General features: G+C 39.5%; 1 protein-coding gene across 4 annotated transcripts; it reads right to left on the bottom strand.

The window, feature by feature from the left end:
- Positions 1–36,216: 36,216 nt before the first annotated feature.
- Positions 36,217–107,017, bottom strand: KCNK10 (potassium two pore domain channel subfamily K member 10). 4 transcript variants are annotated; one of them, XM_017813924.1, is made up of 7 exons: positions 106,892–107,017; positions 77,121–77,443; positions 67,821–67,938; positions 65,042–65,202; positions 47,215–47,401; positions 43,911–44,053; positions 36,217–43,211 (listed from the first exon to the last, which is right to left on the bottom strand). In XM_017813924.1, the coding sequence occupies exons 1-7, from the start codon at positions 106,941–106,943 to the stop codon at positions 42,588–42,590; spliced, it is 1,608 nt and encodes a 535-aa protein (XP_017669413.1). In that variant the 5' UTR covers positions 106,944–107,017; the 3' UTR covers positions 36,217–42,587. The 4 variants fall into 4 exon arrangements, with proteins under 4 accessions (XP_017669413.1, XP_017669415.1, XP_017669416.1 ...); XM_017813926.1 differs by lacking the exon at positions 106,892–107,017 and adding an exon at positions 81,608–81,626; XM_017813927.1 differs by lacking the exon at positions 106,892–107,017 and adding an exon at positions 81,096–81,509.
- Positions 107,018–123,976: the final 16,959 nt, after the last annotated feature.

Below are 123,976 nucleotides of genomic sequence, written 5' to 3'. Positions count from 1 at the left end.
CGCACGCTGGGTCTCACCTAAAAAATCCACTGCGCAGGCTCGAAGGGTCAATGACCTTTCCCAAATCTTCGCTCGCGAAGACTGGCCATTATTATTATTATTATTATCACATAAACCTACAGAGCTCCTAGTGCCAGCTCACTTCATCTCCCTGTGCATTTATATATAGATTAATTATGGGAGCAAAATGGGAGTAAAATATCTCATAAGGCTGCATTGAAACTTAATTCATTGGTGTCTATAAAACCATTTGAGACATGCAGATGACAGCTTATACATTAAGTGTATAAATAGTTATTATTTTCATAACCATTTCAAGGACTGACTTCCCACTGCCTCTTCTACTACATTTGTATTTCAGCTGCTTTCCTAATGGTCCTCAGCAGATGCAGTCTCAACCCGGTTACCAGGTTCCCATGTCTGCCAGGACAGACACTCAAACAGAGTTTTTCCATGGCCACTATGTCCTTTTCTTGATGCATCATATTGCTGCCATAGAATTAGATGTTCTGTCAACCACAGATTGACAGCAACAAGGGTTGGGTTCAAATTTAAAGCAATCACTAGTAAATACTAGCTGGAACATCTCAGAAACCTCTAGAAAACAAAACTCAATTTTCTGCCTTGACTTTCTCTTAGGCAAGTAAATCAATTGATTTGACAATATTATCTTATTATCTTAAAGGGAGGAAAGAAAGGGGTAAAAATAAAGGAGATAAGGAGAGCAATGCACAACATCTAGTTCCTGAAGTACAACAGTATCAGGTAGTATCAGGCAGTGCTTCCTGACAAGGCACCTGTTTGGCCAGTCTACAGCTTTCTTCCTGCAGCAACACTGCCACTCCAGCCATCTACATTCACAGCTCTTTTCTTTCTGCAGGTCTAAAAGTTTTGGAGAGCTCAAGGTGAAAGCATTTTTGGGTGCACACAGTAGGACTGCATTCTGTTCTGCCCATCTCCCAAGACAAGCTCAGGCTAAGGGCAGCTTTAACTCACTCTAACGGGGAGTCCACACACCATGTCCTACTATTTTCACAACCTTCCTGCCATAGTAGCGAATAAAAACACCTAAATCTATTTTTACTCAGTAAAACATCATAATTTGCAAAGTGGGGGGAAATCCTGGTGTATATTTATCTGATGGTGAGTTGCATGTCACCGAGCACATTAATGAATTCAGTTAAAATATAGATGAGAGAAAATGATGGACAGAGATAGGTATACATACTCCTTCCTCATATTGTTTTATCTACTTAAGCTTGATTTTCAGCCTGTCCTGAGGTTGTTAGCTCTTTTCTCATTCTTCCACACATTCTCATGAAGTGCCACAACAGTCAAAATAATACAACTAAGCTTATTCCATAAGGTACCCCAAAAATTAGTTGAGCCTGATTTCTGGTCCATCATGGATCAATCTGCATTTGAACCAGAATTAATTTGAACCAGTGAACTGGCAGACAAAGACTTGTTTCCTAGGCATTACTAGTCTTTTGAGTCATCTGCCTCCTGGTTTATCATGGAAAATATTTATTCATTGTCACTATAATTTTTCTGATCCATAATCAAGGAAAAGCAATCCTGGCAGATGGTCTGAGACTATGTAGGTACAGATAAACACCACACACAAGACTGTGAAACTCCCTGTGCTGTAACCTTTTGTATTATAAGAGGATTATTCAAAATTGTATAACAGTTCAATAAATAAGAAAATGGGACTCCCCTACACATTACCTGCTACCAAAAGAACATGTTAAAGACATTGAAGAGCTCAAACAATCTGAAATTACTGAAAAATACTATGCCTTTCTGGACAAGTATTCTTCAGAGTAAAAAGGGTAAGGAATCATTTCTTAACACAGCAAAAGCTCATTGAGAAAAAAAATAATGTTTGAACAAAGGTTACCTGGTGCCAGTAGAAGAATTTAGAGTTTAAAATTGTGTTTTGTGCACATGCTAACACTTTTTCGGGGTCTTCTTTCTAGAAAGTAGCCAGAACACATCACACTCAACTACAGTCTTCCCTAAGATAGGTTTGAGACAGAAAATCACCAAGAAAAATTACTGAAGACCAGGATCCTATGAAAAGAAAAATTTAATTCATGAGCTATTGAAATTCTAGCCTGCTTTTTCAGTTCTTTACAAAGTGGCATTTTTGCTTAATATGCCTGGGTTTGGTTTGTGATTGATCTTTCAGCAGAAAAATTCTGATTTTCAGGAGTGTCCAGAACTCCAGCTGGGCTCCAACAGAGGTGAACTATTCATCCTTCTTAGAAAATAAGTGCTTATTTGAACCAATTATGTGTCATTGCTTCTTTCATTTCAGCATTCTGAATAACCTAACCTATGTGGTTAAACTCCAACGCCCTGAAGGTTGTACCAATATTTTATTGGAAAGGTAATTTACCTTGGATTAGGGAAAAAAAGGTCTCCTTTTTCTCCCATGACCTTTCCACCACAACATCTTAGCCCTGGCTGTGCAGGGTAAGTTACTGTGTGGGGCTGGGGGCTGAGCAGGTGAATCGCAGCTGCTCCAGACCCCAGACCGTGCCAATGGGCAGCAACATGCCTGACTTTACATAAGCAAAGAAGCCTTGGCATATTAAATGTTTTAGCTTTCTCCCTGCCATTGTGCTAAAAACTCATTTCCTAATTTTCTGTTTCTGTGGAAAAATTATAGAGTAGGCAGGGGAAACAGAAGGGAAATCAGATACCCTTTTAACACACTCCAGTGGAAACTCACAGGCTAGTGTTTCAGATTTGAATTGTATAATGAAATTAAATGGTAATGACAAAATAGCAGCCTGAAAAACAACAAAACACAAAGAAAATTATATTTATGTAGCTGTTTCTTTTCTCTACAATCACTGGCGCCTGACTTGGATTTAGATAATATGATCAAATATTGCAGTGAGGAACATGAGGGGAAATCCATAAAAGACGGGGGAAAAATGGATTGCAGTGCTCTCAAAAAATGTGCAGGCAGCTCCTGCTTAGAGCAATAGAAGGTTTTATGGATAATGAGAGATGGATAAGGAGATCTCAATCCATCTTCTAGAAGTCAAATATCCTCATGACAGAGCTCATGGCATCATTCAGAACTATTAGGACCAAACCGAAAGGACAAACTTTTTATTACTGCAAGTATTTCTTCTGCTTCAAGTGTAAGGCCAGTTGAAGAAAGCAGATGTCTGTGCTGTTCATCATCTTTACCTGTATGTGTCCTGCCTGTACTACAAGTAGCCAGGAGAACTAGTCTCAGGTCTCAGGTCTGTTGACTTCCGTGTCACCTCCCAAGAAAAATATCTCTGAAGTTTTTCAGATACAAGTGGTCACACAGGTCTCCTAGCTCACTTCCCAAGGACTGAATACTTGCAGCTCTTACTGAAACCGAGCCTTCAACAGTCAAGTATTTCCATTAGGATTAATTTTAGCCTTAATCTAATTGCATATCACTTCCTAGTTTTGCATCTCAAGGATATGGCACTTTGCAAAATGGAGACCTTGAGGAATTTTCAACTCTTTTAAAAGGCACATTGTCCTGCAAGAAATATAGAACTATTGAAATAATTTGAGCTACAGTGATTTAATATAGCTCCTTAGGCCAAATAATAAATTTTACCCTTCACTTTCACCCAAGCCTAAGGACTGTTTTTCAATAAACATGAAATTGATATTGTCTTGCTAAAACATTATGAAGTAAATTTCATCCAAAAGCTACTTTCATGATGGATGTTTCACCCAGCTCTCCTTTCATAAAACCTATGCATAGCTAAAAAAGTATCTAAGGTGACCGAGGAAAGGGGTGGATTTTATTCCTCTTAAAAATAGGGGGAGTGAGGTAAAAAACCTTTATAAAGTGTTGATACTTCTGCATTCAAGCATTTTTGACAGGATCATTCTTATTGTTTCTTATCCTCAGTGGATTAAGTGACTTCCTATATCCCTTATATTTATTTTCAACTTACGCAATTTCTAACTAATGATGCTGTGGTTACTAATAATGCCATGAAAACAATTACTACTTTGATAATCTATATAGGAATCTGAAAATCTAATTAGTTAATAAATGAAATTATTTAGCAAAGTCATCTGATAGGTTTTTCAATTTTAGCTTAAACCATGTCTTTTCCTCTCTGATAGGAGGAGAACTTTAAACATTTTTTCTCTTTTATTCTGAAGTGACATCTTCAAAAGGTACCCATATTGTATCATGTACCATTAAAGTCTTGATCTCATGCTTGTTAAAGTTCATACGTCTTACTACTGAATTCAATGAGATTTATCTCTGACTATTAATCTATAATGGTTGTTACTAGCTTATTTTTTACCAGTTCATTTAACGTAATAAAGCATAGTGGAACATTGCTAAAAATATCATAAAATGCAAAAGTATTTGATTTTCCTACTGCTGCCACGAAACCCTCCCCTGTAAGCTAGCAGTCATTGCAAACAAATCATTCATACATTCTTCTCTGTTTATCACATTCATTGCTTTTAAACAGGGAGACAGAGAGAAGAAATGACAGGGTGATGTCTATGATGATCTTTAGGCTTTCTGCAAAATCCCTGCTTCCAACACTTCAGTAACTGAGCTCTGTGTCCCAGACCTCATGAAAATCTACTATTACAGTCCATTGGACATTTTGCCGTGGATGTAAAATATCATCTGGAACTACAGAGCTGTAGGTGAGGATGCTGTTGTTCAGTTGTCTTCAACTGCACCCAGAGAAGCTGAAGTCACTAGGAAATTTGCTATCAAATTCAAGTGGGCAGCTTTGCCCCAATGGTTACATAGATTATCTTGCAGAAGTAGGACCTATTACAGCTTAACAAGAGTAATTTACATGCAACTAATTTGCAATCATGTGACAATCTATCTTCTAGTCTATCAGACACTTCCTCCCCTAACAGGATTTTCTCCTCAATTTAAATAGAGGCAAATTGAATATTTCATTACTTTTTTTTTTTAATGATTGCTATTTTTAGGCAAAGAAAACTGAATTTTAGTCTCTGATGCTCAGACAATTGAGTCATCTGACAATTTCAGGAGAAAAAACTGCCGAACTAATGCAATGCTGCAGATTATTCAGCTGACTGCTAATGCATTTGCAAGTGCCAGTACCACAGAACGTATTGTGCAGCGTTCAGATCTAAGACCTATTCTTCTCTTTAGAACTTTACTATAAGAGGGCTGGTTGTCTGTTTACTAGCAGGAATGTGTCTGTGAGTAGTGCCCATTTCCATCTTCCTTGAAACCTGTCTTGCTGGCTCATTGCACTGTCAGGAGACAAATATATTCAGAACTTGAATATAAGAAGGGGTAGAAAGAGAGCATTCACATCCATTCACTGTGGATGGAATTTTCATAGGAAAAATAAATACTTTCATGTATCTACCAAAATATATTTCTGCTCTCGCTCACATTACTTAGTTTCCTGTCATCTGAGCTTTAAATTAAAAACATTTCAGCTTTGCCTGATGTATTTCACCATAAACAAACACTTGGTCACCATGACAACCATGTTACTTATTGCAAGGCTTTAACTTTCAGAGTTGGCCAGGAAAAGCTTCATTTGCATTGCAGAATTTATTTAATCCTTTTGTTATTCAGTTTTGCAGTGAATCAAATTTTTGAGGCCATTTCCATTTTAGTCCAACTCCACTGCAACAACCCTGGTTCTACCAGAAATTATACTTTAACCTTTGTTTTCAATATGCAAAAACAAAGCAAAGATATTACAAAGCAGGAGACACACAGTAGATGCATTTAGCTACTATTAACGTCTTTTGTTACTCTATATTAGTAGTCTGGATGCTCCAGCTTTAAGCAGTACTGTGGTGCCATGGCTGTGATTCAGACACAGCTCACACGGTGAGCAGCCTTGGGATGGGTCACTCTTTGATGGAGCTCCAAGAAACACCTACATGGTGCAGGAAATGGTGAATCAGGTGTCAGTGGCTTCCTTCTAAACCACCACAAAACAAATGCCTTAGTATGGTGCAAGGGTGATGGATTGAAAATTAAATTAAAGCTTGAGCTAGATCATTTCAGACCCCATTGCAGCCCAAGGTGACAAGCTGCCTATGCTATAGGCTGTTATACAGCACCTGGATCAGTAAGAAGTCACTTCTAGCCAGTGATGTCTCTCAAGCCCTTTGGCTGATGAAGTATTGTGGGGGCACAGTGTGCTTGGGTGTCTTGGGGTGACTTACTAGGTAGTAGCCTGTGTGTCATCACCACAGAGCACATGAGAGAAGCAGGAATAACAAGTTCAATGCCTGGAGCAAGCTCCCACTCTAATGACTATGTTATTCCTCAGATTTCCCCTTACAGTTGCAAACACTTGTATCCTTGCTCACAGCCTGCCAGGTGTTAGGCTATGTGTCTCTTCATCCTAATTCCAAAACGTTTGAAAACGGGTCCAGAACGAGATTCAGTTGCAGAGGTTTGAGAGACCACATTTCACAGCATCACCTGCCATTACAGACATGGAAGAACCATCAAGCTTGATTTCTGTATGACCTTCACAGACTCCAAAAGTGAGGGTGGCAAGAAATGATACTCATTTAACTGAGAGATAAAGAGGCCCTGATTTCAAGGGTCTTTGCACTGAGGGTCTAGGAGTATCTGGGCTCCATCCTTCACATGTTTCTGCTCACATACCCTCCACACTGCAGCTATGTTTACTGTAGTGATTTTCTTTTGATCTCTGAGGCAGAACATTTCCCTGCTCTACTGTTGTTAGGATGAGAGAAAGCAAGAGAAAAGACCACATTTAAGTATTTGCATCAAATAATTCAACTCTGTTTTAATCTGCTGGTTTAAGTATACTTACTATTACCTAGAGACTTTTTGCTGACAAACCCTCCTTTTGGCAGGCTGTGGTCTTGACCTGTAGTAGCATTTATAATGTGTGAAAAGATCACTGTTAGCCCAAGTATTCTCCAAGGACATACTTCATATATTGCTCCTTTTGCTTGCACTCTATGGCAAGATATACTATAAATCTCATGTTATGTATGTAAGGACAGAACATGACTCCCATAAATAACCTCACTCACTCAGCTGCTTATTTATTGCATTACACATCAATTGCAGCCTTAGAATTATTCAGTAAGTAAATTCACAAATCTAATAATTAACAGATCCAAAACTTTGCAATCTGTCAGTTAACAATTCAGGAGAAGTGGAAATCCTCAAATTACTATTCAGTGAAAATCCTGTTTCCTCCATTGCATACAGGAATGTTTTAGTGTCACACAGCTTGTATGGAATAGTAGCCACTTTTATTCCTTACACATGTACCCATTCCTTCTCATGTACCCATTCACTAGGTACCTGTGCAAGCCAGTCTCCAAATGGCTGCAGGGAAAGTGTTTCCTCAATATCAATGTTTTGCTCTAAGACTGTGCAAAAATGATGTGGAGGTGACAGTGGGAGGGGTAGATTAGAGCTAAAACTGAGAAAAACAACATGTAAAAAACATGCAAGTGCCTAATCTTTGTAAACAGGAATTATCCTAAGTAATTCTTTTTCCATTGGTCTCTTCTATCAAGAATAGATGTTTAAAAAAAAACAAACTATAAACAAAAGTATCACATAACCACTGGCTATGCTTTTTTTTTTCCTCTAGTGAGAACATGCACAAACAGTTTAATGTGTCTGTCACAGAATATTTGTGTTTAATGTGCTGTTGAAACATATTGCAAGATTCATTCATAAAGTCAACATATTCATGTGGACTGTCTCTTGGGTCTTTCATTACCTGAATCTGGTACATCTTGTCTAAACACAAATGTTGTGTGACACTTCCATTTAGAACTGCAGGTGAAACTCCCAATTGCTGTGCCAAACTCAACTTGAAATAAACATAGCTTTAAAATAAATGTAAATAAAGATAGCCTTAAAATAAACATAGCTTTCAGTTCACTTCCTTCTGACTTCAGGCATGCTTGCTTCATGATTTCGGGATACTGGAGTCTCGGTTTTGGTCTTTACGGGATGCCTGTCTATAACTGCTTGTGCAGTAGAAACCAGTAAAGGGATTTCCTGCATGGTTATTGTTCTTTAATTAGCTTTAATTTTCTTTAAACTAATTTTCATCAGAATACCTCTCTGCCTCATGGACCATGCCATAAGGATTGCTCATCTTGACTATTCTATCCACAGTTCAGTCTCTGAACACCAAAAGAGCACCAAATCTGCTAAGTACTATACAAAAAGGGAGAAAGACAAAAGCATCTAAAACTCTCATTAAGGAAAAAAAATGAAATTATGGAAGCCAGAATTCAGGTTTGATGAATTGAGCAAGGGAAAAAGATCTTTCTCAAGATATCCATTTGTAGATCTCAAAGACTCTCCTTCTTGAATTGGAGAATCGATTCTCCAATTCTCCATTTGCCCATCAGCCAGGAGGTTTTCAAGAGATTACCTTCAGACTGGCAGAAGCAGGCATGTATGAGCTGTTTCCACAGCCATCTCCTATAAAATAAATTCTCACAATAATCTTCTTCTTACTCCAGATTTTGTTGTCTCAGAAGTCATGCAGAACTGTTCTTTCCAGACACCAGACGGGTTACTGTTGACAGGGGATGAGTGGGAGGGATCAGGACAAAACAGCTAAAATAAAACAGAATGAACTTTGTAAGCCAGCCATATTTGGTAACTGCACATTTGTGGTTTTAATATTTGTTAGGAACACAGTTCAGCCTTCTACTAAATGCTGGCAGTTTAGTGTGTGGAGTCTCATAACAGCTTTAATCATGACCCAACTGCTTTAGTCATACAGGAAGTTTCAATCCATGACTTCTACTGCTCATTTCGTTTTCTTTTGAAAGCAATGTCAAGAAGACATACAGCTGCAAAGACATCCTTCTCCTCCCACTGCCTTTATGATTTCCCTTGTCTGGAAAGCCCAAGAACTGCTGTGATTCATCAGGTTTTGAGTACTTATTGTGTGTGTGCATCCTTCAAATCATTATACTTGACAGGGTTGGCTATCAGTTAGAGGTCCTGTTAGGTTCCTGTCACAGAACCCTTGTCTGCTAAAATCCCTTTTGACCAACATCATTACCATAAGTAGTTCTCTTCCTCTGAACAATTTAAATAACTGTCCCTTGTCTGCCATATATTTTTGCACCTTAGGAAGCCATCAAAATTATTCCAATTTTCTCAGAGTACAAGCAGGAAAGCAGTCCAGACGGGCAATGGAAGCTGGACAAGCATTCCACTAAATCAAAAATGCTTCCACTACATGATGTTGAAAAGCAGAAACAGGTTAACTATGATTGCATTTTTCCTTAGTGAAGAAGAATTATGATAATTCACATAGACAATTTCAGGACAAAGCTTACTTTTATGTCCATAATTTAGAGAAGAGGAGGGAAGAAAAACAGAAAACTAAGATAAAAGCTTTGATCTTATATTATTAATTGAAAGCAGATGAATAAGTGTCTCAGTATAAGGCTGGATATTGAAAAAACAATTTATTCAAAACAAAAAACAAGTGTTTTGTGATAACAGTTCATGGAGTGATTATTTGATTTTATTAAAAAGGCATTAATCATAAGCACTTCAGGTATCACACAGCCTTCACAGCACATAAAGTAGTAAAATAGTCACATAGTAAATTAAGAGGTAGCCTGATTTAATAGCAAAGTAACAATGCAATACATAATTGATAGTAAGGTCTGTGGACAAGATATACAATTGATTGTTTTTGAAAGAAGATGACCTTCCAAACTCAAGCCAGTCAACAAATGTCAATAAACTCGGGACTTCATGCCCCCTGTCTGGCAGGCCTACCATCATTTTCAGACTGAACCCAGCTGTGGAAAGTGTGCTTAAAACAATCAAGTGGGTTTTTTTAATTTTGTTGTCCTTCCTATCAATTATTTTGGATTCCTTCTTTCTGTAGGAACCCACAATTGAGGCCAAACATGAAAAATGTATCTGCAGGGCAGATACCAGACATTGAGCATGACCTACCTCATCCAGACTTTTTCTGTCTGTGTCACTGCATGCTGAAGTGGAAAAGAGGGCCCTTTCAGTGGCTATTGACAGACTGTCTCCAAAATCAAAACTTTCTAGAGGAGAGACTGGATGCAGTCAAAGCTCAGGCAGCTATTGGCAGATGAAAGAAATTGCATCCAGTAGAAGAAAGAAATTGCACCCCAGGAAGATATTTGCCCTACCTCCTGGAAGGAAAGGTGGGGTAGAAGTTGAGGAGCTGCTCCCCATGGGGCCTCCTGGTTCACACAGGCCCCTGAGATGGGCTTTTCGATCCGTGTGAGAGGCTGTACCCACCTGTCAGTAGTGGCTGCAGTGCAGAGGGGACACGACCTAGAACTGACACGGTTGATAGCCTGTTTTATCAGGTCTATTGGAGAGAGACAGACAGCAACCAGCTTCATTCAAAGCAGGCAAATGAGGCATGACCAAGTCCCAAGAAGGGCACACTATTAGAAATGCAAGGTTCAGTGGAAAAGGCAGCACTAGAATGAATGGTGGATACAACACTTGTGCATGGCTTGCAAATCCAAGTACAGGCACAGGCAGCATTTCCTAAGGCAGTGTAGATACAGCTTCCAGCATCATCTACAGTTCAAAGAGTACCCAACCCAAATTATTATTATTCTACATAAATTTTATTCTATAGTGGCATTACAGTTTTTCAAAGCTGTAATTTTATGATTCATCTAAATAGGCTGTTACAATAGCAATTTTTTTAATTAGTACAGTATATTTGCACTAAAGAAGTGGGAACCATCGTGTGAAGTAACTTACTAGCACAGTATGGCATTTTTCCTACATTCATGCCAATTCAAACAGATGTATCAATCCCATTAACATTTTAAGTGACAGAAGATATCATTTGCTGACATACAGGGAATATATAATTAAACAGCTGGCTAGTAAAAGAAACAGCTCACTGAAGAACATATTGAAAATAAACTGCTAATAAATACATTTGGAAGCATACAGTAGTATATTAACTCATTTATATTATCCAGAGGGAACTCTGATTTGCCATAATGAGATACTTTTTGGGGGTTTTGGTTTAGTTTTAATTTACCTGCCACACTACTGCAATCAAATGGCATTAAGGAGGACTTCAGAATACAAATTCCTGACCAACTGAACAGTGTTTTAATCATGAACTTGACCACACATTTATTAAAGTTTCGTCCCACTGCAAGCTGGCAAGGCAAAAATGTATTCCCTCTCATATGGTTTCTGCTGGGAGACTTTGAATATGATTATTAGGGATTGTGGGGAGGCATGGAAATTCGTGCTATAATGAAATCCAGCAGTTTATTATGAGCAGAGAAATGAAGATCATTCATCAAATATCTTGGAATAACTTCATGAAATAGCTATTCCATTTGCAGTGTTTTCCATTAGAGAGTCAGTATTTCCCCTTAAATATTCCCCTGCACCTACAGGAGCTGCTGACAGATATTGTAAGGGCATATCATATAGGTAAGCATAATTTACATTCTGGATAGCAGGGAAAAATTACTGTATTATTTAATTCTGCAAAATATTAAGAATGTATACTACATTTAGAGTCCGTAAACGTGAAAAGCCCATTGTTCAGCAATGTACTGATTCTTAAGTACTGTTGAAAGTTGGTCTCCGCTACACGAGTTCTCCAGCAATAAGCCAGGTCCCACCTTATGGAAAGAGCAAATATCCCCTGCCAATATAAACCAGCTTTGATACTGAAAAGGAAAGCCCTTAAGAGACAACACAAATTAAACATTATTTCCAGCTACAAGTGCAGAATACTAGTTGAAATCATGGCTGAGTATTGCTGCAATGCACAGCCCAGAGCAGAACAGCACCACATACCTGCAGTAGCCACTGAAACCTGAAACACTGTTTATTTCTCAATGGTCTTTCAACCGAAACTATAAGAGTGAGTCTGTTGGAACTTCCCATTTTCCATCTTTATCTATCATGGAAGCACTTGTAATTTCAATTAAAGTTTACTAATATGCTTTTCCTGTGTTCAGTTTATGTTTAAGAATCTGTCTATATCAGCTGGTATTTCTAAATCTTAGTGATGCTTTCTAACAAGCAGTGTATTGGATTTCATAACCTGTTTCAACATGAAACATCACAAAAATATCCTTGTTCTTTTGTCTTTTTTCTGCTAGCTATAGATATTTAGGAATACTCTGCTGTCTTTTCTTCTGCTTGTCACAGAATTAAATCCTTCAAACAAAACCAGCATGACTTATACAACAATGATTATTATTCACATGAAAATTGGCCCACATGGTATGTATTCATTTTTGATGTGTAAATGAGGAGTTTTTGAGGTTTGAACATCACTGTAGAAAGACAGAATCCTAAGCATCTCTGAACTCAGTGTACCCAAAACTTCTGCAACTTGGCCCTTGCAGAAGTATTTGCATATATTCAAACCAACAGCAAACCTTTTAAATCTGGCTTGCCTGGTGGTCTCCAGGCAGAGCTTTGAAGGGTGATGTAGTGAATAACCATGCTGTACATGTCTGCCACATCAACATTGTAGCCTGCTGAAATAGCCATCTTTGGATAGGGTTGGAACAAAGCGAGAAAAGGTGAAGCACAGGAGAAAATGTCTGAAGCCTTCACTGAAAAACTAAATACACTGAAGATGGCAAATAAAAATGGCACTAATAAAAGTGAGATTCAAATATGTCCAGCATCAGAGGACATTTGCAATCATTGCTACACTATAAAATATATGGCTCAAGTTCACCTCACTTTGAAACATAGCTTCTCCTGAGCTTCCAACCACAGCTGTAAATTTTATTCCTTATACAGGAGATTGTGTTGATCTGAAGAAACCAGAAAGCATCTTGTAATAAGTGGTCATAGCAAAAGAAATTTGCCACATGTAAGCAGACATCTAAAAAAGATTTTAAGGCATGTTTTCTCTTCTCCTTTCCTATACAGTCTCAGCGAAAGTTACAACCATGACAAGAAAGTAAGGAGAAGAGTGAGCAGTATTTGTTTTCAGAAAAGGCTGTTGAATGCAAAGTTGTAATCCTTTGTTTGAAGAAAGAGAAAATTTAGGAGCAATCTAGGCATCACTGCAGTGTTTATTATTAAACCATCCATCTGAAACATGGAGATATTATAAAGTAATGCAGAAAAATGGGGTTACTGCAGGAACAACAGTGGCCCAACTGTCACTGTTCAGTGATGGATGAGGAGTGCCTCTCAAAAAGCTGATCAAGAGCTAGCTATTGCTATAGACAGATGAATTATTTTTCAAACAGAACTTAGGACAAAAAGGAACCTTGAAATACCTACTGTGCATTTGTTAAACTGTTGGCTTTACCTAATTCTAGAATTGTTCTTATCAACAGAACAAACTATTCATTAAGGATTGCAGCTGGGAGAACCTGGTAAAATATGTCTCCACAATCCACAGGCATCAGTGGTTAATAGGGCTGAGCAACTTCATTTTTCATCTGCTGCTTCTGGCTAGGAGAAAAGAAAAAAATCAGTCAAGAAACATCATAACCTTCATTTATATCAAACTTCCATTAAAGTCACTATTACCTGCCAGCAGATATTCAAGACTATTACACTGACATTTATCTTTAATGCTTTCTACATTTCTGACATTGTTCCAGTCCTGTATTTTTTTTAGTTGTAGGCAGGTGCTCCTCAGCTAGAGCTTGTAGTTGAAAACTCTGACTACATATGTGAGCAACATCAGCTGAGAACATAGTTCTAAATAAATTCATATATCACTGTGTGCATATGAATTGTAAGACGTCCATTTTAGGATTGACATATATCAGCACAAATAAGCAGACAACCAGGGAGAACTGCACTTTGGAGAGCAGAAGATCATTTATTTCCAGTCTTAGGGAGAGTGAGAATTCTTGGTTTCTGCTTCCAATCCAGATGAAAAAGGCAGTTCAAGAAGGCTGTTAAAAATTAGACCAATTGAATTGTTGGTCTGAACTTTGGGAAAATTTACCCTGAATTTACCTTTTAATTTCATTAGATTTTAAAATATTTGTTGTAAGACAGTAGCATTCCTTATTGATGCTTAAGGGGATTTTTTAACCTCTTTCAGTGTTGACTTAGATGCACTTGAAATAGTTTCTAAAGGTTAAAATTTAGCAAGGCTTGTTAAAGAGCCTCTGATTACTCAGATCTGTTTGAACAACCTTGACAACCTTGCCTGCTACACTTATGCTCCATTTGGGACCTTGATGATTGAAAGCCAGCAACTACTGGTGGGTGGAGAAAGAAGATAAGCAACCTGTTCCTTTACCTGGAGAAGTGGCTGTGCTGGATAGGTGATCCTTCCGTGTGGCTAAATGCAAAATTTCTTAGGGAAGGAAGCAACAGATCCTGTTCTCAAAAATAAAGCAATTTGTGACCCAAGCAAGTCAATACTAGCAGGGATTTCACTACTCTCTGTGGTACTTTTTCAGTTGGCTCCTTTTCTCTTCCTGTTCAGAGAGAAATATCTGCAGTTCTTGTAGTGCCCTTCTGAATCAATCTTTGTCAGCACACTGGTGGTCCAGAACTGAAACGGGATTAATCTCTTTTCTGCAACAATATCCCTCTGTTCCACTGGAGAAGAGGCACAAGCAATTTTTTGTCTGTGTTGTGAACAACTTAACATCATATAATGAGGAGAAAATAAGAGATTATATAAAGAGCAATGGGCTATGATCTATGCTTTTTTTTGGAGGGGGGTTGGGGGAAGAAACTGTACAAGCAAGGAAGAACACACTTTTTAAAGGAGGGAGAAAGAATAAATAAGCATCCTACTTCTAGAAACTTTCTTTCCAAAGATGAGCAAAATAGGCTTCATGGGGAAAAAAAAGACATGTATCTATAAAAACTACACCCACTTCAGAGGCAGTTTTCAAGTTCTATGTAACATCCACTAATTAAGACAGAAACTCCTTTACCATATCACCTCAAAATATAAATTTAATATGATGCTTTTGATACCTCTAAAAAGCCGCGCATGACACAGAGGAGCATTCAAGGTCAGAGAAGTGTCTGCACAACACAGTTCCTGTTGGTTGAGTTAAACAAGCGTAACCTGTATTTGAGCTCTTGCATCATTCTAAAACTGACTGTTTTCCCTAAGCTTGTAAATTTAGGAAAATGTCAGCCACAATAACAAATCCGTGCTTTGCAGGTATGCCAGGAGCACGTGCTCATAACAGAACTTTCCAAATGAATCTTTGGAATGCAGTTCAGCTGGACTTGAGCTAAGGGTAGCATATTCCCACAGTCACTCATATTGAACTAGGTTTCCCAAAGTAATTTAAATTTAAATTTTATATGACTACTGTTTAAGTACTATGGATTCACTTCCTGGGAATTAATTACCAGTTTAGATGAATGGACAAGTCATTATCTCCACAAAAATAATTAATTCCCCGCAAAAATCTTCTTTTCCTGGTCACGATTAAAAACAGGATACATGCTCATCAAAGTAAATATAGCAATTAATCACCATTCAGTAAAGCTTTGTGGACTGTGGTTTTTTGTTTGTTTTTTGACTGGTCTTTCAAACCCTTGTTTCATAAGAGTTTGGTCAAGACTGCTGTTAGTTTTGCAATGTAATGGACTTTTATGCAACCAGCTGATGAAATTCAGAGGGAAATGATACCAAGCCCTTATTTTGGACATTCCTACACACACATTAAGGAAAAAAAAAATCATAAATTGGTTTTAATGTATTTTATTAGGCACATAAGAAACATTAGTTCTGCATATATATCTAATCTTGTTGGCAGCCTAACCCTTCTTTGGGTCTGAGGAATAGCTTGGAAAAAGGATGGGCTGGAATAGACTGCTTCCATCATGGAAATCCATTAAGGAAATATATTTCTGTGCACTTCTCTCACGGTTCCTCAGTTCTGATTTGTATGTCAGTTTTTCCAAGAGCACAGGACTAGGAATCATATCCAGACTGAGGCCCTCTTAGGCTAATATGTGCTGTATAAATCTACTTGGGGAGTTTCAAGGGGAAGTCTACGACATATTCCACTGAACAGCACCAGCCATTTCCCAACACCTTCAACAAAATTAAAATCTGTGGTAAAGACCAAAAAATTCACAGCTATGATGTACCATAGGAAATGGTAAGGAGACATCAATACGACAGCTGATGCCCCAGGTCTCCAAATTAAATTTTTGCTATTATAAATCAAGCTGTATTTTGAAGACCCCAAGAATCAAGAGACAAAAACCACACATATAGTTCTCAGGTCAGAAACATTAGTGCTCTAAGAGAAGTTCACACAAAGAAACTGACTCTAAAAAATAACTCCTCTCACATATTTTTCCCCCATCAGATTTATCACCTGTGTCACAACTAAAATGTTTCTCTTGCTTCAAACATTATTCTCCTTCCACCAACTCATCTTGTCCCTGAAATACCATTACAACAGCTCATTCTAGCCCTCTCTCTGGCTAATTAGGCTACATAAAATGGGCTATCCTTCAAATATAAAGTTCCCCAAATCACCATAGTGGACTTATCTGCATCTATTCTAATTTCAATCCATTTTTCACACAGTATGCAGTATTCCAAGTCAAAGCTTACTGCACAGTAAAAGCAGGTACATATCAGCTAAAATTCCTTTTCAGAGATGAACCAGCTGAACATTTCTTAATCATACCATAGAATCACAGAATATGCTGAGTTGGAAGGAACCCACAAGGATCATCAAGTCCAACCCTTAGCCCTGCACAGGACCATCCCCAAGAGTCACACTGTGTTCTTGAGAGTATCATCCAAACGTTTCTTCAACTGTCAGCCTTGGTGCCATGACCTGGGGAGCCTGTTCCTGTGCCCAACCACCCTCTGGGGAAAAAAAAACATTTTTCTAGTATCTGACTTAAACCTCCCATAACACAAGTTCAGGCCATTCCCTCAGGTCCTGTCACTGGTCACCACAGAGAAGAAATCAATGCCAGCCCCTCCTCTTCCCCTCACAAGGGAGTTGTAACTGCAATGAGGTCTCCCCTCAGTCTCCTCTTCTCCAGGCTGAACAGAACAAGTGCCCTCAGCTGCTCCTCATCCGGCTTCCCCTCAAGGCCTTTCACCATCTTGGTTGCCCTCCTTTGGACACTCTCCAATAGCTTAATACCTTTCTTACATTGTGGTGCCCAAAACTGCACACAGTATTCAAGGTGAGGCTGCACCAATGCAGAGCAGAGCAGGACAATCCCCTCCCTCGACCGGCTGGTGATGCTTTGCCTGATGCCCCCCAGGACACAGTTGGCCCTCCTGGCTGCCAGGGCACTGCTGACTCATATTCAACTTGCCATCAACGAGGACTCCCAGGTTCCTTTCCATGGCACTGCTTTCCAGCATCTCATTCCCCAGTCTGTCCATACATCCAGGGTTGCCCCATCTCAGGCGCAGAATCTGGCCCTTCTCCTTGTTGAACTTCATATGGTTGGGGATTGCCCACCTCTCTAGTTTGCCAGGGTCTCTCTGCAGGGTCTCTCTGCCTTCGAGGGAGTCAACAGCTTCTCCAAGTTTTGTGTCATCTGCAAATTTGCTCAGTAACCCTTCCAGTCCTGTGTCCAAGTCCCTCATGAAAGTGTTGAAGAACACAGGGCCCAAAATGGAGCCCTGCAGAACCCCACTAGTGACAGGTCACCAGTCTGATGTCATCCCATTCACTATTACTTTCTGTGCTCGACCCGTGAGCCAGTTACTCACCCACTGCATGTTGTGTTTATCCAGCTGTTTGCTGGACATTTTGAGAGACATTATCATCCAGTCAAGCTACTCCCCCAAACTTTTCTCCTATTCTTCAAATTGGTAAGTCCACAATTTCAGGCGAAAATTGTTTTTCTCAGTGTACCTTTACATGATCTGTCATTTTATGCAGGTGAGTTCCAGTTAGAACTCCATCTAATTCTGCTTATACAGGTTCCTCTTTTGGAGGCAAAACCTCCCTAATTTGTTTCTTTCTGCCCTGAACAGCATTAGCAGACAAAAAGCTCCAGAGTTCACACTTATTGTTCATCTGCTCTACACTTTTGACAGAAATTAGGGGTCTGGGTCACAGGCTAGTGCTCTGTGCAGGACTTATCTAGAAGAGTGCTGCTACTAATACAAATAATAAATAGGAAATGCTACAGAGTAAGCAGCACTGATGGACTTCTTAAAGCCTCTTTTTTAGGCTGCTTTATAAAGTAAGGCTTAAGAAGACTCTTAACCTTGAGCTTTATCACCTCCTTTTGACCTGAGATGAAGGGAAATGTTCTCAAGCAAGAGGAAGAACTAGAAGTGAACTTTTCACCCACACATTAGATAGGATCCCAGAATGAGATCTGACTAGCTTAGGTAACCACAGATACAAAAATAAACCTGAAGGTTAGAAGTAGTTTGCTTATCAGCACTTTGAAAATTTAGCTACACACACTCATACCTGTAATGATGAAACTCTCCATTAGAAGTCAGGTAATAATGACGGGCCATGCAATATTGCAAAACTTACAAGGATTCTAGCATGAAGATGCTTATCTTCATGTGTTTAGTGTGTGTGTGATTCTACCTCAAGCATTTCTTTAATGTAGTATCAGCTTTACAGTATTTCAATTCACTGTTTTGTATTATTAACATTTTCCATAAACTTGTCATAAAATCAGATCTGTGGGGTTTTTCAGAGGAAAAAGGACATTGATTCCTTTCATTTTGTGTCCCCAGCTCATGTCTGGGATCAGCACAGTATTTCAGCTTTGACAAACAAACAGAAAATGCTTGGAAGTGGGTGAATATCTACCTGGGGACTAGGGGGAACAAAAAAAAAAAAAGAAAAAAGAGAAGTCAAGATCTTGAAATAAGCTGTTTAGCAGCCATGAGACAAAAAAAACCTTGAATGTCACAGCTATGAACATTAATCTGAAACTACGGGCCCACAAATTCCTTTGGGTAGGTTATCTGAAGAAAATCGGTGATATGTATGTAACTTCAAGCATGAAAGTTTTTTCTTAATTGGTTTAAACTAAAAACAAATACAAATAGCATTTCCTCCCTTGTAGTGATCATATTCAAGCAGAATTCATCTGCCCTAGATTGAATTTTTTAAAAAAGATTGTTTCAGTACATATATTTCCTTTTTAATGGTTCCCTCTTCCTATAAAGCAAGAGTTTATTACATTTCCACAATTCTCTTGGGAGGAATATGGAATTTTTTTTCTTTTATAATACAGCTGTACCTTCTAATAACTTGCAAAACAGCTAAACTCTATCTACATTGGAGTCACATGAGTTTTCTCAGATTGCGTCATTACTCTCCTGGGAGAGTCAGGTAGGTGTATCCAAAATAATTATTGTTTACAATCAGTTTCTACATTTCATGAAAAATAAAATCTTATTTTCTGTTTATGCAAAAAGTCTCACTTGCATGAAAAAGGGGAGATAAACAGTGTTTAGGAATCACAGGATTAACTGGTTTCCTCAAAAGCATCTGCATTCTTAAATGTTTTTTTTAAAAATAAAAAAGATGATGGGACTATCCTCTCCCAAATCCTTCATCTTCATATTCTCATCTTTTGAAAAGTCCCTTAATTATATATTGTGAGGTTTTGCATTTCAGCCATCAGCCCTGTCTAGACTTCAGTTGTAATATCTCCCTTTTCGAAATAGGTTCTCATATCTTTCTTCCATCACCTCCATGGAAGATGAACATGATAGTATTTACCATTCCAAAGTGACCAGCCTTTTATCTCTTCTCACAGCATTGGAAAGTGAATCGCTCATAGCTTCTAGCCTCTTGTGCACAGGCCATGGCAGAAAACAGTTATGAAATCACCATCCACTCTGGAAAAAACACTCCACCAAAAACACCCACACCCTACAGTCTGACTACTTTGTACAGTAGTACCTTCTCAGATGTCACCTTTTCCATCAGACAAGGTATAGCTGTCTTGCAGCCTTACCAGCATTGTCCCTCCTTGCTCATCTGAGATGCCACATAACTGACTCCTGGGTGCCACTGCTGCCAGCTCATGGCTCTGATTTCCCCACGACCATATGCTCTTTCTACTCTGCACCACCCACACACAAGAAACATTTCAGGACTGCGATAAAAGAGCTCCTGAATATTTTCAGGAGAAAAAAAAGAAATTGAGAGAGAGAGAGAGCAGGGAAAGACATGTCTTTAACTCACACCAGGGGAGCAAAGAACTGCCCTTGACTTCTTGCCTTCCCCCGGACCGCCAGGCAGCCCCGTGCACCGTCGCAGGGGAAGGAAGGACGTCAGCCAGCGCTGCCAGAGCTGTAAGTGCAGGAGGTCTCTCCCCGTCCGCCCCAGGGGCAGCGCCAGCACCGGGGTGCGAGTGGGCTGCAGCCACGCTGCCTCTGCAGCCCTGCCCTTCCAAGCCCGTAAGTGCAGACAGCCCGCTCGCCGAAGCAAAGCAGCCCTGCCCCCCTTCTCCCTTTGCACGTGTGAGCACCCCTGGTTTTGGATAGCACATGGGGGAGCTGCCTGGTGTGAAACTTCACCGCAGCTGGTGAGAGGCTGCCTGCCGAGCCGGCCTTGATGGTATGTGACGCCTCAGTCAGCAGGTCCCCATCGAGACACCTACCTTTAGGTGCCTACTGAAGCACTAAATATGTTATGGCCATTGGATACCCAGCAAGCACAAGCAACGGAGCAGTTTATATCGCCAAGACCTAAGCAAACACTCAGAGCCCCTGGAGCATGAAACATGATCTGTGTGTCTAAACTCTCTCACTTAATGAAGGGTTCTAACCACTGCTGTCCCAAACTTGAAATGAATCCCCCATCTCACTTCCCTACCTTTCAGCCATCTAATACTCTTACAGTGCCCCTTTCCTCTTAGTGTGTTGCTATTCATAATACCCCAAGGGATGTCAGAGGCATAAAAAAGTAAAGCAAAGTTGTGGCAAGTTAAGGAATTCCACACAGATTTACCCAGTGACATGGTCAATGCACGGCTCCAAGGACTATTGGGCCACTGCAGGCTTTCCAGGCTGGAGTCTTAGCAGAGCAGACAGCTCTTTCAGAATCTGGTCAAGACCTAACATAAAGAATAAAATCAGAATTTTTAGATATTTATGACAGTCCAGATTGATGGAGGCTGAGATTTCAGGTGCATTTTATGTTTTTCATATATCTGGCTTCAGATGGGATCATCACAAGCAGAGACAACTTCCCACATGGAAGACAATTTCCACAGAGCAGCATATTTATCTGTTCTCATAATTTGTTTCCCTTCCCAAGGAACCAGATGCTTCTATCTCTGATAAAATTTTGGCTGAGGAAAAAGAAAAATGTGTATTAAAATTGATTCCATATGTCATTATAATAAAGGATAAGGGAATGTATCTTTATAACAAGCTTGTGCAAGACACATGGAGACTTAGGCCTGCCTGAGAATGTCCACACACTCGACTATAGGTGCATGGCACCAGAGATATGTGTCCCAGTGCTCTCACCTTGCAGCACAGGTAAGAGCAGGCATCAAGGACAGTGCAGACACATGCACTCCCACACAGCTTTGCAAGCCAAGCAGAGTGCAGAATTCCAGAGTTGGAGTTGTTCTCCTTGGCAACAGTTAGCTGATGTATATATTGAAGTCTTCCGTAACAGAGCCCTCACCCTCATTTTCTAGGTCTGCTCCTATTTACTTGTGCTAGCTATTATGAAGCTGCTACAGGGATGCCTAGCTCTCATGGAATTGCTTCTGCTGTATGGTTTTAGCACTAAAAGTTCCACTATCACTGTGTTATCTTCCAAAGTTCCAGCTCCTGCTACTTGTGGTATTAGAATAAAAATGCTTCTTTGTTAAATCTAGCAAGGAACTAATTTATTTTAAATTCTTTTACATTCTATTTTACACTCCTGCCCTGAGCCATCTGGATGATAAGTAATAATATAAATGATTGCTTCAATTATTAACACTGGTGACCTTTGCTAAAACGCAGCACGGAGGAGAAAATTATAGTCAGACTGCTTTGCTAATAGTAATAATCAGCCAGGAGGTCTCAGTGGGAAAGGGAAAACGTGGAGCCATATTCTCTAGTTGTTTGAAGAGGGAGGCAGGAGAGAAGCAGAAAGCAGGAGGAGGAGGATTTGATGCATGTTCCATTTCTACCTCTGTATCCTGTGGTACTGTCATGTAAAATGTTACAGTGAGTTTAATGAGACATTATGCCACAAGAGAGACACTTGGTCTGGCCCAGCACAACAGTATTCTTACTTGGTATGGAGAACTAAAGCACATTTCTAAAATGCTCTAAATGCTATAAATCTCAAATTGACAACTAGCTTCTGCAGTATTTATTTTCCTTGGATTGAATCTCTGAGGACTAGTAGTATGGCCAGTCTTCACGAACGAAGATTTGGGAAAGGTCATTAACCCTTCGAGCCTGCGCAGTGGATTTTTTAGGTGAGACCCAGTGTGCGCTGAACTGAGCCCACCCTTTAATCCTGAGGTTCAACTGCCAGGGCCAAGCGAAGCTTGGACGGTGGCAGCGAGGTCCTCAGGACGTGGGTTTGTTTAGAGTGACCTTCTCTTAGATGGATTGCCTTACAGGGCTGACGAGCTCCATCTGCCCGGAGGGGTTCCCTGACCGGGAATCGAACCCAGGCTGCGGCGGTGAGAGCGCGACATCCTAACCACTAGACCACCAGGGGGCCCCCACCTCTGAGGACTACACACCTTTACAAACCCCTGGAGTCTTGCCAAGATTATTTCAAGGGTTTGGATTTATGACAATGCTCAGCCACGGGAATAAATAGTTAAACGATCTTCTACCTCTGGGAATGATGGCCTTGGTTTGTGCAATGTGCAGTGTTCCCTCTTTTCTTCTTCTGATTTTAAACTCCATGCTGAGTGGCAAGTGGGGGAGATAATGCAGAAGAGAGAACAGCAGGTTTCCCTCCCATATCCAGCTACATTCACTCCACTTTGGGGTGAATGCTGTAACTCTGTCTTAATGTCAGCCTGAAAAACACCAGAGAGTGAAGATTAATAAAATAGGAGCCCAATATGGCAGGCTGCTCAGGCAGAGTAGCTGCTCCGCTCCTCAGAGAACTTTGTAATTTACCATCTGGTTGTTCTCCAGTTCTCAGTCAGTTTCAACCACATGATTTCCCCAAGGAATATCACAGCAATTAATGGTGATTTTCTCAAGTGGGGATATTGCTATAGTGTTATCACTCATGGGGGAAGTCCTGAGTGCTAGGTGGAGCAGCAGTGACTTGGGTGAGCTCTATGCACTGGCCCTAAGCAGTAGGATGAAAGCACAGCTTTGCTTCCCTGTGCATGGAGCCGTGGTAGCTCAAACACAGAATAATGTGAGACTACTTGGATTTTCAAACTATCTCCAGTGAATATTCTGGTGAAATACAGTAAAGAGGTAAATTAGGGGGTTTTTTACTGAATTGTGAAAAAGTCTCTCCTCCTGTTGAGAAGTTTTGGTTTTGTTGCTACCAGAGACATCATTGCTATAAATAGCTGTGCTAGAAACAGTGCCCAGGGCACTTGAGCCTCTTACCACTCACAGCTAGAGCCATCTCACAGTCTCAGTTTCTTCCCCTGGCTCGTCCAATTCCCTGGCACACAGCTCTTCCTAACCCAGGGGATGGGGAGATTCTCCTCATGGCCATTCTCCCCTTCCTCTCTAAACTGAAGGAGAAGCACCCCAATGACTAGGCTGCAGTGTATCAGATGGATCATCCAAGCTGATCCAAGCACAGCAACTTTGGGGAGAGCAAATATTACAGCACACTCAGCTGGTGTGGATGCTCTGTGCTGCTGCAGTGGCTCTGAGGCACTTGGTAGCAATGGAATCTCCTCAGCTGAACACTGTGGGTTGGATTTCCCAGATGAGAGTTTTTATTAATTCAGTCTTCCTAGTTTTTAGCAGGCAAAACATGAGACTTGATTTGAAGTGCTAATCCTGCTCCTCCAGTATTAGTTTTCTTCTTTGATGGGATAGCTTAAACCACATTTAGGGCCTTTGAGTCTAGGGCAAATATTTGATGGATGCTCATCACTCACAAGTCAGTCTGCTGTCTGAAGGAGAGATTCCACTAAATGCCTGACAAAGACTTTCACTCTTTTCCTCTCCTGGAACAGAAAATCTTGACAATATTGACTTATGATACCAAGGCTCTCCCTCTCCCATAGGCTTCTGAATTAAAGGGGTGATGATTGCCAACAACACAACAGGTTTTGCCCATGATGCCCACAAGCGTGTCCTGGCAGTGCTCCCTCCCCTTCTAACTCCAGCAGGATCTCTGTCCAGACACCAGTCCACTGATCAGTGACCTTCCCTAGGAGCAGGTACAGCCTTCCCCAGCTGCACTTTATGCAGCACCAGGCATTGCAATTAGCTGTGATGTAATTAGGAGCAAGGAGCAGAACGTACAATGCAGAGATGGTTTGGGAGCTTGAGGCAAAAGGCTTTTGTCCGTGAGCTGGTGGCCTGAGTAATTTAGAAATTCTTAAATAAGTGGTGCTGGGCTCTAGCAAGAATTCAGATGAACAGAGAAGGAATTTCATCTCTGTCTCATCTGAGAAAACAAACAGTAAAGGGTGGTAATAAGAAGTTCCCAGTGGCTTCTTTTAAAATAATTTTATCATGAACAACATGAAATAACATCAAAAACTTGTTAGAAAAACCCACACAATCAACCTACATGTGCATTGACTAGAGACTTTCCTCTGATAACACAATAGTGGAAAAGCTATATTAGAAGGAAGTAAGTACTCTAAAAGGTAAGATCCAAGGAAAAATTACTTAATTGCTATGCTTCCAATGAGTTCAGACAATGGCTGTGGTTTTCCCCACATTGAAAAAAGAGGCATTTTTCAAATGACTGGAAGAGCATCTGCTATCCTCTCCCTCCTCATTGTTGGAGTCATGAGGACACAGCATGGGAAGTGCAGGTGAGGATGAGCTGCGGTGCAGAGGAGCAGCCACCCCAAGGAGGGTCAGGGGAGGGACACCAAGCAGCCACTCACGATCGCCCTCGCCAAGGTTGGCAACGAGGTCCAGAACCACCCCAGTACCTGCAAGGGCATATTCATGCAAAAATTGTCATCTCATCTTGGTGAGTAAATTCTGCTTTCCTTCCATCTGTTTGTTCTGTATTTACTGTACGGTGATGACTGAAATGTATTAGAATAAGTAAGGAAAAGACCAAGCCATATGGGTTCAAGCATCCTTTGAATTATCTGCAGGCTCATCAGGAATCACTCAACCATCTAGCTGAACACTGAGACCTCAAGGAGCCAGTGACACTTCTGCAGAGACAATTCCATCTCTCTCCCTCTCTCCTTTGGGTGCCCTGAGCCTAGAAGGAAGCCAGTTTATTTCTTCAGTGTTGGGGAATCTCATGCGTCAGAGCCACAACTAATCACCACTGCAGAGTGGAGAGGGTACCAGACAGGCATGTACAGCACTAAGCAATGGAGAGCAGAACAGCTTTCTCATCTCCTTATTTGCATAAAACCACTTTACCACAAAGCATCTGGCATGGCACAGAGGACAGCATGTCCCAGGTGGTATGCCAGGTTCATGTTCAAATGGAGAGCTCATCCCCTCTCCTGCTTTTTACTGCCTTCAGACCTCACTTTCTGGATACATTGGTCCTCATGACAGACAGTCAACACCTGCCAGGCACAGTGACAGTACAACCCTCTGGATGAAACAGCACAAGCCCTTTTTGAAGTTAATCTTCAGTAAAAATGTATGAAATCCCAAGAGGGGGAGGGAGACAGGCAGCCTCCTGGGTCTGGTTGAAAGAGGCAGATGTGAACACCTCTAAGTGACATATTTGAATTTGGTTCCTTTCATTAACCAAAGGTCTTTGTTGCCTTTATACCTGCTTAGGAGACAACAGAAAGGAGGCATTGTTGTCAAGCCATTCTGTGCAGCAGGAATCCACATTAATCACTCCATACTGGCTGTGGACAATCTCAGACAAAAAGGGCACACCCCACTTTGAACTAGCATAATGGTTAGAAGCCACTTGTTAATTAGCACAGATAACCTCAGAAGACTAACAGAAATGTGGTGAGTCCAAAAATGAAAAAATAAAAGAAAAATGTAATAAATAATTCAGAAGATTTCCTGAATGAGATATGATGCAGTGAATTCCAAACCCTCAACTCTCATCTATTCTCTTTCTGCTTACAGCTCACTGAAGCAAGTTAAACATTTTTTGCTCTCTTTGATGCATATATAAACAGCTACACTCATTGAAGTGGCATGACATGATGACATGTATTGATGATGCTGGACATGCACAGCCCTATTTTATTTATCTATTACCATTATCAAGTGTCCTCAGAGACATACTGCCATATTGTAATGAAGTCCCCATCCTATCCAAGACACAACACTGTATATTTATACTGGTATGTAAATTCAGCATCGTAATTTTAGATTTACACACTTTAGAGTACACTAACTACTCTTTACACAGTACTCCAGGACCTCACTTCTTGAAAAGAAGATTTGTTTCAAATATTTCATTTCATAAATAGTAGAGGCTCTCGACTGTTTTGTTTTTCCCCCAGTCCTTATCCATTAATCCCACAGAAATATTTTTGGAAATGTAATCAAAAATCCGTATTTAATTTTCTCATTTTGAAATGTTTCCCTATCACCATTCCTACTTCTAAACTCTTCAGTGGAATGGGTATATTACTGTTACCAGAAGGAATAAGACCTGAGAACACTGGGCCTTGGAGAGAGGCACCTAGTTAGTAGGATTTTTCTCCAGTGCCTGCAGGGCCTGTTCTAGCTCAAGCGATGGGAGAATATGCCCTCTTCCCAATTTAAATTAATCTGACTCCCAACATAACCCTGCAGGTAAGCTAAGCAAAGATGTTGTGGTTTTCCTTCAACCTCAATACCTGTCTTCATCTCTGCATGTTCCAGTTCATTGATAATAAAAGGTGTTGAGTTAAAAGACACTGCAGCTAGAGTCCTACTAAAAGCAGCAAAGAGAAAATGCACAGGTACTAGTGGCCCAAACTTCACTGCCAAATCCCTGAAGTTTTGGTGAATCATTAGTCACGCCAGGGACAAGGAAGCATCTGAAAAATCCTGTCTCTTCAGATGTTTAGATCTCCTGCTTTGGGTCCCAGAGAGAACTCACTGCATTAGGGGGGAAAAGTAGAGATGAAGATTCCTCTGGAAATAGATGTCTCTGCCATCTATTTTTTCTCCACAAAACACAAAGAGGATGGATGTATACTCAGAACTTTACTGCTTACCTTGAATTCATACATATATATAGCCCATAGTTAATCTCAGCTGTGTGATTTAACTGGAAGGAATTTTATCCCTCATCCCTGCCCCTCTGCCATTCCCAAAACCCAAATACCCTGGCCACTCAATTTTCTAGAATAGGGTTCTTTCAATTGCTTTTTTTGTATAGTACAAATTAAGTATTGTCTGGGTCAGAAAATGGATGCCTAACTCTTTTGGTCTAAATATAAGGCCCACATGAGGCAGCAAGGAGAGATAGGTCCCGACCGGACCCTATTCCTGACAAGTGTCACATTGGCTCTGCCATGCTCAGTCATCAGCTAAACATGAAAATGCAATGCACAAAGAGGTCTTTGAAAATGCTGCTTCAATGTCTTTGCAATTTATGGCTGTAAATCAGAATATTTCATGATGGGACTGAAGGGTGAATTTCCCTGTCTCCATTCCTTTTTGCTCACTGAGGTCCATGAATGTTTACATTAAACTTAAACAACTTAATAAGAAGTAAAATTCCAAAGAGATTTACTCCCTTGCTTCCTCCATGTTGTTCATAAAGGATGGAAATGTCCTTTGATAATACTATGTCCAAGTCATTTCCTCAATTTGAAATTGAACCAAACATTTACTGTATAGAAATGTATGGAACATAAATCAGAACTCTTTGAAAAGCTTACTCTTCCATGATTAATAGACTCCTGAATTCAGAAATAAAGGTTTTTAAAATACAGTCTGTTGGAGCTGGGCAAGAAGGCAATTATTTTTTTATTTCAAATCTTTTAAGTTACAATATTTGTAATAGACCTTTAAAAGTTACAGGATGAGCCTTGAATTTTTCTCCCTGCAATTTTTCAGGTGATACATGACATGTTCTGCCTTCTTCATTTTAGTGAATATTTTTGCCCTGGAAAGGACTAAATTGATGCATAAGTGACTCAATCTCTGCTATATAAAACTGGTAATTGAACTTGTTCACTTTGTGATGTATATTCCAAGCCATAGCAAAGCAGTGCCAAAACTAAATAACTTCTGCTTCTTATTCCTGTTCTCCCAGCACAATTACTGCAGCCCAGTGAGGGGAAACCGGACTCGGGCTTTTTTGTATTTTACTTGAACCTCACTGAAATCAGTAGAGTGGCTCAGCCATCACTGGAGTTTCAGCTGGAAGAGGTAACAGCCTCTTAAGGCTAATAGACATCTAATAAGCAGACCTTCACTAGACTATTGAAATAAAGAAATTACTCTGTGTGATGCTCCAGATCAATGACTTCAAGATCCCACTCTGACAGAGCCATATAAAAAGCAGAATTTTCTACGGAGCTGCCAAAGGATGAACTGGGGCATTCTTATGGCAATTTAAAACCAACAAACAAGCAACAAAAGAATAAGCAATCACAGACCACAGAAAAGGAGATACACTAAAGAAAAAAACATAGATTGCCACTATAGACTATATAATGCTTTAGAAAGAATTACGTATAAATAGAATGAAATACAATGAAATATAAACAAGTGAGGCCAAGCAATAGATTTCCAGTTTCAAAGCAAAATGCTGCTACACTACTTAAAGTCTTTATTGCAGATTACAGAAGTGCAAACTAAATCCAGTTCTCACCAAGATCTGTGATGGGAATTGATTTGGGAAAGAAAGTTACTTTCCCTGAGACTTTAATGCCATTTTTTTCTTCTTTTGTAGAATGAAACAGCAGAAATGTTATTGGGTTAAGTCCATCTGAGCTTATAAATAACAACAATAAAAGGAGGAAAAGAAAAAGAGACTGCTACTCAATGTAAAGCTGTTGCCATAAGGGTATATACTCATAAAGGACTTCTCTGGGGAGGACAAAGAAGGGTATGGATAGGTCTCGTTGATAGGAGGGGCTTTCAGGAGAGGTTTGAGTATCAAGCTTTGAGGAAAGTGTACTACACAGAAAGCTCTAAACTGTGTATAGAAGGACAGCATGAGAGACAAATATGAGGGTCTCCACTTCCTGCAGGATTGTTCCATAAGCAGCAGAAGAGGCACTGGTGTGCACTGAAGAGCCCAGTCCCTACCTCGAGTGATGGGCCTGACTGACGCGGGAGGGCACTTCTGGTTGTCATCCTTTCTTCCGCCGGAAGCTTGTGTTCTTTTCCAATTGACAGGACGACTGACCATGTAAAATCAAGGTCTTATATCAGTCAATACATCCCTCATCTTCTAAGGGCCAGTTTCATGAGATGGCACAGTTGAAAGGAATACTTTCACTCTGCATTGGTAACATCTGATACTTACAAAGATTTGGGGAAGGGGTGACGAAAGGGTACTTCAAAAAATATTGTTCTTGGCAGGACAAAAGAGGAAAAGTGTTCGAAAAGACTGGACACTTGTGTAGTAGAACTCTCTGGAGAAGTGTCCTATTTCAAGATCTCTCTTGCTAACTACTCACTTGCTTCTCAGTTACTACCTTTGCAGGTCACAGAGATGTACTCAGGAAAAGATGGAAGTGGCAACAGAATGTTAAGAAATGAGGGCTTAGTGTATTGACCATGTGAGAGTTCAACAGGCAGTTCCAAAATTGAGTCGTTTCTACCTTTGATAAAAGAGTAACTCAAAATCCATGAGCAACTTGTGAAACATTTCTGGGGGGAAAAAAACCCCAAAACATAGTGCCTTGTAGTTGCAAAGACAAAAAGAAAATTCTGCTTGAAGAGAGAGAAGTTCACTCTCATTCTAGGGAAATATTTCCATTATGCTACTGTTTTTCAAGCGAGAGAGTGAAGCAATTTTTTGTAAGCCCTCTACACTGTATTTCTTTCTTACAGATGGATTAGGATCTTTAGGCACTGATATTCTTCTTTCCCCATTGCTCAGTCATGGGTCAGGATAGACAGGGCTTTTTATCCGAATATCTTTTTGGAACTTGGAAAGACCTTCAGGACAACTCCAGTAACTCTCTTTGGCATCTAAAAGGTTGGTGCTATAATATCAAACAATTTTTATGCCTTACCTAAAACTAGGAAGGAAAGAGTAAGTCTTGAATGTCATTCCTCAAGCATTTTGCTCAGAATCTCATGAAAACACTGGTGCCCTTTTCAGGATGTGATATGGAGACCTTTCTCCTTCTTTGAATATGAGAAGTGCCTCAATTTAAGGAACAGAAGAAAGCTTGCTCTTTAAAGCAGGGAAAGATTGTATTTTAAGTATCGGCCCTCACTCTTAAGGAAGAAAAGGAGGCACTATAAGGAGACAGAGGACTTGAGAAAATTAGAAATGGAAGAGAAAGGAACATGGCACAGTCTTCTCCAAAGTTTCTACTGCAATGAATCTTATTTGGGCCACACAACAGTCCTAGGGATGAATAAACACCATAAAGAGGACTATTGTCTTCAAAATCTCTGATGCAGAAGCTACAAGAGGCCTCTTGGTTTAAGAAATTAAATGCCATGATAGAAAACTGTATCTTTCTTTTATCTCTTCTTGGAAATGCTGAACAAATCACATAACCAGTATTTCCTAAGGTGATCAGAATTTGTTTCATCGTCATTTCCTGGGCGCTTACCCCTGGGGCTGTTATATCCCAAGGTCTGAAGTGCTACGTAGTACCACAGTAAAATCTCAGGTTCCCAGCTCCTCAGACTGAACACATTGTGTTAATGGAAAGACGCTTTTTATGCTTCATCCTTCCCTCTGTTCAAGTGGAGGAATACCGTCTTACCTCCCTGTAGCACCACAAAAGAGCAGTCAATACTTATGAATCATTCCTGATACACTAGTGACTCATGCTACCAACAAACCCATGAGAAAATATCAATCTGCAGAGCATGGGTGGAAGAGCTTTCAGTAAATAAGGCCAGGGTTTATACAGTAAACAAGAAGGAAAAGATAAAATACTGGATAACTGAGCATAGTGCAGAACACACAGCATGAGACAGAAACCCCATTACAAGTATGTGATGATACAAACCAAAGATTGTCTCATAAATCAGACATGAGAGGAATTAAGGTGCATAAACAATCTTAATTCTGACATCTCCTAGTTTTGTGAGTGCCTACCATTTAGCAATGAATTAAAAAACAAAACAAACCACCTCACAAAAATAGTACTATTGAAGTTTAATCTAGCAGTTTATTTAAAGGGAAAGCTGTGCCAGAGGCATGGTATAGTCAAGAAAGGCTGGCCGGCCATCCTTTAACAAGTCACAGTTAAAACTCTGGCTCAGACATAGGTTTCTGTGTATCCTGAATTATCTAATTCATTTCCTAGTAGGAATAATGATATTTCTTCCGTATTTTTATTTTCATAATTTATAATTTATAATTAATTTTTACTTCCTGGTACATGAGATCTGATAAGGAAGTGTTCCATTGTGAAAAAAACCACCACAAAATATAAATAAATAGTACTCATCACATCACTAACAACACTACAATTTGTTTTGCACTTCCCATTTTCCTCTCTTACTGTTTCATGAAATTCTGTGACTACAAAAATATAACCCAGTACAGTAATGTAAAGCTGAAACAAGTACCTCAAGGAAGAAAACGTCCTCTGCCTAAAGTTAATAATCAGGTAGAATTTACTATGCTACCAAAATAATTTAGATTATCAGGATTTCATACATGCCCTAATCTTAGCATTGACTGTTCACATGAAGATTGGCTCATTAGATAAAACTCCTAATGAGAAAAGACTACCTTTCCAAAACACTATCTTGTTTTTCCTAGTGATTTTGTTCAATGAATACTGAGCTTCAGAGCTGCTCAGAGATTTAGTGTACAGCAGGAAAGAACCAGCCTGCTCCTACTTGAACCATATATGTCTCCTGCTGGCTCAGCTGTCCGGCTCTTCTCATTTGGGTTGACAAACCAAATTCAGTTGGATAATATCTTGATTTTTTGGAAGAAAAAAATTTGTGGGCCAATTTTTTTTTCATTTGAAGTAATAGATGGTTCCTTTAACTTTCAGGGGAAAAGTACATTTTAGATGGAAATATGACAATTTTTTTCAGATTGAAAAGATATTTAATGCCAACTGAATTTGACTGGAGTTTTTTTACTGCTTTTGTGTTTCGCTGAGAAGACAATACTTCATTTTGGTTTGACCCACAAATTGCTTTTATTTTTGTCTTCCAGAGTTTGTCTTTGAACTGAAAGATCAGTAATTCTGACCTACAGTTTTACCAAGATTTCATCTCTTTTCCAGTCTGTCCTTAGCCCAGGTTTTCCCATAGCATTTTGCTAACCCTGTGCAATTTCACACCTAATGTTTGACCCCTGTTTAAAGTCTGACCCAAATACAGCATCCCCTAATCCAATCCATTCCCATTTTACTTTCCTAAAATTAAAAAATAAATAAATAAATAAATAAAAATCTTATTTAGCAGTGTTTGCTTCTCTGGAAAAATATTCCCAGTACTTGTCAAGATATAACACAATTTTTGTTACAATTTAAAAAAAAGGTGAGAGTTTTGTTTTTATGGTCATTAAAATACTCAGAAACATAGTGTGTATTTCTACCAAGTGGACCAGAGATGCCAAAGAAGGGCTCCCAACACAGTAGAAGAAACCCTGCTTCTGCCTACTCTGCACTACTTCTCATTTAATATTGGCACTGTAGTGTCCTCACCTCCGCCCGTATCATGGCTGATACCACGTTCAGACCTTTGCCTGGTCGAGGGACACTCACGTATCCGAATTTACTGCTTGACAGGTTGACATTTCAACCAATGTTTTCTGACCTTCTGCACTCCAGATACATATTGATTGTGACACAAGTGATTAATGACTACATTAATGGACATGAAAACCTCCTCCGAAGAGTCTGCTATTCTCTCTACAAGCCTTTTTTCCTGTCCAAAGCACATCATATTCTTAAACAAAGTCCCTTTTCTGGGTCCATAAGCACCTGTAGGTATCCTTTTAATTCTTTGTACAAACTGACCAGCAAGCTGATTGAATAACTAAGCAAACATAGAGAGGAACAGATTTAACTATTTCCTCTTATTGAGCTACAATTTTTGACATATAACACTTTATTTCTTTGAAACTTTTTTCAACACCTGAGAGCATCCCCAGTGTACTCATTTTCCCATCATCCAAATGCTCAATGGGAATTTACTACCCATGTTAATAACAGGTAAGATCCACATAGTGTAGAGATCCACACAGCAGACAAGATGGTCATTGCTTAAAATAAACAGCCTTGGGACCACAAATATGATGCTCACTATCATATTGATAGAAAGTACCTCAGCTTTCTTGGCCTTCACATCTTGACCTTACACATGAAAAAACATACATCAGGAACTGCCTTGCAGACAGCTTAGATTAAACTTAGGTGGGCCCCTTGCTAAGGGTGTTAATGAGGAGCAGACAAGCAGGAATCAGAAACCCAGGAAGAAATGCGTGAGTGATGATGGGCAAGAGAAATTGCCAAGCACAGCCTGAACCTCTTTTGCTGTTGCATTAAATTGCCTTGTTTGGAAACTGTCAAGTAAGATCTAATGAGATCAAATTGCTTCATGTAGTATTGGAAATGTGCATGGCTAGTTTATTAATGCTCAGCCTGAGGAAGGGAGGCCCAGTCTACAGAGAGGAAGCCACCTGTTTTCATAGATTAGAGCAGGTTTAGCAAGGCAGGAAACTTAAGCAATCAAAAGCAGAAAATAAATTATTTAAAACTCTTGTTAAGCTGTGAAAGATAAAATAAGATCCTGCTAAAAAGGAATTCATAGTTGCAGGGTGAGGTAGTAAAAGTTTTATTTTCTAATTTGTTTTAAGAAAAGCCCAGATTTCGGGGGGATTGGGATTCCTTCTCTTTTCCTTCCCATGAGAAATCCAGTCATACACATTTCTTCAAACAGCAATCTTGCTGTTTGTTATAAATCATTCTCAGCAGGCAACTGTGCAGAAGGAATCCAAGGGGAAAAAAAGTGACAACTGCAGCCTGTAAAAGGGTATTTATTGCTATTTTGTGGCTTTTTTTGTTTTGACAAAGTACATTTAGTTTGTCAAATTGAGCTCCATCAGAGCTCCATCATCGTTCCATCAGAATGAGAAATGGAAATAATATAATTGGCTTCACAGCACAACATGCATTCCCCACAAGATGGACTCTAGGAAAGAGTCTGGGCTAAACCCTTGAGTAGGCTGTTGTCTTTGAGACCCCCCCTGGTTGGAGGGTTAAACATTTATGTGCAAATCTGACAGCACAACTTGTATCTTTCTGCACCTAAGGCACACCAGAAATCTTGTTGTTACCCAGATAATGCACATTTCCCTTATTACAAAACATGCAGTCATCATAAGATATTAAACTCTTAGAGAGTATCCAAAGGAGGGCAACAAAGATGGTGAAGGGCCTTGAGGGGAATCCGTATGGGGAGCGGCTGAGGGCACTTGGTTTGTTCAGCCTGGAGGAGACATTTACATTGCACTGCCTCAGAAATGGCACTGCCAAAAGATGTTCAAGAAAAACACCAGCACCTCGTGCCAGAATAAAAAGAAGGGATGATCCAGAGACAGCTCCTACACTGGGGGAAGGTCCCCTGTGAAAATGATCTAAAGCTTTGCTGGAAAGCAGTGAGACCTACCAGGCTAAACAATGTGTTGTGAAATCTCTGTGAGATACTCCTTCCTGCACTATTCACTTTTAGCATGTTAGTTTATTATTACATAATAATTTATTATTTTTAAAGCAACTTTAATAATTTTTTTACCATATAACAGTTTGTTTCAAAAATAGTTGATGTTATTCAAAACAGCAGTCTGTACTGAGAAAATGATGCTTCAGCAAGAATTTTGGTGCAACCCTCAGCATCCTGCATAGAGATTTTGGAGCACAAAAAGTATTTCACAACTTTTCACCCATCCACCCTTTTGCTTTTTGTTGTTTTGTCAGGGGTTTTTTCTTATTTTCATTGTCTTTCTCAATCACCTCTAGGAACAATGACTTGGGTCAGCTAGCTAAATAGGTCAACTTGCTGGAGGACTCTAGAAACTACAAAGCTGTCTGTATATCCTAGGCAATAGGTCACAAAGTCAGAGCAAACAGCTGTAGCTTGATAAAAATCTGGCACTGGAAATGAAAATCAAGTGAACAAGCAGAATGAGGATGTGCATAAACCCAAAAATGCAAATAACCAATTTTGCACAAAAAACCAAGAGGGATACAGAATAGCTAAAGAAAGTCCAATTAAAAGACTCATGCTCCTGAGGGAAAAGAAATAATTTTGGAAATGGAGGTGGACTTTGGAGAAATATGTCTTGACTTACACAGTTAATACAGAGTAAGTAACAAGAACTAGTATGGACCATGTAGTATAAACAGCATATAAAAATACCACATAAATGGGAGTTTTTTTACTCAGTCCAAAGAAGGCTTTTTTCTTATTTTTTTTTTCCCGAAAGTCAAGTGAAGGCTCAGTTATGAGGGGTCTCTATACAAACTATACAGACATATGAACCATGCTTGCTGGAATTTTTATCACCCCCATCTGCTGACAAAGGAACCATACTTCAAGAGTTTGCACCCTCTGAGTACACTGGCCTGTGTTGCAGTTTCCCAAGGTGATGGAAAAATAATGAAGCAAGGAAAACTGAGGCCTGACATAGAAGGTAGTCAACATGAAGACATCAAAAAAGCTGCAAAAAGACAAAAGATTTCACATTAAAAGAGAACCCCAAACTTGCTTGTGCTTCCCAAGGTCAAAAAGCTTCACCTCCTCACTCCTCTCTGCATGAATAACTTCTTCCAGCCATCCAGGCAAATAATTTCCATGGGAAGAAACTAGGAACAAGAGACAGAACCTCCTCAAAATTCTGTTTCTTGCTTCCCTACTGACTGGTCACTAAATGCAGAAATGGCTCAGTATGAGTAGCGGTGTGGCTGGAAGTTTGTGCCTCTCTTGAAACCAGCCCAGCACCATGGCTTCCCAAATCAGACACCCAGAAAATAAGGCAAACTAGATTGTCAACTAAGGAGAAAAACAGAAGTTTAATTACAGTTCCTTTACCCTTTTGGATGGTAGGGTAACAGAGAGAGAAAAAAAACCAAAAAAACAAGAAAAGCGAGTTTATCCAGACAGTCTTTGTTGCAATTTTTTTTTCAATCTTTGTAAAACATTACATCATAAAATAAAGACAATAGCAGCAAAACTTTTCAAGATGGTACAAGCACATTCTGCTCTGTACCCTGGTAATGACATTTAGGAAATTGTCCTTTTTCTGAGAATTCCTTTCTAAAGCACCATTAAATCTTACAGAGAGAGTGAAAGAAGGACAGAGACAAGAAAGTAGATAGAACATCCTTGCAATTGGATTTGCTGATTGCTTATAGTATCATTTGATCAGGAAAAATAGTTGAACAGCATCCCAAGAAAATGTTTCCCCAAATTTTGAGAAAGTTCTTATTCAAACGCAAAGTCGAAAATTACTAATAATGGCTTCTCAGTCCTGTCCAAGGTCCAAATCAAATTCTAGTAGAACTTGGAAAAAAATCAGTCTAAAACTACATTGAAACACTGTCTTGAATAAATTTAAACTGTTGGAAAGCTGAGATCTAGACATAAACCCTGCCTTTTTCTAATTATAGCTAATACATGACTCCAGGACCTGAGAAACTGCTAAATGGTAGGCTGAAAGCTGGTATGCTTGGCTTACATCTCACAGTAGACATCATAAGCTTTACTCTTTAAGCACCCAGCCCTCACAGAAAAAAAAGACTGTGAAGGTAGAATATATTTGGGAGACAAAAGTATTCTCTCTCACATGCCAAGTATTACCTGCCTGTGGTTTGCTCTCAAGATCAGCCACAGAAAGCAGATCCTATTTGCCTCAAAAAGCCACATGCTATAGAAATGTCCACTTTCCCCCAAAAGCAGCAGCACTGGTATTTCCTGGTGATAAGACAGCTCCTATGTGACCTGTAACCAGAGACAAGGGAGCACGACAAGTTCACATCTAGCTGAACGGAGCAGGGAGGCATCACCAGTAAATCTGTGTGCAGGAACCAGTTACTTGTGCCATGTGAACGCTGGGCATGTGCACGTTTGCGTGGGACCTTTCTTCAACTGGTTCCTGAACTCAGCAGCGTTGTGGATAAGTCTTGCCTTCTGAGTGACCTTCCCAACCCACCATGATCCAGCTCACAGATCACGTGGTGGTTACATCAGGACACCCCAAATTAGCTCTCACAACTGCAGCAATGGTATTAAGGAGAGTAACTGCTACTGGTAGTAAAGGAGATGGGGACCTTGGGAAAACTTTGGCAACCTAAAGGAATTTTCAGATCTACACTTTTTTGCTGATATATTTCAGGCAACCAGTTTCATACATTAATCTACAAGCCTTTACTTGAGTTCCACAGGTTTGTGTTGATTTACCTTGTGTTTTCATTGATATTTAAATGCCTAGGGAACTGTTTCTGAAGCTGAGCTAATTTGTATTTAGTATTGATATAATGCCATTCCAGTAAGTATAAACGGCACTGTAGAGATGAGTTAAAACAGCAGGACTTTGCTATAAAAAGCTTAAAAATAACAAGCCACCTCCACTTTACTGCACAGACTTGATGGGAGCAGATTTTGGCCTTAGATAGACAAAACGTAGTTCAGAAAAAGCAAATGTACAGGGAGGACTGAAGCAGTTCCCAGTTAGCTTTAATTTATATCTGTTTAGTAGAAGAGTTCTTATTCTACGTTAGTACACAACATACCAGTTGGTCTTTGCCTGTAATTTACTTCGAGTGGACGATGGAAAAAGTGAGAGTACCAAACATCATGCAATCTGACAACACAAATAAACCCCTGAGTAAATGAAAGCTGGCAAACAAACAGCCCATGTACAGCATAAACACAAATTCTTCAGAAAAATGCAGGTTTTTTTAAGGACAGGGTTTTTAACAGCCTGAACTCACAGACATACACTTTCATTTATTATGGGTTAGAGAATCTTATAGAAAGTCTCTGGCATAGTCCATTAATGGCTTTGGAAGAAGCAGACTTNTAGAGACATCATAAAGCCAAACAGCAGAATTTCAGATGATTTATGATTTCAAAGCAACAACCAAAATCAGATTTTATGAATATAAATCACTGGTATTTTTTAAATTTTATTTGCTATTACTTCTAATAAGATTTATTAGAAATAATGTTCCCTATTAAAGGGTAATGTAATTCACAGACTGCCACATGGATGAAGTTACACATCTTTTCGAAACCACTCATGCAATATCTGCACAAGTTCAGTGATGGTTAATGATTCAGGAGGATCACCAAAGTGGCTTAGCAGAACTCTCCTGCACAAGGCAGTGGACAGTGGGGCTGAAAGCTGCTGGAAAACAAAAGCTGAGTTGTCCTCTGTGTGTGAGGGCTGTGGCTACAGAAAAACACGTTTCCTTTGTTCTTTCAGGTGCCAGTTCCCATGTCAAGTCATGTTGTGCTCAGGGCACGATCTGAGTGCTAAAGTCGGTACCCACGTTTTTGTTTGACTTCTTATTTTCAGGCTGCTGTGAAAAGCCCTAATTTAGAGCAAGGAGTTTTGGATATGGTTCAGACTACTTTTTCTAAAACTTTCTATAATGGTGGAACAGCCTCACTAGAAATAACATAATAAGTTTTTTATAGGTATTACTAAATGCCAGAAGATGAGAATTTTAGCCATAAAATTCTTGATGTCTGAGCTGAGATTCTCTCCCAATCTGTTGCATATAATTAAAACAAAGGGATGTCCTTTACCAGGGGAAAAGCAATTTAGCTCATTAAAATGTTATTTTAGGTGTCAGACATTTCTGTCTGGCCCCCCATGCAATACACCATTTGCACTTCCCATAGTATAGTAAAAATTATGCATATTGAGGTATTTAATAGGTAATCATATTATAGAAGAAAGTATTTACTCCAGTAGCAGCCTGGCAGCTTTCTCAGCAAGTTTCACAGACAGAGAAATGGAGAGGAATGAAAGAGAGCATTTTGCTTTCATACAAAAGGTCATCAAATGCTCTGCTCAGTATCTCACTGAGAGTTTATTCAGTATCACCCTTTCTCCCTGAACTATTATATCCCAAACCAGGAGGTGCTGAAGAAACAGCTGATAAAATGTCAGCCAGGGGCTCCTGCATGGCATGACAAGCAGACAGTAGAATGAGACACACATACACCATCAGCTAGAATTTGGACAGGGAACAGGTTGAGAACTCAGAAAGTTTACATTAAAACTATGACAAGATTTCATTGACCTTCTATTCCACTAGAGCAAACAGTTCTGAATTTGCCCACCAAACTTTGCCTCCTCAATCACTTGTCCACACTGACTTGTTTTCCATGATTTGCCCACTGTCCAACTCCCTGCTCACAGAGACAAGTTCTACAAGACAGGGTTTACTTTCCCTGATCCTAACCAGCAGAAATGCCCTGGCTATGACTAAGTCCTATATTTCACATATACAAAATGCATCTCCATATCATTACATCTGTCTGTGTGACTATGCAGAACTTTTCCATTGCAGGCAAGCATTTCTCGTGAGAACTCAGTTGAAGGAACAGGTAACACTGTGTGCATGATATTGGTCTTGGCATTTGGTAACCAAGGAGAACTGTTAGCACTGTTGCATGCTTTCAGAGTCAGATGGGATATTTTTGGGTGCCTGATCCTTCATAGATGCAAAGCACAGAATGGTGTAACGAGGCAGTACTTTAATTCTCAGAACCCAAATCACATGTCTGAGCACTTCTGAATCTTTTCTGGAATTAAAAGCCAAATCTAAACTGTAGATTTCAATCCTAACCTCCCACCACCACAATAAACCCCCAGATCTGAACATAAAACCTTAGTGTATCCAGGTATGCTTTATTCATCCCGGCACTACAGAATTAGCAAATGATGCTCTGTACTTCTGCATGAGACTTCAGAACATTTGCCCATATGTGACACTCAAGGCCTGCCCAAAACCAGGAGCAATAGGAAGGCTGAAGAACTGTGATGCTTGAACAGACCTGCACCTTGATTTTGTCTGCCTGTGGTTTGAGGAGGATGAAATCTGAGGATGGCCACAAGTTGCCATTTGCACGTTTATGAAGTCGAGCACAGGGCTGCCTGGCATAAAAGTCTCCAGAAGCCATGGCAGCTCTCGAGTCCGATGAAACCTCCCCTGGGGACTGGGCTTACTGCCCTGCCCCTGGTAAGATAAAGCCAGGGCACAGCCCGGCACCTTAAGAGATTCATTGCGGAACTAACCAGAATTCAATTTCTGTTGGATCTGACTGAGTTAGAGCAATCCCAAATGACCTGAAATTTTTCAAACATTGCTTTTTCATCCTTAATTTTCAGACAGATAATGAAATTAGAAAGACAATTTGCCATTTCAAGAGAAGTGAACCAGCAGAAAGAACATACTACGAACTTTCCTCCTCTGCACTACTGGAATTCAGCTTACTCATGCAAATCCTGCAGAGTCATTAGATATGCAAATAGCCATAATTAAAATTGGCATTTGCATAGCCATGCTTCCATTCATAGCCATGGCAATCATGTATTGTGGTGACTAGTTTGATTTTGAGTTGGCTCATTGTGCATAAAATCTCAGAAACTATCACAGAATGACACATGCATTCTGGGGGGCATGCAATTCCAAAAATCCATGTCTGTATGATCTTCAAGTGTCCGTATGTTTGACTAGCTTGCAAGAGTCAGTATGTCTCTGAGATCAATATCCATGCTCACCTTACCTATAAGCCTACAGTTTGAATTGCAGGAATATTTAGGATTTTGTGAAAGCACAGAGAAAGCATTGCTGGCACAATCATGTGTATCTCATTTCCAGCATGCAAAATTTTCTATCTGAAATGGCACACGCAGTAGCCCACAGGCTGAGGCTATAAAAAATTTAGTATGTTTTGCAATTCCCATTAATTATTTTGCAGCCTTTTCTTTGAATATTTACTGTGAAGTCTAGAGACAATTCTGTTTCTTATATCCATATGTCCAGACAGCACAAAAGATTTTTAAAAAATGCCCACAGTTTGGATATATTTCACTTTACTCTAGAAATGCAGAGAGCTCATGTTTAGTTTTTATCAGGAAAAGAGATAGCAACTGTCAAACAAAGAGAATACCTGAAAGGAAATAAAACAAATAATTCAAAGTACTTGTTTAAAAAGTTACAAAATATGATAGCATTAATGGCACTTAAAGCTATAAGCACTTAAAAGTTTACCACCATATATTTCTTAACTTCTTTTCCTAAATTTCCTTTTTCTTTTCTTTTTTTTTCTGAGATTATGACAGCAGCTTATGTCTAAACCCAAACCCAGCAAAAGGGGCAGAGAACCCTGAGATTCTATGGTAGCCCTGGCCCTCATTTGGTTTGTGTATATGCTCTTATGCCTAAAATTCAGATTCAGCTACAGAGAACAGCAGTTTGCCAACACGCAAAAGCTGTAGCTTCCCTTCTGTCTTCATAGTCTTACAGAATTAAAATTGAAGGGTTTTTTTCAGTGGTAGAAAGTGTGACTGAGAAATTCTTTAAAAAAACCACTTGGCCCACTGTTTTATACACTTAGCCAAATATTAAATTGATGTTTCTCTTCTTTTAAACAACATAGCGTGAGATGTTGCATTTTCTTCATATGCACTTTCTTGTGAGAAAAAAAATCCATTTTTCTTTTTTTTTTTTGTCACTGCTTAAGATAAATACCCATGGAGTTTTTTATTTTCTTTTTTTTTTTTTTTAATGAAAAGAGTAATCCAACCCTTACATACACCTGTGTTGATTTTTCAAACCAGCACCCAGCTGGTGGTTGTGTCCATAGACATTCTTTTGGAGTTTAGAAAGGTAATGCATCTGACTCAAAAAAAAGGAACAAAAAACTAGCTTGGATCACGTGCCAAAACATAAACTAAGCCTTACTGAAAGTTTTTAGTTCACTCCAATCGTTTCTCCTCTTTTTAATCACCAGGGGAAGGCTTTATGGATGCATAATTCCCTACAAAGATACACTCTTTTTCATCCCTTTCATAGGCTCTTCTTACATAGCTGCCCTTCGTCTAATATGCCATGGCAGGAGCACTCTGGTGATATTGCCATGGTTCAATTCCTTCCCTTGTGTCTTGCCCTGGTAATCTTATACAGGCTGAAATTTCCATGTGCGTAGCTTTCTGTTGCCATTCTGCAGTGCTGTGTTCCTGGTTTGTTTTGGCAGAGCAAGCTTGAGTCTTTATGGCACAGTGAAATATTCCTCGATGCTATATAATTGAGATTGAATAAGGAGTCTGTATAAGGCACGTGTCTCAATATATATATACATATAAAACCACTAACATTGTTAATTCAAGTCAAGCATCTTTTATATTTAATTTTTGTCTTCAAGTAACGCTTTGTTTTCTTGTTCCCTTTCTTTGGTTTCATTGGGAATCACTCCATTTTCCAGGTCTGAGTGCTGCTGGATACAGTTGGTCAGGACTGCAGTGCTAGAAGAGATCTCGGAATTACACATCTTCTCTGTCTCCTCTTCCTTTTTTTCTTCATCCAAAGAACAGTTTCTGAAGGTCTCATAAATTTTACGCACATCCTCAGGGATGGTCTTTTTGAGGTCTTTGTTTTTCCTTTTGGTCATCTTAGCGGATGATCCAAACTTGTTAATGATGTTGTCCTCGGATGCCCCCTGCCCGTGCTTGTTAAGCTGATCTGGCCCTTTAAGGCGCAGGTTGTTAGGCCTGTTGTTGATGCTTTCCTGAGAGGAGGCCTTGAAGCGCCCTGTTTCCAAGGTAGCAAAGACAGAGCGCTTCTCTGGAGAGAGCATGTCTAAGGAGTGAGCTCGCTGGTCCAGGCCAAGGCGTCTGCGCTCCATGCTCCGGATGGTGGCTGCGCGTTGAAGTTTGTCGTGGATCTCCACACTGAGCCTCCTCCGTGTCTCTCTGAACTCAGCCGTCACATTTGCTTTCCACTCCGCTGCGTGGGCTTTTATTTCTCCAACCTTTACAAAAGAAGAAAGAGAAATTAATTTTTAAAAATTAAAAAAAAAAAGAAAAAGCAAAATGAAGCTACAGTCTTTCCTTTAGAACAGCAGCATAAACATTTTCTTCTCTGACACAAAATCAGAGAGTGGTCCCATCTCCACTGCATCCATCTCTAAACACACCATGTCCATCCATCATTAAACACACCAATTAGTGACTAGCTGATGGCTTATGGGGCATATAACTTGTCTGCCCGTGTCACACTTTGCCACCCCATGCGTTTTATAGCTGTGTTACATGATGAGAGTTGTTCGTGCTAATCCCTCCTTGGTAAAGAACAAAATTCCTGATTCGTAAGGTCAGCAGTAGATGGTCTGGAGTGGGCAAAATTAATCACATATAATTAAACCAATATGCTTCAGAACAGCACAACAACCAATGCAGCAGTACAGTAATGTATCTTCCCATATTGATTATGGATGGAGCTGTTCAGTCCCACCGAAGGTCCTGTTGAGGGCCACAGAGTCACAGAGCAGTTATCGTTGGAAATGCCCATTAGGTAATTTCAACTGGCCCTCTGACTGAGCCAGTCTAGAGTTCTCAGGGGCAAATGTAGCTGTCTTTAATGGAGGTTTCCATTGCACAACTGTCCAAATACCACTCAAGTCATCTTGAGGAGTTTTCAAAACATATTCTGAGAAATTACTAATCATTACCTCTTCTTGTGTCTTCTTGGACAGGACTCTTAACCAGTCTCCAATCATACTCAGGACAGCAGCAAAGTAAGCAAGGCCGACAAGAATCCAGAACCACACTAAGGGTTTATACCACTCTCGATAATGTATGTCAGCATTTCCTCCTGAAATAAGCATATACTTATGCTTAGGAATCATAAGATGCCAAAATTATGACAAAATATCTGCAATTCTGAGAAATGCCTGAAAGTATTTAACTCTTGACAACATCACTGTAGTTCTGATAATAGACAAGAAGCCTGTCAGATGGGAGGAACACAGTCTGTTCTTAATTTAAAACTCTTCAAAATTACCTATGTTTCTGCTTCTATGTGACCTGCCAGAGCATCTAGTAAACACTTTTCTTTATACTACTCGTACTCTGAAGCAAGTCTGAAATTCCCGCTTTGATAGTACTTGCAACAGCACAAACATACGTCCAAGAAAAAGGTTAGATACAGCTAATCTTCCTTATACTGAAGTGTCTGCAGCCTGGTAGTTGAGAAACTTTACAGATCAACCCCTTTAGGTTATAGAATTTCCAGGCTTTTTGTTTTAGCTACAGGATTGAGAGACCTATGTGCAGAAGAAAGATATGTAGCTTTGTCTTCCCTTTTGTCTACCCTTCCAAATCAGGATATCTGACTGAAAGCCAACCATGCATCAGCCCTGAAAATAAGGATATATAGTATACAGTCTGCTTGGGCATCATTTAGAGGGGTGGATTCTCTGGCCAGTGAATTGAGAGGAGATATGGATCAAAGCAAGCAACAAAGATCCTGTATGTTCTTCATGCAAGTCTCAGGATGAGCTGGCAAAACAAGAATGAGACATTTGGCAAATCTAATGGACTACAAAGAGCCTAAAATAAGTGCAGTAGCAGCCAAACTGCTGCCTACCACAGAATAAAATAAACTTTTCCAAAAGACAACAACCACAGCTTCACTCTTGAGACTCTCAGTCCTATCATAGTGCTATGTGCACTGCAAGAATGAGAGCCAGTGATAGCAGCACAGCCCTGAGCAGAAGAGAGTCAGCAGCAAAGAGTCTGCACAGCCCCATGGGCACCACTGTATTCCTCAGTGCAGGTGAACAAACACCACCTTGGTGGTACTTGTGTAAATCTCTGCCTGCACAGCCAGCCTACCAGGAGACTCAGGGAGAGGACTGCATATTTCCTGGACTCCAGGCCTGGTTAGACAAGAGCTAGATACCTACTGATACCTCTGCATGACTGCAGAGAGATTCTAGGATTTTCCCCTGTTAAAATCACCATACAACACAGTTTGGCATTTTACCCTTTCCTTTTTGCAATCTGAGACATTGCTATGACTCTTTAATTTTATCAAAACTCAATATAAATGTAGGTATGGTGTTTGAACATCCCCATGGAAGGTCAGACATTTGAGAATTGGCAGGGACCCAAATATTGGTTTTGATGTTAATCTCTCCCCATATACTGCCTGAATCACACTCTTCCCTTCCAGTCTTTAAGAGTGAGAAACAATGGGAGGCGGTAACTGCTGTTGCCATGGTACAAGCCTCTTCTGATCATATGTGTCCCTGAGGAAGCTTACTAGGAAACAGATTGTCTAGGTCTATCTTACAGAGTAATGAGGTGACCGAGAAAGCATGAGACCACTTTTTTCAGCCTATCAGATAGTCTGGTTTTTTCAGGCTTCATCTACAATTATATTTCTGATAGTAATACAAAAACTTACTATTTTACCAAGAGCTGGGAAATGTTCTAGGTGGAATAAACCAGCATAGCTCCATTGATGTTATTTTACCCATTACAATGTAGTATTTTTGATTTGATGTTGAAGGGACAGAGATACTGAGAGATTAAAGTGACAGAAAATAAAAGGGACAGAAAATCTCTCTCAAAGCCAACAATAAAACCCAAATCTCCTGGTGATCACCTGCCTTAAACTCTTATAATGAAATCACCTCTGAAGTTTTCTTATCCAGGGTCTTCCATTTGATTTTTGAAAAACTGTGCTTGTTAGTAGCCACCCAGCTGTGGATTATATTCTCCTAATCATGTTGCATATAGAACAATTTAACATTCAGAACTTTTTTACTATTATATTGTTAAAGAAAACAATACTGAAGTGTGATATGATTAAAAAAAATATAGTGAATTATTTTTTATTTCACAGCATGATACCACAAAGACAGAATTTCAGTGAGCTTCTCTTCTCTACACATTTAAGTGGTTCAAATGAACCAAGCTCATACAATCACTTCTGTAACTGAACGCTCATTAAACATTTTTTTCTTCACATCTGAGTCTTTCTTTGTTCTGTGCCTTTTCTTTTCCTCAGTAATTCATGTCTTCTATACCACTATGTCATAAAAAGAGGAGGATTAGTCTTCTCTACAAACAGACTTGTCTGCAGTTCTTCAGCAAAGAAAACTTTATATATCCCTGTAGTTTTATTTGATGTTTTTAACTCATTCATGCTTTGTTGATTCATAGAAAGTAAGAAAACAGTAGCATACTATGACTGTTTGTAACATAAATATCTTAATGCCTTTAATTAGGACTGCTAACAGGAATGAAGAGTAGAGGTCATGCACTGATGGGAAAAAAATCCACTTATTTTAATTACCTTTTTGTTAGCAAAGCAGTCGTGTGAAAAGAAAATATCTCTCGTCTCTCTAGCCGACTATCTTGACTCCCTCTTTGGAAACTGATAAAGGTGGATATTTACAGTTCCTGCTGGTACTGTATTAATCTTGGAGAGTATCCTCCAAGCACTAAAATGCATACCCCATTAGTCCTCTTCCACATAAGCTTTCCTTAACAATTTTTGCCAAAGTTAGAGAACAAAATGCAGTTTTTGAAATGCTGCAGCTCCGGTAGTAGCAACCCACCACTGAGACCTGGGGCTCAGCACTACTTTGTAAAACCTTCCTCCATTCATCATTTGAGCTACTTGCTTCTGTAGTCAGTCTCAGATTGAGCCCTAATGGACTAATACAAATCTTGAACTCAATGGGAAAGTAATTTGACTTGTGCATAATTCATTGCACAATAAAGGATAATCAGGATTTCCCAGGCTCCTGTTATCTACACTGCTGAAGGCTTGTAATCTGCAGATGGCAAGGCACCTGGATCTTAAATAAACCTGGTGTCCTACTGCACAGTAACCCCAACAAAAACAACTGGCATCATTTCACTGGAATATAACACATTGTGAAAAGCCTCCTCTCTACACCAGAAAACAAATTCTGAGAGCCAAGGCCCTCCTGCACAGCATCTGGGCTTGAAGCTGCTCACCTGCTACAAAGTCACCAAAGCCAATGGTAGTCAGAGTAACAACCACAAAGTAGATGGACTCCAGCGCTGTCCATCCCTCGATGTGTTTGAAGATGAATGCAGGAATTGTCACAAAGACAATGCAGCCTGCCAGGATGAAGAGGATAGTAGAGATCACCCGGATCTTTGTTTGACTCACTTGCTTTTTCTAGAAAAAGGAAATAACAGAACAAGAATTTTGAGTGGATTTTTGGTCTCTATACCTTGTGAATGGCAGACTGATCATGTTGGTGTCACCTGGTAGGTCTTTATCTGTCTTTTGTGAGCTTGTTAGGTGGAATACAACCCACCCTCCTGTTAGTCAGAATCCTGCCCAGGTAATACTGTACATCCATGTCTGGACCCAGAATATCATGATTCTCATTTTCCATGCACTAGGCAGTGACTAACCTACCAGAAACACCACCTGGAAAAAACATTTCTGAGCTTCAGAAAGGTTCCAGTACACTCCAGTTCAGGTTCAGTGTTTAAGAAAAGTGCGCATTCCCACCTCCATACATGTATGTGTACACCCCCATGGGCTCACCAGCACCAATCATTCAACAAGCAAGACCAAGATTGAAATGAAAATAAACCCTTTTCCCCCCCTCTAAAAGGCTGAGATTTTATGTAGAAATAATTCATGGTTTGAGTTTTCTAGACTCAGGATTTCCAGCTTTCATTCACAAATATGAAGGTTAAATCTCCTTTTCAAAAATAGAAAGCTGTATTATTGGTTTACTCCAGAAATGAAGGATTTATGTCAAATACCAAACAACCTGAGATAAAATTACCTATGTAAATCCACATTGGTAAGCTCTTGAACAAAGAGTATGGGTGTTACTGGCTTCTATAAACTGAATAAAAATTTAAGCGGTGTAATTGCAATATTTTACACTCCTAAATCATATAAACTCCCAATGTACTTAATATAAACTTAGATTTTGTTGCCATTAATATTGATGAAAGCCTGGATTAATAGAATTGACTCTGGCAGATTTATTTCAGATTTTCTCTGCTATAAATAAACTCAACATTCAATAAAGTTTCATGAAAAACCTGGAAATTACTAGAAATCTTAGTGTGGATTAATTACAGTGGCAGTGCAAATTGTCTATTTATCCTGGAAAAGCAATGTGGAGTTCACTCTAAGTCACATATATCGAAATTAGTTTTCCAAATCAAGAACCTGCCTTAACCCAGAAATGAGATCTCATTTCAGATTAAGGCATTGCCTAGACAGGAAATAAGATCTCAGAAGTTATCTTTTCAATATACAGAAGGGATATTGCCTGAACTGGTTAATATCTAACCAGCTTGGACCGTGCTTCCACTAAAACATGAGCATTTCTGCTAGAGGCGCAATGTCAGACCATCATTAGGCACTTCTCGGATCTAGGATGCATTTAAAACCAGGTAGCAGCATAAATATGCTGTGTTTCGTAGATACTTTTAGTTCTGAAACTGTTTAAGATGATCCTTACACTTAATTTTTTTATTTTTGTCTATGTATTGTTTTCCGTGTCTGGATGAACATAAATAGCTAAACAGGATTTGTAATATAATGCCATAAATAAGAATAATCAAATACAAGGCATGGAAAAAACAGCCACTGAAGTACCAAGGGAAAAAACAACACAAGAATATAAAACTTGCCTTAACTCCTAATTTCCTCTTTTTATGAAGAGTCATTCTGAGCAATTTCCTAAAATACTAACAGGTGATTTAGCTTCTTTACGAGGTATGGACACACATTCACAATGGCAGGATTTCAGACTTACTCTGTGTGTGCTGAAGGGAAAACAACTGATCACACAAATGTTACATGGTATGATAGACTGGTATCCTTGGTTTTTGTCACTGTGGATGACAATTTAACCAAATTGTTGTTTATTTATTACTTTGGCCGAGGTGACTTGTCTACTTCTCCTAAATGCTTCAGTCTCCTGATATATAAAAATGAATTGTCAGACACCTTGCTACAGTGGAAGTTAGGAGGCAAATGTCCCTTGGGAATCCTTGGACAAAAAGTATTTTTTGTCTACAAGTAGCTGCCTAGCACTACTAGTAGAAAAAAGTTATGCATAATAATCCTTCCTCCATCCTCCATATAGTAACATTAAAATGCATTTCAGTGTGTGTCAGGATTGTCTTGCCTCATGAGAGAAACAGAAACAGAAAGAATGGCCTGCAAATCCATACCAAATGTTCAGGACATCCCCTTGTTCATGAGTGATAAATTCAGCCAAAGGTTGTTGGTTTTTTAAGTAAAAATGGTAATGATGTTAATGAGAGGATCTGTAAAAAGGCCTGACTCACGGTTATTGTGCACCTCTGTCACTCACACAAAAGCAGAGCAGCTGTGGGTCTTTTTTTTTTTATTCTTTCACTGGTAAAATTGAAGTTAGAAAGTAATGGTGAATCAGGCACAGCATTTTTAGAGCTACTGAAAAGAGCAAAAAAGCAGGACTCAGAAGAAGAATTACTTAATGGACAATAACACATGAAATGCAGGACACGACTGAAAAGAGGGGTCTTTCTACAGTTAGACATGCATTCAGAGGACATTCACAGTAGTGTCTAACTGCTACAAAAAAAAATGCTAAGGCATAAATGTAATTACTCATAGAATATGTACATTGTAATAATGACACATTACAAAAATGTAAGCCACTACAGTGTTTATTATTTAAATTAATAAATCAGTATATATAATACTAAAGGCTGAGAAGTCTGAATAGGTTCATACAAATCTCTCTTTTAAATAGTATTTTCAGTCTGAACCCAAACACTGACAAATAGCTAAGCAACTTCTGCCGCGCTAATACATCCTCTGAACCCATTTTGTGGGGTAAATACAGAATTTTCTATAGATGTCAAAAAGAAATAGTTAATGTTACATCTGCTTAAGTAAAATGAAAACATTTTTAAAAGAGATGTCTTCTACCTTTTTTTTTTAAGTTTGTTTACCAATAAGTTGTCTCCACATTGATGAAGGAGATTATTCATAAGACATTCATCAAATATAAATAAATTAGTGCCTGCTAATTACAGCAATTTAAATTCATCTACAGTTAATCTGGAAAACATTAAAGAAGGAATCAAGAACTAAAACTAAGAGTTTTCTGTGACATAACCACCTATCAGAGGTCACTTCCATTTTTCAGTGAAGGTGCTGATTTTACTCTTAAGGTGACTAAGTGCTAAAGTGGCAACATCACTGATATCATGTTGCTCATGTTAATTCAAACAACCTACTGTCAACCTGCTCTAGTGCCAACAAAGGTGAGGACAGGTATTCTCATGAAAACACCTTTATCAGTGGAATTTAGTTCTTACGCATCTTTCCCATTAATAAGTGTGATGCCACTTTCTCCTTATTTTCTATTGCATAGTGGGTTTGGTCTTATCCAATAATTTCAGAAGTTAAAATAAATCTCTTTTTTCTTTCTTTCTTTCTTTCTTTTCTCTCTCTCTCTGGTCCAATAGATAAAGCTAATGTACTAGATTATTTTATGTCTCCTGCCCTTTTCAGGTGAATAAACTCAGGTACAGTTTTTCAGACCTGATGGTTGACCATAGAGAAGGACCAAATGACACTTTTAAGTTCATAGAATGAGACCACAAGGATGACACATATTCCTCTGAAAACGGAAAAGGAGACATTAAGTATGGAATCAAAAGATGCTACAGTCATTTATTAGACTAGACTAAATGCTAAATACGTGGAATATATATATTTCCATGAACACCATATTTCAAACACGCTTATTCCAAGATTCTGTAGTGTCACCTCTCATTTCACGGAAACTCCCCCAGTATACAGTACTACTTAACCAAAAATAGCACTGGAACATTTGCTGCTTCACAGTGAGCTCAGATGGTTTCTCCATCTTCCAAACGTTTTCTTTTCTGAATTCCTGACAAATATCCCCAAGACTCTAGGCAAGTTGGTTACCTTTTTGGCTAGATGACCAATGGCATATTTTTAGAGATAGTATAATGTGGCTGCAATGGAGCATGCTGTCCTCATCTCTCCACAAGTCTCTGCATTTTGGAGCAGAGAAAACACATTTCAAAGAAAACACATTTCAAAGAAAACACATTTCTTTAATATTTCTTTTGTTCCTTTCACCTACTCTTAACTTTATACCCTTTCCCCTGCTGTCAATTATTCTTGGAACAGATTGTCTCTACTCGTGCACTAATTAAACAGCTTGTCTTCTAAATCACCTTTTCCAGATCAAAATGTTTTAACAACAGGAAACACAGCCATTGTACTCAACCATAAACCAGAATATCACATATATTGGTTCAAAAATGTTAGATATGTCCTTAGTCAAAATGTTTGCTGAGCTAGTGTAGATGGTGCAGATAGTCACAGGCTCACACTGCTTGTCTTTCGGCCCAGCCAAATGCAAGCCAGTCCTGGTCCAGAGCCTGGCACGTACCTCAGTAAGGTGTGCTGCCCTTCTCAACAGGCTCTATGGAAAGACTGGCACAGCATCAGGCTCACAGAGCTCTTGGTGATCAGCGGTATGGTCACATCAACCTCCTTGCTGCCTATACCAATCACTGTGGATTTCATCCTAGGTCCTTCACATTCACAGTCAGACTGAAACTAAATATATTTTAAATATCACTGACTTGGAGGTAACGTCTAAGAACAATATAACAATCTTTTGTTCTTCTCCATTCTCTGAACACTGCTGGTTCCACCCACCACAGAGCACTGCTGGGCCACTCAGGTGAGATGGTCACAACTCCAGGAAAGCATATCTAAGGGCAGAAATGCTGGACAGGCAGAGGATGAAGGAATAGAGGAGAAAATGAGGGAATAACAAGGTCAGGGGAGTGGGAGCTGCTCCATGGCAGTGCAGGAGGAAGAGTGAAGGACCAGAGGAAAAGGACACTACTATGTCCTGACCCCAGCCCCTGTGCCACTCGCTGCTGCACTGGAGGGATTGAGCATGACCCACAGCTACAACATGGGAGGAGGAGAGGAGTCTGGAGTGAAGTGAGCCTGGGAGTGAAGCGAGCCTGGGAGTGAAGCTAAGCCTGAAAAATGGGGAGGAAAGGCATTTTGAATTTTTGTGAGCTTTTTCATTTCCAAATACTCAACTCAGTAATTAAATATTTATGCTAATTGTCAATAAACTAAGTTAAATTCCACAAGTCAAGTCTGTTTTGCCTATGACAGTACTTGGTAAGTGATTTCTCTGTTATTATTTTGACCCATGAGTTTTCTCACTATTGTCCTTCCCATGTTCTCCCCATCCCACTGTGGTAGGAGAGTGAGCGAGTGGTTGTGTGGGTGCTTGCTGCCAGCCAGGGCCTACTCAACTTTCACTCACATCAGTGAAGAATACAACACCCTTTGAAAGCACAGCAGCAGAATTATAACATATTTTAAAATATAGATGACATTTCAGACACCTCCAGGAGTTATGAACAGTGGTTTGAACCATTCCACTAGAGATGGGCTTCCCCTATGCTCTAACCAGCTCCCTTGGTACCTCAGTGTTATTTTAGTTCTCACGTTTTATAAAGAATGCTGCTATTGCTGCACAAAAAGGTTCAGAATCCATCCTGTTTCTTAACTGTAGTCAGCAGTAGAGACAGATATAAAAAGCTGTAAGCACTCACATTTGTTACTAAGCTTGGCAGAGACAATCCTGAACTCATACAGGGCACAGGTCAAAGAAGGATTTTTATTTTTTTTTTACATTGCTATTTTTCCCCATAAACCACACTTCTGCAGGATGTTTGTCTAGACCCAGATGGAATATGTAATAAGCTTCTCACAGAGCAGCAGCTATCTCTAATGTCATTTTTGTAAATCTCTAGGCATGGATCTTGTTGCAGTCATAATGTGAGCAAGCACAGTATCATGAAAATACAGAAACACTGGCTCAGAAATTTTCTAGGACTGATATACCACTTTCCAATCTTCTTCTCTCTATAAAGCACACAGGGCTTTCTGATTTGCACCACCTAATTTCTGCATGTTGCTTATTATGCTACCAGAGAAATGAAAATAACAATAGTGATACCAAACCACTGTTGTGGCTGAGCTGTATTCAGCTCAAGGCAAAAAAAAAGAAAAGAGTTGAATAAGAGGAATCCATGTAAATATATGCTTTTCACAGACATTGGGGCAGACAAAAGACAATAGAGATTCATGGCAGAGACTTAAGCAATTTTCCAGAGCTGAATTTGTAATGTGCTGCTCCTTCCTTCCCTCCTTCAACTCCCTTATGAGTTATACCTATATTCCCTGCTCCCAGGGAGTGCAAGAATGGGTTAAAAATAATTGTTCCACATCACCTCCTTGTACCCGAATGGATTTTACTTTGCCATTCCTGGTAACCCTGATTTTGATCAGTGTTGAGTCAATGCTTTCATCTTGTTCATAAGTGAAATTCAGAGGAAAAAATAAAATGAAGTTATGACTGTGCAAAGAAAAGTGCTACATATCAGCAAACCTAGATTCATGAGTATATGCTGAGCATGTAATTAAGAAATGCACTGAGATAAAGAAAATTAGTGTAGCTCGATCAATGAGAGATCTAGTTATCTATAACATGATATGGCTATTTTCAAAGACTTAGCAAGTAGAAGAAAACTGAATCTCGTGTTAGAAAAAATTCCTCTTAGCAGAGTGGAGAAATTTGACATCCATTTTTTTTAGCTCTCTTTGGGCTTTCATTTTTTGTTTTGTTTGGCTTTTGGTTTCCTTTCTTCCTTTGTAGTGGAATAAATTCAGATTCCTTCATACTGTAGAGTTTTCAGAACATTTCCCTATTGATTAGCAATGTAACATCAGCATTCATAAGGCTGGACTGGATACATTTTTGGACTGGATACTGAAAGGTTAAACAGTGACCTTTTAAAACAGGAAGTAGATCTTCAAGCTAGAAGACTTGTTTCTAAACTGCAGCTTTCAGTTTCTGCTTAGCTTGGAATAACTGGCTAAGTAGCCTTCCCTTGCCCTTCTCAGGTACAACTGTACACATCACTCTCTGCAAGAAATCCTCACAGAAGCCTACACAGCATATTTTGCACTTACCATGATATTTCTTACAGCTATTAACAATAAAAACATTGCAATATTGCAGGCTTTCTAGATAAGAACACTATTTGTGCCTAGCCAAGTAACCAAAGAGCATTCTCTCAAGTAACTAGCCCACCAGGAGTGAGTTTTACTGTAGGTGGAATACAGATCCCAGAAGAGTGGAAGGAAAGTAAGAGGAGGAAGGCAGAACAGCTCCCACTGGGCAAAAATATGGAAAGAGTGGAAAATGTCTCACCCCTGAAGTGTCCATCCATGTCACAACTCTCCCCCTGCTCCTCCCTGCCACTGCTTATCTGCAAAGGTAAAAGGAGGGCAGGGAGCACCTTCAAAAGCAAAGGTAGGATGAAGGGTGCATCAAATACTCACATGGCTCAAAATTATTCTTATTGCCACAATGACACAAGTATGTGCCAAGGGAAAATACAAATATGTCAATTACATTAGAGTAGTTTGGTGGTTTGTAAGGTAGCCTGACAATCCTAAAAGGTGAAGGTTGAATATGTAAGGCAACATAACACTTAAATTTACCACCTCCATGCTACATGTTCATAACACCAAAGCAGCATCTCTTAAATGAAAAGGTAGCACAGTCCTCCTGCCTAGGATGAGGCACCACGTACAGGTACCCTTGTGCAGTGTTATCTATTGCCTTTCAAGATCTATCACTTGCCTCACGCACAGTCTCTGATGCTTCACCCAGGGCTGTCCACAGGAGTTCTGGAGGATATTCTGAACATTAACTAGAATGGCTCTAGGGGATGTCAACAATCACTGACTTTTGTGTTGCAGTTGCATTTCTGTCTTGCTTTTCCTTTATTCCCTACATTGCAAACTTAAACAATCTTGAATTTTTCAGAGATGGCAACACTTTCATCAAAAACCAGGCACACATGATTTGGTACTTCAGCACTGCACTGTCAGGAACACAGAGAAATTTCCACAGCAATATGACCAAAACTTTAGGCAATAAGAAAAGGAGGTTATTCACTACCAATGCTTAGAAGAGACTTTAAATTTCAGGCTGCTGCTTGGAAAGTTCACATATTCTTTGGCATTAATCAGCAACTTCCATTGGAGTATCTTATTTGCTAAGCTTCATATAGAGTATGTAAGAAACCCTAGCTGCTCAATAAACTCTTAATCATGCTTTCATCTCCTGTTTGTCTGGTGTTTCATGAGAAAGAATTGCTTCAGACTCACAGGGTTTATTTCCAGTGCACTTCACTGCAACTAAAAGTTATGTGACTAATACTAATTATAGCAGGAGGCAAGCAGGTATAGTTTCACTTTCTAGAATAGTGGTTCCTGAACATTTCAAAACACAAATACCATTGAACTCACTTCCCTAATTAGAAGGCTCTGCATGGAAATGCAGCTCCTTACCACTACTTATACTCAAATCATTCTGAATACTAACTTGGTTTCAAGCCAAGAAGTGACAAAGATTGGCCTTTGATATAGAGAAAGAAATAGTACTCATCTTTGTTCACCACAAAAAACCAGAAAATAAACAGACAAAGGGAGCAAAAAGACAGAGAACATATTCCAGAAATTATCCCTGATGTACATAAAAAAATAGCCTGAGTATATTAACAGTGGAAGAAAACTCCTTCCTGAACACTTAATTCCTCATTATTCTATTGTTTTTATGTTCTTAAGGATGATAAATTAAATCATCATCTCCAGATCAATCCATTACACATAGAAGGGTTTGAAAACCCTTTTTCTCAGTGTCAATTACCAAATACTCTCTTACTTTGCTCTTAACTTTTTAACCACAAATTGCCTGCTACACCTGTCTTTGGTTTATTCATTACTTCTGCGTAAACAGTCAAACAGGTGCTAAAATATTAAGCACCCTACAAAGAAAAAAAGGACTAAAGCAGATGAAGAAAAAACCCAAAGATAACAGAGGATCTTGTGTTTATATACTATACTAGCTGCTGTCTATCCACAATCAGAAAGCAATACAATGAAAATTGCATCCCAAAAGAAAAATGAACTATTACAATTTACTGCAATAGGCAGATACCTGAACAGTGATAAAGCCTTTGTATTAATCATGGATTCTTGACCATTTTTTGTGTAATATTCTGTTTCTAAGAGCTGCAAAATGTTATGAACACTGAAGCTCAGTAACAAAAGTAGGACTCTAGTGAGAAGAATTAGTGAAAGCTTGAGCCTCTAATAGTTTTAAATCATTAAGAAGAAAAAATGAAAAGAGAAAGAGATGATACAGTAATGCCAGTGATAATTACTTTGGGCGATGGACTTCAATGGATATTGTGTTTCAGTTTTGGTGCACTGGGGCTGGCTTGATGTTTCCGGACAACACTATACTCTGGATTTAAGCTAGTTTTAAAGCCTATGTTTAGAACAGTCTTTCTTTCCATGTTTACACTATCAAGTTTTTAGAGAGATTGATTTGATTCTAAAATTAGAGCAATTATTATCTCTTCCTGGGGTTGACATGTTTTCAAATCTTAGAGCTGCTGAATTCTCTTTCTATGCCCTTTCAACTACCACCAAGCTCAATACCTCCTCGGGCTCTCTTTAGAGGTAGACTCATTTCAAGACCTTTCATGATCCTCCCTTTGTAGATGCCTCAGGCTGATGCTCTACCTCTTGCAAACCCTCAGACATGGTAGATAAAATGAAAACATTTAAAAGATCTTTCAAAGATGTCAAGATCTGAATTTATCTGTTTGAGTTAATATTAACCCTTAAATTATATGCCAATTTTCAAGATGTTATTGACTTGAAGAATTAAAGAAGGATGTGTTACACTGCCAGCTCATGAAAACTTTAAACATAACATACTCACCATCAAAGACCAGAAGATAAGAACAAGTCAGCAAAAGGTCTGCTACACTTAAGTTTCTTTTCTTGAAGTGTAGAATAGCTATAAGCATCACTAACTGAATTAAATACCCAGTTAGAGGGCATAAAAATGTCAAAAGCTGGGATTTTTTATTAATTTTTTTGTATAGTATACTATCTTAGGTCCATGCAGAAAGAAATGCTTTCCTAGAACCCAAATATAATGGAGGGGGTAAGACATCCGAAGAGTAAAATCAACATATTCAAGACAGCGGCTGAACCAAATAAAGAATTCAGAGACAAATTTGGCTCTGGTTGATGAAGAGTCACCAAACATAATGAAGTCACAACCTGCACCATCAGTTGTCTCGTTCACCCAGAGGTTTATTTTTCGCTTGGATGTTTTATTGGCACTGGAGCATGAGAACTACTAAACCGGGTGATGATCAAAAGCTAAAACAAAACTTCCTGCTATCTTTCCATCACCATAATTAAAGCACAGATTAGAAACATAAAAAAAATATGTGGCCTGCAGTATCTCAAGAAGAAAAGTATTTCAGACACAGGCATTGTAAAAATACCAAGCCTGCCCTTCATACTCCAGTTCACCTTCATAAGAGCCTTCAGTCACACTCCTGCCATTGCTAGATATACTCCAGTGAAGTGTTCAGATGGCCCTGTGTCTGGTTTGCTTTGCATCCAAGAAAAGCAATTAGAACTACACTTGTAAAGGAGGGCCAAGGTGGGAAGGAGTAGAGAAAGGCATACATTTGTAGAGCACAGAGAGAAATTAGCAGTTCCCTTTGTAACAGGCATGTTACTGACGAACCAGAGGAAAATGCAACTAGAGTTTTCCAAGCTGGAGCCCACATCTTGACAATGAAGTCCTGGATTTCAGGAGTTTGACTTTAACAGTTGTCAGACAATGCTTTTTGAAAGGATTGAAACATTCTTCCTCACCGCACGCTATTGTTTCTGCATTGCTGAAACTTCTTTTCAAGAGGATGGAGAGAGGAGTGCACCCATCAGAACTGGTTCACAACCAGTATCTCCAGTGTGTTGGGATATACACTGTTTAAATCTCCATATGCTTCAAAAGTCATTGTCCCAAAGTCTGCTTTCCTGAGGAGAGCACATCAGCCTTAAACTGCAAGAGACAAATTATCCCAAAGAGTCTAACATCTCAGCACTGACTGTGTTTTTAAAGACAGTTCCTTTTGGTCTAAATAAAGTTTGACAAGGAAGACAAGCTGAAATAAACAGAGGCAGAGCATTTTCAGAGCATGGTGCATCTTGCTCACCATGCTAGCTGCTGTATTTTGCTCTTCCAAGCTGCTCTTTCTGCCATGCTCTTTGTATAGAACCTACAGAGTTGCTGCAATTTGTGGATTCTTACAGTACCTGCATTCCTTAATTTCACTTTTATCATAATTTACAAATGCATGTCTTCAGATTTAAAACAGAACTGAAAATGAAATTAAAATGCTCATCATATTAGTGAGGCACTATGGATGTATTGATAGCAAGCACTAGAGTGTAACAACATTTTTTATTATTCTTATGTTATAAAGTTAATTTTTAGCAAAATATGCTTTATAAGGATTATGAAGAAAAACACATTGGCTGCAAATCTCTTATGTGTGTACCCATAAACCTAGTGTTAACTAACCGCAAAATTCAGATCTGGGAGCAGATTTTATTTTAAATCACTCCTAAATTTCAGGATGCTAAGATTTGAAATGCACATTCAGATGCATGCCTACTTGAAACAAACACCACATAAGTATCTACACACATAAAGTAATCCCCTTTTGACCCACAAACACCCCTTTTTTAACCTTGCTCAGAGAAGTGTGACTCTCAGATGGACCTTTAAGGTGTTACAGGCAAAAGAACAGATCGTGAGCTGAGACTGTTTACATGCATTTGTTCTGGGTTTGTAAATCAGCGCTGTAAACCACTTCTTTTCTATATGTACAAGCTCTCACCAGGCAGATAACTTTTTTCCTTGAGCAAAACAGAAGTAGCTTCAAAGACCAAATTCCCAACTTGTGAGAGAGGCACAGAATCACAGGAATCAAATGCAAAATATTTTTAGTCAGCATACTCCATGCTCTGCATAATCATTCTCTCCAAGGCTACATCACCTTTGGTCTTTCTGTAACAAGGTCATCTTGTGTGCGAGGAAAGCCTTTGCATAACTTCTTCCTTTAAGTTTTCCTGCAGATATCTAACTAAGTTCATGAGAAACATTACTTCTGCTGGTGACAGGGAATTCTAGGAATTATGAGGGAAAATTCCCTCTGCCATATAATCACAGAATCATTTATGTTGGAAAAGATCTATAAAATCATCAAGTCCAACCATTAACTCGACACTGCCAATTCCACCACTAAACCATGTCCCTGAATAGCATATCTCTATGTCTTTTAAATACTTCTAGGGATGGTGATTCCACCACTTCCCTGAGCAGCTCATTCCATTGCTTGACAATCCTTCCAGTGAATAAATTTTTCCCAATATCCAATCTAAACCTCCCCTTGAGGCCATTTTCTCTTGTCCTATTACTTGTTACCTGGGTGAAGAGACTGATCCCCACTTAGCAGTTGTAAACAGTGATAAGGTCATCCACAGCCTCCTTTCCTCCAGGGTAACAACTCCACCTCCCTCAGCCACTTCTCACAAGACTGACTGATTATGCTAATATGGGGCTGGAAGGGAAAGTGCAAGATGGGATCTCTCTGGGAGGACCCTGGGCTATGGGAAGCCCTAGGGAAGAAGAGGTAAATGTGGTACTTCAAGGAAACCTCAAATAACTTCTTTGAGTAGCAAACTGCTGACATCTCATCAGTCCTGCACTGGTGTCAGATATAATGCTGACAGTTTTGATGTGAGCCAAGGGAAAGAAGAGGAGGAAAGAGAAAGAGGAGAGATAATAGAGCAAATGGATGGACAGAGGGGAGACTAGTTAAAAAGACTGTATTTTTAACCGTTCCTCCTCTGCCCAGTTACTCTCTCATACAAAGTTTCTTTCCCTGGTTCTGTTTTCCATTCATTTTTAGGGAGGATATTAGTAAAAACAATTCCTGTCACTTATACAGCAAGAAAAGAGAACAAAGAAGATAAAAATCTCTAGAAGGGAGTTGAATCTCTAAGAGAAAGGGTAGCTAGGGTAAATCGCATGTATTCAGAAAGACAAACAACAAAGTTTAGGAAATGTAGAGCTTTGGCAGTTGCTAAAAGGAAGCTTTTCACTACTCTCACTCCTCTCCCACAGCCTCATCTGATAACTGAGAACTACTTTTCCTAGGACTGTTCTAAGGTTAGGTGATGTGTACTGCTGCCTTTCAGAAAAAAATTTAAAAAAGTGTAGATCACTTTCACACCACGTGTCTCAAAACTGGAGCAAAACATGTTCCTAAGCTGAACCCTGAAAGACAGGTTAGCAGATGTGTCTGTTCTGACAAGTCCCTGCTTCAGTGAAGCCTGAGTTGCTTACAGAGGCATTGCCTTTCAGCACAAAGTATTTTCAGTGGTGCAGCCTTGCTACCACCCATGTCTCCGGTTGCTCTTTCACATCCCTGTATTGCAATTCACACTCTAGCAGCTGTGCTGCCAGACCCATCCCCAGCATCCTGCTGTAAACCAGGAGTGAAAGCAGTAACCAAATCCAGGAACTGTGTTCACAATGGCTTTACTTCAGAAGCCATAAAATCCTGGAGTGCTCTCAGAAGCACACAGTACCCAAGCTGAGTGCCTGCATCTGTACTGAACTGCAAGATAAGGGAAGATCGTTCAGGTTATGCTAATCTCATCTACTTGTGGTGAGAATCTAAATACTCATTCAAAGTTTGAATAAAGATTATCTGAATTTAGCCTATATTTAACACAGCTGCTGTGTTCTGTAACAGTGTGCTCTGCCTATGGAGTGCTTTCCTTTCTATCTTTAGATGGTTGCAGTCCCTGTGTGTACAGAGCAAGCCTAAAGAATGGAGCTTGTTTTACTGTTTATTATAGACACATTCACAGGTTGTTCATAAGATCCCTCATATCTGTAAGACAAAAATACTACTTTTATGGTTTTATGTCACCTTGAAATGCATATTTCATTTCTGTTGTGTCTGGAAAGCTTCACCAGGTGAAAAACTATTTATAGGAATTGCCACTTTTTAAATTAGATTTTAAGTGTGTAGTTGCTTTTCCCAGATGTGCTGGGAGAACTGATTCATCACTGGACCTAGACACTGAATGCTTGTGATCAGTGTATAGAGTGAATCTCGTGGCCCTGTACATACCCATTTTCTGGAGAATCAGACTTGTATGTATGTAAGACCAGACTAGGAGCCAGGTTCTCCCCCATATTACTGAAGATGGGTCATACAGGAATAATCAGTAGCTGAGAAGATAGGGCTTGTGTGGGGGAAGCTTTGGTTTACATCTCTGACCAGGTTGATATTTATTTACTTGTACCAAACATAGTTACTCCAGTAGGTCAGATGGCATAGACTAATCAATGCATGGTGTTCAGGATACCACCTCATATCCCACACAGCATCACTCTGCCAGTGCTTCCCTTTCCTAAATGGTACATGAAAAGTTCCAGTTTTCACAAAGCATTACTTTGCAATTAAATACTTCCAGCCCTACCTAGTCACAAATGAATAGTTGTTTCCCTGGTTAGTTACACACTGAAATTAGTGGCAACATTTTGGATTTCAAGATGAGTGGTGGCATGTGTCCAGCTCCTCTGGTGAAATATTCTGTCAATACTGTGAGGGTACTATGTATTTGATAAGAGCAGGTCTCTTTCATGGAGTTCAAATTGTTCTTAAAATGCTCACAGAATGCGTGGGCTGATCACTGCAACAGCTAAATGTGGATTCTAAGGCCCTCATTTGTGCTGCTAATTAAGGTAGGTTTGGTGGGGCTCTGCACAGGTCATTTCAGAGGCAGCAGAAGTGCACTAGCACAACTCTTCTGGGAGGAATCCTCCTTTCATCTTTCCAGCTATGGCAGGGAATGCCAGAGGCAAGCTGTCCCTTGTGTGGCATGGGCTCCATGCTCATGTTGGATAGCGCAAGAGACTTGTTAAGGAAATGCTTTGGGTGAAAAGACTGCTGTGCCAACAGAGAAATCTTCCTCTGCTCCCCATCTGCCAGTGTATGCACAGTGCCTCTTACCTAGCTTCAAAAATATCCTAACCTCAATGAAAGATCAAGTTGCCTTCAAATCCCATCTACCTCTACAGACAATGACAAAGTTGCAAGGATTTCAGGAACTCTTGGCTGCCCTGACACCAGCCACGCACTAGGAGTGAATGGGATAAACAGAGTCAGATACAGGCAGAAGCAAAGTGCTGAGGCATATGAACACGGAAACTTGATGTAGTATACACGTGCAGTTTCTTCTCATTCTTTCTACAAGAAACTGGACTGTCCCAAATTGACCTCGAGGACAAATAATACAGGTAGCTAGTGAATTCCATCTTAGACACTCCACTAAAAGGCCCGTGGGGGAGACCTAGCACTGATTTCCGTTTCTGTTAACTGCTTTTCAAAACAACATGCCTTTTATGAGAAACTTGTCACAAGCTTTTTGAAAATTCAGTTTGCGATATCACCAGATCATTGATACCCACTCAGTGACCACTGAGCTAGCTCCAGAAGATTTGTCAGGCACACCACATGACATTATATTATGCTTTTTAGTATCTTTTTAGCCTATGTCTGTTCCTTTTGTTTCTTGCTAACTATTCTCCTAATTTTTATGTTCCTTCTTTAAAGGTTGTACCAGGTTGTTTTACGCCCACAAACATGCTGAATTTGAATGCATTAAGGAGACAATTACGAAGTAAGATATAGGAGTTACATATTGAATTAAATTTTGTTAGTGCTCAGAATTAAATCAAGAACTGTTACTCCACTTGTGGGTTCACCTGATCAGATCCAAATATTTATGAAGCCTAAACATGTAAACACGATGTGATAATAAATTATATAATTACTAACATTATAATGATTATTATATCCTGCATATGTAAAATGTTATGTAAATTATAATTTAAAGTGAAGCTACTGGTATTTAGTTATTAAAATGCATGTAAATTGTAAACTCTATCAGGAATATTTCAAATAGCTGAAACCCATTACTAAGTATAATGAAGGAAATTATGTATAACCCTGTCCACCAAATCACAAAAGAATAGATGTAATGGATTTATGAGAATCAAAATCAAAGGAATAAACATACATCTTTGCTAAACAAGAAGACCACAGATCTCTAAATTCCTCTGGAAGCTGACAAAGTACCAAGGAGAAAAACAAATCGTTTAGATGGCTATAAACAGCAAGCAACTGCATTAACTCAAGAAAAGGAAGGAATACTTGGAATACCAAGAGAACTCACATTATTTGCCAAAGGGCTATATTCTGTATGAAATATTAGTATCAACGTTCATCTGTGAATCTCAAAATACTTTGAGTATGTATTATGCTTTAGCAGGGAGGTCCCTTCCAACCCCAACCATGCTGTGATTCTCTGATTAATCATTAACTATCATGCTGACACTTTACTGGTCTTTTCATGTCACTAGGAAAGTCACTCAGCAGACAATTAATCAAATTTTTCTGACTCTCCATTCATATCATGACCTCAAGATTGTTGGTTTTTTTGGGCAGAAGCAGGCTGGAAGGTTCAGAGACTCCACTGAAGAGAAGCAAGTATAATAAAATGGTAGACGAAACAGAAACAAGGGATCTTGCTACTTCTGTTTTTGCAGAACTAACCTGAGACGCTTTTCAATAACCTTATTTTCATTTAATGAAAATACAGGCCCTTTTCAAGTGCTCCCCAGACAGGCATGTAGATGCTTACTCACCCATAATCACTAGTCACCTTTTTCCACATTTAGTCTGAGAGATACTACTTATGGCTGGTCTGGGACACTCCACTGTCATTTAATCAAAATGGAAATTGCTCATACTCCAGTCTAATATTTAATTACTTCCTTTCAAAGATAGTTACAACTAATTTGCTCTCATCTGTGGGAATGTTTTAGAAATAGATGCCTATTAAACTAACCAGCTTGGACAGCTTCTCATCCACTCAGTCCCTGGAAATTCTTAACTTCTGTTATGTCACCTCCAAGGGAAGCATCATGCAGGTCACTTCTATACCTTCTGCCTCAAAAAGAGAATCCTTGAAGTGAACCATTGGCACTGCTTGTGAATAAACTGCTTACAATGATACAGACTCAAAAACAGAGGGTACTGGCAACAAAAAAGGGAAATTACGTATGAGAAAGTCTATACAAAAATTTAGGGAAGACACAGAGGTAAATACCGTAAAGATGATTTCAGTTATTAGCATTACAGCAGTTTTTTGTCATAGAGCTGCAGATGTACTCCAACACATCTGTCTGCTTGCAGTGAAGACACATCACTCAGCCATCTCTCTTCCCAAGTTCACATTCACAGCAGCAACCCTACTTTCCAAGTCTTTTAGCCTTTATTAGTAATACAGTCAGGACCTACTCCACATTCCTGTTCCTCCAGAAGTTACACTACCATTACCTTCTGTCTGTTTTCAGTGAACGGACATATATGTCCAAAGCAACCTGTCGTGTTTTGAAGGCTGTTTTACAACCATTCCTTGTAAAGAACATAGCTTAGGAGATACATTCCCCAGAGATACCCTCATTAAGGAAATTCAGAACAAGACCTATAACCCCTGCATCACCATCTAGAGAAGTCTGTTTTTCTCCACTGGCTAAGGAGGCCCTTAAGGACATTAACCATAATCTCAACTAGACATGTAAATATTTCATGGTGCCCAACATGTAAAAAGGGCTGCAGGGCTAATAGCAACAGAATTAGGAGCTACACAACACCAGCAAAAAACTGACAGTGAACTTACTCTGAAAACTTTTTCCACCCTTGCAATACCCTTCCCAAAGATGGTTCCAAGTTGGTCTCCAATCCCAGCCAGCAAGAAGCCAAACAGTGGAATCCCAAAAATGGCATACAGGATGCAGAAAACCTTGCCTCCAACAGTGCTTGGGGCCATCTTCCCATACCCTGAGGAGAAAAACAATTGTCAGACTCTCATAACTTATACACAGCTTTTTAGAAAAAAACTAACAGGATTTAAAACACTGCTCTTCCTGCAGGCATATCTGTAATTCCTATTTATAGACTTTTCATGGCATGATGTCATTTCCCAGGCAAGCTACTCCCTGCTATTCCATTCTTCTTTTAGCCTCAGTTACCTAGATTTTCTATAGATTCAGCCTATCTAAAACTGTTGTTTAATTAATTAATCTAGCTTGACATCATGGCAGAAAAATCCCTCCATGCTGGCCTAGTGCCTGCACACTGCTGCTCCTCTTGGCCTGTGCCAATGGTTTCCTGATGGGAGTGTGATTCACCTGGAAAGAATTATTTTCAGTAGTTAGCTCATAATTTCCTAAGCCCTTCATCATACCAACCAGTTACACTGCAGCCTCCAAACTGTACCCACACTATGCAAATCTGCCCTTGAACTCTCTATTCAATAGAGCATTATGACTCCAGTAGCCATAGTATTTCTGTTAAAATGTTACAGAGAAAAAAACAAGAATTGTGACAGTAATATTTGCAACTTTTTATTTAAGATCAGGTATCTTTATTGAAATGTTATAGATATTTGAATTCTAACTACACATAAGTACTAGAATATTAAAGATTATCACACAGTCACAAATCACTGATAAAACAAAGCATCCAGAGAAGTGGAGATCTAAGGGAGTGTCTGGTCCTCATCCTGTTAGGTTGGTGACACTGGCACTGGATATATCTCTCTGTCATGAGATGGTGAAAGAACTATGCTGACATACAACACTGTGTGTCCCATAACCTACTGTCCTTTCCATGATCCCAGATTTCTCCCAATAGTCAAAAAAAATCCAGGCTCCACAGGTCACTGGACTGCAGTTGACCAGCTAGTCTGCTGATTTTCTGCCTAAGAGGAGCCCTAACAGGCCTCTCTGGTGGATAAACTAAAGTCATTTTTATTTCCTGACAAAATACACAGACTTTATGAAGCCTATAAAAGTCTCATTCATGAAGAATTTAAAACAAATATGGGCAAAAATCCAAGGTCTTTTCAATACGTTATTTAAATAGCAAATGTCAATGAATATACCTAAATAAACTATGCCTACACAGTGGCATTTATTTTAATGAGTATTTTAAAAGCTTGTCGCTTGGGTCTATTGAGTAAACAAATATTAAGAAAGGGTTTTCTTACATTTGAATCAGAAATGTTTCCTTTCTTGCCACCCGCTGGTTTTATGCTACCATTAAAAATATACGGTAATGTAGCTTAATATATAGAGGAACACAGAGAGGCTCCATACAATCACTCTTTCCTCCTCACTCTGACAACAAAGAAAAGGCAGAGCCAAAGGCACAGACTCCAGTTTGAGATGATCACCGCAGTAAGTATTCTCCTTGCCACGGGATTTTTTTGTTATATTACCTGCATAAAAAACCTGCAGAGTTTAGTTAGATTCTCACACTTCAATGAAGGGTTATGTGATTGTCAGGTTATTTGTCTGTACAGTCACCAGTGCGTGCATCACAGCTTTAACATGGAGAATCACTTTATCCACTATTTAAAGCAGAATAATACTCAAAGGCAATGCAAACAAAGAGCAACAATTTGCCAGTTGTTTCCAAATAATCAGATCTCTTGCTCTCTAACTATGACAGCACTGAGATCAAGCTTAAAATTGTAAAACTACTCTATAATTATTAGGGGATTAACTTTATCATCAATGTTATTGGTTTATTTTCTTCTTCCTTCAGAATATCCTCTGAAATCCCAGCTGGCTGAACACTCTTCAGGAGATGAACTGGCTTACAGAGGAGCGAATAAAAACCTTAGGATATCTAAGGCTAACATTCAGAGATCAAGAGACTTATTACATGGGACACAATGCATGGAGAGACAGATGATAAGGGCATGAATTATGTTAGTAAAATTAGTGGTTCAAGAAAAGTGAATAGAGCAGTTCAATATACCCCTTCATTTAATACAGAAAAATGCGTCAATAATTCAAGGCCATGAATTCTAAAATGAAAAAAAGGTGGATTTTTTTACACAATGTATAATTTGTGGAATTCCTTCCAATTATTAATATGAAAGCGAGTAAGGATTTTAAAAAGGATGTAATACTGATGGGAATATATTTCCAGTTACAGGGAGTAGGATATGAGAAGAATTGCTGATATTAAACTTCAGAGCATAAGCCAAAATTAGCTGATGTACTTAGGAAGAAAGTTACCCTTATGGGCAAATTCATCTATAACATTAAAATCCAAATTCTCAACAACCATAGAATTTCACTGGGTACTGCTTCTTCATCTTTTTAGTGAAAATTGAGACTGTGTGCATCTACATCAAGAACAGGGTTATAAAGCCTGCATCAGTATTACTTGTTTTCAGCTCAGCATTGCTGTTCTATCCTAAATGTGTAAGCTGCTTCTGACACTTCCCTAGAGACCCAATGCCCTTGGCACATACCAGAGGCATGCCTTCTGCAAACTGAGAGGAATACGGTTCAGCTACTTTATTTCTTTGTTGTCTACCTTCCTCAAATTTATTTCATTATTCAGGTCTCAGTGTGACTATGTATTTTAAAAAATAAACATACCTATAGTTGTGATGACTGTTCCAGCAAAGAAAAAGGCACCTCCAAGGTCCCAATGACTGCTGGTGTTAGAAGAAGGTCCTACAGGACTGACTCCTGCATTATCAGCATCAACAGCATGCTGCAAAGAGACAACAAATCAGCCTTATGCATGTCTCACTGTATCCTATGCAAGCTGGTATAGGCTACAAAGGGAAATTTCTAGGACCATGGAAACAGCTTAGGTTTAAGCTTTTCAATATGTGCTCAAAGTATAGTAGCATCTGCTGTACGCAAAAGTTGAATATATGACTGAACTGAATAGCCATTAAGGTGGAAGAAAGATACAATGCATTAAAAAATGACAAAAGATACAAAGAAGTTGAGAAGTAGAGGACTGACACCACAAATTGATTCATAAATACCATTCTTGAAGCAAGTACTGCCAAAGGAAAAATTCCCCAAGGGGAACAGCTGATGTTAGAAGCAGCTAGAAGGGTGGTAAATACAAATAACATTTGTGAAGTCAACTGAAGCTAGTCAGCCAAGGATTTTAATTTCCAGACAATTAATAATTGATTAATTTATATTTTATGATAACTAGAGAAAAAATATGGTGTGTGTATATATATATTCATCTGAATTGCTCTAAGTTCACTTTTGAGATTCCCTTTGGCACATATTCTCTAGTTGCTTGTAGATCTCATGCAAGTTACTCTCTATCATAGAGAAACTCAGACCTTACCTTGGAACAACAGCTAAAATTACTGCCTTTATCCTTCACAAATGTTCCCAACTAAGTTTAATTTCCACAAAACCACTGCAAAGGAACTAAGCTTTTCTCTTTCTGCCTCTTAACATTTCCAGCTCTTTGCCCCTTTCTCCCATTCTGCTGCAACCTCACTTCATGTTGCTGTTATCACGCTACTCACACTACTGCCAGATCTTTTCCTCTTCTCTCACTCTAGTATTTGCTCCTCCTTCTAAATATTGCCACCAGTCTTTAGCCTTGGTAGTTTTGGTGAACTTCTTGCTGGACTCAACAGGAGAAGCAAAGTGCTACCTCTTACATCCTCTCTTTCTTTGTCTTTGTCCACACAGAATTCCCACCTATCAATACAGGTTTCTTTTCACTTTTTCCATTTTTTTAACCACTTCTTTTTTCACCTCTGACTTACGATCTATAAATTGTCACTGTGATTTTATATTTCACCTTTTCCTATACAGTCCATGTGCAAAGCAAGGGTAACCATTTTATTTTACCATTGTCCCAATTCTCACCTGTTCATGTCTATGATTTCTCTCCTGATCTTCTCTGTAACCTCACATTCGCTTATGGTTTTAGCACTGACTTTTAAATACATTGATCTAACACCACTTCTCTCCCTAGCCTTCATGATTCACTTTTCATTAATCTCTCCCCTCCAATGGCTTATTTACCATACTTTTTTCTTTTCTTCCTCTTCCATTTTGCACTTTTTCTCACTCATTTTTTGCCTATATTTCTAACTGACTTCATGCTCATAAATATTCCTCTACTGCTTTTTTAGCTTGGGCTAGTTTCAGCTAATCTACTTCCAGTTTTTAGTTATTCATCACATTGCCCCAAAAAAGGGAAAGGAGTGGGAGAAGAGGCACATGGGCAAGAACAGAGACAGCTATATCTAAAGAGATCAGTACAGGGCAGCCTTTTTTAAAAGCAGAGTGGTTACATGCCAGGCTAACCTGATTGTGAAACTACAGCACAAGCAAGCTTCAGGCTGGACTGGTTGCATTTCACATGGGCAGAAAGCCAGGGTTCCTCAGGCACCTGTCCATACCTCAAGAAACAAGGATATAGAGAAAGGAAGTGTTTAGGACCAAACCCTTTGAAAGGGCTTCTGTACCAGTTGCTGACATATTGCAGGTGGTGTTAAAGCAGAGATCATTTGTTGGTTTATGCAGAAGAGCATAAATCAGCATAACAGACAGGTTGCCTGTTTAAATAGGCCATGACACACTGTCAGCTACCCTGGCATGTTTCTTCTGCCAAGGAATGTTGCTTGCCTTCCCTTTCAGTGAGTGAATGTCAGCAAGCTAATTACACTTAAATTGCGTTTGAGTTTACACAGTTTAGCAAGTCTATTAGGGCCAAACACTAACCCCTGAAGTGAAGGAGTGTACCGTTGCCTTAGATAGCTTTGAGATTCTCAGGCTTCCTTCTCATCTCGAATATATTCATTTTTTCTTTAAAGCTTGACTGACATCATTCATTTATAAATATCCAACTATTCCAATGCTATATTTTAATACATAGCATTTTGCATACAGCAATGACAGGACAGAAAGCAAACAGCAAGACAAAATCAGTCTACAGTTAACAGCACTTAGTTTCAGGTCATGCAACAAGTAAAGGATGCCTTACTACTACCACCACAAGTCCACTTTCACAGAAGTATCCTACTAGATGAAAACTGACACAAAACTCAAACAAGAACACTGTCACTAGCAAGACTCTCACAGTTCACACAGACCACGAAATTTTACTACAGTTTCCAATCTGTGAAACTTCAGATAGGCTTTCCAGAGTTCTAACCACTCTGTTGACAAACCTTACATGTTTAAGGCATTTTAAACTAGTAGTTTCAGCTATTTTTATAGCTGAAGTATCATTGAAAGTAACAGGTCATCAAAGTACCCAAAGCTGTTTCACACTTACTCCTCTCCTGATCCCTTCTTCCTTCTCAAAAGGAGCTACAAGCACAGTACACAAGTACACAATATTTTTTCAGTATACTTTATTAATTGAAAGAGCAATCTTCTTTAATGAATAACTACCAACCTAGGGTAATTCTTCTTTTGAAATTCAGGGAAGGCAATAACTTGAAATACCTCAAAGGGATGAAATTGTCTTCCTTGCTGTTCAAGTAATGAATGTACCTACCTACAGGTAGGTAGGAGTGAAGGAAATTAAAAACTACCAAAGTAAATGTAAGCACTCAATGTTATTTGTTTTTAAAAACATGTATTTCCGATCACAATTTTAAGTTTGGTTCACTGTCATTGTACAGATGTGTATTTTACGCTCGGCCCCTTTGGTATCAGCATACTACAGTCCCTTTGTAACCAAAAAGATGTGGTCTGGTGCATGGTCTGCATGGGACTGAAGGCAAATCTGCCAGCAAAACCCCAGCATTTGTGGTGATACTAGGACAACTGAATCCTGTATTCCCAAAGAGAGTGCAATCCAACTCCATATCAGTGTGGAATAGGCTTTATCAATTCCACTTGTTGATATTCAGGCAGCAATATTTAAATACTTTTAAACGAGGGATGGCTCCATACTGGGCTGCTTAGTTGTTAATATATAGGACTCAAAGCCCAGAGAAAAGTACAGTGAACACTAATCTGTATCACCAGGTGCCAAGAGTTCTCCTCCACAACATAAGGACACAATAGTATCTCTTCTCAATGGATATTAGAACAATGACATTCTCCTTATACCAAACAGAAGCTACTGGGGTTTCACTGTCCCTGCCCCACAGCACCATACAAGTGTTGGACTCCAGCTTGCTGCAGATCTGCCCTGCCCAGCCACAGGCTCTGTCGAGCTGGGGCCTGATCTGTGGGCTGGTGTCCTGGCCCAGCCTCAGCTTGTCCCCATCCCAGGGGAGGCACCTCATAGTCTGGACTAGGGGATGTCCCTGACTGCTCACAGCCAGCCATCCTCCCTGGTGGAGGCTGGGATGGGGTCCACAACTGCCAGCTCCCTGTCACCTGGAGTTTAGGTTGTCCTCACTGTACCCGAATCCTCCTTGGTGTGTAAGTACATGCCAGTTTTCACTAATATATTAGGCACATTCTTACATACTTATTTAGAACACTAAATAAGGTGGATGTATCAAGAAAAAGTCTAGAGTTATGCCCATAGGCAACAAGATAGATGTGAGCTAGTGCAGCTGATGAGGAGACAGAAACCTTCTCTGGGAAGAAAGGCCTGGTTCATTTGTTCATGTTTCCATAATTCCTCCACTAAGATCCCAAGCACGAAGAAGACAAATCTTTTCCAAGGACAAGTATAGTAGCCTTCTTGAGTGCTGAGCCACTCAAAGGATGTACCTACCCTATGTGTAATCAAGGATAGGAATTTAATAAGAAAAGAAGATTCTTGCCATTTTTTTACTACTTCTCTTAATTCCTCCCTACAGATCATGCTAATCTAATAATGATTATCTCCTTCTACAATTCTTTTCCAAGTAGATTCCTATCAGGCATACGAAAAGTTGTTTTAATTGCCTTTCATGCTCAGATGTTTCTCTATTAGGATTATTAGGATGCTTCTCACTAGCAAGAAGCTTTTAATAACTAATTCCTTAATAACTTTTCTCTATATGCCCTACCTCTCTATTTATTCTCATCATCCCTCAAACAGTGATTAAGGGCTTCTCATTATAAATTCCCATTTATTCACTTTTGCCCAACAGCATTTTTGAAGGACCAAGGACAGTAATTTTTGTTCAGGCATAATCAAAAGTAATAAGCATTGAAAGCCCATTCCTTAAATACTTTTGCCTAATCCATAAAGGTCTTTAAGTGGCAATCAGTCAGTGACCTCCTTGCACCTACAGTGATTTGATTGTCATGCATGCACTGTGTTTGAGGGCAGACCTACAGCATTCAACAAGCAATATGCACATAGATCTAAGTCCAAAGGGTTTAGCTTCCTGCAAACTTCTCTAGCTAAGTTTTGGAAGCAGCATAGATACAGGACAGCTGCAGACTTGTGCAGCACCCTAGGTTCAGTCTGTCTCCTCTGCAACTGGAGTAGCTCTGGACTGAAGTTAAAAACTAGGGTGCCTGCACCAACTAGGACAGGATCCAAGAGATTTGAACTTTTTTTTCACATCCTCTAAGGTGGAATAAGCTAAAATAAAGACAGGGGAAGAAGGGAAGCTGAGATAAGACAACCTTCAGAGGCACAGCAAAACACTCAATAATCAGATATTTTTACCACTTTTTTTTTTCACGGTGCAAATAGTCTTTTCCTGTCTTCAGCAACAGGCAACTCTTTCCCATAGTTAATTCAAAGTATTTTTTTTCCCTGCTCTATTTAGAGCTTTCTTCTAGCACATGAAAGTTCTTTTCATTTTACATGGAAACACCCTTAAAAGAGAAGCTGGCTTACAACACTAGAAACCAAGCAAGCAGCTGCAAACTGAAACATCTTTACAGGATGTTCCCTTTCTTGCTTACCTTCAGAGCAAAACTAGTTCAGAACACTAATCAAAAGTGCCTATCCAAAATACAAACTCTTACTAATATAATTAGCCAGTAAAGCCTGACTAGCTTATTTTCAGCTCTGCTTCTTTTCAGCTTACAGTCTAGCTCTAATGAGTTGCTGTAGTCATTAGTGGACATTGATAATGAGACTTAGTTCCCAGGTGGGTAATATTTTTTATATATATCCTATTATCACTCACACTCCTAAACTAAACCCTGGTGGACAAGGAAAAAGCAAGCAGCCCACCAATAACGTAAGACACTTCTTACAGTAGCAAGCCTCTCCATCTTTCATCATTTTGCCTGACTCATTATGAAAGCAGGGCTCATTATGGAAGTTTTTACTCATACACAGTGCACAGGATACATAGAAACAGACCCTTATCAGGTCCATAGGAATTACTTTGCCAAAACACCATGATAGTCTTCCTGCCTCTCTTAATGATGGATAAAATTGGAAGCTTCGAGAGGCATAACGTCTCCATTATACACACTGTGTGCATTATTGCAAAGGCAAGATGAGTTGGTTTTGACCCCAGCTACTAATAAGCTTCTGTTACGACATATAAGAACAAAAGAAAGGGTTTTAGTATGTTAGCAAATGTACCTATCAATGTTATTTTTCTTTTCAACTCTGTCTAGTCCTGCTATCTTCTGCTATTTGATCTAAGAGGTACAATACAGCTAAATGTACTTAAAGCACCTGAAGTTTTATTGTCTTTTATCATATTCTAGGTTTTAGTTCTCTCCAGCTCAAAAGTGTTGATATATAACACAGGGTTTTGTCATTTTCTTAATCTGGTATTCACTATTTTCCAAGCTGTAGATCACATAAGGCATTAAATAGTGCACTTGCTTCACTGCAACAAACATGTTCAGATGCAGAAATGTGAGTTGAAAATGTGCACTTAAGAACTTCCACTTCAGGAGAGTTTGGACTGCACTGTGAAATACTTGGTACTATTAAGAAAAAGTTACCTGTCATTGTGTTAGTATTAGACAGACCTGAACCAAAACTCAAGAGACAAATACAAATTTAAAATACTTTGAATCTTCCTAGGGATTTGCACTGCTTTCATCACTGTATTACTTCTGAAGTCTATGAATTAACTTCCAAGTCTGGACTCAGCAATTCACAGTTGTGCTACCAGTGCTAATATGTGCAATTGGTTATTAGAGATAAAGATTGGAAAGGATGTCACATCCCCACTAAATTTTAGCAGCTTCCTCATACAGTGCTGTATATCTTCCTCAAAGGTTTTCCAAAGGAGAATCCTTTCAAAGATTGAAATTTAGGCAAAGGTATAAATTTTTCCATCATTAGTCTTGTAAGGACCATGATACTCCTTTCCTCTTCTTAAAAGATTGAGAGCTATCCCCACAGTAAAATAATACAAGTCAGTTCTAAGGTCTCCCTTTTTGTATTTTTCCATATTCTCCAAAGCACAGAGGTGAATCAACATGGTCACTCTGGAGAGTATGATCTGTGTTCATCTAAAGGCTTTCAGGTAGTCAAATAACATTAATTATGAATAGTTCCCTCAGTGATAGCCAGGTGCTGACTGCACACAGCACATCAGCCAGGACTCATGGAGGTTGCCACATCAGTCTGAACTCACAGTTGTAAAGCCAGATGCAGCATTTGGTGCAATGCAGAAATGGATTGTGCCAGGCAGGGGAATCTCACTTTTGAGATCATCAACATGAAGGCATGAAAGCACAGTGTTAACCCCCTGACATTATCTTCAAGCAGTGGTTCACTGTTCTTCTGTGCAAGTCAGTTACAATCAGAGTTTTCTGTACCAGCATACACGACTACATTTCTGGAGCCAGTTTCACCCCTAGACATATAGAAGAATCCAAAGAAACTTCTTCTTTATTGACAAACCTGTTTCAATATTTCACATCACTTGGCTTTAAGATATTCACATGCTAAGCTGCTAAGCCCATTTAATTTACCTTTGCAAAATGACTTCCAGTTACCCAGTGTAATGCTTGAGGACATACTGGAGTCTCAGGAGATTATAAAATTTGTTCAGAATATCTGCCTTCTAATGACACAGTATGCCTGTTCTTTGGGGCCCCTGGTGGTCTAGTGGTTAAGGTGCAGCACTTTCACCGCTGCGACCCGGATTCGATTCCCAGCCCCCCGGGCAGATGGAGCTCGTCAGCCCTGTAAGGCAATCCATCTAAGAGAAGGTCACTCTAAACAAACCTACGTCCTGAGACCCTCACTGCCACTGTCCAAGTTTGCTTGGCCCCGGCAGATGAACCTCAGGATTAAAGGGTAGGCTCAGTTCAGCGCACGCTGTGTCTCACCTAAAAAATCCACTGCGCAGGCTCGAAGGGTAATGACCTTTCCCAAATCTTCGCTCGCGAAGACTGGCCATTATGCCTGTTCTTTATTTTAGTGTCACCACTTTTGAGGTGAAAGAAGGAAAAATATTGTGTAAAATAAAGAATCGGTTTTGCTACATAGCTTAGGCTAGACAATAAGGACTGTTTAGAAATCTTACTGCTGCAGTCACTATGCAGAACTCCACCAACTTGCTCAGGTGCTTTGCTTGTTGTACCTTGTATGAGTTCTGCTTTCTGCTAGGAAAGAAAGCATTTTGTATATCTTTTACTAGTGACATTCCCATTAAGGGAATACAAATTTCTTGCTTCTAATGTTTTCAAAAAATTCTTTAATTAGCCAGCTACATAATCCAGTATCACTGAACAATATCCAATATCCAATATCCCTGAATCTTGGCAGTCTAACATGTTCACTTGTCTTTTGCAGACGCATGAAGGATGTGATCTAAGCCAGCCTTGATCCAAAACCTATATAGTCATAGAAGTGCTTATAAATTTCATTCACATAGGTGGATAGATAGACACAATAATCCAGGAGACAGCTCTGTGTTCTTTCAAACAACCTGAAATCACAACAGAGCTCTGGTGCAACACCCCAGAGGAAAACACGTTGTGCTCTTAGAAGGCTCAGACACAAATTCAGATCTGAAACAAGAGTCTGAAGTTCAACTTTGGAATATATTCCTTAGGTTTCTCGCATTTTCATTTATTCCAGGCTAACTGATAGGTTTCCACATGGAAGATACTCTTCAGAAGTCTCGTAAGATCCCTAATATTTTCCTTGTCTAAGGTTTTAATCAATGAAAGATAAATCTATCTTTGAAAGACTTTTTGTGCATGTTACTAGATTTTCCGCTTATCCTTGCATACTTAATATTTCCTTAAAGATTTCATAGCTTTTAAATTACAAGTATTTTCTATTTTTAATGGTATACTTCATCATCCTTCATTTATTTAAAAGTTACAATAGTAAACTTGTAAGTTAATATACCAGTAAGTTCAGAATTCTTAGCTGAATACTTATTTCAAAAATCCCACCTATCATTTTCTGTTTGCTCTTCCAGTCGCCATGTTTAATTTGGAGGAAGAATTAATAACTTAACGCTTTTTGAAAATTTACAGAGATAATAGGTAAATGTCTTGCAAATTTGTCATCTCTCACAAAAATTTCTTCCAGATACTAAGTTCTGCTTTTCTTTGCACACATCTTTCTTTATTCTAGTGAATATAAGCACCGATCTCTCCACTTATATGAACAGTGACAGGACTCAAGCAAATGGCATAAAGCTGAGTTGGGAGAGGTTGAGGTTGGGTATCAGGAAAATGTTTTTCACCCAGAGGGTGGCTGAGCACTGGAACAGGCTCCCCAGGGAAGCGATCACAGCATCAAGCCTGACAAAGTTTGAGAAGTGTTTGGACAAGGTTTTCAAGCACATGGTGTTATTCTCAGGATGTTCTGCATAGGGCCAGGAGTTGGACTCCATGATCCTGATGGCTCCCTTCCAATTCAGCTCATTCTATGATTCTATATTTACAATGTTTTGGAGACATAATTTCTGTTTCTTGACTTTAAAATGACTGGGAAAGAGTCTGCCCATTCCAAGGGCTCTGTGAACAATTTTGTTGCCTACCCACTCAGTTGACCAATGAACCACCAAGCTGTTTATCCTAACTTCCAAGATATACTGTCTTCTTCACATGGCCTACCTGAATCAGTGTCTCCAGCTCATTTACACACGTGTGCTCCCGAAGAAAGTCAGCCTTCTCTAGCGCAATTGTGTTCTTCTGCAGACTTTCGAAGGGCTGCTCCAGGGAATGGAAGACGAGTCCTCCCGTCACCAGGTAAACTAACACCACGACAAAGACGACCATCACTGTTTTCCAACTCATGACTGTCTGCAGGCCTTGAGAAGGGGCTTCCATGGCAGCAAAAATAGTGGCTCGTGAGGAAACAGTGAATTGTGAAGACGGATGATGCCCGTTAGTTTTGGGCTCGGGCTCACAAGCTGGCACCACTGAGGGAACAGCCACTGAAACACAAAGCAAAAAATCTTACTCAAAATCAAATTCCTTAGGGTATGACCTTGATCTTCACATACAGTTTTCCTCAACACCATTTTCAAGACTCTCACATAACCATGGTCTTCACATATATATAATTCACAGATTCTTCTCATCTGGAAGGTTCAATGTCTGCTTTATTCATCCATACACCAGCTACCTCAAGGGGTTGCTTCACCCATTACCTCTAGAGCTGGACAGTCCAGTTATATGTGCAAAAATTTCAGAAATATGCCCAAAACCATTTATTAGAAAAGAACATGAAAATTTTGACTAGTTAGGATACATATTACACATGGTGGTATTTGGTGAGGGAACCTGGCAGTGATTTATGTCCTTAAATCATATTACTAATAGTGCTAAAAAATTGAACTGTTAATGACAGAAACAGAAAATGCTTTACAGACCACTATGCTGTTTGGCTTGCTAACATAAATAGGCTCTTATTATTTACACAGATTCAGAAAACCATCACTTCTAAAAATGTTCTTAAAGCCTGAAAGCCTCAAAAATTTTAGCATAAATCATGTGTTAGCCAAAGCGTACTAGACATATGAGGTCAAAGTTACATGCCAAGCACAAATATGGGCCTCTCAGCTTGTGACTGAGACGCTGTACAGCCCAGATGACTTCAGCAGTACATCAGAGCTAATAAGCCCTGACCTCCAATCAGACTTAATAGCCTGACCGCTGTGTCAAGCTACCAAGGCATCCAAATCAAAGCTGGGTCACCCCCAAACAATTCAGGTGTCTCAGCATCACACCTCCCCACTCTCTATTGCTAGTGTTAGCAATGGTAGGATGAGGCCAGGTTCCTCAGCATCCACCAGTTTAATGGCACCACATGTAGGCTTTGAAGATGCCGGATTCATTTTAAAACTAAGTCCTGTGTAATCTTACCATGGTGCAGCTGTCACTGGCCTGTAATTTCTTTGAAACTAGATTAATTTATTGCATATTAGACCTAAATCAGATTACAGTTAAAATACAGTGACTTTAGGTGCATTTGCTGAACTTATTCACAATGTGTCTTGCTGTTTTGCTTAGAAATTAAAGCAGAAAAATATACAACATCCCATTACAGTGGCATCATACACCAATTCTATATAATTTGAACATAAAACGTGATTACACCTTGAGTCTGAAGTGAGCTACAACTCTTTCCCAATAGAAACCATTTTACAATACTGAGAAATTTAAGAACACAGCTGTTTAATATAGGCATGTTTTCCTAGAAGCAATACATCTCTGAAGCATTGCATGGGGTACAGAGCTTCCAGTTTACTTGATAACCAACAAAACACATAAATCTATAATTGCTTTACTATTAATATTTCATTTCATATGTGACTTGAAGGCTCCAGATACCAAATAGAAAGAATCCAGGATCAGAGGAAAACCTTCTGTGGTTGATTTCTTTTTTGTGTATCTCAATTTACCAACACTCCGTGGCACAGCTGCTCAGTTTACCCATCAAAAGTCATTATGGTTCCCAACACTTATCAACCAGGATGGAGTAATATCAAACTTAAAAGGGTATTTTTCCTTACCTCCAGATACATTTCATGTAAGTTTTAATAACTTGGAGTGACAACAGGGAGAAGAGTGACCATGCTAGAAAGAAGTCACATTTTTTGTAAGATATCAATATATTTATTCTCTAAATCTCCTTAAAGTATTATTGTAATAGATATAGTGAGTTTCAGCAGGATATACCAGGACAGTATTCAGAAGAAACATAAAGTAGTGAGGGTGTGTGAAGCAGTCAGAACCTCTCTTCCCCTGCAGGCAAACATCTTAAATCTAAGTTACAGCATCTCCTTACTGAACTAAATAAATCTGAGAACTCACCAAAGTGGCTCAGCTGATGTAACTGTATAACATAGCTTCCATGGATTCCATGGAATTCAAACAATTTGCATTAGTTAGAGCCAGTAACTACTGTGTCTATTGTGAATCAACACAAAATCTTCAAGCCTGAGGGCTGATTTTGCACACTTGAGATTACTCAGCAAAATAGACTCAAGATTCAAGGCTCACATGACAAGAAGAGTGCAGAATTCATGTGAGAGAAAGAGCATGCTATGATTTTTTTAAATAGCTATCCACCTTACCATAACTGGCATAGTCCAGTGTAGGCTGGGTGAGCCTTTCAGGGGAAAGAGATGCCTGCCTTTGATATCCCACAAATGTAAGTCAAGAGGATGGAATTCAAGAGCTGGTAGCAGGAAAACAGCTTTTGTGAGTTTTCTTTTCCTCTCTGCTAGTATAAATGTTGTTTCTTATTCAAATCATATATCTGGCAAAGTGTTCATAAAAGCTTTACAGTAAAAGCATGGCCTGTTTGATTCTGTCTTCTTAGGAATATGTGTTGTACTGATTTAAGAACAAGATGGACAGTTCAGGTTAGAGAATGTAAAATGTTCTTATAAATATTTTCTCACTTAAACAGCTCAGTGGATTACTGTGCTCAGCTTGCTTATCTCTAAAATAAAATATAACTCTTTTCTGAAGAACTGTGTTTGTCTTTCATTTTCTATTAGTAATAGCTACCCTAAGTGAATGTAGAACTGTTGATCCTGAAGTATTTTATATTATATAAACAAATACGCAGGATGACTCTACTAAAGCAGTGAGTTAAGCTTTCTGAAATGGTCTTCTTACAAAGCTAACAGAAATGGTCTTCTTACAAAGCTGATGCACAACTACAGTCAATACTCAGAGATTTTAAGCAGCAGTTAGGTGTTGAAAAAACAGTGTAGATACTCCATCTAGCAGTTCTCCCACTCTCTACAACAGGACAGTGGGGTCAGTGACTTAAGCACATGGTAAAAAGTCAGAAATCCTGATTTCTAATCGGAACGCTGCCTCTGTGAAACTGTGCTCTCACAAAAGAGCTGCCATTTGTCTTTAAACCATGGTTTCATCAGCTGCAAAGAGATAAAATAGTGCTTACTTTTCTAGCAAAAGTGTCCTGGAAGAGTCTATGTCTGAATGTAAAACATAGACTTCCAGAAGTTTAACAAGTAGTTTTACTAAAATCAAAGAATGGACTACAGTGGCAATTCAACAATGTGCAGAGGTATGTAAATAGTTTAAAAAATAAAGGCATACATAAATTCTTGGATTTGTAGAACTGGTTTAGACATGTTTACAATAAATGCAGAACAATTCCTACTTTATTTGTTCATGTTTTTTCAAAACAAGCTGGTGTCAGAACAGCCTTTTCCCAAATCAGAGTCTCATCCATATGTGTTTGTTAAATCATATCAAAGAAGGCTTAATCTGCCTCAGTGAAAGTGATGATGAATCTCTACTCACATGCATGCACTATATTAGCAGACAGGTAATCTCAAAGGAACAGGAACCCTCAAATTAACACACCGGTGTTTCCAAACAGGCCTTATCCCAGTAAAAGGATGCCAGAGGGGAAAGAAAGGTGAGTCGCTGATTATTTGGATAAGCTTCAAAATAAAGCAACTGAAGACATTGATATTAGAAGTGAAATTGCAATGTTAGGATCTGTACAGTTGTTCACATCCAAGATCACCACGCTACCTGCACTTATACAGGCTAACGGCAAAGCCAGAACTCCTATTGATATGTAAGGAGCTTAAATACCTGAGAATTCTGCTAATATTGATGAGAATTAAGGAAGCAAGACTTTCACTCACTGTCAAGATGACAGGGGCAAAGGTTAACTCGTTATAGTTGTAGGTGTTTCCCTTGTAAGACGAACAAAAGGCCCAATATGTTGACCAGGCCCAGACCATAGGGGTGTCTGGTGTCTCCTGGGGCCTGGGTTACAGACGTCTCCAGGACACTTTTCAGCTTGGTACAGCCCTCAGACTACTGCCCGTTCCTGATCTTCCACGTAGGGGTCGAGGAAGTCGCCACACATGGTCCGAGGGTAATCAAAAAGGACTTCTGGGCCTTCAGACGTTTGGCCAGGGAATCTGGAGCATGAGTTATAGCCTCCTCTGTAGTTACAGTTGAAGGTAGCAACATGGGAAGAAACGGACAGGCTGAGTCTATGCCTCCATGGCTGGTGTCACCAAAACCAAAATTTTGGGGGTTTTGACAATGAAATGGCCTCCACAGCACCAGGCATGTTGGCATCAGACAGGACTCACTTTTCTCAGCAAGAGAGGGAGGAGTGTCTTTGCTCGGGAACTAGCAAGGCTCACAGGCAGAGCTTTAAACTAGATGTAGGGGGGGAGGAGGCCAATATCAGGCTCGACTCTGGCAAGCTGTGGGATGATATGCAACTAGACAGAGAGACAGGGTGCTGGTGAGGGCACTTTGCCAGTCACTCCAAACTGTGCTAGGCACATTGGAGCACACTAGAAGCCTTAGGGAGATAAGCCAGTCAGTCCTGAGGTAACAGAAGCCACAAGAAAACACCAGGGAAATATCTCAAAGGAATAATGGGGCGTTTGGCTAGGAAGGTGACACACACAGCAGCCCAGCAATCCCCAGGAGCAAGATGTTGGGCAAGGAAGGCAAGAGTCTGGCATAGCTGAAGCTGAGTGAGGAAATGCTGGTCAAACTAAAGGTAAAGAAGCAAATGCACAGACAGTGGAGACAAGGACAGGTTAGCTGGGAAAAGTATAGAGATGAAGGTCAGTTGTGTAGTGATGAGGTGAGGAAGGCCAAGGCAATGGTGGAACTGAACCTCACAAGGCATGCAAATAATAGCAAGAGTTTCTACTGGTATGTTAACAAGAAAAGGAAAGTCAAACAAGGTGTAGCCCCTCAATAAACAATGGTGGTAAACTGTTAACAATGCATGACAAGGCTCAAGTACTCAACGACTTTTTTGCCTCCATCTTCAATGACAATCTCTCTACTCACACCTCTCAATTAAGCATAATGGCAACTGGGAGAGCAAAGTGCTTTTTTTTTTTTAGCAAGCGCTAAAGATCAGGTTCCTGAATGTACAGAAGTCTATGGGACCCAGTGAGATAAATCCCAGAGTCCTGAGGGAATTGACTGACGTAGTTGTCAAGCTACTCTCCATGATACTTGAAAAGTCATGGCAGTCAAGTGAAGTCCCAGGTGACTGGAAAAGGGGGAACATTGAACCCATCTTTAAAAGGGTAGAAAGGAGGACCCTGGGAACCACCGACCTGTCAGCCCCATCTCTGTGCCTGGGAAGATCACAGAACAGATCCTCCTAGAAGCTATGCTGTGGCACATGGAGGACAGGGAGGTGACTTGGGACAGCCAGCACAGGTTCATCAAGGGAAAGTCCTGTTTGGCAAACCTAGTAACCTTCTATGATGGAGTGACTACATCAGTGGCCAAGGGAAGGGCCACAGATGTTATTTATCTGCACTTTGACACACAACATCCTTCTCTCTAGACTGGAGAGACATGGATTCCATGTTAGATGGATAAGAAACTGGTTGGGCAGTCACATTCAGGGGGCAGTGGTCAGCTTAGAGCCTCAATGGGTATCAGTGACAGGTGGTGTCCTGCAGGGGTCCATACTGGACCAGTGTTAATTCATATCTGATTTCATGACACAGACAAAGGGATCAAGTGCACCCTCAGCAAATTTACGGATGACACCAAGCTGAGTGGTGTGGTTGACACACCTGAAGGACAGGATCCGTCAGAGGGACCTGGACAAGCTTGAGAAGTGGGCCCTAACTCCAGCCTTCCAGCACCTGAAGGGAGCCTACAAGAAAGATAGAGTGACTTTTTACAGGGGCATGTAATGATAGGACAAGGGGGAATGGCTTCAAATTAAGTGTAGGTTTAGATTATATATTAGGAAGAAAACCTTTACTGTAAGGGTGGTGAGGCACTGGAACAGGCTACCCAAAGAAGAGGTGGATGCCCCATCTCTGGAAATGTTCAAGGTCAGTTTGGATGGGGCTCTGAACAACCTGGTCTAGTGGAAGGTGTCCTTGCCAATGGCAGGGGGGTTGGAACTAGATGAACATTAAATCATAGGAGGGACCTTAAAACCATTCCATGATTTTACAAGGATTAACCCAACTGGAGCAGTTTGCAGTTGGACTAGATGGCTGTTGTAGGTTCCTTCCAACTGAAATATTCTACTCTAAAGCAAAACTATGTAGTAAAATACTGGAGCTATTGAAGTAATGAACCATAAGACATTGCTTCAGGCCAAACATTGTCCTTTACTACTGCAGGTATGCTTTTCTTCAGGAAACCAATGTTTCTAAGAACAGGTTAGACCTATTTCTACCAGAAATATCTAGGTATAGTTGGCCCTGCTTTACAGGAGCAGGGTGAGCTACATAACCTGTTAAGACTGGAAAGTAGTTCTAATTTAAAAAGAAAATCTCCAGACAGGTTCAAAGAACAGACACCTCAGAACAGCTTCAAATAAGAACCAAAACCCAGAGACAAAATTCCAACTGGCTTTTGACTACGAAAACATTAAAACATGGCTTTGTCACACTGATCTATATCCTGGCAACTATCTTACCCAAATATGCCAAGAACACAAGAGATACCAAAGAAAGCTGGTTTTAGAGGAGAGTTTCTCAAATGATTTAAACCAAACACAATTTTTTAAAATAAACATCTCCTCCTCTGGATGACACAATTTCTATCTGCTGTCACAATTTCTATCTGCAAAAAATGTAAGTCAGGTTTAACAGTGTATTATTTAGTAATTCATTTTCTTCCACAGCCCTGTGTTACATGGGCACCCAGGAATGTATGTACATTTTAATGAGAGTATAGTAGAGTGTTCTTGACACATCTAATAAAAATGTTGCTTTCATAGGATTCAGCACAGAATTAGACAGAGGCCACATATACTTATGCATTTATAGACTCAGTAGCTGGCTTTAAGTTTGAAACATGAGGTGATCAAGAATGAAACTGGACATTTGATCCCCCATTTTAGTGGCTCCATTCAAGGAAGACAACAAGGTACTTTTGGCTAAAGTAAAAAGGCTCGTTGATGTGCATCTGAAGGTAAGTAACAATATGTTTCCCCAAAATCCTAATAATATAATGGGAGTTTTTTTTAAAAGAAAGGAAATTATGCATTCTTGAAACGTTTAAATAGTCGAGTATCCAAAATTTCCCATGTCTTATGTTTGAATTAAAACTAGAAATTTAGTTAGAATTATAAAGTAATCTTATCATACAGTCCAGTTTCACTGAGAAAATTCATGAGCTAATCATCCTCCCTACAGCTTTCACAAGATCCTACACTGGGTTATCAACACTTTTACATCCTTCCTATAGCACTACTTAATAAGCCAAAATTTCTTCCTGAACTAATTTAGAAATATGACATTTTGTCAAATGTATGATGTTTCAGAACAGAACCCTGGAGCACCAAGGCTCAGAAATGTCTGTAAGGTGCTAGCAAAGTTCACTAAACCTTCCCTGAACTGACCACTAAAAGGAGGTGGATCCACCTTCTTTATAACGGATCATAAAAGACTGGGGGATGAAGGGACTCCACTGGCCATAACTGGTTTAGAGTCCTAGCAGGAGCCTCATTTATTTCAGTTTAACTGGACAGAGTATTCTAGGCTTTTGTTTCTCACCCCAGTCACCCTTCAGTTAACACACTGAAGTTAAGATCAAAAGGCTTCCTGACTGAACAGTGTGGAAAGGCAGGAAAATAAGCAGCCCATCAGTGGATAACATATAATCTTGCATTCACTTCAAGGCTCTAGCTCATCTCCAAACAGAAGTTCCTGGAGGATGTGGGTATCTAGCATTTGCTTCCAATTTCAAAATCTTCCCACAGACTCCCCAAAGCGATTTCAGATACTGGCTGCTTGGATTAAGAAAGCAGGGCTGTGCCTGAACTTAAAGCAAGGATAAGAGGAATGTTAGAGGGACAGCAGAGGCAATCAGTGTATAAAGGGATCAGCTGTATAAACTTCTCAGGAATATGTCACAAAGAGAAAATACATGCAGGTTTACGGATGAAGGAAATTGGACTGTCCAACAGGAAGCGGGTGGTTGCTATACACATAACAGAAGCAATGAAACATGGAAGTTTCTGTCCATGTGTAACCAAAAAATCATTAAACCATCAAAATTTTGCATTATGAGGACACAGCAAATCATTTCCAGTACTTGATTTGCTTGTTATTCCAGCCTGCTCCCCATCCCCATTCTTCATCTCTGTCTGTTGTGGGTTTTGTAGAGAGCATCCATTTAACCAGAGCAATGAATGTTGAATTTTTATAACTGGGCATTCAAAAATCTGATGCTGGTTTAGAAAGTCTGGCTTTTAGAGTAAAAATCCCAGTAGACAACGATCGTGTCTGCCTTTGTGTTTGTGCAGCATCTTTGCATGATGTGGGCTAATTAACAGGTGACATTACAGCTGTGATCAAGAAATGGGAGAAAAATCCTGCCTGCAGGCTACAATTACATATGGGGCAGAACACTGGTATCCCTGTGGCGGTTGTTCTGGTTTGAGGCATAGGAATAACAAGCATTGCTGTCTGGGGATCGCAGGATCCATACAGCCACAAATCAAGAAAAACTGCTATCAGTGCTGACATGTTTTACACCAGTTTGGCCCTAGTCCCTTTGCATAGCCCCAGTGCACACAAACTGAGCAGAGAAAGTCATCGTGAGCTTGCCATACAAGGGGAATTTCGCCCTACTGTTTGTACAGCATTTTGCTGCAAACTGCCACTGAATTACTATTGCATTTACTGTTTGTGAAAGCAAAGCTCGACATATTGTTTGTTTGGGAAACACAGAGTGCCTCTGAGCATAGAGCTTTTCAATGCACTGGCACCCCATGGGTTAAATCTAACACTATTTTCCCTGAAGTGGATTCTCTAATGCAGCATTAGCGCTGCTGACTTCAGCAACATCTCAGCCCTCTGCTGTAAATGCAGTCATCAGCAGGAAAGCATTTGATGGAGTATGAAAGACAGACAGGTAAAGGCACAAAGGGCAATACACAATAAACAAAATAGATTGAACGTGCTGTTGGAACAAATGTAGCACTGATTCGTCCCAATTGCTCCTTTCCCTGAGTGGGACAGGGATAAGGGAGCAGTATGTCAGGTTACAAAACTGCATAATGAATAAAATCTCTGTTTGCTTCCTATTGTAGGGTAATGCTGGTGAAATAAGAGTAAAGGTTCATATATTGAGTTCTCTCTGTTGGTTGGCAGAGAAATGTCAGCATGTATCAAGAGGGAGTTATATCTGACCATTGCTTTGCCATCCCTGGCAGCAGATTTGGGAAATATGTCATACCAAAAGGGTTCTGCAATTTCTGTACCATTTGTCATATATTCCCATCTAGTGCTCGAAATGATGATTCTCAGTAAGTTTCCACAAAAATCTACATAATTCTGCTGCAACAGTTATAATTGAAACATACTAATTAATATTTCTTGGAATACCCCACCTACTTAATTAATCTGGAACACAGTTGTAATGAGAAAACAAAACACCACTGTTTTATAATGTGGCTTTCATTCTTCTTCATTAGAAAACTACAGTTTAGGTAAAAATAAAAAAATCTTAAACAGTCTAAATTGGAACATGGTAGAAATTAAGAAATCAGTGTGGTCTGAGTTAAGGCATCTATGGAAAAAGATCTTCCCAACTATGGCAGTCTCCACACAGTAGTGATGCTGGTGGCCCTGTAGATCAGCAGAACTAAGGGAAACTCAAGCCTCTTCTTTCTTCCCAGAGAGCTTCTTTAGTGGCAGACAAGAACATTAGCTATGCAGTAAGTAAGAAGAATGAATTTTCTCTTCCACTGAAGGACACTATCACTCCTATCTGATACCTCTTTTTTCCAAAGAACAAATCTTTTGGGAATCTTCTCCAGTCTCTAGAGTCCATGCTAACAGAATATTGCTGCTCCCATTTAGCTGCACAGCAAGTGCCTGACAGAAACAAGTACCTGGCTATCTGGTCTCTGTGACAGTGTATTTCATTTAGGTGGCAAGGGGAGGGTAGCAGGGTGGCTACAGTAGTGATCCCTGTGGAAGGCCTGGGGCTGCCCCATTCTGGACACAGCCAGTTCCTGCTGACTTCAACAGACCCAGCTGAGGTCCCAACAGGACACAGCTGAGCCCATCAGTGAAGCTGACAGCGTCTCTGTGAAAGCATACTTTAGAAAGAGAAAAATAATATGCAGACAGTAAGGAATGAGGAAAAAAGTATGAGAAACAATCCTGAAGACATCAAGATCAGTGAAGGAGAAAGAAATGGTCCAGGAGCTAGGAGATATTCTCATCCAGCCAATGGGAGTTATAGAAGAGACCATGGTGGAGTAGCTATTTCCCTGGATCTCATGGAGAGGACCACACCAGAGCAGATATCCACACTGGAGGGCCCCAGTCCAGGGCAGGTTGATATTTCCTGAAGTACTGCTACCTGTGGAGAGACCATGCTGGAGCAGGTTTATCTTAAAGGACTGCAGCCCATAGTACGGACCCACGTCGGAACAAGGAAAAAGTATAAGGAGAAAGGTACAGTCTAGAGCAGCTAGGCCCACCATAAACCCCTATTCCCCATCCCCCTTGCACCATGTGGCGTCGGGAGGAGGAAGAAGAGTCAGGAATGAAGCAGTGAAGTTGGGCTTGGAAAACCAAAGGAGGGGAAAGATATTTTAACTTCCACCTTTGTTTCTCATCACTCAAATCTATTTTAATTGACAATAAATTAAATAAATTTTCCTCAAGTCAAGTCTCATTTGCCTGTGATGGCAATTTCTAACTCATCTCCCTGGCTTTATCTCAATGCACAAACTTTTCCAGTGCTATTTTCTCCCCCTCTCCTGTTGAGGAGGAGGAGTGAGAGAGGACCTGGTTGGGTATCTGGTAGCCAGCTTAGGTCAACCCACCACAGACAGTTTGCAATAAACATAAGGACACAATTCAGACTACATTGTTCAGCACTGTTTTTTCTCTGAGTCTCCCCAGCTACCTGCATATGGATTTTGGTGAAAAAGTCATCAGTCCATTACAATCACGCCCTAAGAATATCAATGTATAGATCAGGACTTAAATTACAATGATGAACATGAGTTAGCTACAGAGAGAGCAAACATCCTTCCAACAATAATGCTTTTTGTCACTTTCTACTGGAGTTGGGTCAATTGGGAACAAAAACATTCATTTGTCTTGTTGAGTGGATTTGATTTTTTTCACTTTTTATCACCTTTCATTCTAATTTTCTCTTCTCACACAGAAGCATTTTATTTCATGCACTTTCTACACATATTGAAGAAAATGGATGTCAGCAGCACACACCTTGGAATAAAGCTAAATGTCAAATTGATTAAATATTTCATGCTGGCAGGAAGTGCATATACACTTAACCAATGAAGGGAAAGAAGTAATACAATATGATGTCTCTGACAATTTTTAAAAAGTATAAGAAAGTCACGATCTTCTTGTAGATGCTAAATGGCTTGAAATTGGGTGCTGGGTAAACCTGACTGGTTGGATTACTTATTAATCTAGCTGTAATCAGTTTAAAAAATGTGTAGAAGATTAAAAACTCTATGCAATTACCATTCCCCTGAGCTATGCCATGTCCCTTTGCTTTGTGAGGCTTTTGAAAGACTCTCTGCTATTCTATAATTTCACTTTAGGAGTTCTGAACCTAGTCTCCCTAAAGAGATAGAAAAACAGCATGTACCAGCTAATTTAATTTTAGTCAAGAAAGTATAGTGAGAAAGAGAGGAGGATCTCAATACCATTTTGATACTTACTGTATTTCTGAAAGACTGCCATTTCTAATTGTACATCCTTTAAAGCACACAAGAATGGCAGTTCAAGCATCCATCTCACAGGAGCTTTCAAAGCAGGGAACGGAAAAACTGACAGTGGCTGCCTAGGAAAATAAAAAGTCTGCAGGGCTAAAATCTCAGTGCTCTCAAACACATAAACCTCAGAAAATCTCACTACACCAACGAATTCAATCCTAAATCAGTTTTTGTATATGTCTTTTTAATAGTCACGTAATATAATTATTTACTTCATAGGGAATAAACTCTTCTGGACAAGGGTCCTAGCATTAGCAATGTTTAGAGAAGGAGTATCACTCCTCTGAATATACTGCAAATAGCAATAATTGCCATATATCACTGTCTTTTAAATAATTCTGGAAAAATTGGATGCTGGACAACAATTTAAAAATATTTTTGGTCTCCTTCTTGTAGATAGATACAACTTTCATTAAGATTTGCAAAGAAACCGGGTTCAAGACAAGAAAAGCTGAGTAGCTTTGCTAACATAGTGCTGAGCTTCTGTTTATAGGCCTAGTCACTTAGCAGGATGTATTTGGCTCAAAACAGTGCTGTACCAGATAGGTAGACGTTCACAATTTCCTTGGGCTAGCCTAGCTCAGACAGCAGTGTTCAACTTTGCCTAATACAACCATGTAGGTATAGTCTAGACAAAAAAAGAAATTGCTTAACCAAAATCATGCAACAAATGACGAGGCTGGACTAGAAATCTGTCTCCTGCTCCCAGACTTGTGTGCTTTAAGACCTATTCAAAAAGAGCCACTCCTATTTTGGACATCTATACTTTATTTCATTAATTTTATGTCCATCCTTGGCTTCTGCACAACCTTTCCTACAACTGCATATAGTCAGCCAGTGACAATGAAAACATGTTTTTCTTTCCTTAGACTAAAAGGAAGCAAACTCTGAATTGCATGACAAAGGCTGCTCTAGTCAATATCTTTCCCTGCCTCACTTATCACCAAAATATTGAACGGTGACTAAATATTGACATGTTTCATTGTAACTGAGGATCAAATGCACAGGAATATAGAAGTAGAGAATGAGTTAGAAAACTACTGCAGGTAGACAGTGGATCTGTATTTAAAGAATACAGGAAATATCAGTCTTCCTTCAATCAGTTTTGACTGATCTCTTATCCTGGTTTGAACTACAGTAAATCAAACTTCATCACATATTCAAATGTCATTTGTCCATGGTACAAAATGATTGTCAACATAGTTGTCTTTTCAACATCTCACATCAATTTTCATTGCAGTTTCCCAAAGTATTCTTAATATAAATGAACGTGCTGTTTAGATGAAGTGCAGTCTCACAAATGAAAATAAGACACTGAGTAACTAAAGACAGTGATGAATTCTTCCCTAGATTCCTCAAGAACAGGGCAAGAATAACTGATTAATTTGTAGCAAGGAAGAAGGGGATTATATATTAGGAAAAAGTCTAGCTACAAGGATATCTAGGCGTGGGAACAGCCATCAATATATTGAAATGTCCACTACTGGAAGTATCTAAGAAGAGGGCATAAAATCATCTGCCAGAAATTATTTGTCAGTGTTTTCCATATGTTCTGCATGCCCCTATGAACTTGGGAAGAAAAACTACCAGTGAAGGTAACAGAGAAAGACAGTCTATGTTGTATTCAGCATCCAGGATGTGTAAAAAAAACAGTGGAATACTAAGGGTTTATAAAAAAAAATATTCAAAATCATTCATTCACTAGTTCCAATTCCCAGCAGGAAAATGCTCTTGAAATCCTTTCCCTCCCCTTCTGTGTAAGATAGTCAATCACACCTCAATATTCCTTTTTGCATCAGTTGTGCCAAGTCTGTAATAATCTTTCATGATTATCTCAAAGCATTTCACAAATAACAGATAAACGCCTGTAACACTGAGGATCCTAACAATACTGTATGTGTTCACAGTTTCTCTCATGTAAACACTGCCAAGAGATCTTAGGAAATTAATAAATTCAAGAGCAATTTCAAAACCTGATTAAACAAGGTCTTTGTCATACATGCATCAAGCAGGTACAATGATTTGTCATCAATGTATTAGCAGATTTTCAAGTTCTTTTAGAGGACATGCTCTTTTCCACTATACATTTCAAAATGTCAGTCCATCTGTTACAAGACTAATAGACAGCCATAAATCAGACTCTTTTCTTTTCTTGGTTTTAAAGGAAAAATATGATAACCATATGTAAGCTGCTCTTGATGATTATTTACAAGAACTTCCAGATTCTGACCCAGCCTCTCTGCTGTCAGCTCTGCAGTCTGAGTGTGCCCATGAACCTAAAATGGACTGCCCAAGAGTTACTCTTTTGCAAACACAGCCTTAGAGCTCCTGTTACTGAGGCTATACAAATGGCAGGGAAACAACAGGAAGCCCAAGGCCAGCTGGAGCAGGTATCCGCCAGAACTTACCCACTGACACTAAAAAAATCTCTGCAAAAGTCACGGCCATGGGATGCTGGGATACTTTCCCCTCCCTCCTCCCTCTCCCAGGCACTGCACTTTTCTAATGCATATGTGACAGCTCACTGGTCAAAAGAATGGATGTGCTAAGGCAGGACATGAACTCCAGGAATAGCTGAAAGCATCAGGCTTTTTTCTAGTTTGGCTTCAGGACAGCAGTCCTCAGGGGAGTTCCTAGCTAACACTTACTGGCATTAGCATGAAGATGCACTGCCACTGACACCATTTGTAGCACTACTTACAGAGCTGCCAAGTCCAGACGAATACTTGAGGGAGGTTTGTCTTGTGCTGGAGTGAGAATTGTACACTCTGCTGGAGGGCAGTTCGAATTTTGTTTCCCTTGCTTTGCCTTCTCTCTCTCCTGACCTCTCTTCCACCTTGCCCTCCTCCAAATCCATCCATCTGCTCTTGTCCCTCACTTCTCTCCAACTGTGCTGGCAGCGTGGGAGGTAGCATACCCATAACTCCCTGTTCAGCTCCTCTTCTTGGCACTACCCTTCCTGTTGCCTCTGATACTTGAGCCTATATCCATGTGTGACAGGACTCATCAATGAACTTCAGGTATGGGAAAATGAAAAATAGAATAGAAGAGTATTACAGTGAGAAACAGGAGGAGTTGAGGGGAGAATAGAAGTGATTGACAGGGGCAAGTCCCAAATATGGAATCCTCCTGCTTCGAGACTGGTGACTATGTTTGTTCCAACACACTCACTGGCTGCAGTGCTATCATCAGCTTTATGGAGCTATTTATAGAGACACTGAATACAGAGAAAACCATGAAAAATTCTCACCTTTCTCTTTCTGAAATAAGACTAAAACCAATAGATCACTGCTAAAACCTGTTTCCCTAGCAATAGATTGGTATTTCTTGCTCTTGATAAAATTGGGAGTTCCAGTTTGTGCAGGTCTCTGCTCTGTCAAGAGCCAAACAGGAAGCAAATGCTTTTGACCCAGGATCTTGGGCTATAAAGATGACTTTATGAAAAGAGTTCCTGTAAGAAGAAATGAACATATATATGTTTCCTTGGGTAATATACAGAATAACTGCTTTCTTGTCAGTATAGTACAAGCACCAAGGAATAACAGTTGGTCTCTGGTTTTCTGCAGATTTCACCCCTCAATGAACAACAGGCATGTTGAACAGTGATGCTGCTGCTTATCCACAACCTTCTTCTTAAAGAATAAAACAAAATTTTTTATAGCACCATGACATGCTCTGGATGAAACAAGTTGATTACTTTTCCTCACCAGGAAGTGTCCCAGAGTTCCAATAACATTTAGGAAGAGTCTGAATCTCTCACCACGGGATTTCAATGTGTTCGGCTTCCAAGTACTCACAGGATGATGTAGGGTCAGAGTTTTTGCTGGAATCTTCCAAATATCCTATCTCAAGGATTCAGAAATTCAGTCAATGGTCTCATGGGCAGACCAACTAGTGAAGGAAACCTAAGTCCTGCAATTTAGTGTAAGAAAGCCTGTGTACAAAGAGAAGAACATTCTTAGTGAAGGAAACCTAGTGGTAAAACTAGCCGAGTGGAGGAGACAACACAACAAAGATTCACACTGGCCTTCAGGAAGTTATCTAATCTACATTTGAAATCTGATTGATGCTGGCTGTCTGCCAGGAGTACAGCCTAACAGCAGACTGGAGGAATTTCTTGATTCACCTCAGTCATGCAAAGGGGAACTTAGAAGCACCACTGACTATGGTGTAGACTGGAATTGTGAGATGCTCAGCTGGGGCTGTACAATATCTCCTGCAGGACTCTGTTTGGTTACTAGCCAAGGTCACATATGGGTAAAGCCAGAAAAACACACACAATATAATCTGTAATCCCAAAATAACAATTATGTAAGCACTAATTGTTCCCCTCCAAAGATATCTTGTGGCATCCTTACAGATGTATCTGCACATTACTGACCATACCTAAGGAGTTCATACTGATGATCGTCTGTAAAAACAAGAAGTAAGAATTTCTGCATCAGTCTAGTGGTGTCTTCCCCAATCTGACCAATGATTAGGATGTACTGAAAACCAGTTTGAATTCAAGTAAATCTCATTAATGATGTTGCATTTCAGTTAGGTGATAATTTCTCAACTTTTCTGTGCAACAGCAATAAAAGTGGATCTTTCATCATGTGATAATGGTCAGAAATCTTGTAAGAAGCACATCATAGAATCATAGTATCAACCAGGTTGGAAAAGACCTCCAAGATCACCAAGTCCAACCCTTGATCCAACACTGCTGTGGTTACTAGACCATGGCACTAAGTGCCACATTCAGTCTCATCTTAAAAACCTCCAGAGATGGTGAATCCACCACCTCCCTGAGCAGCCCATTCCAATGCCTGATTACTCTCTCCGTAAAAAATTTCCTCCCGATATCAAACCTAAACCTCCCCTGGCACAATTTGAGACCGTGCCCTCTTGTCCTACTGCTGGTTGCCCAGGAGAAGATACCAACCCCCACCTGGCTACAACCTCCTTTCAGATAGTTGTAGAGAGTGATGAGGTCTCTCCTGAACCTCCTCTTCTCCAGGCTGAACAGCCCCAGCTCCATCAGCCTCTCCTCATAGGACTTGTGCTCGAGTCCCTTCACCAGCCTAGTTGCTCTTCTCTGGACCTGCTCCAGCACCTCAATATCCTTCCTGAACTGAGGGGCCCAGAACTGGACACAGTACTCCAGGTGTGGCCTCACCAGTGCTGAGTCCAGGGGAAAAATCACTTCCCTGCTCTTACTGGTCACACTGTTCCTGATAGAGGCCAGGGTATTTTTTAGTTCAGTGGAGCTCTACTATTTGCATAACCTGAGGTTTTAATCTATTTAGTCATCTTAAGTTCCCATTGTCTCAGTTTGAAGAGACTGGAATGTTTACTAAAGAGGATGAGTTATGAGATAGACCAAACTCTTCTCTCTCAGCAATTGTAAATTCAAAATTAAGGGGCTTTAATCGAGGAAGTGTGGAAAAGAAGAAGAAAAAATAACCGTTTATTAAAAGATACTTGTACGTTGGCAAGAACAGTAATAGAACACAAAAAAAAAGACCTAGACAATAGTCCGGTACCCAAAAGTCCCCTTCCAACAAAAGAAAAAAAAAGTCTGAACACTTCTCTGTCCTTTAGCGCAGCCCTAATCGTGGCCTGCAGGGGGCGCTGTTTGATCACTGAAGGTGCAGGGCCTGCAGTTCTCTGTCGTGGCCGGCAGGGGGCGCTGTCGGGCTCTGGCGGTCACCGCACGGGGAGGGGGGTCTGGGGGGCGGTCTTGGGTCGCGGGAGAAGCCAAAAAGAAAATGGGGATCCCTCCCCCATGGAAGAAAGGGGAAAGGAAAACAGTTCACCTCCACAGAACACATCGCTGTCCCCAGATGACGGTGCCCCAAGGCTCCTCTTTTTTTCTCCTCCCAGTGACCACAAAAACCCTCCGATGAAAACGCAGCAGGTCCAGGCTGGAGACAAAAGACAGCTCGCAGGCAAGTTGAGGCCAGCAGTCAGGGCTGACCAGGACAAGAAGCCAGAAAGACAGGCCCCCAGGCCTTTTCTCCAAATGCACCCATGCAGACCCCCATCTCCATCCCAGAGAGAGAACCCAGCAAAAACTGCCCTCCCCCTCTAAGGAGAGCTAGCAACCCCCCCGCAAAACTCCTCCCCTCTCCCACTCCAGCCTTCGTTGGGCCATTAGCTAGGAATTCGGCTTTGCCGGACAGATATTTTGTAAAGCTAATTGACTCCCTTCCCCCTTCAAACTCAGTTTTTCTTACAATGGAGGTAGGGGAAGGAAAAATTGGAGTTATAGCCTATAACACCCATACACATTAACACTCAGATAAAGTAAATGAAAGCTTTCCAATACTCTAAAAACCTATTCTGGAATGGGGTAAAGCATACATATAAGACAGCTACTACAAAATTACTCTGTGCAAAAACGATATTTTACAAGGAAGAGGAGGTTGCTGTTTGAATACCCTTGTTCAGCATAGCTACTTTTATTTTCTCTTATTCTGAATGCCTTATAGCATACACATTTTTCTTTTACACTTTGTGTATAAGTTTCACCAGTAAAGTTGCCACAGTCAGAAATTATTTACCTGTTGAGTCTGCATGTATGACAATTACTAGAAATCAACTGTAAGTCAAAGAGGGATCAGTTAAGCAAAAGGAATTAGGTTAAAGAAACATCAGACCCATTATGCTGCTCATGACATCATCACTAGGAGGCTGGTTGGGTACATGGGGCTCCAGGTCACTGCCAGGCTGCACAAAGTTGGCTTGGAGTTTGCTATATAGTATATAATTTAGGGTACCTTAGATGATAAGGAGTCTGATACAACACCTGAATTACATAAGAATGTTCAGCTTCTATTCAGATAATAGTGTAAAAATAGAGTTGTAATTTGAAATATAATAAAACTCTATAGCTACATAATGATACCATCTGCTGATATGGTATGGCTTCTAACATGTCACAGTACTTCACAATGTTGCCATACTGCATCACTGAAATGTGGCTACATGCATTCACAGATCAGACTTAACAAAGAGACAGTAAAGGAAACCTAAGGACCCACAATCAATTTTGTCCACAATTAAGCTCTACCTAAGCAAAAACTTACCTGCACAGTGTATAGCAGGTGAACATGAACTCATTTTCCTGCAGTCAGAGCTGGGGAATACAAATGAAATCACTGCTAACAATGCAAAGCTCAGATTAGCATTTTATAACTTTCAGCAGAGCTGCACTAACCATTACAGTGTAACTTCACGTAACATCAAAGCAAGTACTAACTGAGAATTAAACCAACAGGAAGAAGTGGTGTACACCTGCCTTAAATCCTCCTAACAAGAGGATTAACCCAAAGTCATTTTAGCTGAAGAGTAAAATACAGGCAGAAACAACCTTTGTCTCATTTCTTTCCTTCGCTATAACTTGGAATACATCCCATTAGCATCAATACAAATGTAGTCAAATTGGTCAGTGTAGCCCAGAGAGTGATTTTGCTGACCCTAAACCAGACATTTGCTGAGAATTCTCCAGGCTTCCTGAACCATACTTGACTGTATTTCCCCTAACCATAACAGGTCCTTAGAAACTTAGAATACCTTAGAATTTCAGACACCTACCTATATTTAGCTGTTTTATTCTCAACTTAAACACCAAGACCTTAAACCATCTTGTCCGGGAGCTGCTTTACGCTGATGACGCCGCCCTTGTTGCTCACACAGAAGCAGCCCTGCAGCGTTTAACATCCTGCTTTGCAGACGCCGCTGAGCTCTTTGGGCTGGAAGTCAGTCAAAGACAGAAGTTCTCCATCAACCTGCACCTCAGGAAGTCTTCCATCATCCCCACATCACCATTGGCCAATCAGAACTCAAGTCAGTCCAGCAGTTTAATTACCTAGGCAGCCTCATCTCCTCAGATGGTAAGATTGACGGAGAGATGGACAACAGGTTAGCAAAGGCATATAGTGCCTTCGGAAAGCTTCATAAAAGAGTTTGGTGAAATAAACACCTGAAGAGAAGTACAGAGATCAGTGTTTACAGAGCCATAGTGCTGTCTACTCTCTTGTATGGTTCCGAATCATGGGTCATCTACCGCCACGACCTGCGTCTCCTAGAACGCTTCCATCAACGCTGCCTCCGTACAATCCTAAACATCCACTGGTCAGATTATGTGACCAATACATCTGTTCTAGAACAAGCAGCAGTCACAAGTATTGAGGCCATGTTGCTGAGAACACAACTGCGATGGGCAGGGCACGTCTCCAGGATGAAGGACCACCGCCTCCCTAAGATCTTGCTTTATGGTGAACTTGCCACCGGCTGCCGCATGAGAGGAGCCCCGAAGAAAAGATACAAGGACTCCCTGAAACAACATCTCAGCCTTGGCCATATTGACCACTATAACTGGTCTACTCTGGCCTCCAATCGGGAGGCCTGGAGACACACCATCTATAACGCTGCTGATGCTTTTGAGAACGCACGCAGGATCACCCTTGAGGAGAAAAGACAACACAGAAAGAATCGTGTCTTGCAGAATATACCATCTAAGGAGTCTTTCTGTTGTGCCTTTTGCAACCGGACATGTCTATCTCGTATTGACCTTTTTAGCCACCAACGTGCTTGCAACAAACATGGGTAGAGCCCTTCCCAAATCTTCGTACGCAAAGCCTAGCCATGATGATTCTCCAACTAAATCACACTCAAAAAGTGTAATTCAATTGTTCACCCATATTATGTACCATGAAAGAGACTATGGCATACCCTAATTGGCCTTAAGCTGTTGCTCCAGAAGGACAGAGGTCCATTATCATATATACCAGGCCTATACAAATATCTCAGTTACCTTAAAGTCTCTTAAATGTCAGCAGATGCCTATTTTTAGAAAACCGAATCAACAAAAAATGTCTGATAGCAATAAGAAATTCAGGTCATAAGGTTACATGTCAGTATATCATTGTAACCTAATAATGGACTCTGCTTCTTATAAAGGCAAATTAGGATGGTGGCTGTAGCATCATAAAGAAGTAGTGCTGCTGTTGTTTCCGTAGCTGTCACGATTAAAGCTACTCAAGGTCTGTGTCCAGTGCTTTCCTGTGCAATCCAAATTTAGCAGTCTCAACATATAAGTAATCAGTGATGGATCTGAGTTATCCTAGAAGAATGCCTTTGAGATGTGTGCTTCCTTCATTTAAACTGTGAGCTTCTGCAGTACCGTTTCTTTCGTAATTCTTTCATCAATGAGGTTTTCAACACATAGTAGCTAGTGACTGCCTTTTGTTTCTTGAAAATGAAAACCTGAAACTCGAGAGGATAAAAGCCCTGTACAAGCTGTCAGTATGGATTTTCTGTTTTGAAATCATGCTGGTATTATTATATTACAGTATCAAGTAAGAGAGAAATAATCCAAGCAACCCTTCAACAACGTATTACTGAATTTTCAGAAATTCAGTGGCACAAGTTTAAGGTGCCAAAATCCAAAATCCTCATCCAGTAGAATCAGTAGCATGTTGGTTTTTAATTCCTAGGGAAGAAAAGATGAGTCAGTCCTGCTGAGATATGGACATATGGCTCTAACAAATCTCAAAGCCTGATGGTTAAAGCACCGTGATGATCCTGTAGGATAGTGCTACCAAAATAACTTGTATTGCTTTCTAAGAAGATTTTTTAGGGTGTTATCTTTTGTTATCCCCTACTAGTTAAACAGTCTTCAGCAAACAAATAGTCACACAGTCATAAATAATCCACAGATTATCAGAAAAAGAACTGAAGCAATTTAAAGATCTATTGAATGCATTTGTGTGGGGACATAATTGAGGAACAAATGGAAGAGTCATAAGACTGTTTCTCTAATGAGAGACTAGCCAAATAAACAAATCATCATCTATGAAAGATACTTACTTCATGAGATAAAAATATTCTGTAATATGTACATGAGACTATTTATACTGCGATTTAGTTTTGTTCACAGAGAAAGACCCTGATACGTGCCTGAGGAACCAACAGAGGACATAAAGATACTTCAGGGACTTTATAAATTTGACCTAGGTTATACACTTACTTCTAAAAGGTAGAAAGAACATCATGTGCTTGAAAACAGTGAATTTTAGTTGAAGGCTGCCAAACTTATTTTCATGTCCACACTTTTTTTTTTTCAGAGCATTTTCAGCCTTACTACAGGTACACCCTGTTCATTCTGCATTTTCTGCACTTCTGGCAGCAGATCTGATCCTGTCACACTTGAGACTCACTCTTTTGTAATCCACGTTTCCTGAAGCAGCTTTGCTTTGTCTCTCCTTGTTAGGTCTTTATTTCTTTTTAAACGTCAAATTTCAAATAGCAAACTCAAACGAAACACTGGACCTAACTATGTCAGGATTAAAAAAAGAAAAAAATTGAACCCACACCCAGACTTTGCAACTGATCATTAGTGCTATTCAGGACTCCAGATGCACTCCTAAGTGCAACAAGTTTCACTCCCTTTCATATATTTCATGCCCCTTGTCACAACTCTAGCTCTGAGCAGGATGGTCCCTTTGATTTTAAAAACAGGAAAATAAAATTAAGCTAAGCTTCTTTATTCACTTCTACCTCTTTTTTCCCCTCATACAGATTTTGATAACAGATTCTATCACCCTACTGGCCTTCATTTTAATTTCCAATACCAGGATACACCCACACTGAAATTTCTACCTTAAACTCAAAATCATACAAGTGTTCTCCTATGTTTATATTTTAGGACAACTGGATAACACATAATAACGCATGCATTTGGGACACTTTGACAATAGTAAGACTTGTAATAGCTTAAGAATTTTATTAGCAATTAAAGAAAAAGATGAAATCTGAATTCTTGGTCTCAGCATTCCCAGACCAATGACACAGCCTCAATTCTGTGATTCATTAACATGATAAGAGATTCATAGTTCATATATGAAATATAATTTTGTTTAAATAATCTTAGTTGATGTTTAATTGTGTGAAAAGCAACCCAGAAAGTATGTTTGGAGAATAACAATGGTCCATGGACTAAAAAGGATTGGCACTACCACCCTGAAGTACAAGAGTATAGGATATGCACTGTTCTCACTTGTTTTACCTCATTGGGGTAACCAGAGAGAACTGCATGACACATTATTTATGAAAGTCAGCAGGTTCATCTTAGAGCATATTTTTCCATTATAGATAAAATGTTTTCCTATACATGCTTTATAGACAAACAATAGAAGTATAACCAATGGCTCAGGAACTGCAATATAGGCAGCCTCTGTATGACTAAGGTAGGTCCCAGGATGTTTTCATCCTTACAGAAAACAAAGACCAGAGATATTCCTATAAAAAAAGGTATTAGAAAAATTAGTATTTAGCCTTTTGCTGAATGTCACTTCTTTTACATAAAACTTCCCTAAAAAAAAGAGACCACTGTTCAGCATTCATATTCTCTGTTTCAGCTTTTGCTGTTACACTAAGATTATTACAAAATAAAAGTTAGGCATTCCCATGACACTGAATTCTGTAATACTCTACCTGTTGAATATTAGTCTGTTGGTTACCCCTTTCTTATCCTGACCTCCTCATTTTTTCCTCCCCATTTCACTCCAGGTGCTTACCCTATTTTGAGCACAAAATCCAGGGCCTCTGTTTTCCCAGTGATTCCAGGCACTCTCTTACTTTTAACTCAGTAAAGCCTGCAGCAACAACACAGTTCTTTTAAAATGAAGAATTCATGTTGCTCGCACCAAAATGAGTGGTAAAATTCCCAGTTCTGGATTAAATCAAGAGAGTAAGAATTAAAGTGTATTACCATTAATATGCACTTCTGTCTGAAGCTGATACAGTCCACACAGTAACTACATAAATCCACATAAACGCCAAAAGCTGAACTAAAGCCTACCCAATTACAACTGGTATCATATATCTTTATCCCAAAAGCAAACTCCATCACTTCAGTAGCATCAGTTTTCAAGAGTTGCCCAAGGGACTTTTCTGTCCAAAAGCCATTAACAGATTACTCTCGTACATGTGGCAAAAAAGAGCATCGGTGTTCTTCACTGAAATAATAATTCTGTCCTAACCCTCGTACTGCTGACAATTCTACTGCTCTTCCTATCTTAGACTTACGGCTTCATATTGCCTTTGATTTTTTCATTCTCCTTTTCTCACAGTACAGATGACATCTTAATGGTACCCTACCCTTCATCTTTCTTACCTTAACTAGAGTTCAGTCTTTCTTCACTATTACTAACAAAGCTGCTGCCCAGTCCTTTGCTCTGCCACCTTCTTACTACTAATTTTACATTTCTGAATCCTTAGTGTTACCATTTCCAGGGCATCCTAAAGACAACATTGACGAAACTAATAGCTCTCTGCCGTCTTTCTTCCTCTCCTCCTAATTTAATTGTATCTTTCTATCTCTTACCACATTAGGGTCCACGGTACTTATCTGTCTCCCCTGTAGGCTCCACATAGTTCTGATTTTTTCATTCTTTTCTATGTGTTTTCCAAACTCTTCAATTTTTTCACCTTACCGTATTTGGCACTATTGTGCCTACACCACGCACTTCCAGGACTGACCTCCTGTTTACTCAACTTCTACTGGGTAATTTTTCCCATGCTTACTAGGCAGAGCAGAGTCCCAGTCTATCAGATGGGTGGGCCAGTAGCCAATATGATTTTGTGACACAACTAGCACAGGGTCATTGACCATGACCATGGGTCATTTAGGGGCATCAGAGCTACTTTTTCACACATTATAGCTTCCCAGAACAGTCTTCATATACTGAGCTACTAAGAACTGACTTACCGATGCAGAAAGACATAGTCTAGCTCACAAAGGCATTTTATTTCTTTTCATATATCCTCTTGAAAACAGAGGACTGAAATGAGCACCTTTATTCTACTCATCTACATCTTTATAATTAAGTTTGCCTTCTGCATTGGTGTCTTTGAATAAAACAACAGAAAAAGCAAGTACTGCAGCAATTTGTAAATTCCACCAGCAGCATCAGTTTAATCTGTACTGAGTAGCTGATGCTGAAGATTTTTCAAACAGTCCTCAAGGGATGATCCAATCCTGATGCATGAAGGCACTTGAGACTCAGCTCGTTGTCCCACATATAGGTGTCTAGTACTGCTTGAGGTGCCTCAGGCGAAGTGAGAAATCCCATGGCAGGTAATAAAGGACCTATGGAAGACTTCAGCCCCTCTGGAGCAGCAGCCTGGGAATATCAAAGGTGTTTAGATACTTCTAACGGGAAACTCAGTTGAATCTTCAGTGTCTGTAAAGAAGAGTAAATGATACTAGTTTCCTAGAGTTGTAAATTGCAGAGACTACCTTATTTCTTAATTGATGTGATCTGTGTATGATGGCAGGCTGTTTTGCTCCCTCCTAATTGTTTTAGCATTTGATTGCAATACATATGCTCTTCTTTCAGTAGCAGATCTTAGATTGCTCTAAACAAGTTAATTATATTCCACAACACCCTTGTGCATTAGGAAAGTATTAATATTCTTGTTTTGCAGTCAAGGAAAAAGGAAGGAAAAGAAAGGGTAAGTAGCTTGCTTAAGGTTTAACAGTAAGTCAGTAGCAAAATTTGAAGAGGAACTCCAGACTCTCAACCATGGTTTGAATTCCCCACAGACCACTAACTCCCACATTAAATATAAGGGCAGTAATACAGGTATGGTTTCAGAACTCCAAAGTGCAGACAGCTATCCTATAAAAACAATATATTTGTGAAAGGATGCAGGAACTGGTATCAAAACTTTTGAGTTCCAAAACATCAGTGTAGAGATAAACATTTATCTGGAAATTCAAAAGGCTCTGACAATCCGTATCACTGCAATGACAGCAAAAAACTGCAGGCACAAAGGATGGAACAAAACTGAACTCCACTTGCTGCCTACTAAGAGCATCAGTAAGGCAGACATACTTCCCTTGGAAAAGACATCTCACCATCACCCTGCTAGACAGTCTCACTTGGGAATCATTTTTGATCTTATTGGAAACAGTCTCATCTACCTTTCTTTTCTGCAAAGAAACATCAATTTTAAGCAGGTAATTTTTAGGAAAAAAGTTGATATTGTTGTAACATCCAGATGTCTCAGACAGGATGAGGGACATATTGTGGTTTAGGTACTGTATAAAAATATATGTGCAAAGATATAATAAGCCAATTAAAGCACAGACAACAGGTGGGTGTAACAAACAGCAAGAGGAATGCAAGAAAGGGGAGAGATACGAACAACAGTTATGAGAATTAATGTCTTCATATGCTGCTGTAAATCCACTTTTATATTCTGAAAATCTATAGATGAGAAGTTGTATGAGGTATGAAACTAAGAATCTGGTCTTTCACTAATTTCAGTTATTGCTTTACCTGAATTGTATCAAATGCGACAAGTAAAAATTAGAGATAGGCAGATCAAATGTTTTCTGTTTGTGTATATACAGGCTGGTTCCACCAGTAAAACAAATGGCAATCTTGTTTTTTAAAACGTAAGGCCAGGTAGTGTGATATCCTGTACCCCTACTCTATGGGTCCAGTGCTCCCTAAAACATTCTTGAGGTGACTTCTTGGTTTTCTTACTCATTTCTTACGCTATTCATTCACTGTATACAAATTGTGTGGGGTTTAGTCAATATATATGGGATTCTAGGGCATATTTCACATTAGATTGTAAGGGACAAGTCCCAGTTACTTTTGGAATTGAGTTTGATCTGTTTGTTAATGGATTTACATAGTTTCATTGCCTGGGATAACAGTGGACTTCACTGTAGGAATCTGGACCTTATACAATTCCAGATTGCATATTTCGTTTATCTAGAAAACTCACTCGTCATTTACACAGAACACGCAGGTATACTTTATACCAGACACATAAGATAATATACAAAATGATAATATCACAGTTCAGTTTCCAAGCTCTGTTTGACCCAGTTTAATGGCTGAGAAATCAGTCTCCCATTAGCCATCTGTCAGACACCATCTTTCATGACAATTCTATTCTTTTGCACCTTTTCTCTCCACAGTGTCTTTCTATGGTATATTGATCTTTGCTAATCTGAACTGAGAATATCAGTTTTACATCAGATGAAAATTACCAGCAGTCTCTAATCTATTTATCTATGTAAATATTTATATTCAGTTAGCATTATGGAATTGAGCATTAATTCATTTCAATGACTATCATTCTGACCTGGGTTCAAACCAGCAGCAGCATCAATTCCAAGCCAGCCATATCTCCACAACAAGGGCCCTGGCCTTTAGAAATGTGTATAATTTCTAGAAAATATTGCCTGGAATAATCAGATCTAAACAAACTTTGAGATACCATAACTCTCACTTATGTCCTTGGGCTGCTAGCTTGCTTGCCAGGAGCATCAGTTGATATCCTTCAAGTATGGTTAGCGCAAGTTAGCACAATTCCTATTAGACAAAACTATGGAAACTGTGTGTTCTCCGTTTGATGACCAGAACAGGGCACAATCATACAGTACAACCTGAAATGAGCCTGGTATTGGAGTGTGAACACTAACTGGAGATGAGTTGTGCTTTTAATATTTAGGACTCTTTGCATCCTTGCACCACCAACTTTTTACATGTTGATCTTTGTATCTAAGAAAAACTACTTCAGTCTTTAACTCCAAAGATACCACATAGGATGCAAAACATAACATCATTCTTCACATGTACATGCAGAGAACAGACTACATATGTAACCGTAAATTAAATTCATTTTAGAGCTTTTAGCTTTTTTGTGTAGATCACTAGTAACATTTATATCTACGTAAATATATTTTTGTTTCAAAAGTAATACAATGCTGAACTACCTTATCTTCTACACACACAACTAATTTTTCAGTGGGAGTATGAGTACAGTGTCACTGCACTGTTCCTCTACTGATTAAAGGATTGGGCCTTAGAGAGCTTTTCCTTGCCCATTTGCCTTTTTTCCCTTTGACCAAATTTTATCTATTTCCTGAGTCTCATAGAGAATTAGAAAATAACATTTCTTGGCTATACATTAGCATCCATTCTGCCTGCCTAACAAAGTCAATACACTGAGGAGACATAACTAATAGGATTCTGCAGTTTTTAGCAGGCATTCAGCTTGGCAGAGAGGAAACCTGCTGGGTTTGTGATCTGTTAACTGCTACAGTATTCTATAGTTCTGTCACATCAGTAAATTGTGGCAAACCACCTGTCGGATCCATACGCTTTAAAGCTGATTGCCAAGCAAAGGAGCTCCACACCGAATGTCATCAGTTCATCTTTCTGTATGCCTTGTCAGAGAAGAGAAGACGAGCTTTTTGCAATAAAAGGCATTTTGCAATACATAAAATTAATTAAAATGAAGCTGCAGCAAACATACTCAGAAAAGCACCTGGAAAGGGCAAGTTTTCACAGAATTTTGACCATAGGATAAGGGATATACTGTTATTACAATAATCAAATCTCTGTTAGCACTACTATCCATGTGTTCTTTGGGAAGCTGAGGGCGGAGAAGGCTGATGTGTCATTTTCAGCCTTCACCTAATTAGAGATGTAGTAAGGCTTAAACTAAAGCTTAATTGTGTATACTGTTTAAACAGCACATCAGATCTGCTCAGAGGATTGTTCTGCCGTATCCCTTCTACACCAGGAGAAACTGTTTCTAATGTTTCATTTTGTGAATGTGAGGGCATGGAGGATGACAAGCAAATTGACCACTAAAACCAAACCTGCGGAATAAAAACGAATAATCAAAGCCTGTGCTATCACTTTATACTTCCTGCAAGCACTGCTGTACAGTAACTGTCTGCCAGCAGTTCTGCTGCAAACCTGAGCATACGGCTTCAAGTAGTTTTGCTTCTCTAATGATGCACAGAAATATGACACACCAGTATACAAATTACCAATAGGGTTTTTTCAGTCACTTCTGTAGGATGCAGATGAACTTCCTCCCCATGCCAGGAAAGGAGAGGATTTGATTATGATTTTCAAACACCACTTGGATCATTTTATTGAAAACCACTGCACTGGCGTAAATCTCCTTCCACCATCACAGGAACACACTCCCCAAGTCTGACTCCAAACCTACCTATATAGTTAATCAAACTATCCACTTGGGCCAGTCAGTCGTTAACAACACAGAGTAAAGAGTGTAAAGGTCCCTTTGGGCTCTATTATTTAATGTGTCTTTTTATACCATCCACACTAAGGGTTATATTGCAGCAGCATTTTGCTCCTGCCAACAAACATGTGCCATCGAGGAGCCCTGAGCAAGCAGTCACATCTGTGTCCACTCCTGTACCACCCATTTAGCAGAGACAATGATCACTAGAAACAACAAAGGAGCCACTGATAAAACAAACAATGCAGTGAGCCAGAGATCACTGCCATCCCAGGCAAGTTTACCATGAAAATACTCAAGAAAAAGGGAGAAGAGAGGAGGGAAAAGATATATCAAATATAGAACTGTAAAACTTACACCTTGAAGAGGTTTTACCCACGCAGCCACCCAACCCCACATCTGAGTAGCATTTTGTAATGCACTGTTAGGACTGAGCAAGAAAGACTGAACAGCGCACATGGGAAGCAGTCAAGCATCCAACGCCTCCTCCCATTTGGAGTCACATATTCTCCTACGAGTCAACAGACACAAGAAATAATAATAATTGTTATTACTACAGTAATTATAGTAATAGAGAATCACCAACCTTGAGGATCCCAGTTCACCTGTTTTCTTGGAGTCTCGATTGGAAATTTCATTGCTTCCTTTTTGCAAAGGGAGTAAAAAGAATTAAATAAATTCCCAACCTTCCTGTCTCGATGCTGCAGTCAAACAAATTAATTTCAAATTATAGGGAGCCTGCGCTGTTTGACTGAGAGGAACTGGTGGTTGCCAAGGAAAAAAATACACAAATAAATCGAAGAGGTTGGGGAGGGGCGGGCAGGGGAGTGGAGTGGAGGGGTTGGTGCCGACGAGGTGAGGAGGGGTGCAGACACCCCAGCAGAGAGAGGGGTAGAAGGGATGGACTGAGGACCGGAGAGAATTTGGGGGAGCAGGAACAGAGCAGACTGAGATGGCCAGCGGGTCCAGGGTGCTGCTGGCTCCAGGAGAGGCTCCCGCAGCCGTCTCGCTCCATCCACCTGCAGATGTCAGGATGGCGGGGTCCCCGCTGCAGCGTGGCCCCTCTGCTGCGCCCACCCGAGGGGCCACCCGGGCTGGCGAGCAAGCAGGCTTGCCAGGATCGGGGAGTCGGCCAGCCCCCCACACCCCCAGGGACACCTCCCACACACGCACACGCTCTCTAGCCTCAGACACCACCCGAAAATGCGCCCACCTCAGTTCAGCCCCGGGCACTAGAGGGGTAACAAAAGTCAGCCATGGGGCGTGAGCCGCAGCAGCATGGCTAGGGCGAGGCAGGGGCGAGGCTGGGGACCACCCCGACTGAATGCAGCAGCAGCCTGGCTCGCCCAGGAGAGCCGGAGCAGGAAGGGGAGGAGGAGGAGGAGGAGGGAGCCACCCTATAGCTTTGGAGGGAATTCATGGACCCCCTCTCTGCACTGGCTTAAAAAGAGGGTGGAGAGAGGCTGTGAGTCCCTTTGTAAGAGGCGGTGGCGGGGTTCCTAGGGAGGGGGCAGGCTCCGGCTAGTACTCAATGGGTATCTTTCCCGAGAGGGGTATGCAGGCTTGTTTGGCAGAGTTTGCAGCCAGAGACACGCTCGACTAAGCTAAGAGCAGCAGTAGCGGCGGCGGGAGCACATGGCAGGAGTACGGCAGCATCCAGAGCCCCTGCAACACAGGGGGAGGGGAAGGGCAGGGATCCTCCGAGCCCCCGCGGGCTCTGGGGACCAGAACCGGATACCTCGAAAGCCAGGGAACCCCTGCTCCCCATTCTGTCCCCAATCCGCACGGTGGGCAGGGTTAGACACTTCGCGTCAAGGCAAAGCCTGGTACAGCAGCGCTGTAAGTTGTGGCCAAGCTGCGGGGAGGGGGCAGGAGGCTGAAGGCCTCTTGGACCCCCCTTAAGGTCTCAGGAGGCTTCGGGGAAATGGAGGACACGTGTGCAATTACCAAGCACTTGCTGCTTTCCAAGTCTGCATTCTTCCTTCCTCTCCGTCCTCTCCAGGCTTTCCCTCAAACCTAAACCAGGCTGGTAACACCAGAAAGGTCTCCAGTTCCAGTTACAATACATGCCCCAGCTCCCCTCCCTTACCCAGGAAAACAAAACCCCAGCCCCTCTGGGGGCCTGAAGGAAAACTGTGAGAGATTAACCCTGTCCTGCCTATTCTCTTCCACAGGGGAAATCAACTCCTTGTGTGAAGGAGAGCGTTCCCAGGGGATGGTTTAGTGGAGAGATCTACAAATTTCTCTGGGTCATGGTCAGACACACATACCAGAATCAATCCAGAGGTCCATAGATGATCTGAATTTTCAGGAAACATGGTTGTGATTTAAACCTGGTGGCTGAGATCATTTGTTCCCTGCTTTTTGCCCTGTACTTCTTTTTGCTCAACTGCCCTTTTTCTGTCTTGCTTTCCTATCTGTTGCTCAGATGTTAGCTAACCTTGTAAGATCAAAGAGAGAAATCTGCCCTGGTGAGGAGAAAAAAATCCCTCAAACCAAAGCAGCCTGTAATGTGTGGCTCTCCTCAGTAAACTCGTACTGTGGAGATTGGCACACTCTTTTCACATCCACATTCTGAAGCTAAATCTGTGCTTGTTCCCAGTCTTTATTCAATCCTAAGCAGGAAGAGGAAATCAATATTTGTGAATCCACACTTCCTGTAAAGCAGTATGTAGTTCGAAGAAACTACATGGAAGTAATGCAGCAAGTTTTCCTGGGGGGAGGTGCTGGGTGTCTCTTCTTTCCCTAATCCAAGCACCCTGTGGCTCTTGTTTTGTGCTGTATGGGAGGAGGCGGGAGAGGCTGCTCTAAGGGAGGACATGGTGAGAATGATAATGAGCCTGCTCAGTCAGACCTGAATTTGAGATGATTGCAATGATGACATCAGGAGCACAAGGTATTTCCTTTTCAAGCAAACCACGATGCACTCTGAACAGACTTCGGGATTTCTGTTGACATTACTTCTGCAAACTGAATGGAAACAAAAGTGAGGGTAGGCTTTGCTAATTGTGCTCTGTAATCGCTTGAATCATATTTACAGTAACCTAAAAGATTTCAAAGAAGCCTTCTGAATGCCTAACAAGATCACTTATCAAATATGTATCAATAAAGAGCTATTCATGTATTTATACACACACATATATAATATATATCCATGTAAATAATTCTTCCTTAGCATTCAAAAGTTCCCAGTTCATTGGCATCTACCTTGTACATTACTGAGAAAAACTACAATATAGATATATACTAGTCAGTTGTGTCACCCTAACCCAAGCACTACCTTGACTTTGTGCTGTAACTATCAGCAGTTAACTGATGACGTGTATTGTGCCACAGACACCTGTCCACTGAGAACTCACCTAAGATAATCAAAATGAAACAGTCCCCTGAAAGGCCAGTGGCATTAAATTCCTGCTAAGATATACAGGAAGACTATAGTCTAGAGATGAATTCTTCAGGTAGTTCATTACCAGAAAATCATCTGATTTTTACTGTCTAAAGAAGAGGAATTTTCATGTGGACATATGAATCCTTTATTATTAAAATGACAAAAGAGAGACATCTCATATTTGTTTGACTTACTGTAACACTAAATAGATAATAATGACAAAATTCATGTTTCTTGTATCCCCTTAATGTTCACATATTCACACAAAGTGTCTGTAAGTTCTACATAAATGTTTGCCCTCGCTATATAACTTAAAAACCTTGTGGCAAATCAATTGTGATTGATTTGTCAGGTACATAAATGTAGTGGTACATAAATGTCAGGTACATCATGTAATTGTTTTGCAATTTTTTTTAGTATGTTATGAGCATGAAAAACTTGCTCAATTATTTCAGTGCCTCAGACCTGCAGTTTTATCCAGTGGGCCAATTTATTCCCAAAGTAACTCATTTAAAATCAATGGGGTTACTCCAGAGATAGATTTGGCACAATGAGTGCATCTTTCACTCACAGCACAGCTGTTGCATAGAAACGTAACTATTATCTTATGCAAAGAAAAGGCCTTTCACCCCTCAGTGATGTCAAATTCTTATGATAGGGAGAACTGGTGCCTTGAAGCTATAGTGTTTCAAGCTGTTACTCTATCAACTTTTATAAGCTAAGTGGATTCAGTAATGTTTAATATTTAAATGAAAGCTCACTGAGAAAAAAAAAATAAATGTAGCATGATCAATATGTTTTAGTACCTGCATAAGAATTTTCAGGACTTGACTTTATATCAGTAGTTTATCACACTGGTCTTCCTAAATTCTTCCTTCTCATTTAGGGCTTATTGTTCAGCCTTAAATGTCCTCAGACTTGGTGTTAGTTGAGAATCAGTGCCTTACAGAACAGGGCCTGTGACAATCACAACACAATAGAAAATAGGCTTTCTATTACAAACATTCTCATTGAAAGAAAAATAAAATACTAAATGCCCTTTTGCAGTTCATTAGTAATATGGCATGAATGATTTAGAAGCTATTCTGATGTAACTCAAAGAAAGCCATAGAAAAACAAATTAATAAATAGTTCTTATACCTACCTAAATCCAGTGAGCAGGAGTGGAAACATGCCTTGATCCTTGATAGTAGGTAGAAATCATCTGTAAGTTGTATGTTCCACTTCTTGGTTGCACTGAAGAAATGACACATGGTTAGATAGAAGTCTAGACAGTCTTTGTGTCATTACTTTACAATGTACTCATTTGTATATATAACTATTTAGTTTATGGATAACCACATAGTTGTTTGAAATCTGCTATTTCTAATTGTGAAGATAATTCTGTTTATTGCCACGGGAGTTCTGTTATTTACAGAGACCAAGAGAGCTAGAGAATAACCCAAACGAAGTGCATCCTGTTCTTTATATTTTATTGATCCATTCTGCAGTAGTATTAATTTGGGCACAGTACAGTGCAGAATCCTTTTCTAACTTCTTTAGGAAGCTTTCTGTCAAGGAGAAAATTCAAAGCTTTCTCTACAGGATAACCTGAAGACCTTTTATTCAAATAGTTTTCAGAAGGTTTAGTGTCATTAGGAATCAGGAAGTTAACTAAGAATAAGGACTGTGCAAGGAAAAGCAACCTACTATTTTTATTGTCTTCTATTGCATTCAGTTTCTTAAAACTTTTTAAGCCATAGCATACAGTGCTGTGGTTTTATTATTTTATGGATTAATCCACAGAACAGAAAATTTACTGATTGGCAGAAATGGTTTCAGTGAAAACAGTGAGTCTACCTAAGGAAACTACACCTCCGTATAACCTTTGCCAGGATGGTACCACAGCCTGTCTACAGGTTCCTTTGGCCAGTGACACTAAACAGAATACACTATGGATTCTGCCTCTCATTTCCTAACATATCAATCATCTAAATGCCAGAACAGATGAGGGAATACCTGCTTCACAGTTTGTAATGATCTTCATCATTCTTTGTTCTTTTCTTGTACCTATTCCTCATTAGCCAGACTCCAGCTTTCAGCCACCTGTTATATCAGTCCCTTTGTATAGCCAACAAGGACAAAAGTGGAGTAGTTACCTCACTTTTTTATTCTATCTGAAAAAATACATGCACATTATTATGTTGTAGAATTTTTTCCAGTAAAAGATAATGCCATGTAAAAACGTATTAGCAAAAGCTGCACAGTACCGAGTCTGTCTGAACCCACTTACATTTCTTTCACATTAGTTTAATTTGACTTCAGTACAATTACTCCTGAATCGTAGTCATGAGAGAATTACATCCTGGCTTCCAGTTTTTCCATGATGTCCCTGAATAATCGTCATAAGATCAAAGGCTGATATCTGACAAAAATAGCAAGCCTGATTAATAAAAACAAGCCACCAAATTCATTTTATAGAATTCCCTCATGTAATTTTTCTAAGATTTCTTACTTGATAGATACATGACGGTCTATTTTAACCAGCTGATAACTTTCTTCTATATTAAACAGGAAATTTGGGAGTTAGCTTTCGGAGATCCCAACATTTCTTTGCCATTCACACCAGCAGCAGAGCCACGAACGGAAGGATACAGGCAGGACCCAGCCCAGTTTGCTGACAGCTTTCAGGACCCTGGACAGGGACGCCCTCTGCTTCCCGGCTGTCTGTCACTCACCGGTCCCACCCCACCGGGGGCCGGGTGGGGGAAACAGGGGTGCGAGCCCTGCCGGGGCAGGAGCGTCCTGACCCCGTGTGAGAATCTGTCCTGCCAAGTGCAATGGCAATTCAGACTTTGTAAAAGAAAGTAGCAGAAGGCACGGGGGAAGAATAGCACACAAAACATCCGAAAAGTAAGAGGCAGTGGATGAAGGGCCATCAGTATCAGAAGCATAGTGACAGAAGTATGGGCAATGATGCTAGTGGCAAGGTCAAAAGGGAACAGGAAAACCACAATGCCCGTGATACAAATGAAAGATTGGAGAATAGATGGTTTAGACATGAGAAGGGTAAGGATAAATGGGTGGGACAGACTCCTTATTTTGAAGGCAGAATGAGGGATAAATGAGTGAATGGGTTTAATGCACTACAGAAATATATTAAACCACACTTGCAAATGCAGGAGTCATTTAAGGAATAGTATAAAATTGCACTTCTTGAGTAGATCGAGGAAAACAGAGCCAAAGAACACATTTTTATGTATATGCTTGTTCTTCTAATGCTCTTTTGTTTAAAGCCTCCAGACGTAAGAAATAAACTTAAGAAGCTTTGTACTTAGAACACATAGGGATCTTGGGCAAGAGTTCAGGTTATTTTCTGTGTTGCTGCATAGCCTGAATGTTTTCTTCTTAATTAGCAGGACTAGTAGAACTAATACAGCTACATGGAAGAATGCTTATCCTGTGCTCTGACCTTACCTCCCACAAACATGACAGCAGCCTTATCAGCCAGTGGGGCAGGGTCAGGGGTCATACACACCAAAGACGTTAATGCTGGTCTCAGAAGCATTGTCTTACCACTCATTTTTACTGAAAACTTTCATATTTCTTAGAATCAACTATGCCACTAACTGCAGCTGTTCATTTCAGTGTTTTTCAATGCAGTATATTGTATAAGCAGCCTATGAAATGTGAGGATTAATGCAACTCTAGAGCAGTTAAAGTAGAGAGGAACAGCCTGCACAAACACCATTCACGGTGACCTGTCCTATTATAGTTGTGCCTATTTCTTTTCTACTCTGAACAGCAAGGGAAGAAAGAAGCTATACTGAGCATCTGAAGGACTGACTACAACTCTTGCATTAATCATCATCACTGTAAAGTACTCAGAAGAGCTTTACTACTTTCTAAATTAGGTAACACATTTCTCACATGGCTCGTGTGTAAGAAGCTGTTCCAAAAATGTGAAAGCGATGGAATTGGAGCTGTGGAATAAGGAACAATGGGGCTTCCTATTGAGTTTAACTCCCAGCGCTGCCCCGCACTTTCCCTCAGCCTTGTAGCCCAGGACATGCATCTTCTCAGCCACAAAGATGTAGAAAGTTTTCAATCACTAGTTCAGCCATTGTTTGGAAGGCTAACACTCTGAATTGCCTGTGTCTCTGTATCTGCATACCACTGGCATCTTCAGTGCTGGAACTCTCAGGAGAAAATTACTTTGAAATAGGATGATATTTCAAGCAAAATAGAATCAATAAATTATTATTCTGTTGTAGGAAGAGTGGGGGCTGTGTTCTGAGTGTAAATTAAAAATCATTAATATTAATTGTAGGAACAGTGTGTCAGGCAGTATAACAATCAGGAAAACAGCTCATGACTGATTGTCTTAATATACTAGCAAGGAAAAAGCTATTGCTGCATTTCTGAAGATATTCAACCTAAGAGTAGGTGCATCCCAGTTTGAGTTTCTACGCAAACTGTACACGCACATCCACATAGAGTCACAGAAAAGAAATAATAATACAAACCCACAAGTGGAATCTAATGGATTTGGTAGAAAGAAAGTACTGAAAAGACAAGATTCACCCTGATATATAACATCATCATCTACAACAAGTACCATTCTCGATTTCATTAACTGTTTTATAGTATTTTCTGGGAGAAGATAAAGTGGAATTACAACAGTTCTGATGCAACATTGCAAGAGAATGCAGTGTTATTCACACATGGCATTTTCTCAGCAAAGTGAGAAGCTCACTGTGAATCAACCCATAGGCAGTGACTTCTCATACTCAGCAGATCTGCTACAGCCTACAGACCAACAAGTCATTCAGCTACCCATTAAATGAAATATGTCACCATACATAATTATAATAAGGTTCTAGACTATTTATACTCTGGTAATACAAAGGCAATAAAGAGGTTATGTGAGTTGGGAATTATACTAAGATAACATCTCTTCATGTTGGAGAATGGAAAAATGTAATGTACATTAACCTCCTAAGCTAACAGTTATAGGTTGTCTGCAGGCAGCCTCCTTTATACATTTACATTTTTAATACACACTTGCTTTAAGCCTTTTATGGAGTAATTCAGGAATGCATCCCTACAGCTGTAAAACAGCTGTAGTTACTTCTGTATGTAATGCATAGGAAAGCCTTGAGATCTTCCATTTAAAAGGAACAATAGAAACCACTGTATTTTTACATCTTTACATTGTGTGTGTCTATAAAAATTCCATTTAGTAATTCTGATCTGCTTTCTTACTATACTAAATAATGTGATGCAGGTAATCTCTAGATCCCAGAGATTTATTGTGGAACAGTCAGATCAAAAGTACTTGTATTACAAAAGGCATGTACAACTCAGATTAACAGTCTGAAAGCACTCTGGATATTTTTTTTTTCTTTTTTTCATTGTCTCAAAGAAGTTGTTTCACAAGTTCCCAAAGATATTCAGGCAAGCAACTCTGAGTCAATAACAGCCACCTAAGTATCTTGTGGTTCTCTTAAGCACACACCACCAAATCTATCCATCTATTATAACCATGCTAATGGAATTAAAGAAGGAAAGAATTTAGCACAGAACTACATTGGCCAGCATTTTGAGTAAAGAAAGGTGATGGAATGAATGAAGACTCTGCCACCATCATAATTAGCTTCTGCAAAAAGCTTTTATAGTGGACTCCATCGTAGAGTTCAGAAGTAGTGCAAAAGTGTACTTTTATGGTAGATATTTTCTGAATGCCAGGCTGGAATTCAGAGCAGCTATGACTATAAAAATATTGACAGGAATTTGACTCAACTAACATTAGATGCTGCTAAACATATAAACAAGCATGAAAGTTTGCTATTACAGGTCCTTGCTAGATAGATCGATAATTTGCTTTTGCCAATGCATGCTATACTGAAAAATATTGTTATTAAAGAAATAATGTAAGAATCAAGACATACACATAACTGTAACTATCCTTTTGCTTCATAATAGCATACCTCTTATTCCGGCAGTTTATTCTACACAAAATCTTTGCATAAAACCACCCTCCCCCTCAACTACCACAAACATCTATAAATTATACATACTGGCAGTTTCATATTACTTTTGGCAGTATAGCATCATTTTTTAATTATAATAAATATCTCATTCTTGATTTTGTAACAGTCCAAAAAGAATAAATCACAAGGCCTCTTTAATTTTTCATTTTGTGTAATCACAGAAATTTATACCTGTCAATTTATCCTTGTATGTCAATATCCTTTTCCCCATAATGCTCTTTGTCTTTTTTATCTTCTTTCCACTGTCTTGAGAAGCAGTGGTCAAAATTGAATTAAACACAGGTCTGTTCATTAAAGACCTATTGCTACTTTATTTAATTAGAAAGCAAAATTTTTTTTGCATTATTTTCAGTGCTTTTAAACATCATTATTCATTTTGTTTCTCTCATAACTGGGTAAAGACATTCAGTCAAAGTACACTGCAGATGAGCTGGGATCCTATTGTTTGCCCATTTCTTTTAGGAAATTCATGGAAACATTGAAAGCAATACTCACTTAAGCAGTGACAAACTCAAAAAAAATGAGGTGATATTTAGTATTTTCAACATATGCTTTCTGCTTCAGAGTTGTGGCATGTCCATGGCAGATAGGACTCGTTTTGGTTCTGCTTCACTCTGACTTGGGATGGATATTTAAATAAGTTTATAGCTGTTTGTCATGAAGATTTCCAAAATGAAAAATATTTCAGTTTTGGTTTTAGGAATGATGTCATTAAAACAAACATACATTTTTGGCCTACTTTATCCTCTGCCATGACATTCACTATTCATTGATCAGGGGTTAGCAATAAAAGGCAACTTCCTTTTGTTTGTAGTTGTTTTTGATTCACACATAGTGGTAGGATGAAATCCAGCTGTTGCAAACATTGGATACATAACAGTCTGGCAGCCAATACCATCTTTAGAGCTGCCATGGGAACTGACAACAGTCAACCAATACAGCAACATATTTTATTGTTTTGGAGAAACGAGTTTTACAATCAGCAACATTGCAGCAGTCACAACACAGCAAACATAAGTTAGTTAGCAGTAACATATTCCTCAAAATCTACTGAGATTCAAAACAAATGGCCAGTGAAATCTTCAAATGAAAATTATCAGCCCAAAAGAGGCAGTCTCACTCTACTTTCAGCAAATTAAATGACATTTTTTTACACACAGTGAAAAAGCAGCAGAATTGATGTGGCTGAACTGCCACCATCTCCATTTGTACATTGTATACCAAACATTTTTGCTACTGTCTTGATCTTTACTAGAAGAACCAGTTTTTTCTTCAGTCATTTCCAAAGCAACAAGGAAAATATATCTCTATAAATGCAAATCTAAAGACTTACAGGGAGTCTTACATTCACCTCCTTTTTATTTTGATCATGAGTGTTTGGTTTTACATGTCATCTTCCTTCTCGGATTTTTTATTCCACCTAAAAAATTGCTAATATCACTAAGACCAAGAACAACTAAGGTTGTTTAAAAATTACATTAAGCTTTATTCAGTTAAGCAACTTGTATCTTAAATTGCTATCTCCTCAATTCCTAGACTTACGAGATATGGTTAACATACACCAATTAAGAATCAAATTACTACAGTTCCAGTAAAATGAATAGAAATTCTTTTCCCATTACTTCTGTTGAGATGGAAAGAACCTCCTAATATTTTCTAACCCACAGTTAGAAAATGTATCAATGTACAGTTCACTGGGTACATACTGAAGAGCGTATTGCCTTATGGTTGTAGGTGTCTTAGCCCTTCAAAAATGAAGGTGAGGACACTGGTTCTTATCTATCAGACACAGCAAGATTATGAAGTTTCTCCAGAAATCCTTCCATAGTTCTGAGAAAACCGAAAAAAAGGAAAAGAAAACTGTATGAGAGAGGGACATGATTAGCCCTAACCAAGCTACCAAGCTCAAGGTGATACTAAATAACTGGAAAACTGAGAATATAGTATAATCTAAAAAGGAAGAAAATTATCCAGGTAGTTACAGGCCTGCTGGTTTGACCTCAACACTCTTCAAGGATATGTTTTAAAAAAGCAGAAACAAAGGACTTACGGAAGTAATCAATAAATGCAAAAAAACCTAATAGGTTTATTAACCAAACAGAACCTGAGGGGTTTTGAGATGCACTTAGCTAAAAGGCAGATAAAACAGGTTTTCTTGATAGATAAACTACAAGGATTGAAGTTATTGGTGATGATGCTGGAAGACCAATATTGAAAATCTTTTGATACTTTCACAGTACATTTTGTAAAATAGCTAATTGTGCATATTTACAACCTACGGGATGTGGGAATGACAGAAATTGAAAGGTATTGCCAATACATATTATAATTTGAAAAGTATTTATTAATACTGCAAATTAGAACACAATTGGTATTAGCAGCACCAAGTCCAAAGGCATTCCTTGGAGGACAAAGAATTGTTGTTATGAAAAGCAGATGACACAGGAAGAATGAGACATGGGAATATTAAATGAACATGGAATGTCTTGGAAAATAAAATTCATATGAACCAGGTAAATGTTTCTGGCACAGGTCTTACTAGAACATATGAAAAAAAGCATGAACTGGGGGAATGGGAATCCTAACTTCTGAAAAGTTAATAGAATAGCATGAGACTAATACTGGCATGCTGAGTATATACAATGATCATGAATGTAAGGTTTTGTATTCCTCCTAGGAATTGAATTTTTGAGCAAACTTTTTAAGAGGGCTGCATGCAACTTTTAAGACAGAGATTTAACAGCTTATGGAAGAGATTTATAAAATGATGTTGTCTTTCATTAAATAAACCATTAGAACACATAAGACTTCCTACCCTAGTCATATTTTTCTTTCTTTCTGCATTGTATAACAAACTGATTTGCTTACTCAGAGTAAATTCAATTCCTTCTCGTCTTGTGTGGAATTGCTATACTCTATTACAGATATTCATGTTTAATATTAAAAATCACAGGCCCTATTGGCTTCTATGACATTACATTAGGGATAAATATTCTAAGTTTAGGTCTCATCCATATAATGTAATCTGCAATTCTGGTATTTATTATGTTATTTCTCCTTCTATTGATGATAAGCATAGTGCAAAAAGATTCATCCCAAAAATGCAGACATATGCACTAACTTTAAATGTCTCCATTTTTACTACCAGCTATGAATTAAGGTGATTCAAACTGCAGCCTACTGAGGCACCAAAATTGCTGTACTCAAGGTCACACGTGGCACTGACAAAGCTATAAACACATCCTGAGCATCCTGACCCTTGGGCCTGTGAAATATCCATCAAACTGAAGGTCCTTTCTTTTCTGATACATGTAACATGTTAATAGAGGAGGGGAGAAAAAGGTTTTATATCAAATTTTAAACCAGTAAATTTCAGGTTCTGTCTAAATCTGAATGTTGGCTATTCCTGAAGTCTTATGATGTCAGTAACAACATACAAGTTTAGCATGTAGTAGATGTTTTACTTGGAACATAACATTTACATGAAAGGAAGTCCTAAAAAATAAAACAGTTAGGACTTAGAGTAATTCTTCCTAATATTTTTTTCTAAGTATTAATGAAATTATTCTGCAGAAAAATTACTCTTGGAGGATTTAATTGCAACAGTTAAACTTCACACACTCCATTTGGATTCCTAACATTTTCTTGCCCATTGCTTTCTTTCATTTAGAAGTGGCTAATGTGACCAAAATTGCTATTCCTTATGAAACGTGCCATGCCAGATATTTTCTCAGTTTGTTTTCTTCATCTTCCAGTATGTGTAAACACAAAGGCTTTGATAAAGTTAATGTATAAACATTGCGATACCTTTTTAAAGAGAAATAATCCCCCCAAACTCTTCCAGTTGGGAATTTCAGCCCATTTCTAGTAAAACTGTATTTCACATTCATGCAGATATTGAAAATGTATGAAAGGGCTTTGGAAAATCATAGTATATCTGTGCCTTCTTTTGTCAGCAATTCTAAAGCTGCCCTCAAGAATTTCTCTTCTTGACCTTCACAAAGCTGAAAGAACTCTCTTCAGCACAGAGGATCCCATTTGTTTAAGCATGTGGATGGGTTAATACAGCACGAGGCAAGCCTGAACATGCTGTAGTAGCTGCGTAGAAAATGGATGGGCCACACAAAATGCCACACTGGCATTCTTCTGTCTGCCTGACATGGGCTCGGTAGCCATAGATGATCCATCTCAGTTAAGCAAGAATAGCTTCACTGAGTTGTATCATATATATATGACTAATCTGAGTCCTTTTCTCATCTTGACTGAAATATTAAAAAAAAAGTTTTCATCTTGCTTCTCATTAATTACTATGACAAAGCATTTCTATCTGGCACAATAGGTAAATAAGATAGAAAGTGAAGTATTTCTTATGGTCTAGATAACAAACATGACATTTACATATGTTTTCCCTTTAACATTCCAATTATTCCATTAATTATTGAAGTCTACATTCTTTAATACCTAATAATTCAATTAAAGTAATGAGAAAAGAACAGTCCTCAGCAGTCAGCCCTATTAAAGGACAGTTTTTCACTTACACACATTCTGTTTGCAAACTTTTACAAGAAGAGTAGATAAACAGAAAATTACACAATGTAAGAATAAATATAAGCAGATCTTGGGTCAGCCCAGCTAGTAAGTTTTACATTACAGCTGAGAATAACATCTTCTACAATTTATAGAGGTTTCTTCCTTGCCACATTTAAAAATAGTCTTGTAACACAGGACAGGTGTATTATAAAACTCTGTGTAGATCTGAAGAGAAAGAATATAGAGTACAACTGCACAGCAGCTTCCTGAAGAGGTTTTGGTAGTAGTTATTCATACTGCTGGGGAGACTTCTTCTAAGCTGATAAATAGTATGGAAGTTTAACACTATGTTCAAAGAAACTTTATATCATTATATATTCCTAAAGTTGCCCTCATCTTCCTTATCACATTCCCTCTTATTTTAGGTTAGCTCCCTTATTGCATTCTAAATTATGGGGTTTTAAAAACTGCAGTTTTTAAGACATGGATCATCTCCTCTGAATTGTTTCTGCATTATCTTCCCCACTGGAGCCCGAGCTTCACAAAAATCTATTACTACTGCTGCCATGCAGACAATAACAAAACAACTAAATGCATTGCCATGAAGAAAGAGACAGTCTCCAGCCCTGCCAGAACACATAACTTTCCATCATTTAGAAAGCTGCAATGATATTTCAACATTGCACATGATTTTAAATAACTTGAAGAATCACATGACCAAAGACCATGAAGCAAACACAAGGCAGAAATCAACCTTCCATTCCTCCTGGAAAAGGAATCCTTTAAAAAAGCAAAACAAAACAAAAAACAAAGCAATCAAACAACATATTTTAGTAGTTATTAAGTCTTTTGTGTTTTTTTTCCCTCACACCATCTGTGTGTGAGCTACTTCAATTATTCAACACAAGAATTTCCTAAGTAGGTAGCAAAGAAACCTGCTCAGGCAGCCTGTTTAAATGCATTTAGAAAGCACTGCCTCCACTGATCTTTCAGGGAAATGTTTTTATTTCCAGGTAGTTGTAGGGGAACAGACTGTAAGGTTAATTGTCTGATACACCAGCTGGGGATTGCTGCAACTCAGTGACAGCCCTCTGTGAGGTGCAGCAAGGGATTTGGAACACTCACAGAACCAGACCATGGGCAGGTGACAAACCTGCACTTATGCCAAATAAAAACTCAAGTAGATCCAGGAGATTTATTTCCATTATGAAGTACATGCTGTGATAAATTTAGGGCTTTTCTAGAATACTCTGTGAATATGGTGTGCAGATCTGGTTATTGGGCTGTTTTCTGCCTGAATATGTAGGCTCACTTTGATAGACAGCTGTAGGGAAAAGCAAGCATGAAAGAAAACCAATGGCTTGAAAGAGCAAAGACTCTCCAAAAAACTTGCAGATTTTAATTTTTCAGTGTACATGCAAACTATTTTTCCAAGAAAGTCAAATCCTACAAACGCAGAGTTATGACATTATGAACAGATCTCTGTCCCAAGTGAGCAGATAACTGTTTGAGGTCCTAGCAAGACACACAGTCTTTTTCAGAGGAAACTTGTCCTGTCTGGGCTAAGCATGCAGAAGAAAGTGGACATTTCCTTTTTTTTAAAGTATTTTTCTCTGTGTTCGTTTATTGCAGAATACTATGAACATTTTCACATCAGTTAGGTGTCTACATTGGACGATATGCAGGGCAGACGTAGTAGACAAGGTGATAGTTCCCTAAGTTTGTGTCAGGGTAGGGACAGATGCCCACCTACACTTGCAAATGTGACTCTCATATTCCTGCTGCTTTCACTCCCTCCCAGTCTAGGTGCATTTTAAAACCATGTTCTGTTGTAATGCATCCCAAGGAAAAGGGGAAAATGAAAATGCCTGCTGAAAAGGACAGACAGCAACGTTGATTTCTGTGTTTCCTCTTTTCAAATTAGGAAAGGACAAATCTTCCAGGTTTTGCCATGTTATTGCTTCTTCAACAATGGTAGGCTCACTGCAGCAATTTATGGTACTTGTTTCTGTACTTGTTTGAGTTGAACAAAGTCCAGGACTGATTCAATTTTTGTTAAGGTTTTGTGTTGGTTTTTTTGTTTTGTTTTGTTTAGTGCATGTTATAGGACTTAATGTGTTAGAACATTTTTATACATCTGGGTTACTTTTTAATTACACTTAAAATATACATACTCTCACAGACCAAAGGGGGCCAAAGGCCTAAGGCTCATAAGTGAGACTAAGCAGAAATACATAGAGCTTTGGTATGTGTTACCATTTGAGGTCAAAAATTTCAGAGCCAGGACATCTCTAAGATGCTGTGACAGCTGACTGAGAAAGAATTAGTGGAAATCTCTACACACCCTCAGCGTTGCCTAGAAACCAGGGGAATAGTTGTGATATGTTTCTAAAAATTCTCACTTAAATTTGTCTGTTTTAATTATCTACATGGTGGAAAAAAGTATAGGAACATTAGGGAGAAGATTATGAGAAATCAGTCATTCGGGTTGGACAGAACAGCCTACTTACCACATGTTAAGTACCACAAACAGAATTTGGGAACCTGAAATTCAGAATTCAGATAAAAACCCAAAAAAAGTATTTAAGCATTACTATAAGCAGCTAATTTAAAACAAAACAAACAAACAAAAAGGCAAAAAGAGACAAGTGTTTTCTGTAGCATGATCTGTGCAGGCAATACAGAGTATCTCAACCATGTAGAGTTGAGAATCTCATACACTTATATTCTCTCCAGTATCTTCAGGTATCTGAAATGGAAACTGTTTAAAGACTATCTCTAACTCTAAAATCTACAGATTTAATTATTTTAATTATATCGAAGTATAAACCAGAGACCCTGAAACACAAGAACTATGGTAACTCATTTCGTGAAGCCTTTTCCCCAAATATCCAATTTCACAAACAATCAAAAATCCGCTTCAGAGAAAAAAAACCCAAACAAAACACAAACCAGAAAATCCCAAAACAGTTGGATTAGTTTTTTCTGGATTTGTAGGTCTTGCCTGGCAGATACTCTCTATGACATTGATCTCACATCCAAGAGTAATATGAGAAAATTACAAAATGCTATCAAATTAGTTTGTTTTGAGAAAAAGGTAAGGTATTTGTGACATCATGGTTGATGGTAGTTGAAATGCCGCAGCAATAGATGTTTTTACAAAAAAAGCAGTCAGAAAGACAGAGGACCACCAGAGGATGGAGGACAGATGAGTTTCCAAGGCATACATTTCCTCTCTCACCCATCCAAGACAAATTTAACACCAACTACATTTTGAGATTATTTTACAGAAAACAGTTTAGACTGCCAAAATGAACACTACAAAACAAAGCATAAGAACTAAGGCCATATCAAAGGAGTACTTAATATAGCTAATGGGAATATCTAAAATTATAAGAGATATCACAACATTCAGTAGTCAACTACTGAAAAGCTTTTGGTAGAGTCTACACAAACTTTAAATGGGAGCTTTAAATGTGGCAGAAATAAGGAAGAAACTTTGTTTTCAAATACCATCCCCTTTATTTTGTTATGATTTGAACTACATTCAAATTATTTTTCCTAGCGTGTAAGAAGATGCAGCAAACTACATTAAAAAACATGTATTTAGCCTGTAATTAATACTAATATCTAGACAGTGAAAGTGAATGCCTTTCCAGCTGGGGCTACATGTACCCTTTTGTGAGGTGTCTGGCTATGGAGGGACTGCAGTGCCCCTGGC

This window comes from Lepidothrix coronata, unplaced genomic scaffold (assembly GCF_001604755.1).
Source record: "Lepidothrix coronata isolate B3197 unplaced genomic scaffold, Lepidothrix_coronata-1.0 Scaffold43, whole genome shotgun sequence".
NCBI classification, from domain to species: Eukaryota; Metazoa; Chordata; class Aves; order Passeriformes; family Pipridae; genus Lepidothrix; species Lepidothrix coronata.
The sequence above is the reverse complement of the archived record's forward strand: the minus strand, read 5'-3'. Positions and strand labels throughout refer to the sequence as shown.

What these genes read in the sequence shown, in the direction of transcription:
- KCNK10 (XM_017813924.1), bottom strand. Translation starts at nt 106,943, where the DNA reads ATGAAATTTCCAATCGAGACTCCAAGAAAACAGGTGAACTGGGATCCT. An exon ending in GGTGAACTGGGATCCTCAAG is followed by an intron (nt 77,444 to 106,891) that starts GTTGGTGATTCT and finishes TTTGTGTTTCAG; the next exon opens with TGGCTGTTCCCTCAGTGGTG. An exon ending in GGGTGGAAAAAGTTTTCAGA is followed by an intron (nt 47,402 to 65,041) that starts GTAAGTTCACTG and finishes TCCTTTTTCTAG; the next exon opens with AAAAAGCAAGTGAGTCAAAC.